At 46.2% G+C, this 120,887-nt stretch overlaps 1 protein-coding gene across 1 annotated transcript; it reads left to right on the forward strand.

Annotated features, from left to right (window-relative positions):
- Positions 1 to 13,860: 13,860 nt before the first annotated feature.
- Positions 13,861 to 85,803, forward strand: WNT3A (Wnt family member 3A). Its single transcript, XM_088150026.1, has 4 exons — positions 13,861 to 13,931; positions 55,954 to 56,195; positions 84,025 to 84,290; positions 85,324 to 85,803. The coding sequence occupies exons 1-4, from the start codon at positions 13,861 to 13,863 to the stop codon at positions 85,801 to 85,803; spliced, it is 1,059 nt and encodes a 352-aa protein (XP_088006152.1).
- Positions 85,804 to 120,887: the final 35,084 nt, after the last annotated feature.

The following is a 120,887-nucleotide window of genomic DNA, read 5'->3' on the forward strand; positions in this document are numbered from 1 at the left end:
GGGAAGGAAGGGAGGGAGGGGGAGAGGGGACGAGGAGGAGGAGGAGGAGATGGAGATGGAGATGATGGAGAAGGAGAAGGAGGAGAAGGAGCAGGAGAAGGAGGAGAAGGAGAAGGGGAAGGGGAAGGGGAAGGGGAAGGGGAAGGAGATAGGCAAGGAGGAGGAGGAGGAGGAAGAGGAAGATAGACAAGAAGGAGAAGGTAGACAGAGGAGGAGAAAATAGATAAGGAAGAGGAGATAGATGGAGAAGATAGACGAGGAGGTGATAGACAAGAGAGAGAAGAAGGAGAAGGGGGCGGAGGAGAAGGGAGGAAGGAGAATTGGTTTTGCAGGAACAGAGGAGACCGAAGGGGAGAAGGGAAGGAGCCAGAGCCGCCCGTCACACTCTTCCGCTCTGCTGCCCGAGGGTGGCCCTCCCTAGAACAGCCGCCCGGGGAGTCAGAGCCCCCTTCCCCGGGCAGCCCGTGAGCCATGGAGGGCGACGTGCCGCCAACAGCAGATCTGCGTGGAGCGAGCGAGGCCTGCCGTTTCGCTGCACCAGGCAGGAGAGCAGCTGCGATGCCAGGCGGGCACCAGGGTGCAAACCCTTCCTAACCGGGGGGCTCTGGGAGTCCAGAGCTCAGACCCTAAAAGACGACCCAGACCCACCGTCGCAACCTCAGGCCCAGGAGTGTGAATCGCCATCCGTCTCTTTCGGCAATGGAGACGCAGCTTGCAAAGCCAGAAAGCAGGAGTCAGATTCGGCAGACTTTGGGCTAGAGGCAGGTTGGACCACTGAAACCATAAGCCCCATCTCCTCGGCAGTGCCTGACTGGAAGGGAAGTCCCCGCCAAAGCCCACCTTCTCTAGACCTGGCCCGCATCTAAAGAACACTTCCAGCCGAAATTGCAAAATTCAGGCGCTTCCTGGTTGGGCTGGGTGAGTCCAGATGGACAAGCCAAGATTAAAATTTGTTTTCGGGCATTCCTACGATGGGAACATTTGCTCCACAAAGTTTTCCTTGGTCCTTGAAGGGTGCCTTTCCCCCCCCCCCCATTGCATATTATACTGAACCCTAAGCTAACCAAACAGGGGGTCTGGCAGAACGCTTTAGGTCACAAAAGAATGAACAGGAAGAGTGCATAAATGCTGTCTCATCTGTTGGGCCCAAGCATGCAACATTTTTCTCCTTGTTTAGTCAATCCTAATAAAATTTATCTTCCTTGACGGAGGAAGTACCTAGCTGACCTCCGCTGACCTCAAACTAAGTCAGACTTAATTAGCACTTGGATGGGAGACCACCAGGAGATGCCCCAGGCTGGGACACTGGAAAAACATATTGGAAGAAAATGGGGACGTAGTTCACAAAAGAATGAACCAGGTTAACATTTACCAGGTTTAGCAGGGTGCATAAATGCTGTCTCATCTGTTGGGCCCAAGCATGCAACATTTTTCTCCTTGTTTAGTCAATCCTAATAAAATTTATCTTCCTTGATGGAGGAAGTACCTAGCTGACCTCCGCTGACCTCAAACTAAGTCAGACTTAATTAGCACTTGGATGGGAGACCACCAGGAGATGCCCCAGGCTGGGACACCGGAAAAACATATCGGAAGAAAATGGGGACGTATCACTTACATGTAGCTGTCGAGAAAAACGTCTACAAAGAAGGATCTATAAAGTCACCAGGACTTTACAGTCACGTTATGAAAAGTCTTTGGCTCCTGTTTAGTCATCTATTTTATTTATTTCCTTGATTTATATGCTTTTTTTTTTTTTTTTTAATAAACACTCAAATAAGTTACTTCTATCCTTCTTGGTAAAGAAGAGGTCAACGCTCTCTGGGTTTAATTCATGGGTATTTATCGCCTCCTTGTGGCAATAAATCATCGCTGCAAATGATATTTTCCATGTACTGTAGACACAATACGCCTTTTCACAAATAATCCAAATGAATTGGTTGCAGTGATGAGTGGTAGTAATAGTAACAAGGTTCACTTCTTATTCTTGCTGTTATCTACAAATATTATCAGGTGATATAACTCAGTGTTTCTGAACCTCAGCAACTTTAAGGCCTGTGGACTTCAACTCCCAGAATTCCCCAGCCAGCATGGCTGGCTGGGGAATTCTGGGAGTTGAAGTCCACAGGCCTTAAAGTTGCTGAGGTTCAGAAACACTGATATAATTGAACATCCGTGATGTTTAGCCTTGCCCAATCTGTTGCCCTCCCCCCCAACATACTGGATAACCTCTCCCTCAAATTAACCTTAATTCCTGGTCATTTATGGACACCACCCCTCTAGTTTTCTGGGCAACCATTTGGAACCAGTTCCCCACTCTCTTCTCCCAGAGAAAAAAAGCTATGTTTCTTTCCCGGTGGTCTCCCATCCAAGTATTAAGCCGATCCTCTCCTGTTTACCTTTTTGAGATCGCCATAAATGGGCACGGTGTATTGGTTCCTCCAAGGTGGCAACGAGTCTCCCTGAGGGAGCTGTACCAAAATTGCAAGGAGTTGCGTGATCTCCTGGTGGTCTCCCATCCAAGCCTTAATCAAACCCCACTCTGTTTAGCTTGAGAGCTCAGCTGGGTCTGCCAAATGCTGAGACTAGAAAGACAAGTCTCCTTCAAGCAGAATTGAGTGCCTAGTGTGTACATGGACGCGTTTGCAGAGTTTCCATTACAATTGTATGCAAATAGGAGTGGTGTGCCTTTATCTTCTTCCAAGATTTTTTTTAAAAAAATATTTTTATGGCCCCAAGCTGTCCTGCTGGTCTTCTGCAGAAAAACGAAGCAGGCTTAACCCTGCTTAGCTTCTGAGCCCATCGGGAATAAAACTCAATTCTTTGCCATCTTCAGAACTGAATTTAAAATTGGTTCTCGTCAGAACTGTGCAAGATTTCATGGTAGCTGGAACGCTTGTTCTGCCCTAAATAAAAGGCCTTAATTTGTCTGCAAACTGGAGACAGCATCCGCCACGGGTTCTGATCCCTGCAGGCCAGAAATGGCATGATTTTCATTATTTGCCAGTTCTATCTCTATTAAGGCAGCTTCAACGTTTATTTGTGTTTTTTGCAGCCCACACAAACTACTGATGGACAGTACCTTTTGACTGACCACAACCCCGAGATGTTTTCCTCCTTTGCCAAGCCAGATCCGCTGTAGCCCTGCGCTTAATTTCTTAACGAATTTGCCTTGATTAACTTTCACCCACTTCTCTAAACAAGCCACATCCATTTTACGTTCTCCTTCTGTTTTCTTGGGCGAGGTGTCCCACCCACTTCTGCAAAATCAGCAAATTGGATGTGCATTTCTGCCCCTTATTTTCCAGGCCTTCAACGAAAACCCTGCAGAGTCACCAACCCCCTAAATGCCAGCATGAAAAAACAGGTAAATACCTAGCTAAAGATCAGTTTTGCAACGGGTTGGGTTCCCTCTTATAATCCCAAACCAGGACATGTGACCTCCTAGGAACAGAACCAAATGTTCATTCCAAAATCAGGATAAAATGCTGGAGATTTTCAACCAGACGGTGGCAGTCTGGTTTCACACATGCTTCTCTGTGTGCCCTTATTTGCAAACGGGAATCTGGGGACCGGGCTCTGCTCCATCTTGTGCAATAATTGCTTTTCAGCATCTCCAAAAGACCTCATTTTTATCCCCTGTCCGTGATTCTTTGTCCACGCCCCCCCCCGCCTGGAAGTGCTAGGATTTGAACCTGGGGCAGGCTGCCCTCAGCTCTGTCTGCAGTAGCGAAAAAGAGGTCTTTAAATCCTAAAAGATCCATCCAGGATATCAGTCCGATGGCACAGCAAGGAAGATAATGAGATAAGATTCTGGGAGTTGAAGTCCACCCGTCTTAAAGTTGCCAAGTTCGAAAAACATTGCAGTGAAGAATGAAGCAAAAGCATTGACTTAAAGCTAAGACTCAAAAGAAGCAAAGTTCCTATCCAACTGAATATTTACATGCCAACCTGATTAAATGCTTCAATAAGCCCACCATCTTGGGTTGGTTTGATTGGGAAGCTAGCCAGCTTAGGAGCCCTCCTCAAAAAAACTGCACCTTTGGTAAGAACCTTCTAAAACAATGTTTTTCAACCTTGGCAACTTTAAGAGGCGTGGACTGCAACTCCCAGAATTCCCCAGCCGGCATGCCGGCTGGGGAATTCTGGGAGTTGCAGTCCACGCCTCTTAAAGTTGCCAAGGTTGAAAAACACTGTTCTAAAGTTTGTTTTAAAAAAGCCCCAGACGTTTGTGTCTTCTTCTTCCCACCCTAACCCCATACTGAGACTCTTTGCAACTTGAAAATTCTGCAGACGTGGAATGCAGTATGGAAAAGGGGATTTGGGCAGAGCAATTAGCAGCAGGAAAATCTCTGGCTTGATTTAAAACAAACAAAAATGTAAGCCCCTAGTCCTGTTTAAACCCAAAGTATACTTGAGCAGCCATGGGTTGAGAAGGAATAAGATATCCCCAGGGGATATATCTGTGTCCTCCACCCGTGATATCCAGATTGCTTAAAGAGCAAACCTCCTTCTTTCTTGCCGAATATTGATTTGTAAAATCTTACTTTTATTTGGGAGCTCAAGATGGTAAATGTGTCATTCCCATCTCCTATTTTTCCCTACCAAGGCCACCCTGGGCTGAGAAAAAGTGTTTGGCCCAAAGCCCCGCAGGAAGATTCGATGGCTGCTGGGGAATTTGAACCTGGGTCTCCCCATGCCTAGTTCAGCATCTCAGTTCCTTCACTATCCTGCATAGTTGGGTCATTCCCTTGCATGGCCTCCCAGGTTGGGATTTGGGGAGCTGGGCAGTGGGGCCAGAATGGGATGAATTGCACTGTTGTGGCACTTTACTTCCGAGGAGTTGAATACAGAATTCGGCCACGACACAACAACCCTGCAAGGCGGGCCCCAGAAAGGGTGTTCTTGGTGAAGCTCCATGAACCTTTGATAGAAAATGAATCATTACCGCTTCGTAAATCTCCCAGGGTCATTTTTTAATGAGAAGGGTGGTGACAAATTTGATATATAAATTTTAAAAAATAAAATATGCCAAATGGCATAGTACGAAGCAGCCTCGGCCTACACTGAACAGGGTGCTTCCAAACTCTTGCCAGGAAAACCGGAACTAAGGGCCGATCAAATAAAAATTATTACTAAATATTATCATGAACCCAGACCGTTGGCTTAGCTGACAATTGGGTCGTATTCTGCAAACTCCCAAAAAGAGTCTTCGTGTTAACAAAGCCTTGTTTTAAGAGTTAACGTGGGCGACAGTTATCTGGCCTCTAAGACTCGGCCTTCCCCATTCTCAGATTTCTGACATCCTAAAGAGGGCAAAGTTTGAACTTTGAACTAAGAAAGGCTCGATAGGAACAACTCAACCAAATCGAAAGATGAACTAAAAAGGACTAACCACCAGAACTGTGCCACAGCAGAGCAACCTAGCTACAGAGGTTGTGGGTTCTCCACCTCTGGAAGAAGAGGCTGGACGCGAATGGTTTTCCTGCACGTTGCAAAAGGTTGATGATCCTTGGGGTTCCTGACGTTCTGCAGTTCCTTGGTTCTAGCCTTCTAAGCCTGCAAGGAAATCAATGGCGAAAAGTCTCAGCTTCCGGACCTGGACTGCCAAACTCCAGATTACCAGCGGGGAGCAGCAAATGGTGAGGGTTGTCCATCTCTGTTGCTGTCCCTAGTGGAATTCCCAAAATTGGCAGGAGAAATCTGGTAGCCTTGGCAAAGATCCACATGCTACAGGCTTCTGTCTGGGAATAAGGATTCGTGGGAACTCTGGGTACAAAACATTGCAACTTCAAAACATTCTGGATTCCTTTAGAGCTTTCAGAGTTTATACATCAATCCTTCTGTCTTTTCTCTTTTCAGGAGAAGGAGAAGAAGGAAGAGGAGGAAGAGGAGAAGGAGAAGGAGAAGGAGATAGGCAGGGAAGAGGAGGCGGAGGAGGAGGAGATGGAGTTGGAGGAGAAGGAGGAGGAGGAGGAGGAGGAAATAGACAAGAAGGAGGAAGAGATAGACAAGGAGGGAGAAGGGGAGAAGTACAGAAATTTGGAAAGGGATAAGTCATCCGAACAGTAAAAATGTGATGCTTCCCTCAATACAAACTTAATTTTGGGTCACTTCATGGCCGTATCTGAGACATTTCCTTGATAACAACATAGAACTGCTTTGGAGTTGTCTATTTTATATGCAGGGATTTTCTGGTTTTTCCATTGGTCAGCCTGCCCTAATGGTCTCCCACCCAAGTATGAGCCAGCCCAGGCCCTGCTTAGCTTCCGTTCCCGGGCGGGGTGGTTGGGAACGTCCCCGGCCGGGAATGCAGGGTCAGGCTCTCCTGAAATGCACGCCTGCTCAGGTTCCTGCCTTCTTTCTGCCTCAGGAAGCGCTTCCAAACTCCAGGAGCTTAAAAAGAAAAAAAAGAAGGGAGGGGAAAATAGAGAAATAGGTCCGCAAGAGAGAAGCAATGCAGAAGGTATTACGTTTGGGTTGGGCAAAAAAGTTAGGGTTGGAAATCAACCTTGGGCTGCAGAATACGATTTCCAAAATCAGGCATTGCTGTAGCACGAATGGCATCAAACCAGCCGCAAGGAGGAGGTGTCTGGACTCAGACATGCAGGGATTAAGAAAAAGCGTTTTAAAATATCCCCAAAAATCCCAACCAATACGGAGGAGGCTCACGAGGGGGAAAAGACACCCTCAAGCGTTAAGGGAAAATGAAAACTTGGCTGGGAACGTGGGGAGTTGCAGGGCAACACCTCTGACGGATGCTTCCTGGGGAAAGCTGTTATAAAAACTTCTCGGATCTCAGCCCCTTTGGGTTTGAATTTAAAATCCGTAAGTCGGCTTAATTTTTGACATCCCAACGAGTTCGTAGTGCCAAACTGATACTCATCCTGTATTGAGTAATATCCTCAAACTGGGAGCCTTGCATAGTGGGGGATGTTTGGAAAGGCATCTCTTAGAAGAGGAGCTGACCGGTTGGTGGGCTGGCCTCTTCGAACAGGAGGTCTCCGCTGCAACCCTTTGTTGCAGATCTCTCGCGCTGCCCCTCCCGTCTCATCCGAACCCACCCCCTCCAAAAACGCAGGAAAAATCCTCCCTTGCAATTCGGAGGGTCTCTGATTAGACTGCGTCTTAAAGGGATCGGCTCCTTCCGCTTTAACGGACTGGCGAAGTCAAGCTGGTTTGGCATTTTCTCTGGAGGAACGCCGATGGGAGGGGATTCCCGCGGCCTTGCGGTCCTCCGAATGACCAGCTCTCCCAGGATAGCCCCGTCGGATCTTCCAAGCTGCCAACAGCAGCCGCTGAACAGATAGGCTAAGAGCGCATCGCTTAATGCCATCAGGGTAAAGATTCAATCAGGGGGGCATTCAGGGCAGATGTTGAGAAACAGGCCCTTCCAGGAAGCAGATCTGGGCCAAACCTGAGCTGCAAGATCTCAAGAGCGAGCCAACTGGCCAGCATTGTCTGGGGAACACTTCCATAATGGGGGGGGGGGCATCACCGAGAAGCAGCTGCTTCCTTACCTCTTCCAAAGAAAAGAGCATTTCTCTCCGGCTGCATCAATGAGTTTCCCCCCATCCTTGGGTCTGCAGAGCAAGACATGAAATGGGCCATTCTTCTGCTTCTACTCTTCTGCCCCCAGAACCACCCAAATAATGTGGGGCAAAGCCGGAGAGATTTTGCACACCTCGTAGCTGCTCTTGGGTGGCACAGAAGCAAGCAGGGATGTGCATCTTTCACACTTAAGGCCACCGCACTTACAGGCTGGGGCCCGGCTGGGCAAGGTGAAGGGTGGGCGATGCATCAGAATTTAAAGCACGGTCAGGGTGTGTTTGCACCATCCTGGGAGCAAGTGAGGAAAGGCCCACCAGCTTTCTAAGCAGGATTGTATCTGGTGCAAGCCCCATTGACGTCCTTTGCATCTCAGCGTGCAGCTGGTAAAAATTATGTCAATGAAGTCATGCATGGTGATGTCATCCCCCCTGTGACATCACTTGACACCCAGTGCCTTAGATGCCCTGGCAATAGAGAGTCCCTTTCGGTACCTCTGATGAAGGGAAGGAAAAGGTTCTCACTTGTCCTGGAGGAGGCCTAAGTTGAGGTTGGCAGAGGGGACATTCGCCTTCTCTTTTCTTGAATACTGATGTTAGACCAGACAGGAAACACGACCAGATGAGCTAATTCTACTTTATTGTAAGGCTACATGAACAGAACCTTGCAAGTCATTAAAAGTACAAATCTCCCACCGTCTCTTTTACAGCCTGATAAGTTAGGGAGGGTCCCTTCTGAGCCTCTTTCTCCACCCGTCATGCAGCTGCGGGCTGCTCCCCCTCTTATCGGATCGTTCCCTTGGCAACGTCTCTTCACCCCGTTTCTCAAGGTCTTCTCACATACCATTACAACTGAAACCCCTTTTGCTAGCTATCCAGAGACTTCACCTGCCTCGGAAATTGAAGGAATGTTTGCACAGGGCGCCCAGCGAAAGGATCTTTCTCAGGGCAGAGGCATGATTTCATATCAGTAGGAAGTTGGTTCTTTTAAAATATCTGGAACCTAGGCTCTGAAGCACTCACGAAGCGGCACTTTTAACACTAATTGAACGACTGGAGGCTATTTCATTCAAGTCTATGATGGTGTCTTCATTTTTGAAGTCTTAAGCATCTTCCTGATTCTAGGTGGATTGTTTCGAAGGTACTTTGAGTTTGTACAGAGCACGTGTTCTTCAACATGGCGTGATCGTGGATAGAGTTAAGCCACCCTTGGGCTGTTTCTGCACTATAAATGTCATGGTTTAAGGCACCAGGCTAGAAAACAGGAGACTGTGAGTTCTAGTCCTGCCTAGCCCATCAGTTGGGTGACTTTGGGCCAGTGCATCTCACTCCGCCCTAGGGGGAAGAAGAGGAAGGTGAACCACTTCGAAAAAGCTTGCCAAGAAAACTGCAGGGACTTGTCCGGGCAGTCTCCAGGAGTCAAGATGGACTCGGAGGCCCGCACACACACACAGACGCTCACCCAGCATTGTCTAGGTATTTCATGTGAAAAGTGATAAGAAACCTTTTGCTTTTATCTTGGAGAAGCCCAGCCTGGAATATAAATAATTGAGGATGGCTCACCCCTTCTTCCTGGCCTTGAAAAACCGGATTCCCAATTTCTTGCAGATTCTTGTACATCCTATCTTTTAGATTGTAAGCCTAGGGGCAGGGCTGGCCTCTCTCTCTCTCTCTTGTAATTGCCACCCGCTTGGGGAGACAATAATTGTCCCAGGAGTGGGGGGGGGGGGAGAGATGGGATAAAAAGATGCCATAGATAGATAGATAGATAGATAGATAGATAGATAGATAGATAGATAGATAGATAGATGATAGGACAGTTGATGTAGGGTTAGCTAGATGGACAATGGATGGATAGTTGGATAGGTAGATGATAAATAGATGATAGATAGATAGATAGATAGATAGATAGATAGATAGATAGATAGATAGATAGATAGATAGACAGACAGACAGACAGACAGACAGACAGACAGGGACCTTCTGTGTGGTGATCGTCCACAGGTAGCCAGGATAAACTGTAATGATGTTCCTGGCCTCAGTTTTGGAATTGCACCAGCTGAGGTCATTGGCCCACCCCTGCCTCAACATCAGCCCTGACCCAGCTGCCCCTGATGTTATCTCCCACCCCCCATAATCATTTGGGAGGTTGAGAAGGGGGATGTGGAACAAGGGTTAAACACCCACTGCTCCAGCCCCATATCTCTGACTTTGCAAGAAGGGAGGGCTCTAAACAGGGTGGGGGGGGGAAGAGGAAGATCCAATCATTCCATTTACGGGGGCAGGGGGAGGGCTGCTCTAGACCCACTGCAGACAAGAGGAGAAGAAAAGGTGAGCTGAGGCCACAGCTCCCCTTGCAAACAAGGGGTAGATCTGAAGGACATCCTTGACCCACCCCTGGGGTTCCTCCCGTGCCCTAAATTGAACCACGAGTTTCCAAACAGACTGAGTTTGTACAACGCCACACAGACACACAAACCTAAGCATGAAAATTAAGATGTGCCTTTATGCAAAGGCACCTCCAGGGCACTCACAAGACCCTTGGCCCAGCACGTTGCCAGTACACTGCTCCGTCCAAGGGCCACCCTGGGAGTGAGTGCTGGGGATTGCAGTTGTAACGGTGTGCCCGATTAAGGCAGAGTTGCTCTCTTTTTCTTTAAAGGGGAAACACACACACACCCTGCCTTCTCAGAAGAGTTTGGCTGGTTTTCAGGTGAAGGGGAGGGGAGGGCTCTCAAGGGCCCGAAAGGAGGGAGGGGGAACGCGGCCCCCCGCCCCTGCCTTTCGCCTCTGGGAGGGACGCGTGTTTGGGCGCGCGAGATTCAGCCGAGAAGAGAAGCGCCTTCCCGGGCCGGGCCGGTGAAAATCCCCCGGCCGCCCAGAGCGGAGGCGCTCGCTCCTCGCGCTGCCCCGCCGTACCTGCTCGGGGTTTGCAGCAGCGCCGGCGGAGCGTCGTCCCAAGCGGGGCTGCTCCGCCTCCGCCCCGTTTCCCCCTCTCTCCGCCGCCGCCGATGGGCTTTGTAGTCCCGCGCCTCTGGGGTACGGGGCGGCGCGGAGAGGCCGCTGGGTGCCCCTCACCCGCGGAACCCGCCTCCACAAGGTGCCCCCCCCACCGGGAAGGGGGCTCTGCGTGCACCAGCCAAGCCAGCCAACCGCCTGGAGGCTGCACGTGATGGCTGCTTTCCCACACAGCTTAAACCTCACCCCGCTTGAGAAAGGTAGAGGGACAGGCTCTGCTGCACAGAGAATAGCAGTTTCACGGGACAGCCTGGCTCTCCCAATGTGAGAAGCCACGAACCGGGTTGCCCGGCCCCGCGACATCCCCGACTCCTTTCTGGCGGAGACTAGCGGGTTGTGCGAACGCAACCAGTTTCTGCCCTTTTAACCGCCAACCTTTTTCAAAAGACGCCCTAAAGGGCAGAGCGGGGAAGGGAAGGCTTTCAGAAGGAAACCAGATTGAATCCGAATCTGGCCTGCGGGGCAAATTAAACCTCCGGACTTTGACGCCCAGCGCTGGACACACTGATGGGGGGCAGCGAGAACCAGCGCTGCCCGGAGAGAGACGTCGCGGGGTTCAGCCGGGCTTGGCGAGGGACGGTCGCCTGGCTCCGGAGTAGCCCGGACTGGAACCGGGAGCGAAGCAAATCAGAGGGGAAGGACGGACGGACGGACGGACGGACGGATTGTAGCTGGGGGTAAAACCTTCAGCAGGTCGCGGATCGAGATAAAAAATGCTGGGAGGAAGAAGAAAGACATCTCCCCCCTCCCCGACACACACACACCCCCGAAAAGAAGAAGGCGGCTGAAACGGAGTTGGGTCGGTATATTTCCCTATCCAGACAAGATCCTGACCCTTGAATGAAGCAAAAGATTGGGGAAAGTGAAATTCGAGTTGAGCCCGATAGATATTTCCGCGTGTGCGTAGAGAGGAACGTATGCATCTAGACACACGCGTTTCTGCACGGGTGCCTCTGGACCCTCGCGTGCGCATCTACGCATCCAGGCATCAACCCATATATCTAGATCTCTGTGCGCGCACGCACACGTGTGAAAGCAGTTTGAAGGTACACAGACGCGTGGGTATATATTTATGCCTCCGTGCACACCCACATTTTTTTCATTTATTCCCCCAAGCGCCAGTGATTTTCACTGGATCTCTTTTCTCCACGCGCGTATCTGCGCACGCCTGTATTTGTATAAACGCCAGACACGGGCGTTTGCAAGGTTGTATGAACTGGATTTTTCTCCCGGGCCAGAGCAATTCTGTGCGGATTTGCAGTTCGCCCGGGGGCTTTCCTGCTATCCGGTGGTGCGGAGAACCGGGGACCGTCCTTCCGGGTAGTTGAGCTGAAAGGGGCTTACTTCCGAGGAACCCAGCTTAGGTCCCCAACTTCATAGGCCTAGGTGAGAGATCGTGGTGTGAGGATTCCTTGCTCACGCCCACCGACAAATACACGTGATGCCCCATTCAGACGACTTTCATTCCCACCGGTTGATGCTGCTTTCTTCAACAGCATCCCAGACCGGAAAATCCGAGTCAGGAGGAAGCTGGTGGGGGGCGCTGCTCCCAGTTCTCCTAACTTCTAAGCGACTGATTTCCAAAGGATCTTTTTTCAGGTGAAACCAGATTGAATCCAAATTCTCCCGAGGGAACCTGCGCGGGCGGGGAAACCCGGCCCCTCCCCGCTTCCTAAAAAACCCGCTTCTCTAACATCTGCCCGAGCCCTCCCTCCTTCCCCGCCCAATCCGGAGCAACCTCCCTCCTGTTTGGTTCAAAGAACTTAAAGGGGGCTCGATTCGGATTCTAGGGGGAAGGCGGGCCTGAAAATAGAGTTTCCAGGGCCTTGTTCCCAAGTAAGAGAGGAAACGGGGAGTCGGGGAGGGGGCGCTTGAACGACACCTCTCCGGCTCAGCTCGCAAGTAACCGAGTCGAGCTGGGTGCTTCTGGCGGGTTGCAAAGAAAATTCGCTCAGCCCCGAACCCAAAGGTTAACCGTGGCACCCAATTCCGACCTCCTTCCGTAGCCACAGCAAAGCTAAGCTTGACCGGGTGCCCACCAGTCGCTTCTCCCAGGCGGGCAAAGCCCTCCTCCCCGCGGGCTGCATTCAGACGACCTGCTCAACCTGCTCCGTACTGAATTCGGGGAAAGCGGCTTTGCCCCCTCTCTTTTCGGGAGCGCAGAGACGGCCTCCGAAGGAGTCGGTTTAGGATTCTAGGCATCGGGCGCCCCCAGAAGCTGCGCCCCTTCCCCGACCAGCTTCTGCGTTTCGGCTGGCCAGGTGTGTGAAACCCGGGCAGCGGGAGGGAAGGTGCGACAAAGACCGTCCCGCTCCCGGAACGTCTCGCTCGGGCTGAGAACTTCCGGAATTCCTTCTATTTTGTTAAAATGTAAATATAAACATCCAGGAGGGAGGAGGGTTAAACAACAAACAAGAAAAAACCCTCGATTTTAGCCCTCGCTTTCTATGCACAGAGATGGCCCTACGGAAAAGAAGGGAGGTGGCTGGAAGGGTCTGGGGCCTTTAAGACCAGCCAAGCCTTAAAATGACCCCCATTTTATAAATAGGTGGCCAGTACATGCGCCCCCACCCCCGCCAAGTATTTTAGTGGCTCCATCCCCGCCTCGTCCGCATTCTGCAAAATCTGCTGAACCCTCTATTGTTTTCCTTCCTTTTACCCCTTCCTTTTATTTTCTCTTCTATCTCCCCCCCCTTTTTTTCGCACCCTGCTCAGCTTCACCCCCCCCCCCTCCAGCTTGTGGGCCAACATGTCTTTAATTGGGTATTAAAACAGCATTTCCTCGGAAGTAGTTCATTCGCTCTTCTGCATTCTGGACGGAGGCAGCCCCGACACTTTTCTCCCCTATCTGCTGATTGGTCTTCTCTCCAAACCCTTCTGAAAACTTTTTTTTTCCTCTCCCCCCCCCCCCCCGTTTTTTTTTCCTGTTAAATATTTGCTTTTTAGCGTCTCTGCTTGGCTGCGACCAGAAAGATTCCCTCTCCCCCCAGCCCCAAAAAAGGGGAGGAAAAACCCTCTCCGAGATTTATTCGGGGTGATTTATTTCTCTACTCTTTTGCGTGAAAGTTAAAGAAGAGAGAGACACACTCCGAGGAAGAATCCGAGGGAGGAGAGGAGAAAAATAGCTACCTGTTGGGGCTTATTTTATTTTATTTTCAGGGGGTGGCGTATTTTCTCTGCTACCCCCTTTCCTTCCCGTGCGTTGAAGGAGAGAAAATTGCTGGAAACCCTGCATTATCATTGCCATCCTCATCCTCCTCAAACTTGCAACTTTTTAAAACCAACTTTTCGAAGCGAAATGCTTTTTTTAGGATATTTTCTGTTTATCGGCGGAATGACTCGAGTGCTTTCGAGTTATCCTATCTGGTGGTAAGTTGGCTTTCTTATTTCTTAATATTTCCAGAGTGGGGTGGGGGGAGACATCGGGTAACCCCCTTTCCTTTTCTAACACGTTGTCGGGGTCTGGGGATCTTGGCGGCGGGAATTATGGTTCCTAAGAAGGCTTTAAGAACTCGCGTCTTCTATTTCTCTAACTCGGTGTTTATTTTGACTGGGTTCGCTCCGATCTTAAAAAAAAAAAAAAGGACACGGCAAGGGAAAAAAAAACCCCGAAAAGGTGGGGAAGGAGATGAACGGCAGAAGAGATCAGAGTTGTTTTTTGAAGGAAACCCGCTTTGATGCTGTCTTTGCCAAGAACAAAAGGTACTGAGTGAATTAAACAGATAAAGATACAAGCCAACGCGAGCCGCTTTTTTAAAAGGTGATTTTAAGTTAGTCATGTGGAAGGAAAAGGGGGGGAGGAAAATTCTTTTTTTTTTCCTCTACGCCCCCCCCCCCCCGATTCTCTCTCTTTATAGAAGCAAAACCAAAGGTGTGGAATAATGTGGTTTGGGGAAGGAGGCAAATCCAGGAGAGGAAAAATGGAAAAGATTTCCCCCCCCCAGAAGAGAGCTGCTGCGTCGCTTCTCCCTCCTCTCTTTAGGAGATTAGCTTTTGGTTGCTAATGTGCGCCGAGTCCTCGCTCACCCTCTCCCCCCCCCAAAAAAAGAAACCCCAGTGGGGAAATCCAAGATATTCTTGAAAGTGGCTTTGCACTTTTCTTTTTTTGGTAAAATGTTGAGAATAAGCGGCGCCCGTGCTTGTCTTTCTGCCTCCTGGCTTATAACTGCAAATAAATGGGGGCGTGGGGGGGGGGCGCTGGAAAGAAAGCCGAAGGACGCGCAGCTCCGGTGAGAGCTTTATATGACTCCCTTCCCCGGGGACGGAATTCCTGCTTAAAGCTTCCTTCTTGCGATCCAGGGGGGTTCCGATGGCCCTCGCTCTCGGGCCTTTGAGGAAGAGAGGCGGGGAAGGGGGGTCTTGTCTCTGCCCCTCCCACCCACCTTGGTCCGACCCCAACCGCTTTAGCTTGGACCTCCGGCTCCGCGCGGCCTTCCAGGCGGGTTCCGCCCAACCGGTTGGACAGCTTGAGCTTGCCGTCCTGGCCGGCGCTCTCCCCGAGCCTTTCTTCCCTGCCCGGCGCGGCCTCGGAGCGTTTGCCAGCCTGGGAAGCCGCCCCTCCGCGCCCCGGCCCGCCTGGCAAATTGGCGGCGGTGCAGTTGGCCAGGCGGGGCGCGCCACTGTGCTGCAGTCAGGACCCCGGGGCTCTGGCCCGCGTTGGGGGGCTACGGCTCGGGAAGGGAGCAGCCCTCAGGCACGCCCAGGGGAACCTTCTGAGGTTGGGGTCAGGCAGCAGAGCCCCCTCCCTCCCTCCCTCCCGGCACCCAACCTGCGCGCTTCTCTCCCTCCTTCCGACGACTCGCTTGCCCAGTTCATTCTCCGAAGGTTGCCGCCTCGCTCCCTTTGAGGGACGAACCCCGGGAGGGCGAGGCAGAGGCAGGCTTGGCCCGCGCGGGTGGGGGCTGGCTGGCTGGCGGGGCGGGCAAGTTGCTGCAAATCGGTCGGTCGGCGGTAATTACAGACTTCAGGGAGCTGAGATGAGAAAAGGGAGGCGAGCGAGCTCCGGCTAGCTGCAGCCTGGCGGGGGAGCCCCGAGCCAGCGGCAAGCCCCCCCCCCCATCTCCCCATCCCAGCCGGGCCTTTCTCAGGACCTCGCTTCCTCCTTCGTAGGGTCAGGGAAGGGGTGGCAGGAACGTGAAAATCCCACCTCCGCAAACACGCGTCCCCAAAGGGACTTCTCCAAGAAGCTTACAGACCCGGCGAGGCTGGATCCGTTGCCAGAAGCAGCGGAGTCAAACAGCACAGCTTGTCTGGACTGGACCACTTCAGTTTGCGGGGAGGGAGGGGGAGCGAGAAGGCGGGAAGAGAGTGAGAAAAGGTGAACCGGCACCTTCTTGCACGTGGCCAAATCGCCTTTCGAGGTAGAGAGAAAAGTGAAAACAAACCCCTCCGAATGTCCCCACCCCCTTCCAGCTTCCTGAAATGGTACAGTCCAGCCATAGCTCGGCCACTTGATAGGGCGGCATATAGAACAAGGCAGTGTCCGTATGAAATTCACCTGCCGCCTCTTTTATCTTTTTAGGCACGCTGAGGCAAGCTTTACATCAGGGTTTTTCAAACTTGGCCACTTTAAGATGTGTGGACTTCAGTTCCCAGAATTCCCCAGCCAAATTCTGGGAGCTGAAGCCCACACATCTTAAAGTGGCCAAGTCTCCCCCCCCAAAAAAAAACCAGAAAAAAGAAAACCCAAACCGCTTTATATCTAAGGCGCGCTTGCTTTCACAGCGTGCCTCCCCATTTCCTCCCTGTTCCGGTTCAAACATTAATGATGATATGCAGGCGCGTTTTAACTTAGCCCGTTGGTTATTTTAAAGGGCTGATTACTAAGGCATTCACACGTTAGGCTACAATAAACTCAGGTTAGCTGCCAGATGGGCCAGAAAGGGAGAAGCGCCTTCCTTCTCGATTCTCCGGCAGCGCCCCAGAGCCGGTACGCGTGTTTGCAAACGCCTTTGGTCACTCTTCCCATCTTTAGGCATAAGAATGATAGCTCAAACCCACACACATCCATTTATGAGAAAAAAGGTGACTTGTGTTATGTACACACTGATGGGAACAATTTTTTTGCGGACGATGCGTTTGCACAATTAAAATATAGGCGGTTGCGCCTTTTGGGACAGGACAATGGAGAAAAAAATATAAAATGCATGCTTGGGGGAATTTAAAAGTGTTAAACTTTACACACTCGCAGAAACACATCGTGTAACCTAGGTTTTAAAATCCGTAATTATCTTTTTACACTTTTTAAAAGTGTCCCCCTTAAGCCACTTGCTGTTTAAAGTGTCCACACCAGGCCTCGTTAAACCGAATCCTTGGGGACTAATTTGATTTAAACATCCCCAGCTGGAACAAATGTAAGCAAATAGGAGCGAATCGCGGAGCTTTTAAGCTCTCCTGGTGGCGCGGGGCGTTTCGTAAGAGGGCATTTTCCACCCTGCTTTGCAGTTCTGCTCAGGTCTCGCACGCAAAGGGTCAAGAAATGTGGTATTTAAGGTTCCCTCCTTCTGAAAGCAGAAATAATTCGGTTCCTTTGGAGTTAAAGGAGTAGAACAGGAGTTTGGAAGAAAACAGGTCTATATACTGTTTATGGATTTGTTTGCTTTTGAAAGGGGTGCAAATATTTGGCGCAAATGCCCGCTGCTTCGGACCTGTCCCTAAGGCTATCAGAGAAGGGCAGGCGCTGCGTGTGCAAGATGAGTGTGCAATTAAATATACCTTCCCCCCGGAGATCAAAATATTCCCCTCCAAATTTTGCTGGCCCACACACACCACCGAAGCAAGTATTACTTTGCAAAGCGCTCCGATTCTATTTTGAAACATACCCCCCACCCCATAATTTCTATGCTGGCTCCAGATTTAATCCAAGGAGCGTCATTGGCCTCAATGGGACCTAAGCGAGGGTGGCCTTCAGCTGCATTGGTTTCAATGGGTCTGCACCAAGGAGGATTACAATTGGACCTAACCTGTTGTTTAATAATGGGGGAGGGGGGGGGAGAGCCTGGAGAAAGGTAATTCCAAGATGAGATGTCCCCCCCTTCCAAACTCGGTTGCTTCCCATCTGGGTTCCCACAACCCAGTGAATCTGGGTTAACAATGGCTAACTGCTGTGTTTACATGCTATGCTACCTCTAAACAAACAGATCAGTGTTTCTCAACCTTGGCAGCTTGAAGATGGGTGGACTTCAACTCCCAGGATTCCCCAGCCAGCATGGCTGGCTGGGGAATCCTGGGAGTTGAAGTCCACCCATCTTCATGCTGCCAAGGTTGAGAAACACTGAAAGAGATGATGGCTTCACCCTACATGGGAAAACAGATGCTCCCACCCCACCTGAACCTGGGCTAACCTGTGGTGCAAACCCAGCCAGTCTGCTGAGACTTGCAAACCCCAACACGTTTCACACCATCCAGGAACTTCATCGTTTGATTCTGCTTTGTTTTAAACACACTTGCTGTGTTTGTACAACCTCGGATACCCGCAGCGGTGCGCCGCCTCCTCCTTGGGATGTTCTGGTTCACACCCGAGGCTTTGCAGATGGCTGAGTCTGGCCCCCTTGGCTGGCATTTCCCTCCCCACCCCAAATGGGATGAAATCAAGCCCCCTGCCCTGGATGGCCCTCTCGCTTTTGGCTTCCAATCACGCCAGCCCACTGCTCTCCTGGATGCGTCCAAACTTAAGCTACCTTAAGCCATTAATAGGAGGAGAAAGAGGAACAGCTGGGTGAGAAATCTCTCAGCTCCAGGACTCTATTTGTCTCCGTTATATATTCACATATGTAAATAGATTTCAGCTCTGACTCTTCTTATATTTATTTATAATATTATAAATTATAATGTTATAATAAATATTATAATAAATATAAGATTAAATCAAATCTTATTGTCTCCGTCTCACTGCAGAGCAATCAGCTGGAACTTATATGTCTTCCAACCCTCTGATTCTATCCACCTAAAGATAATACGTTCATGTACATTATTTATTTCAACTTGGATTCTGGTTCTATTCATATTTTTCATCTCACTTATATATTCCAACTCTGTGATTCTATTCGTGCATATAAAGTTCAGATATAGATTTCAGCTCGTTAACTAGCCATATGTACTATATTTCATCCATCCTCCTCCTCATAGTACTCCTCTAACCTCACAGAGCTTCCTGCAAGTCCCTTTAATTATAAATAATATAATATAATTAATGTAATGTAATGTAATATAAATAACAGAAGCCAATTTGGTGTAGTGGTGAAGACAGCAGACTAGAAAGCAGGAGACGGTGAGTTCTAGTCCTGCCTGAGGCACAAAAGCCGGCTGGGTGACTTTGGGCCAGTCCCTCTCTCTCAGCCCAACCCACCTCACAGGGTTGCTGTTGTGGGGGAAATAGGAGGAAGAAGGAGTATGGGGTATGTTCGCCACCTTGAGTTATTTATAAAAAAATAAAGGTGGGATAAAAAAAAACCAAAAAAGAAAAATCACTGTTTTACACAAGACATTTAAACCTAGGTACTTAATGCAGTCATGTTTCCTGTTCTCACAGTTCTCACAACCTGGTAACCCCAGTCAAGAGCAGCCTTTCAGGTACACTGGGTATAACAGCACCCGTATTTTTTTTTCATTGATTGATTGATACCTTGCCTTTGTTTAGTACAACTCCAGGTAGCCTATGGCATACTCCCTCCTCCTATATCCCTAACACAACAACCCTGTGGGTGGGTTGGGTGAGCAAGAGTCATCTGGATGTGTTGTGAGAAGGGGGAAGCAGGGCCATCTGGTGAACCTTTCTTTGACTTTTGTGGGTTGATTAAATTTTATCCCCCCCCAACCCCCAACAATGGGATCAAAACTTATCCCCCTGCGAAGGGATCTGTCTGTAAGCCCAACTGCCTCAAGACGGTTCAGACAAGAGGCATGCTTTTTTTTCAACGCGGTTCTAATTATGACCCATCCAGAAGTGAATCTGATTCGAATCCAATCCAGTTCATATCCGAATTGCACTCCGGGGCTCCTTAGGCAAGTAAACCTGCTTGGTGTTAGCTGGCCGTGAATAAGCCTGTCGTCGAATAGATTGCGTTCAGACGACGAGCTAGGTTCATTTTCAAGCGGCGCTGTGGTTCTGCCCCGTCCTTTTGAGAAGGGAGCTCCCTCGGACCTCAGTGCGACTTACGTCCAGGTAAAGCCGCCTCGTGTAAAGCTCGATTGGAGTCGCTTAAATTCTCGAGGCTGGATTTATCCAATTCGGAGCGATCCCTAGGCTTGCATTCGGGGAACCCGCAAGCCCAGCCCCGATTTACTGGCCTCCTGGTATACTGGACCAACTCTCCTCGTGACCATACAGATGCTAACCGTCCTCATGGGCTGCGGATAATGGGAGCTGAAGTCCAATCCGGGTAGAAGGTGGTTAGCCGCTGAACCTGACCAAGGGTTGGGCGAAGAGGCGTTTGCTCCAACTGCCGCGCGCAGGCGGCGTGGATTGGGGTCCCCAGAACGCGTTGGCACAACCCGTTAAGTGGCTGACTTTTTTGCTACTCCTTTTTGCGGTGACGTCATCGCGCGCGTGACGTCACTTGCCCCCCCTCGCCTTTGCGATCGACCCGCTAGCTAGACCCACGCACGACGCCAGACCCTCGTCGAGCTAAGTATGCTGTGGGAATGCGTGGCGAGGAACTCTCCCCAAGCCGAGCCAGGGAGTCGTGAGAACAGAGCCGTTGCGGGCAAACTGGGATTCGCTCCGCAGCAAAGGGCCAATAAGCCCTCCAAGTGCCCGAAGGGTCGTTGGACTCCCCCACTTTCGTTCCTCGCGCTGCCTAAGAGCTGCCTTGGCCGAGACCCGGCGTTTGCTGCCTCGCCAATCGCGGTTGAACCAAATCGCCTTGCTGCGTTGTTTTAATTTCGTTGATTTTAATCGGAAGGGGAGAAAAAACTCAGAACGTTCAGGGCCGACCCGAGCGGACCGTCGCACCGAGGGCGAAGGCTCTTTAGTCCGGATTTAGGCGCGGCCGCCTTCCGCCCGTCTCTCCGCCGCGCCCGAAAGGGAGACCCGCTCGGTTTCACGGCCTCTTCGCCCCTCTCCATCCCCCTCGTCTGCCGCCCTCCCCTGTTCCATTCTCTTAACGAAGGGGGAGGCATCCGGAGTCACGCCTCTTGGGCCTTATCCCCGCTTTAGTTTCCCGGCGGGGGGATCTCGTAGCGTTTGACTCGAGCTCCGGACCCCCGGAGGGCGCTGGCGATGTCTCCGCGCCTGGGCGCTCGGCGGCCTTTGAGCAGGTCTGGCGGAGGACGGGGGCTGCCGCCCCGGGCGCCTAAGGCAGCCGGGGCTGAAGATCTAGCTTGCTTGGAAGAATACTAGAAACCCACCCCCGCCTCTGCAGGGGTGGGGAGGCTGCAACCCCCATCATCCCCAGCCAGGGGGTCGAGATATTTTGCAGAGTTATTTTTTTCATAAAGTCCTTTCTCGGTTTTCCCTCTCTTCCGCTCCTCCCCCCCCCCTTTTCGTGTTGATGCCGAGGCATTCTCGATACAGATACATGTAGGTGATTTTTTCCCCCCTGTTGGTATGATATAGAATTTTTTTAAAAATCCATCTAGCTGGCACCGAGTAGGGACAAGGCTGCTTAATCCCTTGCAATGGGTCATTTTGCCTCAATGAGGGCTAGAGGCTTATGAACAAATATTGCAGAAAAAGGCAACGGCAACACTCTTCTATCATGCTACTGAGAAAAGGCATGGCTGTCTCATGCAATCTCCAGGAGTTGAGTTGACTCTGTGCGTGCGTGTGTGTGTGCGCGCTTTGTATAAGCATGCAGCAACAGGTATCCAACCTTGGCTGAGACTAGGGGTACACCTAGCTGGAACTTGGATGGGAGACCTCGAGGAAATTTCAGAGCTGTAAGTTAGGCTGGGAAGCAGGGAGTCCACAAGGTAGGGTCAGAAAAGTCAAGATGGTGGCCGTGATAGTGGGATCAGAGCTCCACCTATTTTTTATGGCTACTTCTGAGCTTCAGTCAGACCATTATGGCCCCCATCTTGACACTCCTGTTGAGAAGCCCCCCCCCTAAAAAAATTAGCAGGAGTCAAGCTCAACTCAAAGAAGTTATTATTTTACTAAGTTTATTCAAGCCTTAGATTGCAGCCCCGGATATAAGCGTGACGCGCAAAAGCCACAATCTGAGATGCAACATGTCTTGTGCATGGGTAGCAAGAGACCACATTGCTGCAAAGCTCGGGGCACTGGTGTGTCTGAGGCCATTTAAACCTGGGTGGGACAGAGCCCTGAAGAGTTTAGCGTAGGACACCTGTCCCAGGAAGACTGGAATTCTCACCCACCTCAGCCCGCAAATATGCAAGTCTGGAAATAAAATATCTTTTCACATTTCTAGAGCTGCAAACGGCAGTGAAAAAGGAGAGGGGATGAGCTGGCATGACAGGACATTGACCTTTCTGGTTTGAGGAACTGAGTTATTGACTGATTCTGTGCAGGACTGGAATAATCCTGAGATAAAGCTACAGGAAGAAAAAAAGTTGGACTTAAACAGTCAAGTGGGATCTAGCGTTCAGGTGGTTGTGGGGTGAGGCTGGCATCATCTGCATGTGGGGACGCCCGTCTGAATATTTCTCCAGGCATGTCAAAACCAACCCTTAGCATCTCGGAAAATTCTCCCCAGCCAACCCCTTGCTGGATTTTTTGGTAAACCTGGAGAAAGAGCCCCACCCCCCAACCCCACCCCCACAAACCCAGGGAAGGGTGGATTCCAAATGTCAACTACAAGCACCTCTAGGTACACCTCCAGGTCCAGTCCAACATGTCATTGTCCATCCCTTCCCTTTCTCCCTTCTTCCCTCCATCTCCTTCTCCTTCTTTATCATTTTACAGAAATGATAAAGTGCGTGAGATTATTTTTATTGCAGGGCAGAGCAGTCCCTCGTGCCTGGAAGAGGGAGAGAGACAGACAGACAGACAGACAGATAGGCAAAGGGGAGGAGGGAGAAGAGGATGGATGGATGGATGGATGGATGGATGGATGAATGAATAGAGGGAGAAGGAGATGGAGGGAAGAAGGGAGAAAGGGAAGGGATGGCTGAATGGATAAATGGAGGGATGGAGGAAGAGGAAGATGGATGGATGGATGGACAGACGGATGGATAGATGAAGGGAGGAAGAGGGAGAAGGATGGATGGATGGATGCAGAGATGAATAGGGATGGGATGATGGGATGATGAATAGGGAAGGGATGGCTGAATTGATAAATGGAGGGACGGAGGAAGAGGAAGATGGATGGATGGATGAAGGGAGGAAGAGGGAGAAGGATGGATGGATGGATGCAGAGATGAATAGAGGGAGAAAGAGATGGAGGGAGGCAGGGAGGGAGGGAGGGGGATGGATGGATGTATGGACAGACAGAGAGATGGGGAGATGGGGAGATAAGAACAATCTTAGCTGTAAAACATACCTAACCACAACACTATAGAACAGAAAACAGTAACAACATAACTACAGTTAATATAAAAATTATGTAAATACAATACCTTAAAAGCAAAGTCTAGAATCTACAACACTTACAGAAGGGGGAGAGAGAGAGAGAGAGAATGGGGTCTTGACATCTGTGAGCAAGAAACCTGGACAGATGTTATGCTTGCCAGGTGCCTTTATTTTATTGACTTCTTCCCAAAATACTGAGAACTGGAGCCCTGTATTGACCAAGAATATGTTTTGTATTACCTTGAACAAAACTTGTAGATGTTTCCTACCAGAATCTGCTCCAGCAGGAAGGATATTTTTCTCCCCAAAAGCAAAAGATAGCACCACTTCCCAATCTCTTCCCAAGCCAGATTGGTAGTTGAATCTTTTTTCCACGCTGGCAATGGGGCACCACAACTACAGGCATGTAGCCTGGTATGTAGTTTTTCTCCCGTGCTTTGCTGCCCCTTGAATGATTGTCTCCTTCTTCCCAATGGTAGGGCTGTCTTCAATTCAGCATAGTAACTATGTAGAGTCACTTTGGTGTCACAACTCTTCATAGGCTTTGCCTTCTCAGCAAATTACCGAATTGTGGTAGACATCTTTCTAAGATGTCCATGAAAGTCTTTTCTGGTGGCACTCAAACATGGAATACAGGACCAGAAATGATTAGATCCAACAACTTTTGCATACAGTAGGAAGAAAACCAGGATTCTATTCAAGAAAAGATTTGCCTACAATAGATTTCTCAGTCAGGATTCTTGCCAAATCTTTCTTAAGCTAGAACGCCTCTGAAAAAAGAACCTAACAGAGGAAGAGAGGTGGTTTCATGGTGACTCAGGTTCCTGCAGCGCTATCAGTGAAATATCCAACAGCAAAGAGTGTTTGCTGAGATGATTTAATCACGGATGTTCCCAGAGGAGCTAACAAAATGTCAAATAGGAAAAGTGCCCTGTACTTCTTTCTCACTGGGGCTATTTCAGCTTCTGTACCTACTCTTAAGCTGCAGTTCAAACTTGTGTCAAATATTTGGGAGCATATGTCACGAAGGGGAGATCTTTTGCAATGTTGTGGTTTCGTCGTTGAAGTTTCTACTTCAACTGGCAGACAGGCGCTGCAGGGCATGAAAGAACCTTCTATGGTCGGGCCACAGATCCCATGAAAAGGATTTTGAATCCACGTGGTCTTCTCAGATCTGCTGTTCTTCAGTAGGCTAAGCCAATGTGATAAATACATTCACTAAGATTGTGCAGGAGAAGAACTCGCTACGATACTAGCAGACCCAGGGACAGATGTTCCATTTCTGTAGGAATTGGCCTCCACAAGATTTGATCCACTTTCTTTAGATGCACTTGGCTATCTCACAAAGCAATTCACCAGATCCTTAGAGAAGGTTTAGAGGCTTTGAAAGGATCAGCCAACAGATTAGGTTTTACTTTTTTGGGGGGGGGGTCTAGGATGATGGAGAAAGGAAATGAGTCCTTTAAGAAGGCTTTGAAGACCTGGATGTTCCCTCAGGCATTGGGAGCAGGATGTTAGATGAGGTCATCCTGCAAGGTGTGTAATATATGTTGCTGTGCCCTGATTGTGTATCTCATTGTGATTTGTGGTTGTTGCCAGGAGGTTTATTGTATTTTTGTATTTATTGCTGCATGCTGCCTGGAATCAGGGCCATATAAATCGAATGAATGAATGAATGAATGAATGAATGAATGAATGAATGAATGAATGAGAACCATGATTGTCCTGTCTTATCCTGGGAAGCTAGAGGTCGTCTATAAGGGTGCTTCATCTGAACTTACATTTCCCACTTGGCAGCACCAGGCCAAACTTGGCTGACCTTTAAAAAGCTAAACAGGATTGGACCTGTTTGGTACTTGAGCATAGGACTGTAGGTTAGACTAAGGAGTTGAAAAAGTTCCCTGAGAAAGGTAACAGCAAACGATTTCCATATTGTTGCAAGAAAGCAAGTAGTCATGTCCATGTATCACCAGGGGCTAAGCTCAGTTCAAAAGAGATTTTAACTTTAACTAAGTTGGCTGTCCATAGAAGACCTTTTCTTCTGGAGAACATCAGGCTGTGCTGAGAGCAGGAGAAGTAGGGTCTTCCCAAGAGTGGGGGCTCCGACCACAATCAAAATGCACGTTCATTTCACATATTGGACATTTGGCTGGGTTTCAAAGTTAAGTTCAGCCTATAGAAGCAGACCAATAATTGTTATTGATGTGGTTATCATGATATGGGCATTTCAGGTAGAAGAGCAGGAGGAGGAGGATAACTGGAGAGCAAATGCGCATTTTGAGAGACATTTAGAACTTAGTTTTTAGGCAATTTAGATATTAGGGTTTGTTGTTAGCAACTTTGAGTGTCCACACAGCAGGTTGGTGGATCTGTCTGCTGGGGAACAGGTAACTAGTCTTGCTATGTGTCTGAGAAATGGGGATAGCAATAGAAGAGAATATATGTAGCTCAGGGTTGAACTGTGGAGTCCTTGGGGTTCTCTGAACTTAGATGTGGGCATAAATGGGGATAATCACATTCTCCTTAAGAAGTTTATTGCATGTCCTTGATTAACTGAGGGAGCAAAGAGGAGACCCTAGCAGAACCATCCATCCACTGATTGATCTAGAGCAGTGTTTCTCAAGCTTGGCAACTTGAAGATATGTGGATTTCAACTCCCAGAATTCCCCAGCCAGCCATGTAAGTCCACATATCTTCAAGTTGCCAAGCTTGAGAAACCCTGATCTAGAGGAACCACATTAAATATTGAAACTTCTGGCGAGGACAGGACAGCTTGGATCATGAAGAGGTACCCCAACCTCTTTCCCTTATCTCTGTGATCCCGGTTGACGTTGTCCTTCTGCTGGGGAGAAGGAACCTTTGCTCTTCCAAAAAGTAAACCACTAAACTGGAAAGTAACACCCCTGATCAGGCAACCTGATCAGACAGAGGGTGTGATCCCCCACTGCCCCTCCCCATGAGGAACCTTTCATAACTCTCTGAGAAAGTTTTTCAAGGGGAACTTGCTGGGGTAAGATGGAGGTGGAGGGTGGGTGAGCTTTTTCTTGACACGGTAGAGGAGGAGAGTTTTCATCTCCTGCCAGTGGGGAATGAAAAAGAGTTAATAGCTGTCTTCAGTTGATGTTGGCAAGCCAACAGAATGGGCCACCTTCATTGCTATTAGATCAGCTTAACTCTAAAGTCATATTAAGTTGCAGCCAGGAGGGCTTCTGTGCCAAGCAACTAGCTTCCGATCTATGCCAGTCTTTTGCGGTTACCCTCAGATTCCATCACTGCTGGGACCTGGTGTTCTGATGGGAAAACAGGAATGAGCAAGAGGTCCCATCTCTTTCAAGCAGGCAAACATCAAGCAAAAGCCCTGTAGGTCCTTGGTGGAGACCCAACCCAGCTGTTTCTCTGGAAGCACGGTGATGCTTGGGGTGAGGGGGGATAGAGAGTGCCATGCGCATGAACAGAAGGGGGTAGAACTTGCACAGTGAATGTGCAACTCTGCTTTTGTCTTTCTTTTGACAAAAGTGTCAGATCCGGTAGATGCCTCTGCAGAAACAGGAACACTCGAGAAGACTCTGTGGGCTTCTCTAGACTCCATAGCAGACTTATGCGCTGAAGTCCTCCATGTTTATCTCTTGTGCATGGCCATCAAAAACACCCCCCCTCCTATTTGAGGAACTGGTGGACTTTTTGACATCGTAACAGACGTTCCCCACTTGGGCACTCTCTGGATGCAACTTGGAGTAAACTACTAGGTTGAGAAGACTTGGGTGGGGGCTGAGTGTTTGGAGAAACGCAGCTATCATTGTCCTCAGAGATCCAGGGGCTTCGCATGAAGGCCCATCTCTGTGAACTGCACCAGCCTTTTTAGATCCATGTGTGCATGCAGAGAGTAAGGAAGATGACCTCGATGGAAAAGTGCTAAACTGTTTCCTAGGCAAAAGGGGCTGAAATATTTTTTAAGTCCAAAACAACAAGATAACATTCAGAAGAAGCTCAGGCAACACGTCCCTGATTCACAAGAGTGTACGAAGGGGGAGGAGGTGTAGCGCAATCAGACTTGCAAAATTCAGTTATTCTAGCCAGCCTCAATGAAAGTCATTTTAGCCTTCCCGCAGAGTTGATTTCCTGGTCTGGTTTGCCTAGTGGAGCTGAGAGACAAGCTTGCTTCAAGAAATAGAATTTGGAGAGCACGCTCACTCCAGCAGAAATGAAGCTTCATTCACTTAGGCAACGAATTGCATTAAGGCAAGTTACTTCTTCAGGCTGTGGTTGTCTGTCTTCTTGAACAGGAACACACACACACACACACACACACACACACCCTTAGGGTTATCATGACCAAAGCCAGATGCAATATTCATTGCTTGGTCATAGAGAGGTTCAAGGTCTCTCCCAAACATCTCCAGTTGGCCAGAATGCTGGCTAAGGGTTCCCATCGATCCAGATGGATGTCTGTGGGGGGTCCCCTTTGGAACAGGCTCAACCCCCCCCCCCCCTTCCAGAAGCCCTTCCAGAAGCTGGTTAAAAATCTGGCTTCTTTTGGAAGCCTTTGGGGAACTGACTCTGGCGTCATCATCACCAGGATTAGTTTGAGCAAATTAAAACTTTGTATTGAGTGTAATTTTGTATAATGTGTTATTGTCTGATTTAGTGTTGATTGATTGATTATGTGCCATCAAGATTTCATGTTGATTGATTGACTGATTATGCGCGATCAAGATTTCGTGAGGATTGATTAATTATGCGCCATCAAGATTTTGTGTTCGTATTTGTAAATTGCCTTGGATCCTTTAAAGCAGTGTTTCTCAACCTTTTTTCACCCGTGGCCCCTTCCCACCTCGTTTTTCTCCTGTGTGTGCCCCCCCCCCCCCCCGTCCAGGTCCCATTACCAGATACAGACATGGGATGCTAACTGGCGCGTTTTCTGGTGTCACAAGACAGTATTTGCAGTATAACACACTTTGCTTTTCTGTGGCCCCCTCGGCACGTGCCGTGGCCCCCCGTTCCATGTTTTTCACCTGTGCCCCCCTTGAATTATCCTAGGGCCTGCGGGATGCCCTATGGTTCCTGGTTGAGAATCTCTGCTTTGAAGGACTGAGGTGGGGATAAACCTAAAACAGTAAGTGAATCCATATGAGATACACCAGTTTTCTCCAGCCTTGTACCCTCCAAACCTGTTGGATTACAACTCTCAGAATTCAGCCAGCATTTTCTTTCTGCTGTGTCATCTGTGGTCCTTCTTCACCATCTCATCCAAGAGAGTTACCAGATTTGGCTTCAGATCCACACAGTAGATGAATTCATCCCCTGCTGATCCAGTTGCTTTCCAATCTCCCCAGGCCCCGCTGGTGGAAAACCCACAGGGGCAACATTGAGAGACAGACAGGGGCCCATCTCATCTCCCATGCAGACCTGAAACCCCCTCTGGTAAATGCCCCCAGCTGATGAGAGGTGAAACTAATGAACTAGAGTAGGCCAGTCTAGATCATTTCAGTCTTCGCCCAAATGGCAAGTTTTGCTGAATTACATTGGGGCGCTTGAGTGAGAGTGAAAAAAGGAGAGTTGAGGAACGGTTCCAAGAGTTTGTGATGATGAAAATCATATAGATACACATGCCTGAAGGCAAAACGCGACTCTTGTCTCTTGTACTGTTGGAAATTGGAAAACCGCTCTCGCGAATACACAAATGACCATCTTCCATTTGCCTTCGGTGACAAGGGGAAGAAATGGTTTTTTGTTGGGGGCGCATGAAAGAAAATGACCCTGTAAAAGCCAGCCACGAAAGACAGAAAATTGTACAATCTGTTGTGGGTGAACCTTTGGCCTCTGGGCGTCTTTTATTTTTGCAGTGTGTGTGTGTGTGTGTCTGTATATGTGTATATATATATCAATTTGTATGTCTGTGGGAGATGCAAAGTTTCAAATGATGTCACATGCTCCATGACATTTACACAGTTTTTGACTGCTGCAAAGTATATCCTTTTCATGGTTTCCACAATGACGTTGTAATATGTGGGACCAAGGTGCCAATGCCCACGTATGCCATTCCATCTTCATTCCATCTCCATTCCAAGTTCAGATTTAGGGGACTGATAATAAATGTGACATAATCATCATGAATGGTGCAAAACACAAATTGCAATGGCGGAATGTAATTGTCCTTCTCAATCGTAACCCATCAAACCTCAGAACTGCATACAGCTTTGTCAGCTGCCAGTCTGAGCCGGCTTTCACCGGCCTCATGGCCCCTGACTGGAATCAGTGGCTCTGGATATCCAGAGTTGGAGATGAATGGCAGCAAATCCTATGCCAACCAAACGGGCATTTTCCCTATTTAGGCAAATTAATTGATGCCCACCTATCTGTGACAATCAGAACTTTAGAGGAGACTTCTTGGAAAATAGAAAACATGCTTACCCAGAAAACAATGTCCACCCTATAGCCAGGGGGGTGTCGGGGGGCTGGATCAAGAGTGGGAGGACCGGGGTTCCAGTCCCCATTCCTGGGGGACTTTGCAACCTTCAGCCCAGCCTACCTCACAGGGTTGTTGCAGAAAAAGAATGGGAAAAGGGCGTGTGGCATATGCTGCCTTGAGGCTCCTGAATGTAAGACATAAATCTAACAAATAAAACAACTCAAAGGAGTATTTAATCTGGTTACTGAAATGACCCATTTGACGGGGTTATTCAACACACAGTGAATGAACAAGCTGGATTGACGCACACTAACATATTGGCATTGATTGATTGATTATGTGCTATCAAGTCGGTGTTGACTCTTAGCAACCAGATAGATAGACAGACAGACATGCGCACACGAATTAGGTTAAAGCGAGAGTGTCGCATAAGGTCGTGAGTGAGCATGGGAGGTGTTATTTGCATGGGGGCACAGTGAAAGATGTGGCATCTTTGTGGTTTCTAGCAGACGTCTGTTAGGTTTTAATGTGGGCTGCGCAAATGTACAGCCACCATATTCTCTAGCATGAGGGCTAGAAACTTGTGCCTTTTTTCAAAGGGAAATGGAAATATCACCCTTCCTTCCTTCCTTCCTTCCTTCCTTCCTTCCTTCCTTCCTTCCTTCCTTCCTTCCTTCCTTCCTTCCTTCCTTCCTCTGCCAATGCACCCAGCTCCACTTGCAGGTAGATAAGCAGAGGTTGATTTCTGCTGAGATCCGCTGTTGCATCCTCTCGCGGGGCAGAGAAAATTTCAGCTAAGGCAAGTCCTTTCTTATCCCGAATGGTGACGGCTGACTGTGCGATGGCTTGGCCGAGCTACACAGATTTTGCTCTTTGAAATGTCTCTTCCAGCCTCACTTTCAGAGCTTTGAACTCTCTCCAGTTCTCGTCTGCAGCTTTCTGGCAACCACACAGATGTGGAAGCGAACACTAGCTAACCCAGGTGCAAACGTGCAACACTTTTTCTCCAAACCACTCCGGGGCCTATATCTACAAAGGGGCTCCAGGGGTTACGAGGGGGGCACTGGTGGCTATTTCATATGGCAGAGGAATCCAGGCCCAGGGGTTTCATCAAGATGGCCATTCTTCTACTCCTGTATCCTTCTCTGGCCACCTACCTCTTCATTCATGCTGGCTGGGGAATGCTGGGAGTTGAAGTCCATACATTTTCAAGCATGCTGGCTGGGGAATTCTGGGAGCTGGAAGTCCACACGTCTTCAAGTTGCCAAGGTTGAGAAACCCTGCTTTAGAGAAACTGGACTTGTTTCAGAGGAGGCATCAAGGATGATCAGAGGACTGGAGAATCAACCTGATGAAGAGAGGTGGAAGGACTTTGGCCAAGGGGGGGGGGACATGATAGGACTCCTTAAATCCCTGCAAGGAGGTCCCACAGAAGATGTTGTTCCAGAGAACAGGACAGAGGATGGATTCAAGGTACAGGAACCCAGGTTCTCCTTGAATATTAGGGTTAGCTAAAGGTAAGATCAGTTCAACAGTAGAACCAGCAACCCAGAGAGGAGATGGGTTCTTCTTCCCCAGATGGGCTCAAGTGGAGGGTAGACAGCCATCTGCCCAGGATACTTTAATTTGGGTCCCTCCACCAAGCAGGGGGTGGACTAGATGGCTTCAAAGATCCCTTCCAGCTCAGTGAGTCCCTGATTCTAGATCAGTGTTCCTCAACCTTGGCAACTTTTAAGACGGGTGGGCTTCAACTCCCAGAATTCCCCAGCCAGCATGGGGAAGTCTGGGAGTTGAAGCCCACCCATCTTAAAGTTGCCGAGGTTGAGGAATGCTGATCTAAATAATGGTGCAGCTGAATAGCTTGATTCCAGTTTGTCCCCATTTTCCATCTGTATCTCTCTTATTTTCCCAACCTTTTTCCTTACCCCATAAAAGCTCTATGTCATCATGAGTGGGCACCACAGGGAGATTCATAGGAGGTGGAAAGCAAGTGTTTTCAATACCAAGCCACTGTCTTCTATCTGGTTCTACCCTCGGGCGCTCTTTATCCTTAAATCTAGTGGGTGTAAATTACAAGTAACGTGGAACAGCAGCTAAACTGTTGGAACTGGATGAGGAAAGACCAGGTTTGAATCTGTGATGCTAGCAACCTACGCTATGTGGCTTTGGGCCAAACCTACTTCATGGGATTATAGTTGTGCAGAAAATTGGGGGTGGGGGGAGGACACTATGTAAGCTACCTTCAGTGGCAGGAGGAAAGTTGAATTTAACTTCAGGGTTCTATTAAAATCCTGAGTATGTCTCACAAGCAGGAGAAACTGCTCACATCAGAACAAATAAGGTCCATTCTACAGATCTGAAAAATTAAACCTACAATCTCATGGTTGTACTGAAACTGAGAATGACTCTTTCTTACATTTGGGCAACAGGAGATGGCTTCCTGTTTATTTGATATTCATGACCAGGGCTCCTAGGAAAAACTTGAATTTCAGGAATTCCAGTTGCAAGCAGCAAATAACATGGAGGGGGGGGAAATGTAAAATCAAACTCTCCATCATGAACCCACCTTGGGAAAGCTATGATAGCGTGTGGTCACAACAGAAAAAGGGTTTCACAAGAGCTTCTTTGGAAATTTCCAGTCCAACATTGAAAACACCCAGGAACCTGGTTTCTCAGGAAAGCATCAAAATAATGGGGGGGGGGGATGCTTATCTTCAAGTGCCCCAAAGTTTGTAGACTTTCATCATTAGATCTTTCAAGAAGGACCCAAGGGGAGAAATAGCTGTGTTGACAAGATCATGATGGACAGCTTGAGGCTGTTTCCACCTCTTTCTGAAATCCATATCAGCTAGATAGCAATAAAGAATTTGTATTTTACTTAGTTATCAAGATCCAAGAGTCATCTCAGGAAGATAAGAACTGGTGTCTTGTGTCTGATCTGGGATTCAACGCTGTTGCATTAGAAGCTGGCAGATATGGTTCACATCTCAAGAGGGACTGACAAACTCATGATCTTCCCTGGGTCTTGGTTTAAGAATCCCTGGTCAGAAGGTTGCAGATCTCAGCAGTAATCAACTGCAGAAATAGCCTAGGAAACTTGGGAGAACATCTCCAGAGTATGTTGAGATGTCCACCATCTGCAATCTTCAACTGAATTCAACTAGATTTAGTCTATAGGAAGGAATGAGAAGAGAAATTTGGAATGCATCTTTTCAGGAATCTCTTTCCGGAAACACAGAAGCATCTAGTTTGGGCTTCACCATTGCCAATGGCTCTTTGTATATTGGCCCAGAGGTTTGATCAAGGTGGGGATGGAAGACAGGGGCCAGAGCCCAAAAAGATCTCAGGGAGCTGGTAAATTAGGGGCGGAGCTTGAATCGAAATTGTCCAGAATTTGTGATTTGCTAAATGTGACATCCGGCAACTCTTTAACAAAGTTTGGAATACTTATTAATATGTCACCAGAGCAGCACAATGAGAGGCCACCGAGAGTCGTGATGAAAAGTTGTGGCTTAGCTTAGAAAAGAGGAGATGGAATCAGCCCTGTGACATGAATTCAGATGACTTCTGCTTTGGTTTTGATTTCAGATTCCATAAATGGGAGTCTTGATGATTGAAATCAGTTCTGTAGTCAGATATCAGAACTCTTTCCTCCCTTCCTCCTCCATTTTCTTGATCTTTCTCTTGTTAGTCTTCATTCCCTCTCCTCTCCTCCTTCTTCTCCTTCTCCTTCTCCTCCTCCTCCTCGCCTATTTTCTCCTCCTTCTCCTTCTCTACCTTCTCTTTCTCTTTTTTCTCCTTCCCCATCTTTTCTTTCTCTCTCCCCAACTTCTCCTTCTCTTTCTCTAGCTTCTCCTCCTCCTCCTCCTTCTCCATCTCCAACTTCTCCTCCATCTTCATCTTCTCCATCTCTTCTTCTTCTCCACCTTCTCCTTCTCCATCTACCCCTTCTCTGTCTTCTCCTTCTCCTTCTCCATCTTCCCCTCCCCCTCCCCATAATTTTCCCCAGGCACAGTTTTCTGAAGCAGCCACCTCACCAACCCAGTTTACTAAGGAAGCAGCATCTGTAAATCAGGAAGGCTTAGCTGACCACAAGCTGCAGGGGATGGAGGGGGGGCAGAGCATGGGGGCATTATCTTCTTCTCTCCCAGCCAGCTATTTATGGCCGGGCCTGCTCAGCAGATTGCCCCTCCAATCTTGCATGCTCAGTCCCCCCAGGGATGTTTTGCAGTGACAAGGTCCTGATGTTTGGGCCCTGATCTCTTCGGAGGTTTTAAAAACAGATTTTTGGGTGATGGGCATGGGAGGAGGAAAGAGATACGAGCTCAGGAGAAAGTAGGAAGATGAAATATGTTGAATGAGAAGGAGGCCAGAGATGCTGTGACACAAAGCACCTTTCAGAAATGCAGGAACAGCCCAGGATCTGCACCAGGCAAGCTCAGGGAAAATAACTGGGTATGTTGTTTGTGTGATCGTTTTATCTGCATTCAGCAGTCGGGTGAATAGTTTGATTAGTGTCTCAGGCAGTGTTCATACAACGCATTTAACCTGATCAGAGGAGAAGGTGAGGGGGAGGAGGAGGAGGAGGAAAAAAAGAGAAAAATTTAACCGTCTTTCCCACAAGATACCGATCAAGGCTAATTTAAACCTGGTTTAGGTTTTTGAGCATTCGTGTGTTATATAAATCCAGCCCTTGGGTCCCCTTGTGGTTCAGCGCCTTGTGCTGGGTAATCCAGGAACAAGGGTCAGCGTATTGTATGAAAGCAACCACAGGGTTGAATGGTCTCCCAAAGGGCCTCTAGTCTACCCCCATGGCAAGGGAGGGAACCTCTAAAACAGCCTCCCACATAGATGGACATTGGGCCTCTAAGACAGGAACATCCTTTGCTTCTCAATCACTCGTGCAAAACACCTTGCATCATCTGGATATTATTATTGACACGGACTCATCAATCAATCAATCAATCAATCAAAGTTTATTGATTAGCCCTTAGGCCATCTCAAGATTCCAAATTTCAAACACAAAGTGTTAATAATACCCAGTGTAATAACACATTAGGTGAAATGGAAATAAAATACAACAATTGAGTATACAGATAAGTGAGAGTACAGATCATATTTCAGGGCCATCCATACAATTTACCCCAGTCAACCCCCCATATGCAGATCTCAACCGTATTGTTTTACTCAGATACCGAGCTGTATTATATGTTGTTTTCAAGTTCTGGCCACACATAAGAGAGGTTGTTTTAATATGTGGTTCCCAGTGGGTCATTGGTTAATGTATGATCCAAGGTACATATCTCTCTCCTCCTTATACAAGTTACAATCAAATAATATATGTGCGATCTCTGATGCTCCATAGATACAAGTGTGTTCATTGTAAGGGATACAGAGGAACCTCCCATATCTAACCATTAACGTGGACTCAAAATCCTTCTTTCTTGCAATTAGAATCTGTTGGATGATGTCCTGCTGTCCAGAGCAACAATAATTAGATTTGCTCCATCCACCTTCAGGTTCAGAAGCCATCCTCTGGCTTCTCCATCATTTCTTCTCCAGGGTCAAAGCAACGCCTTTTCCAGAGCCCAAGCTTCACCCCCTGGTCTTTCCCTGGATTTACGTGCCAATAGCTTAGAGTGGGGCATGGGCTCCAGCTGAAAAGAGAGAGAAACAGAGGAGAATTACCTTCTGAGCTTGGCAGCGAATCAGGCATCTGGTCACCCCTTTTCTGATGCCCGAATCTGATTCAAAGGCAGACGTTTCTGTGAAAGCTTCTGCCTTTGAATCAAAGGTGGGCGTCGGAAAAGGGGCGACCCGATTACTTTTGAAGTTTGGAACTTGAGTTGGTCCATAGCTCATCAGCAAACGCATTCCCCATTTTGGATCCGCTGCGCACCGTTAGCCATCTCTGGCATTATGTCCACTCACCACCCAGACGGTGGATTGCATTACAATGAAATGGGACTAGAAACACAGGGAGGAGCCTTTTTAACGCCGCTGAAGGAAATGCACCATGGCCTGTAGTTTGTAGTTTGGCTGAACCCTTTTCCCTGAGATGCTAGTCTTCTACATGCAGGGATTTCCCCCAATGTATGGTGCAACCCTTTCTCAACCGCCTTTCTCTTTGGTGATGGCCAGGGTGGTTCTTGGTTTACTAGTCTGTTTGCTGGATGATGTCCCAAGTGCCGTTGGGTTCCTCAAACGCTGAAGAAATAGCCTTGATCAAGATTTCAGTGACGAGGGGCAAATTTCTAGTTCTCCCTGAATTCCATCCAGCCCCAGTCCTGGGAGAATGTTGAAGGCCTTCGGAGCTATGCAACCCTGTTCAAACAGAATTAGTCTGACAAAGTGCTCCGTATAAATCCAAATTATGTTCTTTAAAACGCATAGCTTATTCTTTAGATATGGAGGTTCTCATATTAGCAGGTAACTGGTTCCTTCCATCGCCAGTGTCTGGGTTGTTGAGTGCGGTCGTTACGAACTGGGCCTTCTCTGGGTGAGAGTTATCAGCAGGCTTGGAGAAAAAGACCCGGAAGTGTGTAAATCTACAAAAAGTGGTTGAAAAGGACCCCAAAACACCACAGGGGGATGAAATGTTAGGAACAGCTTCTGCGGCTGGACGGGTTGGGTTCACACAACATGCCAAACCTTAAACTCGGGTTAACGAAATGCTGTTGCTGTGTTCCCATAATGTTGCACGGCCAAAACTGCAGGAATAATGGCTGGGTTTCGCCAACCTGGGGAATCCCAAATGTCCCATCTCTGTTTTCGTCTGGGTTGTGTGAATTCAGCCCAAGCGATTGTAGATAGGTTGAAGGTTTAGGACAGTGTTTTGCAAACTTGACAACTTTGAGATGGGTAGACAAACCCAAGCACTTGTCTGTCTGCAACTCTGCGGCCTAGTTCATTCACAACTCTGAGCCTAGGCTTGTGAGCTACGAATTATGGACTAAGCCATCATTGTCTAGATTTGCTAGACTATAAGCCATGGTTTAATACACACCGGGGTTGAGTTTATAGGCAACTAAACCAAAAGCAAGCAAACCACACTAAGGTTTAATGTGGTGTGGGAACCCTGCCTGAGCTTTCTAAGAGATCCATAATTTGCAGAAACAGACATACAAACCTTGAAGGGGGCAGAGAAGATTTGTGTTGCTGTTTTAAATCTCTCTTGAGAAGTCTATAATGTGGGGAAGAGTGCAAGGAAAGAGAAGAAGAGGATGATCAATAGCAAAGCGGATGGACTTGGTCACAGTGGCGATGGGGGCACCATTGGAAGACCTGAAGGACCAGGCTGGGGACAGATTGTCCTGGAGAAGGTCGGTTTATCTGGTCACTAAGCATGAACACATCATCAGTGATGGCTCATCATCAATCAGTTGGTGCAAAGACCCACCTCCCTTGAGAAGTCCATAGTGCTGGGAAAGGTGGAAGAAAAGAGAAGAGGATGATCAATAGCAAATGGATGGACTCACTTACAGTGGTGATGAGTGCACCATTGGAAGACCTGAAGGACCAGGTTGGGGACAGACCCTCCTGGAGAAAATCTATCAACATGGTTGCTAAGAGTGGACATCTGTCAATGGCACATCTTCAATCAATCAGACTTTAAGCCTGCAATTGAATCCTGGTTACTGCGAGAGGTCAACATTATCGTAGGATAGTTTTTTACTCATGCTGGATCCCATCACCTAGCAGAGCAGGTGCCAAACCCTTGAATATCCCCAGGACAACATCCAGAATTTATAGACATCTTTCATCATCTGCATGACAACCCTGGAAGATTGTTGGAGCGGCCTGGCTAAGACTGAGAACAGAATTAGCTGACTCTCTTCTATCTACCAAGTCTTTGCTAGAGGACACATTTTGATAAGGTTTTCTTCCTAGGGATGGTTGGACTACAAAGTTCATCATCTCTGATCACTGGTCATGGTGCACGGGGACAACTGCTGTCCTAATTTAGAGAAGTCGTGGAAGCACAGAAATGCATTTGCCACCTTTCTGATTTGTCACCAACAAGAGCTATGAAATCAGGGTGGATCACCCTCTTCGATGGGTTAACTTTTGAAAGTTTCCTGCAAGCCATCTAGTTGGAATGATCGGTCCTTTCCCAGGTAGCCTGTTGGGTGGGAGAAAGAAAAGCAGAGGTTAAAGAGAGAGAGAGAGAGAAGGGATGTTGACCTAAAGAAGGAAGAAGACACAAAGAAGGGGAATGGGTGGCCCAATGTTCTTGTCACAATGGCCCACCCACAACAGGGCTCAGCCCTGCTGACCTCTGGCCTAGTGCTCCAATAGATCTCCAAAGGGGCAATATGTGAACAGAATTCAGAGGTCAAGTTAGTATTCACACTTGAAGCACAGAATTATAACCTGAGTATAATCACCAACCTCCTTTTTGCCATTCTATTGGCAAGGCAGTTCTTAGGTGATAAATACTCAAAAGTTGAATATCCCCTGACTTAAATTACTGGTTGGGTGGTAGGGTAAATTTGAGGGTTCCTGAACTTCTCACCAGGGAAGGCTGCAAAAATTGTAGGACATTTTAGTTAACACAGAAGTCAAAAGACTTGCACGGGTCTATAATACAATGTAGGGCATGGAGAAGGTGAAAAATTTCCCCTCCCTCCTTGTGATGCTCAGGCCCACAATAAAACTGGGAGAAAACCTAGAACGGAGCAAACCAGAGGCCTCCAACATTTTTCATACAGTTCATAAGAACTCCCTGGTGAAATTTGCTGTTTTGTTGACGAGCGTTGGCTTAGACCATTTAAAAGAAACATTTGACAAATCATGGAAGTGAAGAAACGGTATCTCAGCAGTTATTAACCTCAAAATAGAACCTCCAGGTTCAGACACAGTCTATCTCAGATACCTGGACCGGATGTGTGGGATAAACAACAAGGGAAACTGTTGCCTTCAGAATAGACCCTGCTACTACAGGAACAGAAAGTCGGGCTCAGTGGACCAGGGTTTTCCCCAGCAAAGTTTCTCCAAAGCCCCTCCATTCCTCAGCCGAGCCTTGAAACCAGTGCCTGCTTGCTTCCCCATGCATTCCGCAGCAGGTAACCATGGTTCCATCCTTGGGAAAGGCATGTCTTAAAGGCTCACTGGAGTCTACATGGTGCAAATCACAGCAGGTTATAAATGCAATCAATGACCGGCCAAATAAATCTTATGCAACCCCATTCGCGTGGGGCTCCCCAGCAAAACGATGGAGGGACAATCTCGACAGCTTTGCCTCTCAGATCTTCTGGCTGCATCTCTCTCTTTCATTCGCTGTGACTTTTCCCTGCATGTTCCAGAAAAATAGCTCGGGGTGAAGGCCTGCTGTTGTACATTCTTTATTAAGCAAAAAAATGTTGTCAAAGTAAGGAGGCAAAATGTGTGGCCCGGGGCAGCGTGTGTAAAGGAAAGCGTCTTCAAACCTTTGCACGGACTTGTTTGAAATATGTGGCAGTCACAGATGGAGGAGCTGTGTTCAGCTTGGAAGGGAGCAGGCTGTAAATCATCTCCAGTTTGGTCAAGCAAGTGAGACAGTGTGGAATTGGGAAGGTGGGGGGAACCCTGCAGGGGCCCAGTCTTTATCCCTGGCCTCTGGCAGCATGCTCTTCCATGGAGATAAATATATGCCTATAAGCCCCCCAAAATACATCTCTATTGCTTGGAGGACACCGTGTTTGTCCTTTGCAGAAAAAAGAACCAAGAGTTCTGTGGCCCCTTCAAGACTACCAAAAGTCTTCCCACCACATGGAAACCTGGGTTATTCGTTAACCAGCTTTCTGGAGGGGGCATGACACACTGGCCAATCAATTTAAGTACTTGGGCTGGGCAGGGTTTGTACAAGATGGCCAATGAAGAGGTGTTTAGCTAGTCTGTGGCTCCGTGTGGTGGGCGAATCCGCCACCGTGCTAATACTTCCCTGGGTTTCGTAGATGGTTGCCACCAAACCTGAAGTTAGGTTGATCATGTTCACAAGGCCAGAAGCGGGATTAGGAGCTGGGAGGAAGATCAAGGCAAGGATGACCTGTAGAAAGGAACAACTGGATCAGCCTCACCAGTATAAATCCAGGCTGCCATAACCTAAAATGAAAACAAGACCATTTTGAGACAAGATACCCACAGAAGGTAGCTTGCAGGTTGATGTCCCTCTTTAAACGTTCTTGAATGAAACAGAGCAATTACATAATCTAAGTCTTGCAAGAAGCCTCCTGTTTGTTCCTTACAATCTAAGCATCGTGCAATTATCGAGGACAAAATTAGGCCACGTGGTGGTGGTGGATCAGAATTTGGTATCGTGGCTGCAGATCCTTCCCTTGTGACTTCCAAGCCTCTGTCCCATCTGACCTGGGTTTCTAGCTTCCTTTTCAATGAAACGGGAAGCGGATCTGTTGCAAAGCAGCCTTCTGATCTCAACAGCTTCTTTATTTCTGAGACGTGCCTTTGGGCCCCGCAGATACTCTTGGAAAAGAGAAAGGGTGGGGGAGCTGCAATGCAGTGCTTGGTTTGAGAACATGTCTGTCTTCCAAGGAAGAAAAGACTGCGGGCAACCAGGGATGGGAAAGGACAACCCAAAATTGTAGGTGAGCAGGGCATGTCAAGGGCACCTCCAGCTAAACCATAAATTGCCCAACCATGTTTTAGCACGCTGTGTGAGTTTATGTTTCAGTGTGTCACATGAGGCAGAAAATCAAATCAACAGAATGAATCATCACTAAATGAACGGTGTGCACATTTGCTGTGACAACCAGAGTGTGGGCCACAGCAGGCTTGAGAAGGATGGGGTATCTGAAGGATGCTGCCTAGGTAGAACTGGCGGAAAATAGGAAAAGAGAGGATGGGATCCCAGGATCTGCATGCAGGAAGAACGATGCTAAAGTGACCCAGTTTGAACTATATGGGTAGAGATGAAGTACTGTAATGGTCTGTGGGAATGACCTTGGGAGACGGGAGGGAGAGCCGCAGACTGGACAACTGGCGTGTAAAAGGTGTTTCAGCCCACAGAAGGAAAAGGGGTGTGGGAAGCATTTCAGAAGGGATCCTCCCTAATTTTCCAGAGAGCAAATGGAAAGGAGGGGGAAAATACTTTCAGTCTTGCGAGATTCTGTTAATGTAACCTTACAAGAAAGATAGAGCTACAGCTTCTGGGTGTGCTTCTTCTCTGGATGACCTCACAGGGCCCTTGGACCCATCCCTGTTGACCCCGAGGGTAAAGTCCTGTTTTGAAATACTTCCTGTCTTTTTTAAAAAGTCATTTAAATAGAAAAGTGGTAAATTACACCCTCTCCCAATTGCTTGGTTTTCTGTATGAAATCCTGGGCTTTTAAGCCGGATTTCAGAAATGACAGCTCCTTCCAAGGATGTGCTATCTGGGCTGCGGAGATCCAGGTGAGCACTAGATTGCAGCAAAGAGACAAAGAAAATGGTCATCTCTTTGGTCCCATCTAGTGGCCATTCCTAGTGGATATTCAAATGCTGTGATGTGTCCGTATTTACAAAGATCAGGATCGTGCAAATCATGTTCTTCCCTGTGACCCTCGATGGAAGTGAAAGTTGGCCTCTGAAGAAGGAGGAAAGGAAGAGTATTGATGCTTTTGAACTTTGGAGTTGGAGAAGACTCCTGAGAATACCATGGACAGCCAAGAAAAGAAACCCATGGATCATCAAAGAAATAAACCCAGAGTTCTCACTCCAGGCACAAATGACCAGGCTTAAATTACCCTACTTTAGACACATTATGCAAAGACCCAGCTCTCCGGAGAAGGCTCTGATGCTGGGAAAGGTGGAAGGAAAGAGAAGAGGAGGATGACCAGCAACAAAGTGGATGGACTCAGTTATGGTGGCAATGGGAGCACTGTTGGAAGATCTGAAGGACCAGGTTAGGGTCTATCTATGGGGTCACGAGAAGCTGAAAACGACTTGATGACACATAATCAATCAATCAATCAATCAATCAATCAATCAATCAGTGGTCATTCTGGTTTTGCAGCCCAGATATGGTAGTGGGACCTCTTCCGTCTTCTTCCATAGCTGCAGATGCCCTCTGAGCCCAAACCAGACATCATTTCAGAGAAGTTTATATAGATATAGACATGAAGATGTAGAAAGTGGAGGAGGGCTTTCAGGATTTGTAAACTGCGTTGCTGTCTGGGAGCCTAACTACTCTTGGATGCAACTCACTGAGTATCCTACTAATATTGCCCATGTATGTTCACCTCCATTGCTTTTTTGATCCTGCGCCCCCCCCCCCGCCCGCCATGAATGCCCCTGCTTATAGCTACAGGTAGTCCCCATGTTAAGAACGAATTCCGTTCCCAAGGTCTGTCCTTAAGTCGAATTTGTATGTAAGCCAGAACAGTACTTTAAATTCTACTGCATAAGTAGTATTGTATAATAAACTTGAATCCTTGTGCATTTAACTCAAATCAGGGTGTATTTAACTTGAATTTTGCTACAATAGGCTCCGCTCTTAACTGTGGGTCGTCCGTAAACCAGGTGTTCTTAACCGGGGACTCCCTATATCTCAGATTTGCTCATGACCCATCGTTTGAGAAACTCTAGTTTCCTCTGTAATGCAAAGCCAGTCAATGTTGGTTTATTCCATAACCCCCTCTCTTTTTTTAAGAAAAAAGGGTCAGGGCAATGGGCAAACCCAGCGAGAATTTAGGTCCTCCAGGAAAAAAGTGGCAGTCCTCACTGGGATTCAATAATCTTGGATATTTTTCAGTCAATCACGGATATTCTCAAGTGCTTCTTGAGAATGTTAAGTTCTCCTCCTCACCCAATGCTAGCTTAGCACCTGTCCAATTGGCACCAGATCAAATATTTGGAGACAGGGAACGGGCACGGATGCCATTTATTTTGGTGTGAATCAATATTTGCATTAGCTAGGGACTCCTGAAAAGCCACCCACAGGTTCTCCTGTGTGACCCAGCTTGAAGGAATGGTCAGCATCTTTGCAAGCTTAAGGGGCAATTTCCTCCCTCTTGCAGAACAGAGATCTCCTCTCACTCAGCCAGAGTTTGAGAGAAATACAGGTCAGCAGGGTTCAGACAAAATGCTAGTCTGAACCAGCATAGGGTTGTGTTTTGCTAATCTAAGATTAGAGTTTAGCACAGTGTTTCTCAAGCTTGGCAACTTTAAGATAGGTGGACTTCAACTCCCAGAATGGCTGGCTGGGGAATTCTGGGAGTTGAAGTCCACCTATCTTAAAGTTGCCAAGGTTGGGAAACATTGGGTTAGAGTTACCTTTCAGCGGTGAGCAGCGTTGGCTTAGCATGACAAGCAAATCCAACCTCTTTGGTTAGTTTATGGTTCAGTGTAGTCATAAAATCATAGATTGGAAGGGACATTAGTGGTTATCTTTCCAACCCTTGTGAATCCAGAAATCTGATTAAACATATTATGTGAATCCCCAGCTATAATGCAGGCTCATTTTAGCTTAACCTGTCAAGTAGACCAAACCAGCTGGACTGATGAATCCTAGTATATAGATCCTGTATTACGGGTACCTAGCCAGTTGCGACTTCATTTAACAAACCATGTTTAAGCAACCCATGGCTTGTGAGAGGGGAACCTAGCTAGTGTGTTTAGGTTGTGGCTCTGAAAGGCAGTAAAGTACTTCCAGATCTTGGCCACTGACCTCCTCTTGGGTAGGAAGGAACATAAATGGTCTTCTGAATGCAACTGAACTTCAGCAGACCCTCAAGTGTCTCTTGATTGCTGGCATGATCTTCCTTACCTTGTTCCTGCTTTTCCCAAAGTGTTTCGAGTTCTAGTTTCTCCTGGCTGTATCCCACCACTCCTGATTCCCTGCTCCTGCTTCACCATTGGTTTGGGTCAGATGATTTTTAGGTTGAAGGACTATTTAGACAACCTACCCTTGACTTTTTAGTGGGTGATGGGCACAGGAAATGTGAGGCAGATCTTCTAGGCCCTTTGTAGAAAGTAGGAAAGAAAGACCAGGAGCCATGCTGAAGTCCACACATAACATCTCAGAGGAGATGGCTCCACCTTCACTGAAGGAGGTAGAGCCCATCTTTAATTATCCTTCCTCTTATTCTCCAAGGAACCTGGTTGTGAAGCTTCTTACATAATCTTTCGGAGGGGGCCATTATCCCGTCAGACCAGACACCCATCTGTCAAACTGAATGTCCCCGTAGCTTTGATTGAAGGAAAAGGAAGCTGGCGGGGAGGAGGAGGGACGAGGGTTGTCTCTTCTTTCTAAAATAAACACACACAGAGATCTTGGCACGGCGTGTGTGACATACTTAACACTGAACCCTCAACCCACCACTTCTCTTTCTGCAAGTCAAAGCTGGTGTTTCCACACTGAATGAACAGCTGTGCGCTAATGGATCAACAGCTGGCAGGGAGCCACAGGCTTTGGGGGAAAATCATTAATTGATGTTGTGCTGATGAGATGTTTTGGGGGTGCCTGGAGTCTGCATGGCCTTTAATCCAGGTTCTCAAGCGCTACCTTCCCACCCCTCTCTTGCCCATGTTTATGGAGGCCTTTGCTGGAAAAGAATATGCTTAGCTTCAGTCTGATGTCTTGGACTAGGCTTCCGTTCCCCTGTGTCTGAGTGTACTAAATACGGGATAACTTATGGGGAAGGAGGATTATTAGTGGTTCTCTATTCGGCTGTCCCGCTATTGACTATTCCCCACTCCAAAATCGCCATGGAGAATACCTATTAAGGGATGAAATTTGTGGCCCTGAAGAAAACCTTTCCCCACCCAAAGTTGCTATGGAGAATATGTGAATGTTCATCGTGCTCCTAAAGAAAGTCTTCCCCCACAGTACCCTGCGATAGAGAGCTTCCACTGAGGAACAAAAATTATGGAGGCCACCATGATCCAGTCCCGTCCCAAGGAAAACTTTCTCCCACCAAAAAAGTTTCAGCTAGGTGGTACTCTTCATGGGTAGTCTAGCAGATGAGGAAATGCCACTCATGATCCACCTCATGAAAGGTCTTAACATTGACCATTTTCTAGTTAGTGATGTTAGTGTGGGATCCTCTGGTCCTGGTACATGATGAGGAAGAGGAAGGGGAAGAGGAAGAGGAAGAGGACAGGCCACCAGTTTGATGGTGCTTCCCAGTGACCATCCTCATGTCTTCCACTAAGTAAAAAGAATCCCTCAAAATTTCTTCCAAAGATGCATTTTTTTAGCATGACCTGTCATTTAGCCATTAGTTTCTGGATCGGTTCCATGTTAATCTTGAGCTATTTATGGTTTGCCATAAAACTTCTCAGGGAGTATCTTTTTGGGGATGAACATTCCCATGTGCTTCAGTCATCCTTAGCTCTCGACCAAGGGCTTTCCCCACTGGTATCTCACCACAGGGCAAACATGTCGTGGCATATGTCTTTTTTCTGAAGGATCTCATAACCCATCAGGGAGAGGCTGAGGTTCTCCTTACCTGTGCTGATGTTAAAGGAGGTTGGGTTTTTCCCCCTCCTTTCTTCCAACAAAGCCTCAAAGGTTGGAAAATCTGCCAGGCTTGGTTCTCCATTATCTTGGGGGGAGACAAGAGACTGGGAGTGGTCGGGAAGAGAGGCAAGAGAAGATCAAGGGCACATTTCATGCCAGGATGGTTTCCAACCAACCCAAGGATGGGTGGAGGGCTCTGCAACTCTGCCATGAAAAAAGGCCCTACATGAATCCTTTCCAGCTGCAGATTAAAGTCTTCTCGGGCAGCAGAAGGAGGCTGAGTGGCTTTTTTTTCTTTTTTTTCCTCTGCTGCTGCTGCTGCTGGAAACAACTGCCAACAAATCTTTGGGTTTGAATTTAGAGATCTTCCAAGGGATCCGGAGAATCCAGTTAGGAGGAGAGCTAAGATTCAGGGGTATCCTCAGGTGAGGTACAAAAGGTCAAATGGTGGCCACCACGGGGTGATCAAAGCCCTGCTCCTTTTTACATGCATCATGGCATGGTCATAGCTGCCATCCCGACTTTTTTAGCCCCTTTCTGGGGTCACCCATGGGATGGGAGACCTTTCAGTTCCAGATGTTGTCCAAGAACTCTCAACAGTTCCAAGGAGTTTGTAATATCTGAGAGCATCATGTGTACCCGGCTGTCTCCTCTGGAGAATCTGTCAACCAACAGCATACTAAATATCTCTCTGTCTGTCCATCCCTCTGTCTATCTCATCTCATCTCATCTCATCTCATCTCATCTCATCTCATCTCCCTCCCTCCCTCCCTTCCTCTCTCTCTCTCTCTTCCTCCCTCCCTCCCTCCCTCCCTCCCTCCCTTCCTTCCTTCCTTCCTTCCTTCCTTCCTCTCTTTCTCTCTCCTTCCCTCCTTCCTTCCTCCCTCCCTCCCTTCCTTCCTTCCTTCCTTCCTCTCTCTTTCTCTCTCCTCCCTCCCTCCCTCTTGGTGTCTGTATGGAGAGATCCATGCAGTTGTATTGACAATGTAGGAGGAGAGTTGTGTTCCTTTGTGTTGTGGTGGCAAAAATCAGAAGGAATCTGGCTGCACCTTTGCCGACTAAATTTTACTAAAAGTCCCCAAAGTGAGCATTCTGGATAAGCAGGTCTTTAATAGCCTTACCGAGCAAGAGAGGTCATTCTCAACTGCCTCCAAAGGTTTCAGGCTATCTCTGATTTTAACACATTGCAATTGTTCCTTGATAAGGTGTCCCAATCTGTCTCCCAGGGAACCTGCAACTCTCTTCCCCTCCCTTCCTCTCCACCCCCCATTTTAAATCCGACACCCGTCTAGCCCCTCCATGCGTCTGATTGGAAACTGAGGCCTTTTAATGGAATTTGTGGGTTGGAAAAAGGGCTCCCACCCTCCTCCTGATTCGGTACGGAAGGGATTTCCCATTGCTTTCGTCCAAAAAGATGCCTTTTTGACTTCCCAGCCTATCCTACAGTTTAAAATTTCCTGGTGGTCTCCCATCCAGACTAAGCAAGTCTGACTTTGTTTAGCTTTTCAAGATCAGCCGAGGCATTAATTGCCACAATTCCCACAGCCACTTTTTTTCATTAAGAGATTTGATTAAGTAAGAAATAAATCAGTGGGAAACGAGGGCAAGGTAGACTCTGTTCACACCACACATGATTTCTGAATTGCCGTGATGAGTTTTGGGCTTTGTACATAACCTACATATTTACCCTAAACTATGAACGATAAACTGACTGAGCAAGCTAAGTTTGTATAACACACTAACCAAGCCATAAAAAAATCCTACAAGGTTAAACATAACGGAAGTTTAATATGTTGAATAATGTAGCCATTACAGTAGGTTTGCAACTCAGTGCTTAAGCATATTGTGGGAATACAACATAGTTCTCACATTACTAACTGGATCATGGTCCACCTTATTTTAAACCCTAGTATTTTACCCCAAAAATAGGGCTATTCTCCCAAAAGATGTTTGTGTTCTTTAGCTTGGCTGGTTACCACTAGAAAAAGATAAATCTTTCAGTTTCTCTCATTTTTAAATTTTTTTCATTTTCTTGTTTGCTTTATCCCATCCCTGCACCAATTCCAAAATTCATTTTAAAAGATTGAAAATGTGTAAGGTTTTTTTTTTTTTTTGGCGCACAGCCACCCACTCTATTCAGCACTATATGATTTTGGCTTTACGGGCATGTGATTTGTAGGTTTTGCTAAAAAATGATGCCTTTGGAACACAACTTTCACTAAAACATGGCTCGTGCACGCATTTCATGAACGGAGACATCTTTGAACATGTTTTCGGACTAGCAGCCTGCAACATTTAAATTCAGGGGAGGGCAAGGAAAACGGAGCGTCAGCCGCCATTGAAAATGCAAACCTGAGATGAATTTGCATTAAAAGAGAGCCAGTTTGGTTTAGTGGTGAAGGCCCCAGGCTAGAAAGCAGGAGGCTGTGAGTTCTAGTCCTGCCTTAGGCAGAAAAGCCAGCTGGGTGACTTTGGGCCAGACCCTCTCTCTCAGCCCAACCCACCTCACAGGGTTGTTGTTGTGGGGAAAATAGGAGGAGGAAGGAGTGCTATGTACGTTCACCACCTTGAGTCATTTATAAAAATAATAAAGGCAGGATAAAAAAATCTAAAAAAAAATTGCCCATCAAATCACTTTCCCTCCCCTCTCTAATCTCGCCTTTCATTTGTTGGACTGTTTTTTGAAGTTTCCATTTTTCAGTGTTTATCTTTTGGGGATTTAGGGGGTTTATTTTACTTGTTGCCAGTTTATTCTCCTTTTTTCTGTCTCTCTTCCTTTCGATGCCTTTCTTCTCGCCCTTTGCCCCATTGGCAGGCAAGGCGGCCCTTCCATGGACAGACGTGCTGGCCAGCCATCTTTCTCCAAGGCAGATTATCACTAGATCAAATCCTGAATTTGACTCACAAGTTTCTTTGAAAAATTTGGGGAAGTATCAGACGATTCTCTTCCACTTTTAAGATTCAAGTTGCCTTCAATTTGATCTTTGGGAGCATCCTTCTGTTTCGGAAAACACTGGCGCTTTATTGAAACTAAGATCCCCTCAATCCGCTTGAGATCCTGGAGTGGTGAAAGCGAGTTGGTTCTCTGCCACTGAGTCACCCACACGAAACCATGTAGGAGGAGCGCCGGGTTAAGGCTATGGGGGAAAAGCATCTCAGAAGCTTTTAATGCAATCTGTTAATTGGGAAAGTGCCATCAAATTCTTCTTGATTTTTCACCATGCAACTCTCTCCTGCCGTTTGGGAAGGAAAAGAAAAAAAATAAAATTCTGGTCTGCAACCATAATAAAGATGATGATGATGAAAAAAAATTAATCCAGGGAACAGGAGGGTTCTCAAGGGACTAGAAAGCTCCCCCCCCCCATTTATCTAATGTATTTAATTTCATTTATTGGATTTCCTTTATGGCAGGGGGGACTTCTTCTCTTCTCATGTCCACTATAAAACATTTGGAATGTTCTCCAGGGTCTTGTAGTCTTCAGGAGGAACCGTGTTTCCTCCTCTGAAGTCGGTCAAGTCCTCCATTCCTTTTGAGGAAGAACATGGACCATCCAGAGGAGAGCAACCAAGAATTGAAGGGGTCTGGAAGGAAAAATGAATGGTGGGGAGCAGTTGGAGGGGTTGGATATGTTTAGCCTAGAGAAAAGAAGATTGCAGGGAGGTACAGCATTTTTTTCAAATCTCTGAAGGTTGTCATGTCGAATATGGGATGGAATTGGTCATAAGCCAGGACAAGGAAGGATGGGTTTACATTATGAGTAGACCCTGGCTGGACGTCAAGAACATTTTCCTAACCATAAGAGCAGTTCACCAGTGGTGAAGTTCCCTTCCCTGGAGGGGTTTCCACAGAGGCGGAATGGCCATCTGTCAGGGATGCTAGACTAGGGGATTCTTTCAGTGGGCAGGGGGCTGGTCTAGAAGATCTTCAAGATCCTACATTCTATTATTGTCTGTCTGGAAGGATTTCCTGATATAAAAACTGCTTTAGGAAAGGGACAGTCTGCTTAGGAGGTGTCAGGTTTAGCCCAAAGAACTCCAAGAGACAATGCAAATTCAGTTCTGCTGTGTTTATTAGCTACAACCTCTAGACAGAAATCTCCCCAGACTGAAACCCCATCTCCCAAGCTAGCCAATCACAACACCGTGAATTCCTCAGGGAAGTGCCAGCCTCATCCTCTTGCACTTCCCACACTGTTGCGGTGAACCAAGAACGCGCTTATCTCCCTGAGCCTGGCCTTCATAATTCCATTCCATCACAGGAGGTCATGGACTGTCCTTCCCTGAAGGAGTTTAAATGAAGGCTGGATGACCATCTGTTGAGGATGTCATAGTGGTGGATTCCTCCACTGGATTAGATGGTCTCCAAGACCCCTTCCTCCCCGCCGCCCAACCTTCTATGATTCTTATAATTTCTTTTTGGTTTGAGTTCATACTTCCTGCTAAGCCATGATGGGACTGTTTCGTTCTGGCACCACATCTTGTAGGAACCTAGTTATATAGGTCTGTAAACCCAGTGTTAGGGCCCAATGCATGCAATCCAGCCAACTGAGACTTATTCAGCAAGCCATCGTGAAGCACATCTCTGTTGAATGAGCACGAATCCCAGCTTGTTGTCTACCGTGTAACTCCAACCCTGTTTGTTTGGCCTTGAATTCATAACCTTTAACTGATCCATAGTAAAGCAAGAATGGTATTCATAGATCACACCGAGAGCCCTCCGAACCCTTCTGGATTCTGCTGCTCACATCGGCCAAGAGGTTGGAGCTGAATGAGCACAATTCTGAAAGTAGGGGATGAAGATGTTCACCTGAGAACTTCTTCCCACAATGCGTTAAAACCCACGGTGGTCAGACGGTTGGAAAAAAAGTGATTTTTAGCATTTCTCCCAAAGGGTAGAACGTCTAAAGGATTTGGGATTTATGCTTCAGCAATATCTGGACTATCTAGGTTCCCCCTCCCAGCCCTACAAGAAGAGAAGATACTTTCGTCTTTAAAGGGACCCAAACAAACCAACCAAAATTATGTTTGGATTGAAAGCCAAACACGGCACCGATGAAGTGTGTCTGTTCTGGTAGAGGTGCAGCTTTGCAGGGATTTGCGAGAAAAAAGGGAAGCTGTGTGATAAATCTGGGCGGCCGCAGGGCGTTTGAAGCAAACGGTGATTTAAGTTTATCCTTTAAAGTGTCTGCAATCTCCTCTTTGTTTTCTGTCATCTGGGAATCTGGTTAGGTGAACACTTTCATCTAAGACTTTAATGAAGACGTTGGACAACTGGAAAATTAAGATGCTCCCAAAATTGCAGGTACAACCGAGGTCTGTGTTAAAACTGACACCTTTGTAGTCCTGCGGAGGATCGGTGGACTTCGGTAGGTGATCTTCCAGCCCAAATGGCTTGAGGGCTGCAGGCAGAGATGACTGGCTGAGGTGGAGGTCTGAGGTTGCTCTTCGTTGCTTAAAAATATCGTACGTGCATCTGCAAATTGTTTTCCACCCTGTCAGTGAAGTCAGACGCAGACAGTTTCCCTCCCCCAATTTTTTTTCACTGGGTGCTAAACTTGATCGCTCTGGGAATAACACCACCGTCGCCGTTCATTTTTTGTGATGGGGGGCAGTTTTCTTCCTGAAGTCAACAGCCCCCAACTTGCCCCTTGGCAGATCCGACCCCTCCAAACCCTGTCCGCCACAACCAGCATCCTTGGCCAAGCTGCGCTGGTTGTGGATGATGGGAGTTGCAGTCCAAACCCTCCAGAGGATCCCAGTCATGTTCTTTTAAAGGACTGCTGTTCATCTTCCTAGCAACCCCCCCCCCCTTGTGAAGTGGGGCTAGGTGTGGGTCGGTCTGCAGACTGGGGAGCTAAGCCAGATCAAGGTGGTCATGGCTGGATGTAGGACACCCTTGATTCCTCGAAGCGTCTCCTACTGGCAGCAGATGACCCTTTTGGCTTCGTGATCGTAAGAACTGGTGCCTTGACTCTGGAATCCAGCTGGGAGATCACTTTAAGCCCCCTCCCCAGTCTGAGAATATTAGGCATCTAATGCAAATATTCTCCTGAGTTAAGGGCAGAGAAAAATGCTGTTGTGCGCCATACAGCATGTCTCAGGCAGAATCTTGCTGCTCTCCATCAGCAAGGCCATTTTTATAGCACTAACTTATAAAAAGCCACAACTTTCTCTGTGTTTGTCTCTTTGCTGCTTTTCTTTCTGGCTTCTTCTCTTGAGACCCCAAGACAGCTGTCTCAAAAAACAACCCTGTAAGGTAGGGCAGGCTGAAAGATTATGACTGCTCCCAAATCACCCAAGGAGCTTGTGACGAAGTAGGATCCACCCTGGCTCCTTCATCCAGGTCTTAACAACTATATCACATGGGCTGTTTTCTGAATTGAATCTGTATCTATCATGGTATTTTTATTGGTCTATTTATTCCTCTTCCAAAGTATTTTATTACTCTTCCACACACATATATGTGAAAAAAGAGAGGAAGAGGAAAGATGGAGTTTCTGTTGTGTCGAGCTTGACTCCTTGTGACTTCATGGTTGTAGGCTGATTTCTTGGCAGCAATCGAGAAGTGGTTTGCTGCTGTCATCATCTTTGACTTCCCCAGCCAGGCAGCTCCTTAAATGTCCTGGTGGTCTCCCATCCAAAGACTAATCACGTCCACGACCTTGGTTTACCTTTCGAGATGAGCCAGGGTGGGCTGGATGTTTCCCTTAAGTCAGGCTCCATTCCTGATGACCTCCAGGACATGTCCATGTTGTTTTCTTGGCCACCAAATGGTTTTCTATTGTTTTCTTCCTGGCATAGCTGGGATGGGAGCTGGAGGAGAGTAGCAGGGATGGAGATGGAAGTCCAGACAAGGTGGTGGGAGGCCCAGAGGTCCTACTGAATTTCATCTGCACCAGAGGGGTGGAAATGCTGCCTGCTCCAGGCCTGGGTGGGACAGCACATACTATTCCTCTAGGGCAGTGTTTCTCAACCTCAGCAACCTTAAGATGCGTGGATGTCAGCTCCCAGAGTTCTCCCATCAACATGCGTGGACTTCAATTCCCAGAATTCCCCAGCCAGCATGCTGGCTGGGGAATTCTGGGAATTGAAGTCCACGCATGTTGATGGGAGAACTCTGGGAGTTGAAGTCCACACATTTTAAAGTTGCTAAGGTTGAGAAACACTGCTCTAGGGGTTGTTCTCTGGACGACCTGTGGGGCAGAGGATGGGAGCCAGATGTTTGCTGCAAAGCAGTTGAAAGAGATTGTCCTGCCCTCTCCTGCTCTTTGGTTGAGGTTTCAAGGGGGATGAACAGTTCATGGCTCAGTCCGCCTAACAAGGTTAACCAAGATAGAGAAAGACCTAGCTAAGACCTTGTACAACGAGGGTAATGTTGATTAGTGTTTCTGTAATGGCTTAATATTTAGGGCCAACCCAAGCTGTTTGGTTAGCATCTGGGGCTGTGCGTTGGGCAAATGCAGAAATGGGTTACTGCATTAAGCCATTCATTCATTCATTCATTCATTCATCCATCCATCCATCCATCCATCCATCCAATTTACTAACTAGTTCCCTTTCAACTTTCATCCCAAGAAATCAAAATAGCATAAGTTGGTTTTTCTTCTCCTGCATTTTATTGTCACACAAAAGATGGTTGCATTAAGTCATTCATTCATTCATTCATTCATTCATTCATTCACTCACTCATTCATTCATTCATTCATTCATTCATTCATTCACTAACCTAATTTACTAAATAGTTCCCTTTCACCTTTCATCCCAAGAGATCAAAATAGCACAAGTGGGTTTCCCTTCCTCTGCATTTTATTGTCACAACCACCTTGGGAGGTAGGTTAAGGTCAGTTATTCCAGTGGGCTGAGTGGCAGGCTGAGGTGCGGAACTACAGTTTTTCCAAAGTTAGCAGGATGCTAACCATCAATTCCACTATTTGGGGGCCTGCCATTTCCCTACCCAGTTATCTTTGGCGGGTTTCTGTTGTGACATTGCACAACATTGCAACGAGTATAGTCTTCAGGTATGTTGAGGAAGGATGTAAACATGCCCATCGTTCTCTGGAAATGCCAACTCATCCTGATTTTATCTCTGACACTCAGGAATTGCCCCAGGCTAGAAGGAACATTATTTCCTGCGGCAGGGTCTGACTTCAGTGTTGAATCACCAGTATTTTGTACATGCAACCCCACTACATTCTTTCTTCCTCTTTGCATTTCTTTGGAAAATCATAAATCACTCATCAGCCACTTTGTTTTTGGAAATGGGGCTGAAAAATAGAGGATCTACCCATTTTAAGGTGTGTCCACACTCACGCTTGTTCCGTTTTATTTCTGGTCTTTCTTTCTACTGATTGAATGTAATATCAACCTTCTCTACAAGTTTCTATTCAACGGCTTCCAAAGCACTGTACAAAAACTAAAATAAAACCAAGCGCCATAATTATATAAAAAAAAGCATTTCCCCCTATCTCGGTACTGGAGAGATGTAGTGGATGACACCAGTTTGGGAAAAACTTTGCAGGTGGCAGCTGTTAGTTGGGCCTGGTTAGAGTTTGGATGGGAGACCACTAGGATTGAGTAGTTCAGGATTCAGATTGGACTGAGAAGTCAAAACAGCATCTCAGAAGGTGGCAGTGGAAACATTTCCATCCTGTTGCCCAAAAGACTGGATGGAAGTGACTGAGAAGTGGCTTTGCTCTGAATGGGTGGTTCGTAACAGGAATCAGAAGGACGAAGAAATATTGTAATGCATTCAGGGGCTTTTAAAATAAAGAGGGAAAAAAGCTCCCAATCTTGAAAAGCGTGGGAAGGAAAAAGGCTGCAGTGTTGGACTTCAGCTGAGACCGGTGACAACATAAGAACATAAGCAGTGCCCTGCTGGATTGGACACCTGGTTCATTAGTCCAGCTGTTCGTTCTCCCAGTGGCCCACCAACTGCCTGAGGAAGCTCACGAGTCTCCCATCAGATGATCTTCAGAGGAAGAGGGGGAGGAGGAGAGGGAGGAGGAGAGAAGGAGGAGAAGGAGAAGGAGAAAGAGAAGGAGAAGGAGAAGGAGAAGGAGAAGAACCACCACCATCACAGCAACACATAAGCAGTGCCCTGCTGGACTGGACCCCTGGCCCATCTAGTCCAGCACTCTGTTCTCCTGGTGGCCCACCACACAAGGAAGCCCATGAGTCCCCCAACAGATGGCCTTCAGAGGCCATCTCACTGCCATCAAGGCTAAGAGCCACTGATCCCCAGGATCTCCATGAATTGGCCTACTCATTTTGGAAGCCAGTCAAGCTGGTAGCCAGCACCACATCTCGTGGTAGTGAATTCCTAAGTTTGATTGTGTACTGTTTATTTTAAAAATCCTTGTGTCTGCCCTGATTCTTCTCAAATCCAATTTCATTCTTCTCAAATCCAATTTCAGGGTGATCTCTGGTTCTAATATTTGGGGATGGGGCAAATAGCTTCTCCTTTTCCAGTTATCCACACCATGCATAATTAAGGGGTCTTTAATGAGTTGCAAGGAACAACAGGAAATGGCGTACAGAGAATTGTGATCACCTCCAGGATCAGATCTCCAAACAAACCACAAATGTATATTTAATGCTTTCAAGCTAAATTGTTGAGCTTGAAAGAAGGAAAGGCATCTTTTCATGTCAAGAGAGGAAAAGAAAGATAGACATAGACCAGTGTTTCTCAACCTTGGCAACTCTAAGATGTGTGGACTTCAACTCCCAGAATTCCCCAGCTGGCTGGGGAATTCTGGGAGTTGAAGTCCACACATCTTAGAGTTGCCAAGGTTGAGGAACACTGACATAGAGCTTATTTTATGGAGGATAATATTTTATTTCAAGAAGGCCTTGCTCTGAAGAGCAGTCTGATCCAATTCCATTGCAAAGCAATAAAGTCATAAGAACACAGACGATCAGAGTTTCACTCATCCCTTGGCTGTTGAGTTGCAGATACTTAAAGCCCTTCCTCTCAGCTCTTCCTTCCATGTATAAGATTTCTGTTGAAATGGTCATGACTCTAATCCATGTCCCTCGAATGCAAACGTGGGCCTCTTATGCCTAGTTTATTAGGGGGAGGAATTGATCATGCATTTCCTTTTGGGGAAATGGATAAAATGTAATTGCCATCACCACCCCACCGATAAAAAGTTAGATTTCAGCTTGCTAGGAAGTTTCGAGAGAAGAGCAGGTTAAGCTAAGGGTCTTACTCCCAGCAGACACCAGTTATGCTGGCTTCAGGGAACTGGAAATTGTATATATATTTTATAAACTGCTTGCCCTGAGTTTTGGGTTTTTTTTTTTAAGGAGTCCAAACTCATTGACACTGCTAGGAGTTGTGATAACACCTTTCTTCACCTCATCGTCCGCCTCTGATTCACCCCTTTTGAATGCATACAAGGTTGCGATGAGTTCAGCATTTCATGTCATGAAATATTCTACTGTTTTCCGACATTATTCGTTTCTTTCAAGCCTTTCATTATCCAGGGGCTCGCATTGCTGAAGTGTCCATGAGTTGCTCATCTTTTTTTTAAAAAAGAGACGCCAACTCCTAAATGTATGAAATCATTTTTAAAAATCCCCCCAAAGCAAAACCCCCACAAGCTAGCCCCACGAGAGAGGAAGTCGATGCTCGCAGGAATAAAATGATAATTCCAGCCCAGCATCTCTTCACTGAGCAAGTTGGTCCCTAAATGAATGAGCAAACTTGACTCTTGATCCAACACATTATGTCCAGGCAAATATTCTGGTTTAAAGCATCGGTCCCCCCAACATGCTAAGGCAAGGGCTACTTTTCCACAACATGCAGTGTCATAAATGACCCAGCCCACTTCTCAGCCTCGTCTCATGTGTTGGTGGCCACAAATACTCCACGTGCAAGGAGGTCACGCGAGCTCCAAAGTGAATTCAATCAGGCCCTTGTATCTCTGAAGCAAGTCCTTCATCACAAGGTTGGACAGGAGACTCCAGCAAGCTCTCAACAACTTTGGTTCTTCTTGTGGAGGCATCAAGACGAGGCAGATGGGGACTTCTTTTGGGGGACAGACTTCCCACTCTGTCCTTTTTTCTTCTTTTTAAGGTCCTTGGCTATTGGACATCAGTATTCCTCCCTGGGAACCCAGCCCATCCTCTGTGGTAGCATTCCTGGACTAGTGCCCAAGCAGCTTCGCTTCTGCCGGAACTATGTGGAGATCATGCCCAGCGTAGCTGAAGGGGTGAAGATTGGCATCCAAGAATGCCAGCACCAGTTTCGTGGAAGGAGGTGGAATTGTACCACAGTAAACGACAGTTTGGCCATCTTTGGACCTGTGTTAGATAAAGGTGAGTGTCCGATTTGGGGGTAAGGTTTGCTGGCTTTTGAAAAGAAGGAGGGACAGTGCAAGCAGGATCTCGGGGTGGGCAGGAAAAGTAGTCTTTGTAGAAATAAATGTCATCCTCAGCAGGGAAGGTAGTGGTAGAAGAAGTCTGTGGTTCCTTGGTACCTATGGCTGTGCAAATCCATGGAAAGGTTTTGGCTGAAGTTGTGTGAACTTCTGGAGTGTTCATAAGCATTCTCACTGCTTAGATATAATCTGATAGGTAGAGTTTTCTGGCAAAGGATGCATCTGGTGAGACCAACAGAGGCCACCCTAGGCATTTCAGGAAAATGGAATTAAGATTTGTGGGTCTTTGACAGAAGGCACCACCACCAAGACACAAATTAAAGAGGCGGAGTGCCACGTGGGTCAGACAGAGGTGATAGGACCTCATGAGAACTTGGATCCTTTATAGATTTTGAAAACAACCAGCCCAAATAAAGTCTAGGGCTTTATTTAGTCAACTTTGCAGACTATATGTCCCACCTCCCCCACCCACCCCAAAGAACCAGTTTCCATCTCTTTTTTTTCTTTATGTTTTTCCCCAAGTTAAAATTTGTGGTGAAATTATGCACTGCGTATCTAAGCTATAACATCCATTCTGAAGGTTGGGGGAACCAAGTTGCGGTTGTTTATGGGATCAGGAAAGGCCGTTGAGGTTCAAATTATGGTCAAAGGTTGGTGCTTGAGGTCTGTGCCCTGGTCAAATCTCGGAAGGCATTTTAAAAAAAATTAAATTAAATTATCAGTGTTCTCTATTTAAAATATTGGGATACATAAATTCTAATCTAAATGTTATTCTGCCCCCAAAATGCCCTAATATAAAGATTTAAAACTGGACTACTTGACTTAGTGAATGTTCAGAAACCTTCAACAAGAATTAGGGAGGCAACTCAAATGTAAACTTCATGTACAATTAAGGTTATCTATCATTCTGAAATACATATCAAAAATACGGAATGGAAGCAATTTCCTTTCAGGAGTGTGCAAGGGATAGTCCCAAATTTTTGGTACATGCCTTAGGTTGCCCCACATGTGCTTTTGATTCTATCAGGCCTGGTTTCTCTTTAAATGTTGAGGTGAGGAGCCTCCATCCTGCAGAAAGAATAACTCATAATTTCAGAACAAAAGATTGCCCATCTTCAAGATAACTCCTGGTTTTGTCTGGCCCAAACATTAGCCTTTTAGAGTGGACTTCCTTTTCTCCTTCTCCTTCTCCTTCTCCTTCTCCTTCTCCTTCTCCTTCTCCTTCTCCTTCTCCTTCTCTTCTTCCTCTTCCTCCTCTTCCTCCTCCTCTTCCTTGTCTATATTCTCCTTCTCCTTCTTTTCCTTCTCCTTCTCCTCTTCCTCCTTATCTATCTTCTTCTTCTCCTCCTTCCCCTTCTCCTCCTCTTCCTTGTCTATCTTCTCCTTCTCCTTCTCCTTCTCCTTCTCCTTCTCCTTCTCCTTCTCCTTCTCCTTCTCCTTCTCCTTCTCCTTCTCCTTCTCCTTCTCCTTCTCCTTCTCCTTCCCCTTCCCCTTCCCCTAGTTTATCTTCTCCTTCTCCTCCTTCTTTTTCCCAAAGTAGTCAGACAAAATGTATAGTGAAAGGAGGCCTGTTTAGGGGTGGGGGTGATACTATTTCATAACTGAAGAATGTTGTCCCTTGAGGGAGAATACAGGCCCCCTTTAGGTCTTCACCTACAGCAGCAGCGGGCTGAGTAGGGGGGAAGGTGAACAAGGATTAAACATCTCAGCCACATTCTTCAGGGTGCCCTCAGGGGAAAAAACATATTTCTGCTAACAAGGAAAGGGCTGGATTTCAGCAATGCCAGCCTTCATCCCCAACTCCCTCATGTCCTATCAACCATGCTCAAAACTGAACAAAGGAGAGCTTCTCCCTTGCACAAATACACACACACACACAAAACCAAAAAGGGGCACATTTGGTTCAATCCTTGGCTTCAAGTGAGATCTTCCCTCAACTTGATGTCCTCCAGGAATCTTAGAACTGCCATAATCTCCTGTCAGTCTGGTTTGGGGGGGAAGATAAATGAGCTTCACCCCACAACCTTGACTTTGGGTTGAGGGTAAGTGGGGAAACAGGAGTGTCCTGGCATTAATAAATGGGGTAAGTGGAGATTAACTATTCTGGTTGGAGAGGAAGGAATGAAACGTTTGGGATATTGAGTATCATATGAGGGGGGAGGGCTGAATTACACAGGAAATACAACACTTCCTTAAAGGGCACTTAACTGGGTTAAAGACCCAGCAAGGGCTTTCACATAACAGGCTATGCTTGGTTAGCATTAACCTTGTCAGTTTGTTTGTGGCTCAGCAGGTCATGCAGGTCCAGCCACTTTGATCAGAGTGGGTGGTTCAATGTATTCATGTAATCGTAGAGTTGGAAGGGGTCATAAAAGTCCTCGTCTAACCCCCTGTGAATCCAGAAGTCTGGTTAGATGTATTGAATCCAGCCAGCCATAATGTGGTTGGATTTTAGCTTAAGTTTTGTAGACCCTACTGCTGTGGTTTGCAAACTATGCTGTATAGATTCCTGTGTTGTGTGAAAACAGTTGGTTGTGGCTTAAGCACCCTGTGGCTTGGTGTGATATGTATGAATGCGGACTTTATCAGCTGAACCTGGGTGGCAAGGAGATGTTTCATTGTGGCCTTCAGGAAGGTCCTGATCCAACAGATACTTTCACAGGTTTCCTTCTTCCTCACAAACACCTTAGTGGGAAGTGTAGCCAGGTATTTATTTATATGATTTATACAACCACCCATCTCAACATAGTGACTCTGGATGGCTCACAACGCATAAAAACATAATAAAGCGTCATTTGAAAGTAAAAAAGCCACAGTAATTTAAATAACCAGTTTAATTACACGCACCTATACAATACAGTGTGTCTGAGGCTTCTAGTAGACTAAATCAATCTTAACAACAGACACCTTGGCCTAAGGGAAATACCACGTCTTCGAGGCTTTACGGATGGCTAGCTTTTAAAATAAAGCTTAATTGCTTTCAATAAAGTTTGATGATTTTAGTAGAATGAAATGAAGAGAATGAAACAATCAACAGGAAAGAAAACAAGCACAGATTAAAAACATAATACCTGCGGTTCCATTTTTAAACCCATAATTGCATCTTGATCACACTGGGTAATATAGCAAGTTTTTCCCTTCCATCAACAGAAAGCCAGTTCAAAAGCAGAGCAAACCTATATTGTCAATCTAAGATTGTAAATCCCTACTTCTTCGTTTAGTGATATATTCCAACATGGGGGTCTGGTTCAAAAATGCATTCACATCTTTAAAACATATTGATCTTTGTAACTCACATGAACAAACTTAAGTATATTAAACCAACATGGGATGATGGTGAGACAAGCCCATATCATATGAGAATTAATGTGGTTCCAATAAAAGAGAATCTCTGTTGCTCAGGGTTGAACTGTGGAGTCTTTGGGGCTCTCTGAGCTTGGTGGTTTGCCTGCAGACGTTTCATGACCCAACTAGATAACATCATCAGTTACCCAGCTGGGTAACATCATCAGTGCTGATCAGCCATCAACAGACACATGGAGATAAACCACATTGACACACCATTCAAAAGAGACAATAAAAAAGCTAAGAAGGAAACAAAAAGATCAAAACGCATCCTCTCCAGCAGCCAACACTCAGATAAGCAGGGATTAACACCAGACAAATGGTCAAGGAGAAAACAACACCCTAATCAAGGAACTACCAAGGAGAAAACTTCTTCCCCACCCACATGGGCAGGGCAAGCTACTGTATAGAAACAGGGAGCAAACCCCACACTCCCTTGCACTGGTGACGTTACCTAGTTCACTAATGAAACATCTGTAAGCAAACAACCAAGCTCAGAGAGCACCAACGACTCCACAGCCAATGTGGTGTCATGGCAAAGATGCTGGAGCAGGAGTGGGGAGAGTTGGATTGTAGTTGACCCCAATCACCAAAGCTCCCTGGTGGACTTGGGGCCAGTTCCTCTGAAGAGCTTGGTGGTCCAGTGAGGAAGGTGCAGGACTAGGAGTGGAGATACCCAGGTTCTCATTTTTAGAACATAAAGATATTTCAAAAGTTGATAAACAACACATATTTTGAATCCATTCTTTAGCATCCACAATGCAGATTTCTTTCCCTTTATGTAAAATAGCCCCAGGCCCCAAAGCATTCTTTATAAAATGGCAAATTTGCACTTCTGGCTGATGACAAAGAAGGACCAAGATGGAGCCAGCACTGCATACAATCATAATGGTGTCCTCAAACTGGCCCTCTCAAGGACAGAAGACATCTCAGGAGCCTTGGAAATTCCACAGATAGCGGTTATATCCATAGCTGGGCACTAACCATCATTGATGGAACAACCTCATGCATATGGAGGTGTCTCCCTCAATGGTTGTCCTGTTGAATTTGGTGGAATGTCCATTCAAGTGTGCCCGGACGTTCATGCCACAATTCTTGAGATGTCCTCCTCACCCAAAGTAGAGATGGTGGATATGTGTGAGCAGTGAATTGTTCTTCCAAGATCTTTTGCAAAATTGGGTAGATAGACTTACTGGCCATACCAAGAAGCACCTTTTCCCCTTATGGAACAGCAACATATCTCTTTGCTTCTCTAGATGAAACTCAAAAACAGTGACAGGAGATCCTGCAAGACATTTCCAAAGCAAAATGCGATGCCCGAACTCTCGGTTCTCCTTGAGAGGAGCTCTCATTGTTCAATTAAACCCCTCCATTTACAAGATGCCAATTGCTTCAGGGTTCTTTGAATGCCACCAATCTCAACTTTTATTAGAAATTCCTGCCCTCCAAAAAATGCCAGCCCTTTAAAAAGCCAATGAAGGACATAATTAACCCAGAATAAAAGTTCTCCCTTCCCCACCACCCTCCCCCTTTTCACTCCAAGTCAATTACCCGCCATGTATCTAAACACCCCGGCGTTTTAGCCCTTCCCAGCCCACTCATTTAAATGCTTCAAAAGAAAAGGCCAACCCATTGGTTTTCCCTTGTTCCAGTCCTTCCCTGTTCGCTCCTCTCCAGCCCCCCCAAACACTCCCCAATGCTGGCAGTTGGGCTGAGAAATGAACCAGATCCTCTTCTAATGAACTCCTGGATTGCGGACAAGGAGAAGACTGAAGTCACCTAATGAAGAAGTGGATTTTTACTCTCCAGCTATTGTGGTGCAAATGTATCCTCCCGCGTCCTATTGTTTGGTCAGAAGTAGCCAGGGTCAGCATCCAGGGTCTCGGCTCCAGTTAATCAATCTGATTGGATTAGGGTCACTGCGGTCCCTAATAGTGTCAAAGGTCATGCCCAATGGGATTAAAAGCTTTGTCAAAGGGGAGCTCCCAGCTCTCGGAAGGCCCCGGACGATCCTTGTCAATGAGCTTTTAACGCTCGCTCTCTTTTCGGCCCGTGTGTTTGTCCCAATGTGAGAGGAAGACAGGCGGGAGAGGAGGATGTATCTGCCACGCTTACGGGTTTGGGTTCACTTTTGCAACGGGTGTGTGTCAGCTGCACTGCAGCTGGGGAATGTCCCTTCCTTGGGCTCAGAACACAGCTTTCCTGGAAAAGCCAGCAAATCTGATCAGGGCACCTGAAGGAGGAGGCCAGGAACAGGGCAAGTTATCTTGCAGGAGAAATTGCATCTGGGTGATTCTCCTTCCATTACTTCCATTCTAGGCCTGCAGGGAAAGTGGAGGGTATGATGGTGGGCCTGTGATCTAGGAGATCCAGCTAGAGCAATGCATTGGCTCCCAAGCAACCCTGGTCCCTGATCCTCTGGAACAGACCGGTGGATCATGGGTGGACATGCAGGTTCCTCAATAGATTGATCCAAGGAGAAAAGAGGCCAGAAGATTTGGTCAACTCTGTTCTGAAGAACCAAATAGGAGTCTTCAGAAAAAAAATGCTTGAGGCTGAATCAGGGGTATCCACAGGGTACAGTCAAAAAAGTCAAGGTGCAGTTGAAGGCCTGCCTGGTTTTTAGGTGCCTTGCACCCGGGCTCACCTCAAAAACAGGTAGAGCTTCCATGGCACCATTGTGGCCACCATCTTCACTTTTCTGACTATACTTTGCAGTTACCCTGGCACTGAATCTTTTTGCAATTCTTTAAAGAGTCCAAGGTGGACTTGGTAATCAACTGTTATCAGCAGTTGGTGATTGCTGGAATGGAAAGGAATGAAGGTGGGCTAGATTTATCTCCTCTTGGAAAAACCTAGAAGAGGAAGATTGCAATGCTGCACAAGGGTTCTTCAGCATGATTTGCTGCTCATGGTGGGGCATGGCTGTTTAGCTCTGGGCATAATCTGGGGGCAGATGCTCACTGCTTTGGGAGGATGCTGAGGGACATGGTAGTGAAGCCTTACAAGGAGGGGTGGAGGAAATTGTGTGAGAAGAGAGTCCAAGGGGGTGTGCGAAAGTCATTTTCAAATATTTATTTTACAAAACTTACATGGACGCCTAATCTTACACTTAATCATCTTAGGCAGCTTACAACAATGCCAGTAAAACAATTGTATCACAGGCCCAAACCTCTGGAAGGATGCCCCATACAAGGAGGGCAAGACCTGTTCCTCATTGTTCAGGCCCAAAATCATGGACTTAAGTGACAGGAGAGCAAATTCTAAACGAATATTAGAAAACAAAGGTTCCTAAAGAGTGGAATCAATGACCAGAAAAGGTGCTGGGAGGGCAGATTGCCATCTATCTGGGTTGCTTTCATTTGGATTCCTGGACAGAGCAGGGGTTGGACTTGATGCCCTCAGAGATGCCTTCAGCTCTAGAATGCCATAGTCCTTTCACCAGATCTTCTACCTCCAATCACATTCTCTTCTCAGACTGCTGCTGTTGTTGGCCTAAAAACCCTACGATGATTGTATGAACCCCAGGTGGGTGGAGAACTGATCTTGGGCTCAGAGTTCAGCGGGATGCTGCTGCCTTTAGAACATGTCCCATAAGACACCATCATCTTGGCCAGAGGCCTTCAAGTTGCAGATATAAGCACTGAAGTCCACACACAGAAGATGCAACTTTCCTGCAGGCTAGCTATCTGGATCCTGGGAAAAGTGTCTTCTGACTCACACAGGGTCAAGCCCCTTCAAGCAAAAGTTGTGTCCCACCCCTGAGCAATACACACACCCGCAGACATGCAACATAGCTGGGCCATATTGATGTTTCATTTACAAACATGGACAGTTTCATAACCCAACATGGATAAAAGAAGATATTTGCTTCTTTTAAGGAGGAGAAAACGAAGTTTTTGTTTAGAGTTGTCAAAAATATATATTAAAAAACAGAACAAAGCAGTTTGGGGCGACCTCACCAGTTCTGCTTTGTTTCAGTTCTCAATCTCTGAATTTCCCATTGGGGGAAGAATAGAATATGAATGCAGTAACTAACATATGAGCTTCTCTGCTTCTTCTAAAATAGGACAAGCATCTGAATTTTGCTCACATACACATAAAAGCCAGAAAGTGCTGGTTTTGGCCACTCATGCTCTTATCATCAAGCAATGCACAGTTCTGGGCATCATCTTGACTTTTTTGACCCTCCCACTGGGCTCCCTAGCAGTATTCAGTTCCAAAATGGGCAAAGATGCTTCAGATTGATCTTATCAGGGTCTCTGGCATTTGCTGCAACTGACAGCCATTCTTTTCTGAATGTGATTCTCACAAAGTCACTTCATCAAGTGTTACTAAGATGCACAGAATGGGGTTGCATGAATGTTGGCACCGGGAAACAATAATATGCCCATTTATGTTAGGGCAGAGATTTCCTAATTTTCTTTCTAACAGCCTTCCTACAATCCAGCGAGGAGGTGGGTCTATTCACTGATAGCACAAGATCTCACAAATGGATATTTGTATAACTTTGTCTGAGTAGGGTTAGCCCTAATTAAGACCGGGGTGAGAGTCTACCAGGAAATCTGAGATTATAGGCTAAACCAGGAGATTGAAAACCCTTGTTGGAAAAAGGTAACGTCAAACCACTTCTGCAACATTGCCAAGAAACAACATTAGCATGACCATGAACACAGCAGCAGTCAAGCTTGAAGGGGATTTTATTTGTCCAGCTTAGGTGACAACACTTGTGATCTTGGGTAAAAGCTGGTTAGTCCTTGGAAGGGAGACAACTAGGTTATCTCCAGGGGTGTGGGCTAGATGGGGAATCCAAAACTCATGCTGGAAGAAGGCAATAGCAAACTTCATAGTCTTCCCAAGAAAACTACATGATGGAATCCATCAAGTCACCAAGAGCTGAAGACAACTCAAAAGAGATTGCTCTTGGGAAGGGGGGGGGGGTTTGCAGGTTTGAAAGTGGGAGGGAGTGCAACCCTACCATATTAGCTTGAAGAATAGTCTCCTGGGTGCACAAACCACCCACTAAGAAGGTCTTCCTCCTATTAGAATTGCATCTCAGTTTCTGTACCTCCCTCCAGTCCATTAAGGATGTCGGTTCATTCTGCCTACCAAAATGAAGGTGGAAGAACCCAGAACTTCGCTTATATTTTATGCTTATTGCACAGCTTGAAAGCCCTAGACATGGCAAAGTAGAAATAGAAGGAACTGAATGAATGTTTAAATAATGACTTGGTTTTACTGATCTGTTTGGGCTACAGGGTCAACTCCACTTATTAGGAGTAGATCCATTCCCATCAGTTCTAACTGAGCAGTAATCAGAAGCGTATTTATATGGCATTATAAATGCAATTTATATTGCAATATTCTATTCCAATATACTATAATGTATTTCTGGAGAAACATCTACCTATGGAGTTGCTAAGAGTCAACCCTGACTTGATGGCACATAGTCAGTCAATATATTGAATTATATCACCTTGAGTAGATGTGATATGATACGTATGGTATATTTTAGCAAATCGTAGTTTTGCTAAGAATAACTTTTCGGTAGGGTACCCTTATAAAAGAAAATAATGATGTTTGGTGTGCAAGGACAGTTGAAAAATGTTAGCATCATTTTGGCTGTGAGAGAGGAAGGAAAAGAAGTCCTAAATAGTCACACAGTTGTGTGTGTGAGAGATACAGGATATAGGGTTACTCAAGGTCCAGTAAAAGGAGAACAGGTCCTCCTTTTTTGCCTTTATATCCTCCATCCCACAGGCATAGCCTTAAAATCAAACATTGTCCAGCTTTTTGAGTGTCTTTTTTGTTTAATTTTGCATTGTTTTCACAACAGTAGTCATTGAAACGTTTGTGTGTTGTGACCTTGTAAACTGCCTGCTTCTTCTTTCCCTCAACCGTCAACAGACTAGACATCCTGGATTTACGTTACTTCATTTATTTCCTGATTCCTGATCACTGTAGTCTGGAGATCCCATGTCATACGTTTCTAGGGTGACATTTGAAAAGGGCGTCATCGCTGATTCTATGTTATCACTAGCATGTGTTCTTGAAAATGAAGATTTGTTGAAAAAATATTGCTATTGAAAAACATGTCTTCCTGATGCTGGAAAAAGTAATTTGATATACATATAGGCCTGCGTACCTTTTATTGCAGTTTTTTGCTGTAATTTGTGTCATGGATCCCAAGAAAGTTAAACTGTTCGTGTGTTTTCCCCACCCCCCATTTGTCCTCCATTCCAATTGTCCATGTTCTCCTCTGCCTGTTCAGGTATCTGGTCACCCTAAGCATCTGCATTTAAGAAAAAAAAGGTTGAATGGAATGATGCAGTCAAAAATCTCAGAAATGATCCCAGGGAAACTGGGCCAGTCATAACTAAGAAACTAACACTAGTCTCCTCTTTTCACGTTAGCTGATAGGTGTCTTAGAAAAGGTCCACCACTCCTTCTCTAGGACATTCTTCTCCATGGGGTTGCGTTGACCATGATGCTCTATTAGAACTGATGCTGAGAGTGGAAGAAAGTTGGGGGAAAAGGTGGTTGAAGCCAGCTGTTTTTCATGGTTGAGGTCTGGAAAAAGTGGAGGAACCTTACCACTCTGTAAGAGCCGGTGAATCCTTCAAGAACACCAGGGGTGATGGCCCAGTGTCAAAATGGCTTTCCTTCTAGAGATCAGTCAAGGGAAAGCACCGTATCCTTCATATGCGTATTGCCAGAAAAGGGTCTCTGTTGGTGGGTTGGGCCTTTCTTGGCAACCACCAATTCAGTCAAATATCTCTGAGAACTTTGCCAAAGGCCTCAGGCCTTCAACCCAAGCAGTCCTTAAGTCTCAGGAATTTCCCTTCCCATAAATCATAGGCCTTAATCGTTCTCAAGGTGCTCCTGTTTGGTCCTTTTCAGTTCCAACAAACTTTTGGAGACTGGTCAATGTTGGGAGAATAGACCAATTTTCTAAGCAAACATGGAAATGCAGGAAGATTCAATCAGAGATGCCATTTTCTTCATTGTTGAGCTACTGAAAGTTCTCTCAACTTGCTGGGAACTCACCCATCCTTCCAAGCTTCCCCCAAGAATGCTCCTGAAAGAAAGTGTCCACCCTTTATTCTTTTCAAATCCAAGAAAGCCGAGAGCATGGAAAATAGATGAAGCTATCTCTTTTCTCTATTTCAGTCTCCCCATTTTCTCCCCAAATAACAATGACCCAATGTCCGATGTCTTTTGCAGTGAGTGAGTTCTCACTAGAGAAAAGCAGGCTTGCTTGCTTAACATTGCTAAATTAGCCATCATGGTCAGGGTCTCTGGGATTTGTAATTTTCCCTCCTCCCCAGTTCAGATTTTTTTTAAGAATCCTTCTTTGGATTCTTCGTTAGAAGCTTCATGGCTTCTAACAGGTCTGAAAATGGACCTGTTTGAGTCCCTAAATAAAATCACACTTAAACCTAGGATTAAACCCAGACCTCTCTCCATTTACATCTGTCCATTCCATCCCATTCTCTATTAATTTTGCAGGGTAGAAAACATTTGCATGAAAATGTGTAACTCTTGAAGATGCTTCCTCATAAAGCGTGCATTTATAAGCAGGCTTTTCTACCTGCAGCTTATTCTGAAATTATTTTTCCCCCTTGCACCCAGGTGGGGTTTTTTTCCCCTTTGAGTCAAGAACTGGGTTGCAAAGTTGGGAAAGTGTGAAAGATGGGTGAAATCCAAAGAATAACTGGATTTCCATATTGCAATTCGCAAAGCTAGACTTCCTAAAATATCCTTTACAAAGCTGTCTTATCTCCAACCTCAGAGGAAATCATAAAGAACAAGCAGATCATGGCAAGCAAAGGCAGAAATCAGCCTGGGAGGAAAACATAACTTTTGTTTAGGACTTTCTTTCCAGTTGAAAGTCAAGCCTGCATCTCCTGGTTCCAGAGCAGCATTCCACAACCTGAGCCCCTCCAGATGTTGGATTTCAGCTCCCATTATTCTGAGCCAAACATGCTGATCGGGGATAATGGGAGCTGAAGTCCAAGTGGTGTGGAGAGTCATTTGCATTACTTGTGTCTCAAGAATCCTTGGGTTTTCTGCTTGCAAAAGCACTAAGGAATGGCCAGCCAGAAATAGTGAAAATAGGACATAACTCTGCCAGGAGCAGAAGCCATCTCCAAAGTAGGTTAGATATTGAATCATAAAGGATCAGGGTTTTTAGAATTTGTTAACCCTGTAAAGCAGGCTGGGTCAGGATTCCAGCAGGACCACTGGAATGCAACTTTATTATCATGCCTATAACAGCATTTTGAAAGCATTGCAGAGATTCTGTCTCCTCCCTCTTTCACCCAAGTGAATCAAGATGGGGCAACCTTGAGTTTCTTTCTCACTCCCTCCTCACTTTCAGGGCTAAGCTGACATTTACGTCACGGATGTTCAAAGCCTTTTTCGAGGCCATTTCTGTACTCCTCTACAGAACTGGAGATTGGATTCTACAATCTCCCCAATTCTGAATTGCTTCCATCATCAACACAAATGCAACAGTGGGGTCGCTACCACCTGTATTCTGTTCTGGAAGCCAGCCAGCACCTTTAGCAATTAACCAGTGCAAAACAATTCTTCCCTGGACATAAACACTGGAGGAAACTCTAGTGGCTCCATATGTTTCTTTCAGGCTATTGTGAATGGCCCAGGAGCAAATTGAAACAAGAACTGGCAATGCAGTTGCTACGGGGGAAAGGGGTCTTAGAACTAAATGGGTTTTTAAAAGAACCAGCTCTTAAAACAGCTGGTTCTTGGCCAACAGCGAGTTTGTACAATCATCAGATCTGGAGAAGTCTTCAAGAGGTCAAGAAGTCTGCTAGATAATCTAGAGGAAGTTTGATTAGAGCTTTAACTGTAATGATCAGTGTTAGTAAAGTCAGATAGCAGGTTATAGGTGCAAAATTACACCTTAAAGTACTGATTTGAGTGATAGACTGAGTGATTATGTGCCATCAAGTCTTAGTGATCTCATAGATTTTCTCCAGGAGGATCTATCCCCAACCTGGTCCTTCAGGTCTTCCAACAGTGCACCCATCATCATTGTAACTGAGTCCATCCCCCTTGCTGCTGGTCGTCCTCTTCTTCTCTCTCCTTCCACCTTTCCCAGCATCACAGCTTTCTCCAGAGAGCTGGGTCTTCGCATCATGTGTCTGAAGTAGGATCATTTGAGCCTGCTCTTTTATGCCTCAAGTGAGAACTCTGGGTGGATTTGTTCAACGATCCATTTGTTTGTTTTCATGGCTGTCTACAGTATTCTCAGGAGTCTCCTCCAACACCAAACTCCAAAATTGTCAATATTTCTATCCTGCTTCTTCAAAGTCCAACTTTCACATCCATAAAGTGACTCAGGGAATTCACTGTCTGCATAATTCCGATCTTTGTAGGGTTAGTTATCCCGTTTCTTTGTTGTTGTACAAATTGGTTGTACAAGACTGAGTATGCGTGCACTTTTAATCTTTGCGCCCTTTTCTGCTCACATGCACTGTCAAACTTTCTGCATGTTTCCCCTCCCATCCACATTTGGATTGGAAAACGGCTGGCAAAAATGTAAGGAAACGTGGATTTCAAAGCACTTCTGTTTCCATTCCTGTTTTGGTATGGAAGCAGGAGTTAGACTTATTAAAATGCAGATAGAAGTCATTTCTCTTCCAGTCTTACATGGAGGCAGCCCAAAGATGAGCAACACTGTGAAAGAAACCTCAGGTTATGTATTTCCAGTTTGGGAGGGCTATGAAAAATTCTTCGCTGAGCCTCCATCCTGTCTCCAGTACCCCAAATTATTTTATGTTTTTCTGCATATTCTCAGATTGTTCTTGCATCTTGCTGTTTTTGTCCTTAAGTGGTCGAAAGGACTGTCTCTGGATGTCTTGCTGAAATTCTTCCCACTTTCTTCATAACGCAGTCCTGAAAATGTGGCTGTATTTTTTTTTATTAATTCTAACACACACACACACACACGCACAGACACACAGACGTGAAACCTGATCCTATTCTCGATCACACTGAAGTGGATGGCTTTGATTTTGGCTGTGGGGAGACAAAAAGAGAGAAAGAAAAGAGAGGAAGAAGACATTTTCCAACCCCATTTTGCTGGCACATTTCTCCTAATTTTAATACACCCCTTGGATATTTGAAAATTCGCCCAGATATGGCATTTAAGGAATAACAATTTAATTAAATTCTTACATATTAAGCACGGAGCGGGAGAAATAGTTAGGCAAGAGACACAGACATTAATCATGTACCAGTGAGTCACCCTAAGGAGGCATACGTAGATTAACATTGGTTAGGAAACACCCTTGTCTTTGAAGAAGACGTAGAGGATGCTGGAACAGTAAGACGGATAATTAAAAGGAGAGATTGTATCAACGAAGAATAATGGACCGAGTCAGAGGCGGGAGGGCTGGGGAAGTCAGCATAGGAAATCGATCAAAACCGCAAAGGATGCTATAAACCCCATCGAAAAGCTACTGGGTTTAGGGGGCTAGGCAGAGAAGGAATTTGAGGATGGGTTGGAACATCACACAGAGGAGGAACGGTGAGAAATTCCCCAAGAGCCGTGCTTCTCAACCTGGGTCACTTGAAGATGTGCTGGCTGGGGAATTCTGGGAGTTGAAGTCCACACATCTCAAAGTGACCCAGGTTGAGAAACACAGCCCTAGAGAGAGACCCCAGATCGGGATCTGTATGTTTTTGGATCAGGACCGGGAGCTTCAAAAGCAGGCAATGAATTAAGTCTAATGACTTTAGTTGTACCCCCTGTTGAATAAGGCTGCAGTTTCCAGCTTCATACATTCCTCTTCTTTTCTTCCGTTTTCCTTTAGGATGGCGCTGGTCACGACATTGTTGCAGAGGGGGCAAATTACCAATGCCCCCCCCCGGCTCATATTCAACCCTGCATAATACCAGCAGAAACATGGTTTTGTGTTTCTCTGCTCTTGGGGTTGGCTGAGAAAGCTTCTGCCCATCTTCTTGTCAAGGGTGTCCACAAGAGGGTCAAGAAAGTCAAGATGGGGTTTTGACCATGCCGTTGCAGCCGCCATCTTGCCTTTCTTGACCTTCCCTTGCAGATACCCCCTGCTTCTTATGTTCTTATGTAGAACCCAAGCATAAGCCATTCTTCTGCAGCAGCTGTGTTCAAGTCTGATCTCACACCCCTTTATCCCAGCCAGGTCTCCACATTTTTCATACATCGATTTATGGGAAAGTCACGTGGGGTTAGTTGATGAAATGTGATGTGGGTTATTCCCTTTTTAAGGACAATTACAGTGCATGAGGTCCTGATTTGATGAGAGCAATGGAAAAGGAACAAGGACCTTTTCTCCCGTGAAAAGGCACCCTTTCTTTCCCCCACCCCGCTGCAAATGCTTTCCTACTCATTAGAAATATGATCTAATACAACGTTTTCCCACCTTAGCCACATCCAGGTGGTTGGACTTCAACTCCCAGAATTCTCATCCATGGCCATGCTGGCTTTGGAATTCTGGGCGTTGAAGTCTAGACGCCTAGAAATCCCCAAGGTTGGGAAATGTGGATCTAGTATCTTTTCTCCCTTGTCTGCAATGATTTCCCACATCACCCTAGCCGTTGGGATTAAATTCTCCATTCCTAGTTGCAGCAAGGCAGACATTCCTGAGTCAAATCTAGCTTGTTCACTCAAGCGGTTTCCAGGGCTGACACAATGCATCTTCGGCATGTCTGTGGTTAACTCTGGTGGTTGGTTGCAGAGAAGCTTCGGAGTAGCTTTTCGCTGTCTGGAGGTCCTCCAGATGTGTGCACTTCCACTCCCAGAATTCCACAACCACTGTGCCCGTTGTTGAGAATTCTGGGAGTTAAAGTCTGTATCTCTGGAAAACCGGTGTTGCCTTGTTTGTATAGGTGCTGGTTTGTTCGATCTATAGATCCCTTTCCTCCAGGAGCACATGGTGCCACATTCCTCCAGAACCTGCTCTGGATCGAGGGAGGTTCTCAGGAGAGTTCCCCAAAATGCAGGCATTGCCATGGGGGCAGAGGTGATCCAAAAACTCAAAGGGGATGGAGGAAATTAATTATTAGAACGGAAGGTGCATTGAAGTCCGGCCCTTGGAACATGGCTGACCATCGGCCATGTCTTGAAAGGGGTCTGGTCATCTGCCCGCTCCCCCCGCCCCACAAAGCAGGTTGTGACCTGCAACCTCTCAGTGAGAAATGCCTGCCTAGGATGTGTTAGGAGGACCATCCTTTTCATCCAATACATGTTTCTTCTTGCTGGGGGAGGCAATAACATCAGTATATCATTAACTCGCAGAGAAAAGGGGCCGTAAAGGGGGACCTTCGCCCACACCCCGCTGGGGTCTGCTCAGAGCACAATATCCCAGCGACCGGGAGATTAAGCAAAAGAGAAAAAGTGAAAGTGCTTTTCACGATTCACACGCCCTTTCGATTGTTTTATTAAACCGTTTGAATAGAGATTTCCCTTCTGCTGGCGACCGGGCCCGGCCAATGCATAGTTCTAGGTTGCTATGACTTGGTTGGGTCTTGCTAATCAGTGGCCAAGGCAAACTTCATATAAAATATCTCAGGCCATTGTTGCCTTAACGCACCGTGACACTCCCATCACAAAAAGGGGATTCATTCACCCCAGCAGGTAATAAGGGCCAACTTTCCAACCCCTCCAAGCTCCGTTGTCCTACGGAGTCAAGCTGAGCCAGATAAAATCTTGCATTTCTGCCTCAGGTGGGCTGAGAGGTAGAAAGCCTTTCCTTAGCCAACCCAGCCGATCTCGGAAAAGGATGTTCTGTGCGGAAACAGAGGCGGCAAAAACATTTTAGTTGCGGTTTTGTTCATTTGGTTTTAAGCTAATGAGAAGACACCCCTACAACCCCCCCCCCCATCTACTTTCTAAGGTAATCAGATCAGACTAGACCAGTGTTTCTCAACCTTAGCAACTTCAAGATGTGTGGACTTCAACTCCCAGCATTCCCCAGCCTGCATGGAGTTGGAGTCCACCCATCTTAAAGCTGCTAAGGTTGAGAAACACCAGACTAGATGACAGCTTTATCATGGAGGAAAATTTTGGAGGAAAAATTGAAGTTGTTATTCTGCCCAATCTCCTATCTTGGGGGAGAACCCTGTCCACCCAGCATTAGAAAAATGGGAAAAGAAGAGGCGTTTGTCCAGATCCTGTGGTGGGACACTCCATACTTCCAAACGATAGAGCTGAGAAGGAGAGAGATGGCCAACCATTAACCTTCCACTGAAAAAGGGTTAGATGCTTTGGACAACCAAGTTGTTGTGGTAGCTAGTGAGTTGGGCTAGGAAGTGGAAAACATAAGTTCACCTTCAGCCTTGATAGGTTATGGGGTGATAGAAAGTCAGTTGTTCTCTCTCAGCCCAACCTACCTTGCAAGATGGTTGTGGAGGGCAAATTGTAGAACAGGAGGGGAGGGGGAATGATCTGGGACGTTATGAATGGCTTCCCCACTTGAGCCAGGATTGTAAATCAGAACTCCTGAATCACGGTTTTCCTTGGGAGGTATTTCACTGACCCTGTTCGAAGAAAAGATGACCGAATTGCTTAAGCAATTTTATCTAAGCAGCTTCCGACCTTCTGTTCAACACTTATAAACAAACTCATTGTCCCTCCTCCCTCTTTAATATGACAAAAATCCCTTCGACACAATCAATTCCCCAGTCATCAAATCCAGAAATCATGCTTGCACGATTGCATGCTTTTTCCATTTTCAGCAAAAAGTCCACGAAAGGTTGCCAGTTTTTTATAAAAGTACTTATAAAAGTACTTTATAAAAGTACTTATTTTGCCATTTCGGCCAATCCTGCTGTCTTCACAATCCATTCCTCCATTGTGGGTGTTTCGGCATTTTCCCATCATGGTGCATATAACAATAGCATATGCCTGAATTTAGGATTGCCCACCTACCAGATTTCCCCCTAGGAAAGGTTTGATTGCAAGAACTCTGTGCACAACCCCAATCTTTTTCTCCAATTTCAGCTTCTCAACGCATGGTTGAAAATGCTTCTCTTGGGTTGAGAAGGAAGCCGTGACACTCGCCCAAACAGCGCTGGTGCATTTGCACGGGAGATTTATCACCCTCCCAACTCTGCGATGCACAAAGTTGGTTGCCTGTTGGCAGGTCGGGTTTTTTGAGAAAAGGAAAAAGGCGTCGGGCAGGGACTGTGCCCTCGTACGGGGCCTGCCCGAGGACCGTCGGGAAGGCTGGAGAGCGAAGAGACGCGGAAACCAGCGGATTTTTTGGAGGAAATGTCTGTAGGAAGAGCCTTGTAAAATCGAAAGATAGAGCCTTAAGGAAGGCAAATCAGGCAAGTTGAGATTACCCCGGTTACACTCTTCCACGCCGTGATAAGATGCATTTCTATTACTGCAAATGAAACCGATGATTTCTCATTTTTCATCTGTAGATATAAATGAGTGTGCCCATGTTAGGCAGAATTATTCCTCCTCTTCCTCCTCCTTTAAATCTCTTCTCTCAGCAATAAGTATGGGACATGGTGTTTTAAAATAAACCCCCTAAACCAGTGTTTCTCAACCTTGGCCACTTGAAGATGTGTGGACTTCAACTCCAGAATTCCCCAGCCAGCATGGCTGGCTGGGGAATTCTGGGAGTTGAAGTCCACACATCTTCAAGTGGCCAAGATTGAGAAATACTGCCCTAAACAGACTGGATCTTGCACTCCACGCTTCCCGTTGCAGCCTGTCCAATGTATGGAGGATAGTTTGATGCTCTCAGGATAAAAAATTTGAATGGGATGGTCATCTACCTCTGCAATTTGATAGACTGCCCAGGAAACCAGCTGTCCCCTCCTTTGTTCGCCCCCCTCCCCAAAGTTTTACAAATTTTCAGCTCAGTCTTTCAAACCTTTCTCTTTGAGGCTGGCTGTCAAGAAAGGGTCAGAGGAGCAGATTGGATTCAGTTAGATCAGGGTCTCTCAACCTTGGCAGCTTGGAGATGGGTGGTGGGCTTCTGGCTGGGGAATTCTGGGAGGTGAAGTCCACCCCTCTCCAAAGTGCCAAGGTTGAGAAACGCTGGAATAGATGATTCAAGAATAATAATTAGATGAGATGATTCAAAAATAATAATTAGATGAGATGATTCAGAATAACAGATTAGATTGTTCAAAAATAATGATTAGATTGTTCAAAAATAGTAATTAGATTAGATTAAATTAAATTAGACTGGACTAGATTACATTAGACTAGATTAAATGGTCTATTGTATGATATGACAATTTCCTATGTTAAATGAATGTTTGATGTATATGGGGTTAATTAGAATCCATCTATTATTATTAAATGGTCACTCGCAAGGGTCTGAAAACCAGGGACTTGTTGCGTGATCTCCATGTCTAAACCTGCACTAGGGAATAGTGTTCTCCTAAAATCGGTATAGTCTCGACCCTGTCGTCCTTTTGCAAATCTTTAAAAACCTGTTTCTTCCAAAACCTCCCGGGGCCTGGTAGATTATGATCCTCTCATGATACTGGATTTTTGTTTTATAGCTGAAGTTGGGTTTGGTTCTGATCTCTTCCCCCCAACACACACAGACACACACAATTGTCCTTGGGTGTTATTGTTGGCTTCGTGGCTTGGCCGATTCTCATGCTTCTTACCCTGTTGTCTCTAATCTTAATATTGATTGATTGGTTTAATTCGATTTTGATTTAATATGTGGCCTGACTAGTGTCGTATGACTTAGAGAACATGCAAGTTGATTAAATAAATTTAAAAAATTAAATACATTCTGCAGGCTTCAGTGGGATTTGCGGTCGCATAATACAGAGATGGCCGAGGCATCCGGGAGGGACAAGGAGGGCCTAATGATGAAAACAGCATTGCCCCATTGCAAAGTAACGTATCTGTGTTGTGACATCACACACGTGTAAGAAAAGGGTCGAGCGTGCATCGTATCAGGGCAACCCTGCTTTCTTCATTTTGATAAGGCCTCCAATCCTCCAGATGCCTCTGGAGGCCACCAATTTAGATGGCCTGGAAGGAAGACCATCCCTGTCAATTAATGGAGGAGAAGCCTGCCATGATATAGAAAACTCCTCCAGGATCAGAACCAACATGCTCTTCCATGTCAAATGCTCAAAAACAGTTACAAGAGGTGCAATTGTATCTGTAGTTTGGTTTGGAAGCACCTCAGAGTTTGAAGTTGGCCACTGTCACAACAGGAACAGCCTTTGATCTGAAGCAGTACAACTCACAACGTTTTCAGAAACTTGCTGTGTTGCCTCAGTAACCCAAACATATGTTCCACCATCAGTGAGCCATCTACAAGTTTTCTTGGCAGGGATGTTCGCTTTAATAACTTTCCTGCAATTATTAAATGGGTTATTTATCTGAGACAAGCATCAGGTGCCCTGAGGATAATTTCATACATTCAAACATGACAAAGCCTTATCAAACAGCTTCAGCAGGGCTCTGAAACCAAACCAAAAATTGAAGGGGATGCCTGGCAGAAGCTTGGAGTCTACCACAGTCAGTACAGAAATTCAGTCTGGGTGTCCAAGAGCATCTCCTGTGTTCAGAGATGCATTTCCTAAGCTACCAGATGTTTCCAGTGGTTGCCTGTGTCTTGAAAGATAGCCAATAGGAGACAGAGGATGTGACTGTTTTTTCATAGTCCAAATCTACACCCAAGACATTCAATTGTAATCTTGGGTTCTGAGCATTTAATGTAAGTTCTTCTGTTGTGGCCAAAATTATAATGATGGACAATTGTTGACATAGGACTCTCAGAGTTGGGATGGCTTCAATGGCCCAGTGGCAGCCCCCATCTTGACTTTTTTGACCCCCTCCCTTTCTGCAGACATCCTTGCGAAGAATTCTTTTTAATTACCCACATGCTCAAGGCAATAATCTGTTTCTACATATCCCATCGATATTTGGGCTGTGAAATCATGGAGGTACATGAAAAATTTCCTCCCCTAGACACCTATGTTTCCTGGGGCAAAAGGAAGAGAGAGAGAGAGTATTTTTAAAAAATAACCTTTTATGATTTCAGAGGAACATATAGTTCAGTAATCAAAACTATTAAACCTTGGCAAGGCACCAGGCTGAGGTGGAGATTGTCCCAGGAAAAGAAGAGAAATAAAAGGACTTGGAAATCTTTAGCGCGCCGGTAATTTATGGGGAATGCCACTAATGTGTGGGAAGGTGTGCCTAAAGGCTAGAAGGGAGTAAAACAAGATGGGAGGAGTAATCACAGTGCTTGGAACGCTGCTTTTGGCAAAAATATTGGGAACGTTGGAAACCAAATTTTGATTTCGCTGTGTTTTTTTTTTAATGCTGAAGCCAATGTCTGCCTAGATAGGTCCCACTGAAATGTATTGGCAGAAGAGACTGTCTCCAGGTCAGGCAACTCAAGGCTTTCTCCCAAATTTGTGGTTGCTGGTGTCTGCATTGTGGTTCTAGATGAGCCCGGTGTTCCTTTTTTGAGATTTTCAGTATATTTAGTATAGTACGTTTATTTGGTATGTCCTTATATCTCAGGACTGGTAGCTGAAAATGCAAAGGATCTGCAGCATCAAGTGATGAAAGTCAAGGAGGGCAGTGCAAAAATGGGGCTAAGATTAAATATTCAGGAGACCAAACTAATGGTGACAGGTACAGAGACCTGCCTCATAACTGACAATGAAGCTCCCGAGGTGGTGGATAGCTTCTGCCTTTTAGGATCCACCATCAACAGTAAAGGAATCAGCAGTCAAGAAAGATGCCCCAGACTAGCAATTGGTAGAGCAGCCATGAAGGTCTTGGAAAAGATATTCAAATGCTGTGATGGGTCTATACCTACAAAGATCAGAATCATGTAAGCCATGGTCTTCCCTGTGACCCTCTATGGAAGCGAAAGTTGGACTTGAAGAAGCAGGATAGGAAGAGTATTGATACTTTTGAAATTTGGGGTTTGAGAAGACTCCTGAGAATACCGTGGACAGTTAAGAAAACAAACCAGTGGATCGTTGAACAGATCAACCCAGAGTTCTCACTCAAGGCACAAATGACCAGGCCCAAATTATCCTATTTCAGACACATTATGTGAAGACTCAGCTCTCTGGAGAAGTATGTGATGCTAGAAAAGCATCATATGATTGGCCTCCAGGACAATCTGTCCCCAACCTGGTGCTTCAAGTCTTCCAAAGGTGCACCATCACCACTGTAACTGAGTCCCTCCACCTTCTGCTGCTCGTCCCTTTCTCTTTCCTTCCATCTTTCCCAGCATTACGGACTTCCCAAGGGAGCTGGGACTTGGCATAATATGTCCAAAGGATGATAATTTAAGCCTCGTCATTTATGCCTTGAGTGAGAACTCTCGGTTGATTTGTTCAATATTGAATTTATTTCTTTTCTTGGCTAAAGCATCTATATTAGCGTATTGTGATTTTCTTATGTATTATTGTCCAGTATAGTGCTATATCCCCCAAAGACCCCCAGCAGTTGACAACAAGCATAAATATCCACAAATACAAACATTCAGTGTAACAATGATAAGACTAACTAGAACAAACAAAAATTGTCCCTTGCCATTTACTTTTCAAACTCTGTCCAAAGGATCTCCATTTTAATCAACTTCTGAAACGCCATTAGAGTGGGAACTAACTTCCCAAAAGGAATGAAGGTATCTAGGATTTTAAAGCTTAAAACCAGGCCCTGGAAATCCATGGGGAGGTAGTGTGGGCTATAACCCTGATGCTGTAGAGCTATGGTGGCTCTTACCCCATAGGCAAACCGGCTGGATTTGGCACCATGTTCTGAGTGGTTGTAATGGGGTATATGGGAATGACTTTGAGAGACAGGAGGAAGATCACAGAATCTGTTAAGATTCTGTTAATGTGACCTCACAATGAAGTTAGAGCTAGTACTCCTGGTTGTGGTTGTGCTCCTGGTCTGGACTCCCACACAGGCTAACATCAATCTTGCAAGACTGAAAGTATTTCTCCCTTCCTTTCCTTTTACTCTCTGGGAAACTCAGGAGGGTCCCTTCTGAAACGCTTCTCATGCCCTTTTTCCTTCTGTGGGCTGAGACACCATTTCCACGTCGGTTGCCTCATCTGCGGCTCTTCCTCCTGTCTCTCAAGGTCATTCCCACAGACCATCCCAGTGGTCTTCCAAGGCAGGCCCACCTAGAGAGACTGAAGTACCCAATTGTTACTCTTCCTGGTCATCCATGGAGATGCTAATGAAATTCTTGATTCCATCTATGACAAAAGTTCTTCACCCAAGAAACTAGAGTCTTTGCATGGATTAGCCCTCAGAGCTTCTGTCTGGGTCGGCTTTCTTAAGGCGTGGCATTTATTACATTCAGCTCAAAGGAGTTACGCCTTTCTCTCTTCCATATAACAAAACTACGTGGATAGTTTTTTAAAAAAAATTCTTCCTTTTTCTTTCAGAATGCAACAGCCTGTCAAGTAAATCTAAATGCAATATTTGATCATGCCCAATTTCTCTGCAGCTGGGGAATTCCTCATTATCACCACCATCATCATCATTTGGAAGCTTGATATTATATAGACACACAAACACATATACACATGCATACACATATATGAACACACACACACACACACACACACACACACACATATATATATATATATATATATATATATATATATATATATATATATAAATATAAAACGAGCTTCCAAAATAGTTTCAAATTGGGGATGTACAGAATTCAGCAATTTGGGAACAGAACGTTTGGGACACCGTGAAGTGTTTCCAATGTGGGGAATTTACTTTTGGAAAGAGTTCAGGAAGGGTATGGATTAAGACAGTTTTGCCATATTCCAGAGAAGAACAGAACAATTGCCAGTTCTTTGCCATGCTCTATTTTGACATTCCTATTAAATCTGACAAGCTGTATTACCAAGAAGAAAACATGCAAGGTACATATAAATGGATACATCATCTCATACATTGGGAAGAGAATGCAAAGGGACATTAGAAGAACAAAAATAAATTAAAAATTAAACTAACCAAGATTGCGTTTTTCAATTTGCTGTTCATTCTGCTCCAGATTTTAACGAGGAATTGAACACTGCTAAGTACAAACAGAAGAAATGTGGGGAATCTGCAGGGAGGGTGGGGGGAAAGCATAAAATGTTGATAACAAACATGGAATTTTACTCTAATGATTCAGGAGGATCATAAGACATATTTAACATCTCAAGACAGAAGGCCTGAAGTTAAAGAAGATTGCTTTAGCTCTTCACAAAACCTGTCTAACAGCCTTTCAGAGTTGGCTAGGATTAAACAAGCATTTGCTGCTTCTCTACCTCATTAATTGCTTGCTTCCTGAATTAATCCATTTCGGGGTTCCCATTATCCAGGGGACCTTCTACTAACCACCAGACTGGACTGAACATTAACCAGGCTTTGCAGATAGTCTGAAGGCAGCTGCTAGAGGATTAACCAATGTGCTTCCAATGGGATGTCAGCTTAGGCATGGAATCATTTTACAAACAAAGCAAAACAACCAACTTTGGGTTTTATTTTGTGATATGCATTTTTAGCCCTGCTCTTGTGGGAAAGAACCAATGCTGTAAAACAAAATAAATATGAATGCAAATCTTTTTTTTTTTTTTTATTACTGTAATTCAGTAGAGGTGAAGGAAAATGTCCTTTTTGTTGTCATAGACCTTAAAGAACTGTGCTGGATTATCAAATGTCCAGCGTGGTCATCAGACAGCTTTTGGTGCCCTTAAAGCAGTGTTGTCCAAACTCGGCCACTTTAAGATGAGTGGACTTCAACTCCCAGAATTCCCCAGCCAGCATGAAGTTGAAGTCCACCCATCTTAAAGTTGCCAACTCTGAAAAACATGGTGCCACCACTTGAGGAGCCTAGCAGTTGCCCAAGGAGGCCAAATATGGACACTGGTCAAGAAGGTCCCATTCTGTGCTGTAGACACTCTTCAGTGCAGAGCAAATTAATTCCACAGATCTTTTTCTTCCAAGGAGAGCTGCTGGCAATCTTTTCTCGGGGGCTTCTAGCTCCAAGATCACCCTTCAAGGAACAAGGCTTCACCAGCAAGATAGATAGATAGATAGATAGATAGATAGATAGATAGATAGATAGATAGATAGATAGATAGATAGATAGATTGACTGATTGCCATCCAGTTGTTTTTGACTCCTATCGACCACATAGATAGATCTTCTCCAGGATGAACTATCCCCAACCTGGTCCTTCAGATCTTCCAATGGTGCCTCCATCACCACCATAATTGAATCCATCCCCCTTGCTGCTGGTCATCCTCTTCTTCTCTTTCCTTCCACCTTTCCCAGACATGTCCAACTGCACCTACAGGGTTCCTCAAAGCCTTGTATCTCCTAGAGGGGGGCTTTGATGTGCAGGGAGAGGTGTCTGCCAAAGGCGGAGGCCTTATGCATCCTAGTTTCAAAAGCTCTGCCTTCCCACATCCTTCGGCCCACCCACCCCCCACCCCCAGCCAGCCAACCTTCCAGAAGGCCTTCTTCTAACATCTCAAGTCATGACCTGCTGCTTGTCTCTGCAGCACCTCTTGAAAACCACCCAGGCTGGCGAACAAATATGCCCCCAGCTCTCCCTCCTCTTATCTCTGTCAAAGCGCTTACATTTTTATATGGCACCTTAATAACCCCTCACTTCCATTACAAGTGCGTGCTTCTCATCCTGTTTCTCTCTTCTTCCCCCCGTCCACAAAGCCTGAGGCAGGCTCACTGGAGCTCAGAAGGGTCAGGTCTGCTCTTAACCATCAGGGGCCGGGAAGGTGAGAAGCTGGAAGATCTTCTGGAGAGGCTGGGGGCTTCGTCTCCTGTTCCCCTCCCCTCCTCAAAGCCACAAGAAAGGAAGGGTCCTGCTGACGGTGCCACCCAGCAGGGTCCAAAGTGCCAAAATTGGACTTTCTTCCTGAAGTTCGCTCTAGAAGGCTGTCATTCATTTCCTGCGTCTACCATGAAAATGCAAACAAGAGAATGAACTGTCACAAAGTTGGTGGCTGGGGAATTCTGGGAGTTGAAGTCCACCCAGCTTAAAGTTGCCAAGGTTGAGAAACACTGATCTAGGAATAGAAAATTGGTTGTGTTCGAGGGAAAGGTGGGTTTTTTTTGTCTCTTAAGAACCCCATCACGTTCCACCGGGTTCCACCAAAGACAGCACAAAACACCCTGTTCTAGGTCACCCTTGGCATTTCTTGGTGCCTCCAACACAATCCGAGCCAGATCCGTTCCTTCTTCACGCTTAGGAGATCAGCCAAGGTCCGCTTAGATTTTGGCCCCCAAGTTGGGCAAACCCATCTCCTTCAAGTCCACTTGAATCCTGATGCTTTATAGGCACAACCAAGTCTTCCTCTTGGCCACAGCACAGAAAGGAATTGCCACGGCCATCTTGTGGGATTTTTTTCCTGACTGCCTGGCATTTCCTGGTGGTCTCCCATCCAGGTCCAACTCTGAGATCTGCCATCGTGAGCTAGGGGTTGCCCTTTGACACAGCCATATTTCCCAGCCAATTTCCCCCCCCCCCTTAGAATTGACACTCTCTCTTTTTCCTGTTCTATCAGCTAAAGACTCATATTGAATACTTTTTTTAAAAAAATCTGGTTTTGAAGGATACACTCGAGCGCATAACTTTTACCTCTAAATCTCCATCAAAAATGTCTTCCATTTGCATTCTGCATGAGTTTAAGGCCACGTCTGAACGGGCCTTGTGGGTTAAGATTTTTAAGAGGGAGCGTATCCTTTGAGAATTGCCCACCCCGTCTCATTGAGAGATTACTGCTACGTGTGAAAGGACACATCCTAGCGAATGACCTGGTTTATTTAATACAAAATCAGATTTTAAAAAAAATCATGGTTTGTTGGACAAGTGCCTGTGGTCTGGCTCAGACATAAACTGCACTGGGTGGGTCACATTTGCTAAGGCGAAACTGGCTACCTCCATTACGGTTAAGCAGGTAGGATGTGTGTGAACCGCCTCGTGGGACACGTGCCTGAGATGGTGCGATTAAAACAAAACTCCTTATTTCTGGAAGCTTCTGGACTTTGAAGAGGCTGTGGACGTGCGACCTTTAATGCAAACATTTGGAATGGCCCTGCGAAAGCGCATTTGGATTTGGGTTTATCTTTCCACAAGTCTGAAAAAAACAGCCAGCGGGCAGGTGTGAATTTAAAGATAGCATAAAACTGCATTTCCAGTTCGGCTGATAAACCTGTCAGGTCAGCCTCCTGGGGAATTTCCATCTCTTACCTGTTTGGAACAGTGCTGCACAATAAAAAGGAAATTTCCCCAAACTATTTTCCTGTTAAGAACTTTTCAGATCATCAGATTTTTAAAAATCACCAGTTGCACTCCATAGGTTTGCACGACACCTGCCGTCCCCAAAAAACTAACCCAGGTTTAGCATGTTAAATGAGTGCATTCGCTAGGTCTATAGCTGGTCTGGAGGGCAGGATGGAGACCAAGGGGCTAAAATTGCGAGGAAGGAGGTTGAAGCTAGTCATGAACATGAATTTCCAGACTACAGGTAGTCCTCACTTAATGACCACAATAGGGACTGGAAAATTCGTTGTTAAGTGGGGCAGTTGTTAAGCAAGTCACACCTGATTTTACGACCTTTTTTGCAGGGTCGTTAAGCGAATCACCACAGTCTTAAGCAAATCATGCAGTTCCCCATTGATTTTGCTTGCCGGAAGCCGGCTGGGAAGGTCATAAATGGCGATCATGTGACCCCGGGATGCTGCAACCGTCATAAACGTGAGCTGGTTGCCAAACACCCAGATCGCGATCACATGACTGCGGAGGTGCTGCGACAGTTGTAAGTGCGAGGACCGGTTGTAAGTCCCTTTGTTCAGCACCGTTGCAACTTTGAATGGCTGCTAAACAAATGGTTGTTAAGCAAGGACTACCTGTATGTGAACTGTCAGCCGGTGGAATGGGCTGCCACGTGAACTGGGGAGTTCTCCTTTGCTGGAGATCTTCAAACAGAGGCTGGATGATCATCTGTCAGAAATGTGGATCTTGGACTTAGCAGGGGGTCAGACTAGACGGCCTCTCTGGTGCATTCCAACTCTAGGATTCTAGGATTCCTTCTTGCCTGCTTTCTCAGCCAGGGTGCCCCAAAAGCAGCGTTACACCTTCCAGAAGAGATTCCAGTTTTAGAAAAAAGCAGGTGAGCATCCCCACCACCAGTACAGAACACGATTTCAGAACAGCTTTGATTTCCAAAACATCTAAGTGCTGCTTTACACATTTCCACCTCCTCTGATCTGTTGGCTGCGATAATCCCCAGCCAGAAGGAACAACAAGCAATCGTTCAACGCGCCTGAAGGTCAGCAGATTGGGGAGACCTGCTTGCAATGTTCTGCCCGGTCTGAGCTGTGGGACGTGGTGTTGTCTCTCTTCCCACAGCTACCAGGGAGTCAGCCTTCGTCCATGCCATTGCTTCGGCCGGGGTGGCCTTTGCAGTGACACGATCCTGCGCGGAAGGATCCGCCACCATCTGCGGCTGTGACACCCGTCACAAAGGTCCCCCCGGAGAAGGCTGGAAGTGGGGTGGCTGCAGCGAGGACGTGGAGTTTGGGAGCATGGTTTCCCGAGAGTTTGCAGATGCGCGGGAGAACAGGCCAGACGCTCGCTCAGCCATGAACAGGCACAACAACGAAGCTGGACGGACGGTAAGGATCGTGTCCTCAGCTTTGGGTTCCCTTCCTGCTGTCCCCATCAAATGATAGTGTCCTTCAATTTGAGATTGACGCATAGACACATCCGTACTGTTTTCTTGACAGTGACCCACAAGCAATGGATCCACGTCCAATACCTCTGCCATCCAGGTCTGATTTTGCTTCACTTTGGTGCTCCTCAGCCAAGGTTAGCTACAGGCTGCCTCCTAGCTGGACCTTCAGATGAGATAGATTGATAGATAGATAGATAGATAGATAGATAGATAGATAGATAGATAGATAGATAGATAGATAGATAGATAGATAGATAGATCTTGAAAATATGCAATTTTAAGTATTTCTTGTTTGGGTCCAAGAGGCCTTCCCTCACTGCAGCCCACCTGTTATGGCCCATTTTGGGCAAAAATGAAGCAGAGAACAGAGCAGGTGGTTTGCCCAGACAGATTGAGGAGTGGAAATTCAGTTAGGGGGCACTGGCTTCTACTTCGACTCATTTGAAGGATCTGTAGATCAGTGTTTCTCAACCTCAGCAACTTTAAGAAGGGTGGACTTCAACTCCCCAAATTCCCCAGCCAGCATAGAATTCTGGGAGTTGAAGTCCACCCATCTTAAAGTTGCTGAGGTTGAGAAACACTGTTGTAGACAGTAAGGAAGATGACCTTGACTGTTCCCTAGGCAAAAAGGGCTGAAACACTTTTTAAGTCCAGAACATCCAGGTAACATTCAGAAGCGGATCAGGCAGACACCTCCCTAGTTCAATGGAGTATAAGAAGGGGGAGGAGGTCCAGCACAATCCGACTTGAGAGATTATGTTATTCTAGCCCATCTCAGTCAAAGTAGCTTTAGCCTTCCTGTGGAGTTGAGTTCCTGCTCTGGTCTACCTAGTAGGACTAACAGGTTCTGAGTTATCCACAATCTTCCAACCCTTTAGGACACCAGTTCTAATATTGACTCACAAGGTCAACTGATGTTCTCACTTCTCCTTCTCCCTCCCCCTCTGTTTTTTGTTTCTTTCTTTCTTTTTCAGTCCATCCTAGACCACATGCACCTCAAATGCAAGTGCCATGGGTTGTCGGGCAGCTGTGAGGTCAAGACCTGTTGGTGGTCTCAGCCAGATTTCCGGGTCATTGGAGACTACCTCAAGGATAAATACGACAGCGCGTCTGAGATGGTGGTGGAGAAGCATCGAGAGTCCCGCGGCTGGGTAGAAACGCTGCGACCCAAATATAATTTCTTCAAAGCGCCGACGGAGCGGGACCTGGTCTATTATGAGAACTCCCCAAACTTTTGCGAGCCCAACCCTGAAACCGGCTCGTTTGGCACCCGCGACCGAATCTGCAACATCAGCTCCCACGGCATTGATGGCTGTGACCTCCTGTGCTGTGGCCGCGGACACAACACGAGGACTGAGAAGAGGAAGGAGAAGTGTCATTGTATCTTCCACTGGTGTTGCTACGTCAGCTGCCAGGAGTGTATAAGGATCTATGATGTTCACACATGCAAGTAAAAATGCAACTCCCTCCCATGTAGGAGATGAACCAGAGGCAACTTTTTTTTTAGTGGGGAAAAACGACTTCTTGAGATTGAATGGAAACAAACAGAGAGAGAGAGAGAGTAAGTAAAATGGGTGGGCTAGAATAGGTCTAATTTCTTCTTGATTGTCACACCTGGAAGTTAACTGTGCAACTGCCATCAACAGGAGAAATGAACAAACCAGTCGTTCATTCTCACTGTCGTTCTAGGAGAGGAGATGGTTGTTTCTTTAACTAAACGTAGAATTGGGTAAGGAATGCTCTATAGCAGTCTTCTGGGGTGTCCCCTCTTCCTTCTTCCAAGCCCTAAGGCAGGCCTCCTTCAGTCAAAGTTGAGTCTCTTCCTGAACCCTGACCTGTTTGTGAATGCTGAGCACCGAAGACGTTTCTACGTGAGGATCCTCCTGTTACAGCACCACCTGTAAAGCAGGATTTCAACTGTTGGGTTCTGATGTACAGAATTCAAAACGGTCCACAGGTTGTGGTTTACAAAAGCTCTCCCTTAACTTCTTGATGGAACTAAAAGGAGTTGAAGATGACCTTTTGCTCTGTGGACTGGCCAGGTGTGTTTCTCCTGAACTGGTTGACACCGTGTCTTGTAACATATGGGAGGTGAGGTCCCCAACCCCACTTCTATCCTTTGAGGAGACAATCATGCTTGTATGACATGTTGGACAAAATACACACACATGCACAGGCACCCGGGCTGACCCCCATGTCAACGATGTGTAGAACTCTCTCTCAGCCTGGAATGGGTTTTGAGGATAAGGCACATTTCGTGGGTCTATTTCTCATCATGCCACGAGAAATCGTATCGTAGCGGTGGACCCTTTAGCTAGCCTTGGACAATGCAGATCCAATCAACAGTTCTCTTGTGATCGATGCCTTACTGTACGGTTGAAACAATATTGTATTGCAGTGATGGGGAGAGAGGGAATCAGCCCCTTCTCCCTGAATATTCTTCATCTTCATCCAAGCCACACAAGACATGAAATAAAGTGTTAGATTGATGGTCATCACCATCACTTGGTGGGGTTCTGATTCAAAGGAAAACATCCTGATGCTATGTGCCCATTGTCCTGTGTCGAAGTGCTTTTTCCACATTTTCACACCTTGGGTATTCAGATGTGCAGCCCCTTTACAACCAGGTCCTTTTTCATGCAAGTCACGTTTTAGAAGAAAAGTCTTTCTCCTATCTAAACTGACGAGATCCTCCAACTTTGACTTTCCAGAGCAAAAGAATCCTCTCATGTTGCTTGTCACAGGAGCTGGGGATGGCTAGGCATTTGAAACACTTCTTGAGATGTTCTCACTGTTCTTGAAGAAACATCCAGGGAGTTGGTTCCTGTCCTGCACGGTCAGCCCCACAAGGTATACCAGATCAGGAAATCAACTCTGCAGGAAGGCTACAACTATTTTGATTGAAATTGGCTAGGACAGTTCTTCTCAACCTTGGCAGCTTTCAGATGTGTGGACTTCAACTCCCAGAATGGCTGGCTGGGGAATTCTGGGAGTTGAAGTCCACACATCTGAAAGCTGCCAAGGTTGAGAAATTGGGCTAGAATAGCAGAATCTCACAAGTCTGATTGTGCTGACCTCCTTCTCCTTCTTATACTCTTGTGAATCAGGGAGGTGTCTGCCTGAGCTTCTTCTGAATGTTATCTTGTTGTTTTGGACTTAAAAAATATTTCAGCCCCTTTTGCCTAGGAAACAGTTTAGCACTTTTCCATCGAGGTCATCTTCCTTACTCTCTGCATGCACACATGGATCTAAAAAGGCTGGTGCAGTTCACAGAGATGGGCCTTCATGCGAAGCCCCTGGATCTCTGAGGACAATGATAGCTGCGTTTCTCCAAACACTCAGCCCCCACCCAAGTCTTCTCAACCTAGTAGTTTACTCCAAGTTGCATCTGGAGAGTGCTCAAGTGGGGAAAGTGTGTTACTATGTCAAGAAGGCCACCAGTTCCTCAAATAGGAGGGGTGTATTTTTGATGGCCATGCACAAGAGATAAACATGGAGGACTTCAGAGCATAGGTCTGTATGGAGACCAGAGAAGCCCATGGTGTCTTCCCAAGTGTTCCTGGATAGTGTTTCTGCAGAGGCATCCACAGGATCTCACATTTTTGTCAAAAGACAAAAGCAGAGTTGCACATTCACCATGCAAGTCCTGCACCCCTTTGTTCACACACATGGTGTCACAATGCACCTACAAAAAGGTGGGGCTTGCATCACATGGTGGACCACTGGCATTTAGTTGTGTCTTGTATCTGGTGTACCAAACCCCAGAAGGGGTGTTCCAGGGAGGGACCAATGTCCTTTCAGGGTCAACATCAATATGGCTAGACATCATCTCCAGAGGTGCACTGACCCGGGGAGTGGTTAATTAATTGCCAAGCTGATTGCATAAATTGAATCCCAGGGACCGGGTGACAAGATCAGAACAGTTGACCTGCCCTTGTTTCCCCAGATTTCTATCAGGGGTGGAAGCACGTTTCTCAGCCTATTGTGGGAAGTTGCCCCTGACACTCCCCCCATGTTCTCCTGAGATGTGGAAAGGAATCCTAGAATGGAGCACATCGAGTACCAACAGAAATGGAAGTTTTATCTCTATGCACTTGGATTTTGCAACTTGTTTTAGGTCCAGTGAAGAGAATAATAGTTAAAATATCTCTCCACAAAGTCTATAGACCATCAGGCCACACATTTAGGGGGGTTCTGCCCCCCTAACTAGGATCAATCTTCCAGAATATCAAACTTACTATGCAAGCCACAGGTTTACTCCTCCTTGTGTTTTCTGGGTCTCACGAACCTCTGAAATAATACGCTAACACCTTGGGAGCTTTGAACAGACCAATAGGCAGTGGATGGTCTCATTTCATCCCAGGTCACAATTCTCATGTTTCAGCTGAGATGTGGTTGAAGATGAGGAGGTGTTTGAAAGGGGAGGGCAAATTTCAGGAAGAAATTTCAACTTTCAACTTTCTGTCAATTTCATCCTGTAGCATTTATCTAAACCAGTGTTTCTCAACCTTGGCAACTTGAAGATGGGTGGACTTCAACTCCCAGAATTGCTGGCTGGGGAATTCTGGGAGTTGAAATCCACCCATCTTCAAGTTGCCAAGGTTGAGAAACACTGATCTAAACACTAGTCTAAACTAATATCAGCAGGAGCTTTATTTGACCATTGTCAAAACCAAGAACAAACTCCAGTACCAAAGTCCCCTCTGTCACTATTTGCAAATGGGGTAACTGGCCAGGAACGTTGGATGTTCAGTGATCATTGGATGTTCTCTGTCTTCTTCTAGATCCATGAAGGTGTGAGGCCAATGGACATCTGGCTGTATATTTCAGTTTTTCCAGTTGTCGGCAAATAGGGTCTTTGGGAACTCTAACAAAATTCCCCAAAGAATCACTCCTATATGCAATATTTATTCTCTGCCTCTTTTTCTTGCTTGTCCCTGAACTGAGGGAAGAACAAGGACCAACTAGGCTGAAGAGGTGATTCCTTTTACTCTCTTAAAAGTTCTGCTCGTGGTTGGTCCCAGAAGCACTTGATATGGTAGATGGAAAAGGATTGGCAAGGGAGAGAGACACATCTTCCAAAAATGAGAAGAGCCCCAGTGATGAGCTCAATACAAATCCAGGTGAATCCTACTGGAGAGGAATTACATCTGGGACAACATTACAGAGGTCCTTCATTCTCTTCCATCAAAGATGGGACTTGGGAGGAAGATACCCTGATTGAATTTCAGCAACACTGGGATACACAATAATCGTAGGTCCTAGAGACAGAATAGTTGATCCTTAGGGAATCATTGGAGAGCATTTCCAGTGCCTTGGAAGGGAAGCATTTGAGGTGAATGTTCTGCTCCTGCCAAGGTTCTCAGATATAGTTGAGAGGACGGAAAGTCAGGGCAGAAATGCAGCTACAGGGAGATCTTCAGGAATGATGATCAAAAAGAATGAGACTTTCAGTGTGGTGTTTCTTCTCCACCTCTCTTCTGGATTCCTTATTCTAGCATCTCAGGAGGCTTTCAAAAGTCCCCAGAGAAGGCTCAGAAGCATTGCTGGGGAAGGATTCAAAAGTCTCTCCATTAGTTTTATTTTCCTAAGCTTGATAGCTTTTATTTATTACTATTTATTGGGCCTTAGAGTCACCTCCACTGTGCCAAACAGCTAGGTTTCCAGCCAACATCTCCTGATTCAGAGATAGCCTAGAATGTGTATAAGAGGTCACACTTCAGCATCATCTCTGGGTGGTCCTTTGGAGGTGATGAGGAGGTCCTCACCACCACCAAGACCACCACGGTCTACCTGCCCTTTTCTAGCAATCCAGATCTCACTTTCTTTCTTAGATTTCATAATCCAAACTTCTCACATCCAACTGGAAATACTTCTAAACCATGAGGCTACAGTCCCAACCTTTCTCCTTGAAGTCTGCATGATGCATTGAGCCTTTAAGTTCCAAGGCTTCCAACCAGCATAGGCAGTGATCATGCTGGCTGGGAATTATGGGACATATGGTTCTCAAGGTAACAGGAGGGTCACAGCTATAGTCTCATTCATAAAGCTCATTCAAACAGAAATAATAAACCTGTATCTTGACTTCCTTCCTGATAAAGGGGCAGGTACAGAGAAGACTCTACTCAAACAGGAGGTCATGTTCACCAACAGTGCTTACCCAGGAGATTAGATACTTTGCAGCAGTATTCGTACAATATGTGAACCATGATGTAAAAAAAAGTTGTTTTAATGTGTTGTACACAACCCCCCAAAATGGGCTAATTCCATCATCACTTTCCATGCGTTGTGTCAACCCAACTAGAAGAAGGGTTATATCATGCAGAAGACTGAGTTTTTCAGGCCCTTCCCCCAGACATCTTTTGTGGGGAGGAAACTTCCGTATGGAGGAACACCTGTATGGAGGACTTCTTGATCATGAGAGATGCTCCCTTTAAGCTGAAGTGACCCACTTCTGCCATTTCAGTCATAAACACTTAAGGATTCAGTTACCACTTCAGAATTTGTTATCCTTGGTATTCTGGTCTCTGGGGGTCTTACTTAGACCATGGCATCCAGCATGTTTGCTTTTGTAGAAGCTCTGGGAGAATGTGCGTGAGGGCCATGGTGCACAGTGAAGGTGGCTTAATGCTACCCGAGAGCCCCCCAAAGGATTCTTCACCCCAAAACTGTTCTCAGTGCCATCAGTTCCATGGCCATCCAGATGTTTCTGGAAGGTGATTTCATTCTGGGCAGAGAGGAAAACAACCTCTGTGCCATTGCCCCAATTCACATGACATCTCTTCACAAGTCAGGAGTGATCGAGAAGGTTTTGTTACTCTTCAGTGGGCAGAATGAAAGCTCCTTTTCGGAAGTTGCCTGGGCTAATGGGTTCATCTTATTTTCAGGCCACTGAAAAGTTGGCATTCTCAACTCCAGCTAGAGAAACAGACGGTAGGTGGGGTCTGTCCCTCATGCCCAGCTTATCATAATCCTGTCATTATGCCTCACGGCAGAGCTAGCCTTGCAAGGCATTCACTAAACACGGCCAAACGACCCAGCAGATTGAATGCAATTTTTCATAACACGCTTAACTGGGTTGAGTGTTGGGCTAACCCAACCGTCATACAGTTTGGCCCAACTTCTAATTAAAGTGTCACGTTTACCAGTGTAAACTTCTGCCCATTTGATGGGGAAAGGCAACCCCTGTCCTTATCTGCCACCCACATTCCTGACTGATTGATTGATCTTCCACAAATACTAACTCATTTCAACCACTGTGCACGTGCAGTAATCTGAAACCATTAAATTGCTCCACTGGTCACTGAGCACATGTACACGGATAAAACACTGCTAAAAAGGCGTCCTTTTGGCAGGATTGTACAGCCACTTCTATCGAGGTTATTTTGGGGTGGGGTTTTACCGGTCTACGGGAATATAGAGACCCTGCAGGAAGATGCTGAGAAAAGTAGCAGCCATCCGCCCTCCATCAATCACATTAAGGTCACTTTTCTACAGGGCTTCTGTTTTCAGGGCATCCCACCTCCCTGTCCGCCCCCCCCCCAACAGACTCACTCCAGTCATGTAGGTCGAGTGGGGAAAATGCAATGGAAAGCCATAGCAAACTCAGCCTGTGCTGATTCCACAATGTTTAGGCGTTCTGCTCGTTAAAGCAGAATTCAGGGGAAAATAAAAACCAACCGAAAGACCCAGGAAAGTAGAAAGGAAGTACAAGGGGAACAGGGGCTCTCTTCTAACCACAAATTGATTCGGTTTTGGGGACAATCCTCCAGGTGGGTCTTCCATGCTAGGTCTTTAAAAGGAACAGGAAATGAAGGCATCAGAATCTTCTAAGGCAGTGTTTCTCAACCTCAGCATCTTTAAGATGAGCGGACTTCAACTCCCAGAATTCTCCATCCAGCATGCTTTAAAATGTGTGAACTTCAACTCCCAAATTCCCCAGCCAGCATGCATTAAGAAATGTGGACTTCAACTCCCAGAATTCCCCAGCCAGCATGTGTTAAGAAATGTGGACTTCAACTCCCAGAATTCCCCAGCCAGCATGCTTTAAGATGACTGGAGTTCAACTCTCAGAATTCTCCATCCACCATGCTTTAAGAAATGTGGACTTCAACTCCCAGAATTCTCCATCCAGCATGCTTTAAAATGTGTGGACTTCAACTCCCAGAATTCCCCAGCCAGCATGCTTTAAGATGACTGGAGTTCAACTCTCAGAATTCTCCATCCACCATGCTTTAAGATGAGTGGACTTCAACTCCCAGAATTCCCCAGCCAGCATGCTTTAAGATGACTGGAGTTCAACTCTCAGAATTCTCCATCCACCATGCTTTAAGAAATGTGGACTTCAACTCCCAGAATTCTCCATCCAGCATGCTTTAAAATGTGTGAACTTCAACTCCCAGAATTCTCCATCCAGCATGCTTTAAGATGGGTGGACTTCAACTCCCAGAATTCCCTAGCCAGCATGTTTTAAAATGAGTGGACTTCAACTCCCAGAATTCCCCAGCCAGCATGCTGGCTGGGGAATTCTGGGTGTTGAAGTCCACCCATCTTAAAGTTGCTGAGGTTGAGAAACACTGAACACTAACCCTGTTCGGATTTGTTCCTATCCGGCTTAGAAAATATCTGGGTCTGTCCTACCTCTGTCCAGGTTAAGCAGCCAAACGGCACATGAGGCGGAGAGTTCCTGTCCTTGCAGACGCCTAACCCTTGGGGCCGTGGAGGTGGACCAGTCCCCTCCTGCCTCTGCTTCCGGAAGTTGCTCCTTTTACGGCACGGCCGGCCCTCCATTCCGACCCGCTCGGTTCCGCGCTCAGCGGTCCTTTGCCAACGAGCCCAGTTGCGATTCAACACGGGTCAAAACCATCCCGAACTCTAAAGCTATTGTCCGTAGCAGATTGGCGACTCTCCCCTCGCCCTCTTCTTTTAAATCTGATGGGTTTTTTAATGATAATTTATTTTATGAATAGATGTGTATATTAGTAAGAGTATATATTTGCAGGAGACCCATGTTGCAAGCCGTCCGTCGCTGCAGTCCTTTGTCATCTCAGAAGGCAACGATCCGGCAAATTCTCTGCCTGCCACATTTGTCCTTCGGAGACGCGTCTGCAACGTTATCACGAAGGAGCCGCTGGCTGTCAAACTGGGGTTATTGCACGCCCCTCGGATCGTGGCTCATTTTTTAAAATTCCATTTTCTGTGGCAACCTGGCAGCCTTGCCTTATAGTGGGGGAGGAGGGCAGAGAACGGAGGGTATTATAGTTACTTTTCATAGACGTGCTTAACTTTATAATGGAAATTAAAAACGCATTCCTTTTCATTCTGTTCTCTTTGAGTTATTTATTTGGTTGGTTGGCTTTTTAAGAAGCCCCACGTTGCCTCCTCTCAGCCGATGGCTATTGCCGGTTTTAAAATAGTCTTGGCATAATGGAAATGAAAAAAAAAAATCTAGAACGAGAAACTGTGGCAGCTAGCCACCCGCAATGCTAAGAAGCGCTAAAGGGGTGGCAAAGGTGGAAAGAAACCGGGGAAGCCCACGGTAACAAGAAGGAGGAAGCCAATTTTATGTATTTTATGTATTGGGTTTGTAAGGCCACCAAATCGTCAAGCAACTCAAGAGAACTCAGTTACAACTACCGTTCTAGGAAGGACATCAAAGCTGGTCCAGATGTTCTCCTAGACCAGAATGCAAAAAGTAGATCCACTGAGTAGATCTCTCTTGCACGAGAGAGCCTGCGAGATGAAGATCCTCTAAGGTGGGGTCTTCAGGATTTTTAAGGGGGAACTGAGTGCCTTAAACATCCACGAAGTCTATGACATTCCATTTTGCCCTAGAAATCCTTTTGATCCCCCTCCAAATGCAAAGGAGAAGCCCCATTTTTAACTAAATCCACCCTGGGGGAGTTCTAGGGGGGGAAAGAAGCTGCCTTTTTTTCATCTCTGATCAAGCGCATCGCTGTGGGTTGGTTGGTTTCTCATACGGACTGGATCACACGGCGTTCAACGGAGATGTAGGTGCACCCTTCCGTGGGACAAGATGACAAAGCAGTGTCTTCCAGAGGCATCCGGACAGGGGCGTCTGCAGGGAGGGTCAAAAAAGTCAAGTTGGGGGCCACAATGATGCAGGTTCAAGCCTTTCCCCTTTTTTACATCTAAAGGGTTGTTGCCCAGCAGAGACTTTCCCCCTATTTCCCCAGATCAGAACTAAGAGGTTAAAACAGTGTTTCTCAACCTTGGCAACTTGAAGATGTGTGGACTTCAACTCCCAGAATTCCCCAGCCAGCATGTCTCATGTTTCAGCCCCTTTTGCCTAGGAAACAGTCAAGATCATCTTCCTTACTGTCTACAACAGTGTTTCTCAACCTTAGCAACTTGAAGATGTGTGGGCTTCAACTCCCCATGGCTGGCTGGGGAATTCTGGGAGTTGAAGTCCACACATCTTCAAGTTGCTAAGGTTGAGAAACACTGGGTTAAAATAACAAAGAAGGATGTTCAGGTTAGATTTTTGGAGAAATCTCCTAGCTGTATGCACTGTCAGTCGGTGGAACCTTCTGCCCCATGGAGGAGGACAGTTCTCCTTAACTGGGGGGTCTTCAGACAGAGGCTGCAAGTTCATCTTCAGAGGATCTTGCCCTGAGCAAGAAGCTGGACCAGATCATTTTTAAGGTCCCTTTCAGCTCCATAATACTGTGCTTCTCAGATTTTTGCTAAACTGAAGTTTGGGTTACGTTGTGATGGCTCTCTCCTTAGCAACGTGCCCTTCTTGTAACCGACCAAAAATAAATCCCCGAGGATGGGAGCACGATAAAGGTCCCTGGGTAGCTCACCTGTGCTTGGGGTCTCCCGTGCCCACCGTTTGACCTGTCTGCTAAACCGATTTAGCAGACCGACTTGGAAGAGCCACAACGTGGGTGTTCCAGCCGAAGTGCAGCTTTGCAGCCGACGCACGTCCCTCCCTAAGGCGATGGGCCGTGCTGGGTGCCCCTGGGCGCACGGCGACTGTCAGGAGGCGAAAAGCGCTGAGCAACCCACTTTACGGCAGGGGTCAATGCCATCCGTCAGAGCTCAGAGAGCAAAGCAGGCCAGCCTCTGGCCGAAGCCTCTTGCAAGAGACCGGATCATTGACACCTCTCTTGGACCTCCTTCACCCACCCCTGGGTGGCCACAGTCTCGGTTGCCTGGCTCCAAACAGGCCTGGCGCTGGTCCTGATCCGCCATGCCACCGTCCTTGCTAGCAACGGTCCTCTCGCCCTTCCTGCAAGGCACTTCGGGCAGGGCAGAGGTTGGAAGCCCGGTCTGTCCCGTCAGAGCCTTTGGGGTCCACCAAGCAGGGGGAGAAGCAGATCTGGGGTTAGGAAGAGCGGGGGTTTGCCCAAAGGACGCACAGGTCGCAGCTCCTCTGCCCCAGACAGTTACACCTCTTGAGCCAACTGCTTCCAAAACGCCATTGGGGTGGTAAAATCTAGGCTAGGGATGATTGGGCAAAAGCAGCATTTCCTGGACATTGGTGAGGCTTGGAAGCAAAGCCGCTTTGGGGCTGGTGAGTGCCGGGATGGGAAACCATCAGGAAATCCCAGGACTGGAGGCTAGACCAAAACCATCCAGGGAGAGAACCGGGGCAAACCCTTCCATACTTTTGTCAAGAAAACTACATCTTCCAATATCCCCAGGAAGCACGGCCCGGGACGAGAGAGGCCACGCGTGGAAATCCCAGCCGATCTGGAGGGTCACAGGCTGTCCTCTCCTATCATCCTCTGGGGCGTGGAGGAGCAATTCCCATGGTCCCCAGCCAGAAGGTATTAGAAGCCCTCTGGATGGCATTGGCTTGGGGAAGGCTCCTCTAGCAACTGCTTTGCTTTCTGGGCACCATGAAGACGTCTCCTGGGGTGGGTGGTCTGACTCGTGAGCATGAAATTGAGCTTTTGCCTTGGTTTTTCGATGGGAGGTGCTTTAATCGTTTAGATTGGCTGTGCCTTTTTTTTAGATTGGTTGGGCCCTAATTTTTAGATTGACTGTGACTTTTTTTTAGATTGGTTGGGCCTTAATTTTTAGATTGGCTGTGACTTTTTTTTAGATTGGTTGGCCTTAATTTTTAGATTGGCTGTGACTTTTTTTTAGATTGGTTGGCCTTAATTTTTATAGATTGGCTGTGCCTTTTTTTTTAGATTGGTTGGACCTTAATTTTTAGATGGGTTGGGCCTTAAGTTTTGGATGGGTTGGGCCTTAAGTTTTGGATTGGTTGGACCTTAATTTTTAGATTGGTTGGGCCTTAATTTTCTGATTGGCTACGCCTTAGTCTTTAGATGAGTTGTGTCTCAGTTTTTAGATGTTTGCCACCACCCTTTAAATAGATTGTGTCTTAGTGTGCAGATTGTCTGTGCCCTACCTTTTAAATAGGCTGTGCCTTAATCTTTAGACTAATGGTGCCTTCAGTATGGGGAGATTCTGAGTGGTCCCTACCAGTGGTTGGCCTAGGAGTAGATCTGGAGAAGACCAAGGGGGGGGGGGGGAGAAAAGCCCTGCCCAGATTGCATTTTCAGGGGGAGCAAAGTCCAGGGGGCGAGCCCCATCTCAGGCTCTGGAGGGTAAGAACTACCCATCTGGCATTGGGAACGGGCATTCTGCACAGATTCAAAAAAAAACTTTGGAAAAGTTTGGAAGAGGCCCCTTGTTTTTCCTCCCAATGCTGGGGCCTGTTTTGCCCACTCCTCTTCCCCCCAACCCACATTTCCTTCTAAGACTGACCCGAAGGTAAATGACCGACCCCAGCATGGGCAGTCCCCGCTTTCACGGGGGGGGGCAACAGCGGCAAGGGGGGGGACATCAAAGGCGAGCAAGAGCTTTATCCCCCCACGGTGTGATATTTGTTTGGGGGTGGGAGGTGGGGGGAACAGGAGCCATTCCCCCTTCAACCTGGATGGAGTCGGGGGGGGGGGACAAGGAACGGAGATGCTTTTTCGACGCAATTAGCATTTTGCAAGGGAGCTTCTATCCAGCCCCAGAGGGGACTATGAATTGCAGTGGAGGGTCTTCCCCGCCGTTCTCACGGCTCCCTGTCCTTTCCACACCCCCCCCCCATTTCACAGCCTCTCAAGTACCTGCTAACCTACCCATTTCCCCCGCCCTCCGCCCCCGCCTCCAAAGCCCCCATCCCAGATGAAAAGGAAACCCGGGGAGGCTGGCCATGCAAGGGGAAGGGGGGAGAAACATCTGCCGAAACCCCCAGCCATAAAATTCTTTTCAAGGGCGGGTGGAAGACAGAGATTGATGTGGTTTTTTCATTTGCAATGGCTGGGGGGGGGGGTGGCGGGGGAGGGAGGGGAGTAGGGACTTTGGGGGGGCCTGTAGAGCGTCCCCGCCAGCATTATGCAGAAGTTCTTTTTGGGGTCTTGGGCTGGTCCTTGCCTCGCGGCTGAGCCTACCTTGCAGGCTTATTGTGGGAGAATGGACAGTGATTTAAAAGTCTCCTGTACGTAAATATAGATATATAAAGGCAGGAAGGCCAATGACTTTGAAGCAGCATTTCTCAACCTTGGCAACTTGAAGATGGGTGGACTTCAACTTCCAGAATTCCCCAGCCAGCCTTGCTGGCTGGGGAATTCTGGGAGTTGAAGTCCACCCATCTTCAAGTTGCCAAGGTTGAGAAACACTGCCTTGGAGGGCCAGCATGGAGTCATGGGGAAGGTGCTGGAGGATCTGGTCCCTCCTGAGATATGGAAGGTCCTTGGGGGACCCTGGGCCAGTCCCTCCCGCTCAGCCCAAGAACCAGGTGGTCCAGTGGGGAAGGGGCTGGACTAGGAGTGGGGAGACCCAGGTTCTGGTGCCCACTCAGCCATGGAAGCCCCCACTCTCAGCATCCAGCCTTAGGGTTTCCTGGTTATTTCCCATTGAAGGACTGACTACATCTGGTTAGCGTCCTGAGGCCATCCAAGGTCAGCTAGAACCTTTTATTTTTTTAAGTCAAGATACGGCCTCCTTCAAGTCAAACTCTGTCCCTGGCCCCTTCGTGGACGGCCTTGTAGTCTCCAATCCACGTACAGGGAGTCCTCATTTAACAACTCCAACTGAGATCGGCAACTCGGTTGTTAAGTGAAGCGGTCGCTAAGTGAAACCGTGACTGTGCTTACAATCTTCCTTCAGCTTTCCTTTGCTTTGCAGACCTGGGGAGGTCGTCAATGTATGGATGGGTCGCAAAGGGACTTTTCCATCACTGTCGTAATTGCGAACGGTCTCTAAACGAGGCAGTGGATAAACAAGGAGTACCTGTATGGCCCTGGGGTACCCCGGGTGTTTTTTAAGCATGATCAGACCTAAGGTGCTGACTAGGAATCCTGTACCCAACTCTTACTCCAAAGACTGCAGTAGATTACTTCTTCTGGACAGTATTTGTTAGTTAAACATTTACCCTACCTGACTCCCAGCCACTCTGGGCAGTGAAAAACATCCCGAAGGATAAAACCATAAAAACAAATTAATGTAATAAATGTAAAGCAAACGAAACTGATTAATTGATTGGTTAAAAATGAACTGATTGATTAACTAGGATATAAATGCAAATGAATTGAACTGAACTGAACTGAACTGATAAACTAAAATAATAAAATAAAATCAATCAATAAAATAATTCAGTGATAGAAAGGAAGGACAAAAGATGCAGTGAGCCCTGCTAGATAATCAGAGCTCTTCACGTCCTCTCGGCTGCACGGCGGAGCTCCGATGAGATGTGAAGACTCCGCTCGGAGTTTATGCAGTCCTATATTTAAAAAAACCGGAGCAAAATCTTGGACAGGCCTGCTAGCGGAAGACACGAGTTAAGAGCCAGAACAACAGCCCAAGTTGCTGCGAGAAGGATCCCTGGAAAATAATCTGAATAAACACTTATTTTATATTATTTATAACCAGAAATCATTTATAATAATAAACAATATAATTATTTTATCTTGATTTAGGATAATATAAATGATGTGCGATAATGTAATGTGTTTACACTGTTTATAACGTTTAATTTATCATAAGAAATTAATAATATAATATAATGATATAATATATCATACAAAGCTAACCTAAAGCTACATCTCTCATCCTTGCCCCCTGTGGACTTCAACTCCCAGAATTCCCCAGCCAGCAGGCTGGGGAATTCTGGGAGTTGAAGTCCACACATCTTCAAGTCGCCAAGGTTGAGGAACCCTGCCCTAAACCAGTGTTTCTCAACCTTGGCCATTTTAAGATGGGTGGACTTCAACTCCCAGAATTCCCCAGCCAGCCTTGCTGGCTGGGGAATTCTGGGAGTTGAAGCCCACCATCTTAAAGTGGCCAAGGTTGAGAAACACTGATTTGTAGTCATTTGGAACCATTATCTTAATTTAGAGACGTTTGCAAGAAAGGCTCATTTAGAACATCGAAGCAGCGCCCGCCCCCCAAAATGTGCCCCCCAAAACTGTGTTCAACCCAATACAAAAAAGGAAGTTGCTGTAGCCTGGATTTTTTTCATGAAAAATATTTTATTTATATTAATATCGAATGGGTTTAATATTGTTATTTTTACACGATTCGGTAAAGGAATACACTACGAATGCATCAATTTTAATTTTTAACATGGTAAATATCAATAAATATAACCCTGACAAACAAAAGCATTTTTGGAGTCCTCCATAATTTTTAAAAGTGGGAAGGGGAAGAGATCTAAAAGTTTAAGAAATACTGCCTTATTTCACCTGCACGCAAGAACCCAAGAAATTAGTTTTAGCTAGCAGAGATTCTCCAATAGAAAATGATCATTTGTAGTACAATCTTGTCAGCCAAGCTACAAATTGGGGAGACGCATAACTGAATGTAACTCCTCTCCCAAATCAATCAGGGTACAAATAAAGGAATAAATCCCTTCATCTAGAAAGCTAGCATGTTAGGGATCTGAATAGGCAGCAACCAGTCTTCCTGAGTTGCTAGATTTCCATTTGGCATGGAAACACTTTTACAGTATCTCCGTTTGGAGTCGGGCAGCCCTTAAATCAAATAGATAAATTAAAATCTCAGCTTGCATTCTGCAATTCAGGGGCTTATCTCACTGCAAAAACGGGGCAAAGCTACAGAAGGACTGGAGTTTTGTGCTATTATCTCTATCGGTGAGAAAATTGTCCACATTTTGCCTTGGGCATTGCAACCGAGCTCAGCTTTTTGAGTTTTACTAAGCTTACTCATTGATTTTCCACCTGCTTCATTGTCTTAGCAGTGGCACAATTTCTCTGAAGTGCCAATACTCTATTCTTGAAATTATTATTTATGTTATAGAATGTGATTTTTGAAACGAGCTGGTTTTATACACACACATTTTTCTACTTACAAAAAGTTTACATTTCTCCGTCAAAATCCGTCAAAAACTAGATGTGAGCAAAGTTCAGAGGGTTTATATGTTTTTTAATGCTGTAAGGGTCTATTATGTTTTAACTGGGCGAATTAAGCAGAATTATTCAAAGTCGTATATTTGTTTTTTTGCCCGATTGTTCATTTTGTTCCGTGGGATGGTCACATTAAATTCATTTATCATTTTACTGCCTTAATCAAGGCCATCATGTAAAGTGAAGAGACAGATCTGTAAACTGGTAGATTACGAAATGCCAAACCTGATTATTCCACAGGATGAGTTTTTCTTGTCTTTTCTATATTCTGAAAAGAAGCCTAAAATATCATGGTGGCATTTTTGGAGAAATTTCCTGCAGGTTTAACTGGTACTTTAAAAGGGAAACTGCACATAGACATTAATTTTTCGCAATATTGGATTCTGTTCTTTCCTGATTCTGGCAACTCTGTGGGCCACAATATTGTCGTAAGAGCATCATATGCCCAAAATTTCTGATTCGGTGGGGTGTGCCAGGCCTTCTCTTATCCCAAAAGCCCTCAGTGGGTATGATTATAAAACAATACAATCTCTCTTGACGTCAGCCCTTTGAGGTGGGCCAAGTCATGAAATCAGTGCCAGAGGAAATGCTAGAATTCTACTTTATCTTTTTTTCAAGTTATCGTTCGGTTTATTCTTGTATTGTATTTTTCCCTTTTTATTACGTTGCTATAAATCTTAATATATTGCATTGTTTTGATTCAAGGTTGTTTCTACAACACCAACTGAAAAGTATTGACATTCTGTTATTTAGAGAATTCTACTTTATTGATCTAGGCCAGGAATTCTCAGCCTTTTTGAATTTGCGGTACAGTATTGAATATCGCCGTAGTTCTGTGGCACACCAGAAAATTATTAATCGTATCTATATCTTTTGAAACGTGGAAGACGGGGTTCGAGGGGACGTTATATAATTTTTTTAAATATCTGCCCTGTATTGAATATATGGATTATACAGAATATACATAATACAATCATGAGAAATGCCAGGCTGGAAGAATCACAAGCTGGAATTAAGATTGCAGGGAGAATCATCAATAACCTCAGATATGCGGACGATACCACCCTAATGGCAGAAAGTGAAGAAGAACTAAAGAGCCTCTTGATGAGGGTGAAGGAGGAGAGTGCGAAAGCTGGCCTGAAACTCAACATTAAAAAAACTAAGATCATGGCATCTGGACCCATCAATTCCTGGCAAATAGAAGGGGTAGAAATGGAAGCAGTAACAGACTTCATTTATTTGGGCTCCAAGATCACCGCAGACGGAGACTGCAGCCATGAAATTAAAAGACGCTTGCTCCTTGGGAGGAAAGCTATGGCAAGCCTAGATAGCATATTAAAAAGCAGAGACGTCACCTTGCCGACAAAGATCCGCATAGTCAAAGCTATGGTTTTTCCAGTAGTAATGTATGGCTGTGAGAGCTGGACCATAAAAAAGGCCGAGCGCCGAAGAATTGATGCCTTTGAACTGTGGTGCTGGAGAAGACTCTTGAGAGTCCCCTGGACTGCTAGGAGGTCAAACCAGTCAATCTTAAAGGAAATCAACCCTGAGTGCTCATTGGAAGGATCGATAATGAAGCTCAAGCTCAGATACTTTGGTCACCTAATGCGAAGAGAGATCTCTTTGGAAAAGACCCTGATGCTGGGAAAGATTGAAGGCAAAAGGAGAAGAGGACGGCAGAGGATGAGATGGTTAGATAGCATCACTGAAGCAATGAGCATGAAACTGAGCAAACGCAGGGAGGCAGTGAAGGACAGGAAGGCCTGGCGCAATATGGTTCATGGGGTCACGAAGAGTTGGACACGACTTAACGACTAAACAACAACAACATAATACAAAGAAAATGAAAAAAATAATATAAGACAAACGTCTTGTGCACACTAGACGCAAGCCCACGGCACATCTATGTGCTGCGACACACTGGTTGAGGACCACCGATCTAGGCTATAGTAACAGGGTTTTAAAAGCGTTTCCCCTTCCCTCCTCCTTATACCAAAGAGAATCAAGGTGGGAAAATCTTGAGTTTCTTTCTCACCTTCTGCTTTCCTGGGCTTTGCTCATGTTTCATTCTGTTGCATCATCTGCAAAATGCACAGTTGATTGATTGATCAACCCAGTTAATGATACGTTGTGCATAGCGTAACCTGATTTACATTCCTGAGTTTTATTATGTACTGGTTTTTAACTCCTCCCCAGCACTGCAATACAGCACGACATTGCCATGTTGCTTTTGTCATCAGAGTTCCTGCGCAACAACACGGAAAAATCCGTATTGTTTTCTTGGCAACGTTATGAACATGACTTGCTGTGCCTTTTCCTGGGGTTTTTCTTCCCAACTTCCCCTTCTAGTCCACAGCAGAGCAATCTCCTGGTGGTCTCCCATCCAGCTGCTAACCGGATCCGACGCGGCTTAGTTTTTCAAGGGCAGCCCCCACCAGCCACGGGATGCCGTCTGCTGCGAACCCAAAGAGAGACCGCCTTTTGAAATATCTGCATCATGGAATGAGGACCCAGATAAGCCAGTTTTCCAAGATAAAAATCAGCTTTTTTGTCAGGCAAAAATAGGGAAAAAGAAAAATTGGATGCTTCCCGTTTTGCCCCCCTCTGGACAATGCAGTGAACGTTGTGTAAACTAGCGAATACATTGTGTAAATATTGTGGCAAAGAGTATTGTTGCCCACAAAACTCGGCTATGAAGAGCCACTGGAACTAGTCAGACAGTCATGACTATTAAAATCCCATCCTTTCCACCCTTTCACAGGGCTCGAGGAAAAAATGCTACTTTCCACCCCATTTTCACTCCGAACCTGCTTTGAAGCCCGGAGCTAGAAAAACATCTCTGCTAAATCTTTTTCTGAAATGAAAAATAAAAGACGTTAGAGATTTGGTTTTCAGCCAGCTTGTTGACAGAGATCTGACACGCTTTTAATTATTCTGAATTGTGTTGTGTTGCCAAACATTCCTGAGATTGTTTTATTTAATCACCAATCCCCCCTCTAAATTATTTTCTTAGCCTAATGAATTTCCAGGTTCCTTCTGGGACGTCTGCAGGAGAAAATGTAATGTTGCCTTTTCAGTGCATGGGAAAACAAATAGATGCATTTCTTTTCCTGTTAGGATTGCGTGGAATATTGTAACAGTTTATATATATACGTATGTACGTATCTATGTATGTATATGTATATATTGTAACCGTTAAATATATATATATATATATATATATATATATATATATATATATATTTTAACATCTCCAGGTCAGTTCTGATAATATTAGAAATCGGGAGAAGAAGAAAATATAGGTGTGCGTAACACCCAACCTTCTGCACCATAAATTGTCCGTTGCAAACATTCTCACAACCCTTCTCCAAGAGAGGAAGAAAACCTCTGCTTTAGGAAGAGCAAAAAAATAGTGAAATCGTGGCTACGTGAGCCTCGGGGAGCAAAGATTTCAGCCCGATCTGCAGGGCTGAGAAACGGAGAAAAGCAGCACAAACGGGGAGCCCTCTCTAGAAGCCCCGAGACGCGACTCCTTGGTCTGCCGTCTTCCATCCATGGGGCTCGACCGAGTTTTGAACGTGAATCCTGTCCATTTTGTCTCCCGGGGGAATCAGAAGCACTGCCCCGTTGGCGTTTGCAGATTTGGGTGTGTGGCACAATTAAGAACTGATCTGCTTTGCAGGAAGGGAAGAATTCCTAAATGGACTCCCTGGAGGCGCCAACTCCCTGAACCTTGTTTAAAAAAATATATAAATTAATTAAATTAAAACCTCTTTCCCTTCCAGCGCCCAGCCTGGGAGGGAAAGCTGCGTACAGTATCAACCGAGGTCCATAATGGTGTAATTTAGTAGTAAGTCTGGACTCTGGTGGGGACATTGTACCCGCATGAATGAAGCTGGCCACGCCGGGCTACGATGCGCTGCTAGGATCCGCCTGGGTCTATTCAAACGTGGTCTAATCTGTTTCATTGCTTCTCTGCCCTAAAATTCCCTTCACAGTAGTGGATTTTTCTCTGGGTTTTGTTACTGTTTCTTAAAGGCCTCGGCTGGCTGCTGAGCCTGAAAGGAATCAAATTATTAAAGATTTTGTGGAAAATCCAAGGAGAAGGGGCCCATTCTAAGAATGATCACATTGTGCTTCGGGGGGATGTTCTCAGCTCCTCTTGGAGAGAAATGGCGGCGTCTGCTTTTGTTTTCTTAACCCTTTCAATAGAAACAAAATAATATTTAGCTGAGCCCAAAATGCACTCTTCCCCCCTCCTGTTTTTTTGCTTTTGGGATTTCTAATCCTTTAAGGGTTTTTTATCGCTCCGTACCCCCCTCCAACTCGCTCTCACCTTTTTTTTTGCAGCGACCAACACGGATTTGTGTCTTAGGGACGGTTTTCTTTGGAAGATGGCCCGAAGGGCATTGGTTAATTAGGACGTAAAATGAATAATTGAACCAGCAACCAGGGAGGACAAAGGACGGGTGGGTGGGTCGGAAGGAAGGAAGGAAGAGGGGTCAAGCAAAAACCAAGAGAAAGGAATCGTTCACGTCGGGATATTTGTTTCTTCCAGCCCCCTTGATGCACTGTGTAATCGAATCACCCATGGCAAAATTCCCCAGGCCCGTCCCCCTGGCATTGATGTCAATTTGTACATTTTTGGAGATGGTTTACCACTGGGGAGCTCCTCAACAAAATCCGTCTTTCCTGCAACGTGGGTACCCTTCGTGGGCTCAAGAGAAGGTGTGCTAATCAGCCTTCCGCCTTGCACCCCTGTTCTTACGGCTAAGAGGACTTTCACATTTCCGCGGCGCCCGTGGAGGAATGGAAAACCATCCTGTAAAATAAGAAACTCAGTTGCACGCCAAGGGTGGGGAGCAGGTGGGCCTTCGTGGGACCAGCAGGACGGAAGCCACCTTGCACGATGGATACGTCCACCATCTAGGTTCTCGTCTGGTCTCACGCTCAGGGAAGCCACGGGAAGACATCCAACAAGCTGAGATTGGAAAGTTTGTTCAACACGGCCACCCTCTTTTCTTCAAGATGCCCCCGTTGACTCGGTTGAATGAGTTGAGCTTGGCTTGGCCTGGCTTTCTTCTTTTCTTTTCTTCCCTTTCTTCCGCCTAGCGACTGAGGGCTCACCAGCCATCCCAGATGCCAGAGTCGGCGCCGTTGGCCTGTTCTCTCTTTCAGATCCTGCTGTCTGCAAGAACAATGTCAAGCTTTCCCCCATGGGGAGCAGATAACAACATGTTAACATCAGTTAATAAGCTGGGCTGGGCGGTGGAGGGAATGCTGTAGGTTTCGATGGGAATTCTGGGGACTAGGGGCCACGTCGATGTTCTTTATGCGACGGGCAACACAATTTCATGGCCCACGATTGTCGGAGGGGGGACAAAAAGGGGACAGATGTGCCTACAGAAAGCACAGGTTGATTTGCATGAAGGGTGATTTTCTCATCAGCTCTTCCAAACCACGCTTGGTGGGTTTGTGCAAGGCGTTGCCCCCTTTCCAATGAATAAATCAATGAGGCAAACTCAAACTTCCAGAAAGGAATGTTTATTGCAGAAGAAACGGAACGGGACATCCACCCCTCATTTTTTCACATCCTTCGCTCCCTGCAAGCGTAAGGAATTGGGTCTTCCTTTCCACTCCGGGCATGGCGAGCTATGCTGGAATTAAACGTCCGTGGCTCCTTTTCACGTTGTAGCTTTGCTGAGAAGAAAAGCAGGAGCGATCGGTCCCCTTGCACCGTAGAAGCAAATATACGTGCTTCTCTTCTGGAAAAGGAGATGCTACTCATACAGCTATCGAAAACCAGTGTTCCACACCCCAACCACTTTGCACTGTTCGTTTGAGCTTTCCAGCATCTATTTATTTATTTATTTATTTATTTATACATCACATTTATACAGCCAATCTATGATGTTCAAGCGCCAAGGAAGAGGTCTGCTCTTTGCAGGCCACAGAAATCATGCCACAGAAATGCAGTTTGCAAACGGATTTGCTGAATGGAGCAACGAAGCAATTCAGTTGCCCAATGAAAAATCCAGTTTCAGACATCAAGTCACTTCGCAACTGCACCACAGCAAAACGGTTGTCTGTGTTACGCTCTCCGAGCCAAGACTTGGCTGTAAATCACTGCCCCCCAGCTTCAGATGCTCTCACTTGGCTGCTGGCTTAAACTCAGCTGAAGTTTCTCCAATCCCCAATGGATGCAACTCAACTAGACCGAAGCCATGTTGAACAGCTGATTGTACTCTATGAATGGTGGGGGGGAGGTCCCCTCTTATACCCACAGCCCTTTAAACCTGTTGCATCTTCCTCTAGCCTCTCCTACATTTCAACAGAGTTTGGGCTTCTGGCCAAAAGTGGTTGTCAAGTGGCTGTCCGCTGTTGACATGACTGACATCTCTGTCCTGAAAACTGCTGGCTTGTCCTTTCTGTCCATGCCCTGGGAATGGCACCAGAGACTCTCACGACAATTTCTTTCTCTCATCGTGAACCCTCCATTTCCCCGTCTGATCCCAGCTTCCATACTTCATTCTTTCATTGTGTGCCTCAGTTTCCCAGAGCTCCAGTCCATTTCCTGTTCGGTCTCTAAGACTGCGGCTACAGCACCACGTGTATTGGATTCATCCAAGAGGTGGACAACCCTGAACGTGAAAAGACTCCACCCGGAAAGGAAGATTAAATAGATAAAATTCGCCTTTGACCTTATCCTTGGTGAATCTCAGATTATCTTCTCACCTTCCCAATGAATTGTTTGCTGGGAAAAACCTAGCCTTTCTTGCAGGTAAATACAACACATTGGTTCATCCTGTGCTCTGGAACTGTGTTTGCTTGGTTTAAAACATGATGGCAGGAGACAAGCAAACAGGAAGGTGGTTGTTAACGTTCCCAAATCCTTTCTTCTCCTAACCCTACCACCTTTCCTAGGCCTTCCTATTGCATTCTAGATTTCTAACTGCGAGGACAATTTTTCCAACCATTTAGTTCTATTCCTGGTAGGCAACCATCACTCTGGGCTGGCCAGCAATATTATTGTGCCCCTAGAAGGAAATCCAAATGTTAGACTTCTGAGTTTTTTGTTTTTCGTTTTTTAAACCAGTTTTGGAGCTGCCTCATTCCAGCCCATAATAATGCCAGTCCTGAATCTATTGGGGGATCCAAACATTACCCAATTGTGAGTGCCAATCTTGTGGGAGAGATGAATAATGCAACCACTTAGAAATTGGCTTCGTTTTTCTTTAGTTCATTTTCTGCCCGGGGGGAAAGGGATATTCCAACCCACAGCTCTTGTTCCTGTGTGCCCCAGACTGAAAGTGACACGGCGCTTAACTAGAAAAGCCAGGACAGTTCTTGCATACAACTTCTTGTCTTTGCCGGGTGGCTTCCAGACAAACAAAGCCTACTCATGTTTCCGAGTTGCAGCCAAATTTCACTATGAAACCTGGAACGGTTTGTATTAGGAGAGCAACAGAGATGCAGAAAACAGACGGCCTCTTTCGGCAAATGCACCAGGAAGAGAAAGAGCGATAATGCGGGTTCTTTCGTTCAGAAGCAGGAGGAAACGAATTTCTGGCTTAGAGCAGGGTTTCTCAACCTTGGCAGCTTTAAGATGCATGGACTTCAACTCCCAGAATTCCCCAGCCAGCATGCTGGAATTCTGGGAGTTGAAGTCCACCCATCTTAAAGCGTGCTGGCTGGGGAATTCTGGGAGTTGAAGTCCACCCATCTTAAAGTTGCCAAGGTTGGGGAACCCTGCGCTAGCTACCCCTTGGGGGCATTTTTCATAAAACATGGACTTTGATACGTTTCTCCTTCTCTCCAGGCAGATTTATTTTATTTATTACTGTTATTAATCAAATGTCTATGTGCTGCCCATTTCACTGGATAAGCAACTCTAAGTGGCATTTCCAGTAAACAGCAGTAAAATCTTAGGGAAAAAAGAATACACAACTTAAAAAGTACAGAAAGTTAAAATTAGGTGTCGATGTGGAAGAACTTATTTATATAAATATGTGAATGTATTTATTTTGTAGGTGAATTTATGTATACAAATTCATTGATATAAAGATGTCGGTGAATGTATTTATATAAGTCTGTGGATTTATTTATATAGGTGAATTTATTTTATAGGTGAATTTATTTATATGAATTGATATAAAGATGTAGATGAATCTGTTTATATAAATACGTGTGTAAATATACATACACACTTTTTTTTTCTTTTGGAGGTACATCAAAATCACCACGTTTGGAGAACTGTCGCATTGTCTTGAAGTTCAGCTGGCTTCCCTTCGCATGGCAAAAGCAGATCAGATGAAATTCTCAGACATCCCCACAGCTGAAGATGGATTCCCAGGGCTAAGAGGCAGGAGCATCGATGGGAGGGTCAAAACAGTCAAGATGGCCGCTGGGATTGCACCATCCAAGCCTCTGCCCCCTTTCCATGTCCCTGTGCCTCGTAGAAAGGGGTGGGGCTTCAATGGTGCGGCCGCAGCTGCCATCTTGACTTTTTTGACACACCCACACCCACCCTGCAGACCCCCTGCTTCTGGGCACCTTCCCCGAGGCGTTTTCAGAGCAGAAAACGGGGTGAAAAATCCCTGCCTTGTCCTGAGATGAATAACCCTTAGAAAGGTTTGTCGGCAGGGAACTGGAACGCAACCCCAAAGCGCCAGACGGCTCATCCATTTCAAGTCTGTGAGGATTAAAAAGGAAAAAAGTGCAACGAAGGTGCTTTGCATTAACCACAGGCAATCTCTCCAACGACAACAAAGAGCAGAGGAAGGGAAAGAAAGAAAGAACTCCTTACATTCGGTGCCATAATCATAAAGTGTGGGATTAGGAAGATATTTTGAACATCGCGTCTGTCATGTGGATGGCAAACGGCACGTTTAATTGCTGTAATCTTCCTGTTCTGTTTTGATTGCTGGAAAGGAGCGCAGCCCTTCCACCTCGAAGCCACGTCTCTTTTGACGCTTGGAGTGTGCCCGTTCCACAGTGCAAAACAGCGCTTTTGGATGTGCAGAAGTCAGCTAAAGCAAATCTTTCTGGGGGGCTGGGGTGCCCTCAGCTGCACAGGCACGGATGAAGCCTCCCATGGTAGAGGTGTCTACAAGTAGGGTCAAAAAAGTCACGGTGGGCGGCCAGGAATCTCCTGATGCCCCGATCCTTGGGTGCTGATCTTGATCGGCAGAGTTTTCCACCGTCCACTCCGTGCTCGTATTGCTCAGCAACCCCTCTGCACAACTCCATCAAACTTTCCAAAGATGTAAAGATTTGTTTGCGGGGTCACCCAGTGGAAGTCCTCTCCAGACTTAAGAGGGAGATCTTAGGCGGCTTGAGGAACCTCAAGGTTCACTGCTCTAGGAAATCCATCTGGGATAAAACCCTTAAAATGTGAAGGATCTTAAAGCAACTCATGAAGAACTGGGCATGGAATGCCAACCTCCTGGAAGAGAGAGGAACGTTGAAGGAGACAAGGGATTTGGATGAAAGACCTGGTTGAAATCCCTGAGTAGAGGAATTCTGGCTGGGGAATTCTGGGAGTTGAAGTCCACGCGTCTTAAAGTTGCCGAGGTTGAGACACACTGGAATAGACACTCCAAAGGGCCTTTGCTAATTTGGATCAGCCTCCAGAATGGGCCTACCTGAGGGCTACTGAATGCAACCAAGACTGTTTTTGGATCCCAGGGGGTTTGGTCTACCGGAAGAATGCCGTTCTGCTTCATCCAAAGGTATCTACAGGGTTTGGTCAAAAAAGTCAAGATGGGAGCCACAACGGTGAGGTGGAAGTTGCCGGTTTCAGCTCCGTTGCGGTTGCCATCTTGACTTATTTGACCAAGGAATACACCTGGGTCCATTTCAATGGTACCCTCAATTGCCATCTATTTGCTTTCTGATACAGAACTGAAGGGGAGGAATTGGAAATTGAATTTTCATTTTCTCTTAGGGTTTGGCTCTGGGTTACCCAAGGGGAAAAAAAAAAAGGGAAATATTTTACAAAGGCATTCCACTTGAGCTAAGGTTTTCCCGGGAGCTTTTGTTCTCTTAAATATGTTTTATTATTTTGCCCATTTTATGTTGGCCCCCAGAGTCGATAACTCCACATTTAAGCCTATCTCCAGATCACCCTGATCAATTTTACTTACCCTTTTCACTTTCAGACATTCAGGGCTCCGTTATGCTAAATGTCGCTAAATTCTGTGTCATCATAAGCAAAATGTGCAGCCAATGGACATGCCCAGTTAATTTCACCATTTCTTCTTTTTTTTAATATAGGTAACCTGTTTTATACCACTGAGTTTTATTACCTACTGATCTTGGACTGCAGATTTTTTTCATTCTTCCACTGGCCTGTTTTAATATGCATATCTGCAGTTCAAGGAAAGGTGACCACAGGGTGAGCCAGAGAAGAGTGGGGTCCAATGTGCCGTTTCTTAGGGGGCCAGCCCTCTCCCCTGCTCCGGAGGAGGCCCCTAGCCTGCAAATTAGCTCTCCGGCTGCACAAATAGCCGTGGATGACTTGGAGAAAGGTCCTGTCCTTCCCGAGGATGCACCGATAGAAAAAGAGCATTTGTAAATCGAATGAACAGAGCTGGGACCTGGCGTGGCTGGAAGGCAGGTTGGAAAAGTATCTCCCTGCGTTTTCTTTTGGCTGGGAGACTTAATCTTCTCAAAGCACAAGACGGGAGCTCGGTGGACAGCCAGATTCCCACCCTTTGGAGGATCCTCTGAACCTCTTTGTGGCTTCCTTTCGCAGACATGCCCCGTGCCCCGTCCTCACCGGGTCCCGCAGGAATATTGGCCCTCCTGCGGACAACCTCCCTGGCTGGGGGCGATGGGGGTTGTAGCCCAACCCTTCCAGAAGGTGCTGCCGCAGCAAGGAAATTCCAGCTGGGCAGAGCAAGCAGCCGCGTGAAAGACTTTGATCTCAGGGCTAGCTCTGGCTGGACCGTCCTGCTTGGAAGCCATGGACACCTGAAGTCGGCCAATTCCACCGGTTAACTCTGCCTTGCGTGATGCTCTTTCCTTTTCTCAGTCCTGGATTCGCTTTCCGTGGCTGAACAAGAGGAGACAAAGAGAAACACTCCTCTGCAGAATTTGTCTCTTATGCGTGATTCTGGGAAAACAATGCAAAGATTTTGCAGGGCATTTTTGCATTGTTTCCCCAGAATTCTGGGAATTCTGGGAAGTTCTGGAGGGCCAGAAATGAAGTGCTGATGTCACCAGAAAGGCATGCCTGATGATAGACAGACAGACACAAAGTTATGTATTTCCATTTTTATATCCAACGTCTACTCAATTTTAACCCCCTTGCCTGTTTCTACAGTGGAGAATGGGAATTGTAGACTATCAGGAGTCAAACTGCTCATATTTCTGCCCTTTAAAGCCTCCCCACTCCCCTTAAATCACCTGAAATCATGTTGTTTAAATCTGCAGGGAAAGTCATCTGAACCTGATCAGTGGGATTCCAAGCCATTTAGAAGGAAGTCGATTTTAAGGGGAAAGTGCAAGGAATTGGGGAGAAGAAGAAAAATGCATGGCTGAAGAAGGATCTTTTTGCTGCTGAATTTTGGCAGGACAAAGTTGAAGAGCTGGAAGGATGCAAATCATAAAAATGGTCAAGTTCCGGAGGGGGGGGCATTAAGGCCACCTAGTCCAACCCTCTGCTCAGGACATGCTGGCTGGGGAATTCTGGGAGTTGAAGTCCACACAGCTTCAGATTGCCAAGTTTGAAAAACGCTGCTCTAAAGCCTTCTGAGGCAGGTTGCTCAGAACAGTGTGTTCAATACAGAAGAAAAGTGGACCCATTCATTTCTCCAATTTGAAAACAATTTTAGGTGCAGCCTAAAATTGGCCTTTTCTGAAGCTGTCAGCCCCACGAGGCCCATAACTAAGGGTTTTATCTTTGAAGCCATTCAGCAGATCAAAATGATGCAAAGGAGCAGAAAGGATGAACAATCATTTGCCGGTGGTGTGGTATTCCTTTATTTGCAGTAAGAGGCATTTTTCAAAAATAAATGCTTGCCAAAGAGGGAGTTGAGGCTGTTTGCTCTCTCATTTATTCAACCTCTAGGATGAATTATGTATTGAGAGAGACTGGATTGGAAGAAGACGGGTGTGGTGTTACAATTGGAGGGAGAAACATCAATAACCTGTGCGATGCTGATGACACTACTCTGTTAGCCAAAAATGCGATGGATTTGCAAGCCCTAGTTAAGAAAAATCAAGGAGTACGCTGAAAAAAAGGGACTAAAATTAAACATTAAAATGACCAAATTAATGACAACAGGTACGGAAACCAGCCTCAGAACTGACAATGAAGGTATCAAAGTGGTGGAGAGCTTCTGCCTTTTAGGACTAACCATCAACAGTAAAGGAACCAGCAGTCAAAAAATATGCACCAGACCAGCACTCAGCAGAGCAGCTATGAAGGTCTTGGAAAAAATATTAAACACTGTGATGTGTCTATACCTAGAAAGATCAGAATCAGGCAAGCGATGGTCTTCCCTGTGACCCTCCATGGAAGGGAAAGTTGGACTTTGAAGAAGCAGGAGAGGAAGAGTATTGACGCTTTTGAACTCGGGTGTTGGACAAGACTCCTGAGAATACCGTGGACTGCCAAGAAAACAAACCGATGGATCATCGAACAAATCAACTGTCAGCCTTCCCAGGTAGACCAGACAGGAAACACAACCAGATGAGCTAATTCTACTTTATTGTAAGGCTACATTAACAGAAACGTGCAAGTCTGAAAGTACAAATCTCCCGCCGTCCCTTTTACAGCCTGAGAAGTTAGGGAGGGTCCTTTCTGAGTTTCTTTCCCTACCCATTATGCAGCTGCAGGCTTCTCCCCCTCTTATCTGATCATTCCCTAGACAGTATCTTTTCCCCCCATCTCCCAAGGTCTTTCCCACATATCATTACATCAACCCAGAGCTCTCACTCGAGGTACAAATGCCCAGACTCAGATGACCCTACTTCAGACACATTATGTGAAGACCCAGCTTTCCAGAGAAGGCTCTGATGCTGGGAAAGGTGGAAGGAAAGAGAAGAGGATGACCAGCAGCAAGGACGAGGGACTCAATGGGGATACTACTGGAAGAACTAAAGGAACAGGTTGGGGGCAGATTCTCCTGGAGAAGGTCTATCTATCTATATCATCACTAAGAGTTGACACTGATTCAGTGGCACATAATCAACTAATCCATCAAAGTTTCTGGAAACCAACTCTGTGCATGTTCCAGTGCTTACCTGCTCTGTGATCCCCATCCCAAAAGGTTGTTGGCATTTTTTTTTTAAACAAAAAGACAGTTTGTCCTGGATAGAGACATGGTCTTGAAACACCAGAAGTTTTTAATACAAATCTTGGCTACTCCATCATGCGCACTATTCAGAACGCTGACAGAATTTGTAGAAAAAGCAGATTCACACATACATTTGGAAGGTGGTACAGTCCTTGTGGAGTGACCATACCCCTGCAGTTTGAAGTGAGAAAATGCTCTCTTTCATATGGCAGATTGGCATACCATTTCACATAAAACCACATTTCTGACCCATAAACGCCTGACGGTCCCCCTGGCGGATGGGAAAACAGAACAATTGAGTTGCGTTGGAAAGACTGACCCATATCAGAAACTTATGGATGGGTCCAGCATTAACAACCACACAACAGCTGTCCCAACTCTTCCTGGACCGTGCCATTTCAGGTTTCTGTAAATGAATCCCCCCCAACTCCACCGTGCAGTCCCGCACCCCATTATCTTCAGCTGCACCTTGTCTGCAATGTCAGTCTCCCAGGGTGGAGCCCTCGTTGCTGTAGCCCGGCCATTATCTCATTATCTGAGCGTGGCTCCTGTCTTGTTCAATTTTGGATGCGAAAGAAGCCATGCGGGTGAATCGCAACCCTTGTCAATTAGAAAAAGAGAGAGCAGAGAGGCACAAGAGACCGTTGTTGGCTCACGCAGGCATTGGAAAGGTCATCTCAGGGGTCTGCAATGAATCCCACCATCCCCACCTGAACCTATTATAGAGGAATTCCACCCTGGGGTTCTGCTAATTTCGGGTCCCGTTGGCACTTGGGGAAGCCCAGGGGGGGGTGGGGGGCACCTCCGAGGCTCTTGGTCGGGAGACCCTTTCTGGGAACTTCAAGTGCGTTGGGGGGGAGGAAGAAATGAAAGAAGAAAAGTTATTGAAAAGACTTCAAAGCGAAGATGACGCTCCGCCAGATGTGAGTAATTGCAGGGTCAGCGTGTTAATCACAGGTAAGCCCAGCCGTATGGGAAAAATAGACCTGTTCACTTTGAGACAGCGATGGGGGGTGGGGGGAGAAAAGGGAAGGGATGAAAAAAATTCAGCGAGGGGGAGAGGAACAACAGAGCCCAAAACAAGGCTTTAATACAGTACGGAGATGTCTGCAGGCCCAAGAGATGTATTTTCTGGAGTATGATGGAACCAATGACTCAGCCTCTATTTTTTCTTATTAAGGTTGCCGTGACCCCTATAATTGAAAAGGGCATTTTAATCTGAGAGGGCAGCAGGGGATGAAGAGAAGACATTTAGAAGTGGGTTGTTCTTTGATTTCATGATAACCTGGCGGTCCTCCTACCCCAGTCCCTGACCTGAAACATCTCATCCTGAGATGGTCGGGCGTTTGCTTTGGTGACTGAATAGACAATCCATGTTTGGAAGCAGTATTCCATTAAACATGTATTTCTCCATTGGATAATGTAACTGTCCATGTCTGGACAGTTCCTTCTTGGCCCAGGTTGTCCTTCTTCAGGACAAAATGTCCAAAGATGGACTTAGTCTCAGGGCATCCTTTCCTTAACGCCTCCCCCCCAATCCAGCTGTACTTGACAAATATCTCCCAGTCTCCACCACCACCCTTGGATGGTGTCTCCACAGTTGTGGGAGGTCAGCTGCAGAGAGGCCTAGAAGATATGGTTTATCTGGACCCTTTCAGTCAGGATTCAGACCTGAATCAGCATTGATTGCTTTGACAGATCCCTTTTGTTGGGACCTGGATGATGGTAGGGTGTCTCTCTTGGTCTACTCATCAACCTTTGATTCCACACAGCATGACCTGGCTACCAGCGTTGAGAATTGGAGGCTCTGTTTTCCAGTGGTTCCACTCCTTCTGTAGTAGACAGCTCCAGTCAACGTGGGGACAGGAGAGGTTGGCCTGGTGGCCATTCCTTTGAGGACTACCCTGGGGTTTGATCTTCTCCCACCACTGGTTAACATCTACTTGGAGCCACAGGGGGAGGTCATCCCTCAGTTCAACATGTGGTGGCATCTGATGATGTTAGAATACTGATGATCCCCAACTGTACATAGCTCTGCTGGAGATGCTACTGAGGTCTTCTTCTGGTGACTGGAACCTGCTTGTGCCTGGAAGGGACAAAGCAGTCTGAAGTTGAACCAAGCAAGACCCAGTTGCTGTTTGTTCACTGTGGTTCTGTTAGCTCCAATGTTGTCTCCTGAGGGAAGATTTCAAGGTTCATATTTGGAGTCCTCCCACCCTCCCAGCTACTGCTGGGTGAGTACATGGGGGCTGTGTGGCCACCTACAATGGCTGCCCCACTTGTAGCCCTGCCTGAAGCAGGAAGATCTCACAAGAGAAACTCATGGCTTCATCACTACTCACCTGGACTACTGCAATGCACCCTTGGGGACCACAAAATGATGTTTTCCATGTGTTCTCTGGGCACTACACTGTGCCATGAGCTCTGCTTTGGCTCCTAACAGGGCTTCTGGAACAATGAAAAGGACTGGTTGTGACCTGCAGGACCATCTTCTCCAGCTGGAACTGATCCACCAGATTCACTCTTCCTAGGAAAAACTGCTCCTAGTTTCCCTATTCCTTGGGGGTGGGGGGCGGGCTGAATTTTTCCAGTAATCCTGCCTGTCTCATAGAACTGCCTCCCCTTCACACCTATATTAGCCCCCTCGTACATTGCCTTCCAGAAGCTATTGAAAACAGAGCCCTTCCAAAGACGATTTGAAAAGTAGGGTATTTATTGTTCCAAATGTTGTGGTTCCTCCGTTTTTAATTTTTATTTCACTTCATTTAATGCCTTTGTTTACTGTGGACTTTTAACTTCTTATGAAGTTTGCCGTTTGATATTGTTAGGTTGTGAAAGTCCCTGGAGATTATGGCAGTCGACAAATTTAATCCGTAAATATAAAATTAAACACACACTTGACCCTGGTTACTGGATTAACAGATATTACGGGATTTGCACAGTAGCCTGAACGATAAACAAACTGAATGGCCTGGATTCGTGCAACAATGAATGCTAACCCACCTTAGCATCTTGAGTTAAGCCCGAACAAACCAAAATTAAAGTTAACCAGCTGAGTGTGTACAGCAACTGTCCCTACTAAGCTTTTAACTGACCTACTGAAGCATGTCGTGCAAACACAACCATAGAAAGTCATTTTATCAGGAGCCAAAAGTATCTGCCACGTTGAGGTTTCATTTCAGTTTCTGACAGCTAACATGCAGTGGAATTTTACTTTTGACATGACTGGAGCATCGACATGCAGCGGCATGCAGTAAAAGGCTCTGGAGCACAGATGATGATATCTGCTAGTAGGGAAGCTAGTGAACCCATCGCTCATTTTAAATAGTCACAGCTTCCAGGAGGCTGAAATCCATGGCCTCCACAGCACAAACCCAGGGAAAATTCGGAATCAAATTCAGAAGGGAACGTTTAGCAACTTTCAGACCGTTGTAAAGATTCGTGTTCAGCGGGAAAGGGGGTGAGATGGCTAGATATACCCCAAGTTTCAAAGCGTTAGGACCTCATCGGAGAATACGTGCAGATACAAACACGTACACAGAGATGGATCAACAAGAGACTCAGTTACTTCTGGCCTCTGCTTTCAGGGCTCAGTATCAGCTGTGTGGGTAAGATTACCTTTTATTTTATTTTTCTTTTGTTTTCCATAAACATGACTGTGTTGTTTTTATAGTATATGGGTAAAGGACTCCCATTAAGGAGTCCATTAACTCTCTAGGGCAGTCTTTCAATTCCCTGCCATCATCTCCTTCCCTTCCCTTCCCTTCCCTTCCCTTCCCTTCCCTTCCCTTCCATTCCCCTTCCCTTCCCTTCCCTTCCCTTCCATTCCCCTTCCTTCCTTCCTTCCTTCCTTCCTTCCTTCCTTCCTTCCTTCCTTCCTTCCTTCCCTTCCCTTCCTTCCTTCCTTCCTTCCCTTCCTTCCCTTCCTTCCCTTCCTTCCTTCCTTCCTTCCCTTCCCTTCCTTCCTTCCCTTCCCTTCCTTCCATTCCTTCCTCCCTTCCATTCCTTCCTTCCATTCCATTCCATTCCTTCCATTCCATTCCATTCCATTCCATTCCATTCCATTCCATTCCATTCCATTCCATTCCATTCCATTCCATTCCATTCCATTCCATTCCATTCCATTCCATTCCATTCCATTCCATTCCATTCCATTCCATTCCATTCCATTCCATTCCATTCCATTCCATTCCATTCCATTCCATTCCATTCCATTCCATTCCATTCCATTCCATTCCATTCCATTCCATTCCATTCCATTCCATTCTTCACATTCCATTCCATTCCATTCCATTCCATTCCATTCCATTCCATTCCATTCCATTCCATTCCATTCCATTCCATTCCATTCCATTCCAGTCCATTCTATGCTATTCCATTCCAGTTGATTCCATTGGATTCCATTCCGTTCCATTCCATTCCGTTCCATTCCATTCCATTCCATTCCATTCCATTCCATTGCATTCCATTCCATTCCATTCCCTTCCATTCCATTCCATTCCATTCCATTCCATTCCTTCCATTCCTTCCTTCCTTCCTTCCCTTCCCTTCCTTCCTTCCTTCCATTCCCTTCCTTCCATTCCATTCCATTCCATTCCATTCCATTCCATTCCATTCCTTCCATTCCTTCCTTCCTTCCTTCATTCCTTCCTTCCTTCCTTCACTTCTTCCTTCCATCCTTCCCTTCCCTTCCATCCTTCCCTTCCTTCATCCTTCCTTCTTCCCTTCCTTCCCTTCCCTTCCCTCCCTTCCCTTCCCTTCCTTCCCTTCCCTTCCTTTCCTTTCCTTTCCTTTCCTTTCCTTTCCTTTCCTTTCCTTTCCTTTCCTTTCCTTTCCTTCCTTCCTTCCCTTCCTTCCCTTCCCTTCCCTTCCCTTCCCTTCCCTTCCCTTCCCTTCCTTCCATTCCTTTCCTTCCTTTCCTTTCCTTTCCTTTCCTTTCCTTTCCTTTCCTCTTTTTTTCTTTTTTTCTTTTTTTCTTTTTTTCTTTTCTTTTTTTGCTCTCAGAACCTCTTTATCTGTGTTTCTGAGAAGCAAACGTATGAGTCCAGCAGACAAACTCCCATTTGCAATGGCCATCATGCCTAGGAATGATGGGCACTGTAGTCCAAAGACATCCAGGGTAGACTAACTTGGGAAAGATTGGGTTACTATATTGTTTGCAGACTCCGACAGACAGATATGACTTCTTATTTTATTGTGGAAAATCGGTTACCCTTACTTTCTGCCCCCAAGAACAATTATATATTTTTCTTGATTTAACAAACAAAAAAAAAAGGTCTCCCATTTTGATTTTGGAAAAGAATTCCCCCAGTCAGCAAGTAACAAAACAAAACATTACAGGATTACAAAGGATCAGCCAAGACAGTAAAATGGGATTTAACCCTTTTGCCATCCCCAAACTTCTGGGATAAAACCTTGTTTTGAGCAGAAACCTGAAAATGAGTAGCCAGATTCAGCCTGCACTGAATCGTTCAGGAAGGAAGGAAGATCCCCAAAGTTTGGTTCCAGGGAAAATCTGGGGGTGAGCCAGTGATCCCAGATGCAAAATGATCTTGCACCAGATTGCAATGAGCACTGGCAGAGAGCTGGTGATCCAAGGTATATCAACAGGGATTTGGGACACCTGGTTTTATAAACAGGGCATCCTTTTTGCATTGAAGGTCTGGGGGCCCAGTGATCTGCTACCCTAGACCCACTTCTGTGCACTTGATTAATCAGGATCCCAGGACGGGGGGAGCCCGCTTTCCAGGTTGATGTCAGCCCTTCAAGGTAGGCCAGGTCAAGAAACAGGTATGGCTGGGATTCTAGGAATGTGACTTCACTGCTGGAGAGCAGAATTACTTGAAAGCCTGCTATTCTCTCTGCCCCATCTTCTGCTAAACAAAATCAAGACAGAGGTATTTGGAGTTTCTTTCTCACACGTCCCTCTTTCCCAGGACTCTGGAAAATTTCTTTTGCAAGTCCCCACTTAACAATTCTCTCCTTCCTTTCCCCCTCAAGACCTTTCACACCTTCCCCACCTCTAAATTCTTCATAGATTGGGATGAAAGCTCGTAAAACAATATATGGTCATCTGCTATAGGAAGGTTTCCTTCCTTCCTTCCTTCCTTCCTTCCTTCCTTCCTTCCTTCCTTCCTTCCTTCCTTCCTTCCTTCCTTCCTTCTTCATTCATTCATTCATTCATTCATTCATTCATTCATTCATTCATTCATTCATTCATTCTCTCCTTCTCCTTCCTCCAATGTTTTTGAGTCCAGCATGGTGTTTTTGGCCTCTGCAACCATCTTCTCACACTCCTTTCTTGCTCCTTCTCTTTCTCGCACACGCAGGGACTCACAAGTTTCAGATTCGGTTACTCCTCCTTAGTACCATACGCAGCATTCCTAGAATCCCTGCTGTGCCTGTTTCATGAAGGGCTGGCCTCAAGGTGGGGCAGAGAGAAACGGGATAGGCTGTCCAACCTTATGCTCAACAAAATCAAGGCAGGGCTACTTTGATTTTCTTCCTCACACTTCCCTCTTTCCCAGAGCTGTGTAAGCTTTTCTGGAAGTCCCCCCCTTAACAGCTGATTCGTATTTTCTCAACCCCCAAGCTCAGCTCTCAGCTGCTTTACAGATACCCCGCAGTGGATTTTTATTGATTATTGTTATTATTTATTAAATTTATATAGCCGCCCATCTCAGGTTGTGACTCCCCACACTCTCGCCCCTCCGCTTCCCATCAGAGCAGGCAGTGCCCGATCAACTGGACCGCTGAGCAGACGCCGCACTCAGCAGGGCAAGCCCTTTCATCTTTCCCACTTGCCAGCTGGCAAGAGTGTTTCTCCCCCTGGAATGCCAA

This window comes from Python bivittatus, unplaced genomic scaffold (genome assembly GCF_059951505.1).
Source record: "Python bivittatus isolate LINGU-HERP-01145 unplaced genomic scaffold, Pbiv_v1 ctg000610_np1212, whole genome shotgun sequence".
Lineage (NCBI taxonomy): Eukaryota > Metazoa > Chordata > Lepidosauria > Squamata > Pythonidae > Python > Python bivittatus.

Coding starts and splice junctions, on each gene's coding strand:
- WNT3A (XM_088150026.1), top strand. CDS start 13,861: ATGCTTTTTTTAGGATATTTTCTGTTTATCGGCGGAATGACTCGAGTG. Junction 56,196..84,024: donor TGGACCTGTGTTAGATAAAG/GTGAGTGTCCGA, acceptor CTCTTCCCACAG/CTACCAGGGAGTCAGCCTTC. Junction 84,291..85,323: donor ACAACGAAGCTGGACGGACG/GTAAGGATCGTG, acceptor TTTCTTTTTCAG/TCCATCCTAGACCACATGCA.